The 109,479-nt window shown below is 38.3% G+C and overlaps 1 protein-coding gene and 1 pseudogene across 3 annotated transcripts; one reads left to right on the top strand and one right to left on the bottom strand.

Annotated features, from left to right (window-relative positions):
• Nucleotides 1-3,127: 3,127 nt before the first annotated feature.
• LOC127437299 (BTB/POZ domain-containing protein kctd15-like) lies at nt 3,128-22,216 on the top strand. Of its 3 annotated transcripts, none has more exons than XM_051692146.1 (5): nt 3,128-3,478; nt 5,217-5,476; nt 6,807-6,951; nt 12,315-12,620; nt 18,276-22,216. In XM_051692146.1, exons 1-5 carry the CDS (start codon nt 3,467-3,469, stop codon nt 18,432-18,434), a joined length of 882 nt encoding a protein of 293 aa, XP_051548106.1. In that variant the 5' UTR covers nt 3,128-3,466; the 3' UTR covers nt 18,435-22,216. The 3 variants fall into 3 exon arrangements, with proteins under 3 accessions (XP_051548106.1, XP_051548107.1, XP_051548108.1); XM_051692147.1 differs by having other exon boundaries at nt 5,301-5,476; XM_051692148.1 differs by lacking the exon at nt 3,128-3,478 and adding an exon at nt 3,615-3,821 and having other exon boundaries at nt 5,301-5,476.
• An 843-nt stretch (nt 22,217-23,059) lies between these two features.
• LOC127437296 (transcription initiation factor TFIID subunit 4-like) lies at nt 23,060-108,554 on the bottom strand (annotated as a pseudogene).
• Between the last annotated feature and the right edge of the window lie 925 nt (nt 108,555-109,479).

Consider the following 109,479-nt stretch of genomic DNA (forward strand, 5'->3'; position numbering starts at 1 on the left):
TAATTTCAGAGATGTGCGTGAACAGGAGAAATCTCACCAAACGAACACCTGGCAGAACAAAAACATCACTGCATTTCGTAATCATTTGTAGGTGAATTAGCAAAGCTTGTTCGCCCAGTTAGTATAAATAAGCCTTAAATCATCACCCTGGCAGGATATTTCTAAACTGTGCAAGTGTAAAGATCTGATTGGGGGATGTCACCTCTTGAAATCTGGCAACCCCAATCATGTCGAAAACTAATGGCTAATCGCCATTATTTAAAGTCTGTTATTTAACAAATAATTTATTTATTTTACTTGCATGATTAGTTCTAAGTAATAAATGACACAATTAATCTAAAGGGGATGGCACGGGGGGATGGTGGTTTTACAAGGGGGATGGTTTTGGTATTTCTTGCAACAAGGGGGATGGCATCCCCTCGCATCCCCCCTCAACTCGAGCCCTGGGTACATTCCAATGGAAGTGTCATATGCTAAATTTGCATTCTATAGACTATGTTTATCAAACATTTTACCCTGCACTTATAAGAGCTGCACTGCCCCTTGAGCTGAATTTAGCAACTATAAGGTAAGATAGCTCCTTAAAACCCCTTCAAATTGCTTGACAATTCGAGTTTCATTTCCTGTGTTGACATATTTCCCATTGAAACAAGACGTTTGGGCAGGACAAATCAAATAGGTCATCCAATATACATTAGTTACATCACAGCTGTACTCTGCATTTCTATACGGCAAAGAGTATGGTAGTATGCTACTCCGGACATTTCTCTGGATTTGCTGCATGATTTGGTTGCAGGTGGTATACTTGATGGGACAGAAATCTGTGTAGTGCAACATGAATTTGAGCAGATTTAGAAGAACAAGATTTAGAAGTACAATGGCATATTGATGGCCTCAAAGCAAACACAAATGGACTAATGGCCACAAATCCCTTATTTTGATTTCATGCTAACTTTAGAAGCTGAAGTTAAATTTCTCATTTACAGTCAAAACTGGTGTTGATCTTTACATCTTGTCCTCCCACTCCAATAAGTCCTCTCCCGCCTGGAGCAACTGCAGTTATTTTAGCTCCACCTCCTCGTTACCCCCTTATCTCACAGGGCCCTGGGGCCTTGACATCCTGTTCTCTCTCACAATCTACAGACTCAAAGGGCACATCACATCAGCTACCATTTGTCACATGGAAGACAGAACAAAGAAAATCCTCATTTTTTTAATTCTTCAGCATCAAAATCATATTTAAAAAGGAAGGAATAAACGAAAAGAGAAAAGTAGTCTCCCTGTGTGATTGGGTTTTGGAATGGAAGGACCTGGAGGAAGGAGAATAAGCTGTGAAGTAACTTTTAGAAATTAAGTTATTACAAAAAGACTCTGTAAAATCGAATTGACCAAAAGATGTTGTAGACAAAATGCAACAGCGTCAAAAAATGTTCAAAGATGCTTGTGAGGTGAGTCGCCTATACTATTGAGATGTTTGAAATTACCAGTTATGTCCTGCAGATGGCGCTGTGGTTTATAAGGGGCAGCCTCATTAAAATAAGCAAGAAGAAATCTAAACGTATTTAGATTTATTTACGCATTTATGACTGTTGCACATATAGTACAGTTTTCTTTCCTGGCAAAAATTGGCTCCAGCCTCTAAATGTATGAAAATTCTACAAAGGCTATTAGAATTACAAATACATGAAAAATAAGTGCCTACATCATTTAAATTTTAACACTATAATTTCAATACTATTAAAGGTAATAAAATAATAATGTAGGCCCAATATTAATGTTATAAAGGCTTCATTGAGAATAATTTATTTCATGTGAATCCAAAAAGTTTTATATTGAGATCCAGGATGCTATCTGTTGTCTCTTCAGGCTGCTTTATATGACGTGCATAAAAATAAGTTAAACTGCAAGACTAGAGATAGTAAGTGTTACTCAGATATAGAATTCTTTGGCATGATGCACATCATTTGGATAACCATTTCTCCCCTCATCTGTTTTACAACCCCTGTAAATTAAGGAAATTAAGTGCGGGCGCTCGAGGCAACATTCTAAGCTATTTAAATCTTTAAATTTACATCTTCCTCCAGTCTCAAGTAATTGAACTAACTCCGGGCTTCTTTCTTTAATTGAACAAAAATATCTTGTCTTCCTGCTGTTCTCCTCTGATGTGGGAAACTAATTTCAGCCAAAGGCGGGAAAAAAATGCCGGTTGTTAAGTCCAAATAGTTTGCAACATATTCCTGTGTACAAATAGATTTGCTTTGCTGTGTTTTCACTCGAGAATGTATGATATTATGGGGAAGGTGATAACATAAGTCTACGCCAAAATTCTAAAATTCAAATTTGTGACACAAAAAATCATGGTACCATCGCATTTCCGTTTTTATTTTTTTTTATGCAAAACTAAAAACTGAACAAAAAATAATTAATATAGCTGTTTGTTTATTTATTTATTTCTGAACATCTTAACGTATTATTTATATTCAGGCTATCTCATTTGCCTCTGTTAGTATTTGAATTTGCCATGGAAATTCCATTTGGTCACTGGTTGGCGCCAAATGCAAACGAATGTATGCATGCAGGACATTTTCAGTAAACAGGGAAACAATATTATAAAGGTCTAAAACTGTCACATATTCTCTATGTAAAATCTGCTTCTTTTCAGCACAATGAACCTGCCTTCCACCTGAAAGCTGTGCGCCATCAAGGCAGACATCTCTATCTAGCCGCGCGCAAAAATTGAAATGGCGCCTTTGGCTCGAGGCGGATTGTGTGGGCGCCTTTTGCAGAGGCACAATGCATATCGATATACGTCATTTCGTTTTCATGGCCAGCAGAATATTATAACAACGCTCAGAGGTACCCAAATATATTAAACCAAATTAAGAAGATAAAGCCCATAAGAAGCACATCAAAAAAACGAAAAAAAAAAAAAACCTGCCGTCGCGAAAGTGCAGTGCATTTTTTTTAAAAGCCAATAAATAAAAGTATATATTGTTTCAAAATAAATTTTTACAAAAACTGATTTCTCTTTCTGCTGAAGGTTAATCAAATGCATGGAAGAGCACACAGGTAACCTAGTAAACCGCTATCCCCGAACACACTCTCGCGTTTGCGCACATATCTTTGTTCAGACGTGGCAAAGTAGATAAAATTTCGATACGACTAAAACACACACATATACGTATACTTTCCGAATGTTAATAGCGAAATTAAATGTTGTTCTTGTAACTCGCCCCAGCTCAGGCAGGGTTGAGCTAATTGTCGCCTAATCCTGCCCCGGGGCGTTTGGAGAGCCTTGAGCAAGAATTCTTGTTCAGCTGTCCTCTGTTATTCGGGCTGGAACGCTGTGCCTTCAACGCACTCTCGCGCTTCAACAAAAAAGGAGCAAGAAACAAAAAAGCGCGAGACGAAGACACGCCACGATCGATCTCATGTTTTAAAGAGGGTTGAAGATACATTAACAGCTATGTCTTCCAAGGTAAGGACGCAGGCTTGACTGACTCCCTTGTGTAGCTTTTGTGGAAAGTGTCTTTAGCCGTCTCTGGTCTTACACCGACACCTCTGTGTTTTAAGCGAGTTTTAAAGCCACAGCGACCTAAATAGCGCGACTGTTGCACCGGCGTTAGATTTCGCTGGATTCAGAACCCGGATTGCGGGATTCAAAACATTTGGATTCTGTTCGAGGAAACCTTGGAGTGCCGAAGTGGGTGGACCGAGGTTGTAAAACATTTACGAAAAGTTTTTCTAAAGGACACAAGCAACCTTCAACAGAGACTGATAGAATCCTCAGATGAGTCGGACATCGTAAAATGTTTGAAACGGTATGGTGGATTCCATCAATTTCTCGAATGCTTTTGTAGTAGGTACATATTTGCCCTTGTTCTCAGTGTGTCGTGTTTTTGCCAATTTACAGCAGGGAGTGCTGATTTGAGAATAAAATGAGAGGTCAGTCAGAGCAGTACTGTACTGCGTGCAGGAAGTGCGGAACAGAGAGTTTTAGGGCTATTTGACGCACTCCCACCGGGACCTGCTGCAATTTTAACATCACAAACTATCTCACTTTGATGATTCTGATTTTGGAAAAATCTTAACTTTCGCTCCTGACCTTTAACACACACACACACACACACACACACAAACACACACACACACACACACACACAATGTTAACCTAAAAATGGGCTTCGTGTGGGAACATCTAAATGAACTGTTTTTACAGTGCACCATCACTATTAAGAAAAAGTGGGACAGTTCTTCCGAAAGTGATGCCTGGGCCAGAAACCCTTTGGATATTTTGTTCAGTATTGAAACTTGAAGGAATAAACTCATAATATCAAACTCAGTTTGTCTAGTCTTTAAAATGAGACCGGAAGGACACACTGAAGTTATTTTCGAAATAACAATTTTAAAATGGCTAAAACGTGGACTTATCAAGACTTAACCATTCAATTTTCGACATTTGTAAATGTATAGTTCAACTCATTTTTTGACATTGGATATATCTTATAAGCACATATACACCCCTGAATTGAAGTGAAAAAATGGGCACACATTGCTCTAGGCATTGCGCCTCAGGAAATGGGACTTTAACCATGTGTTTAGTGATGCGTTGGAATTGTTTGTTTCTCCAAACAAAGGTCTATTTAACAGCAGTGAAATCTAACCTACTTTGCTTGAAAGGAGTGGTTGTTTATATCATGCTTCCTGTAAAATATAAAGTGCTGTAAACAGTTAAAACTTTGTGGCACTTGAAACTTTATTCTGACATAGCACCATTTGAAATTTGAGCGGGACACACATTTTGACACATTTTGTCTTGTTTAGCCTCTTAAATACCCTGTTTAAATTCAAAATGTTGATTCATTTGCTGTCCGAAACTTTCAAAAATCTGAAAAGCTGTTGGTGATGAGGTGTTTTGCGTCTCACACATTTGCCCAATATCTTTAATTAGGAGTTTACACTTTTTCTCTCTTTCCCTGGAGGTAGACACCTACAGTACTATGATCCATCCCTCTCTCTCTCTCTCTCCCTCTCCCTTTCTCCCTTTCGTGCTCGCTAATAAGCATCACTCCATTTCTCCCCTCCGGTTCTATGAAAAAAGGAGGAAAAAAAAAAACGGCAGGCAAATTTTCTTAATTAGAGTTGTGGTGCTAATTCTTAAGGTAAAAATGCAATTGGAGGGGAAGATGTAAAAGTGATCTCCTGCGTGCTTGCAGGCCAGAATCGCTCCTTGGATCGCCGAGATTGAAGGGGAGAAGAGAACTGGAAGCAGTTTATTTGACACTGTGCTGTTTGTACAGGAGGGAAGGAGCATGTCTCGGCTCTCTTTGACCCGGTCCCCAGTGTCTCCTCTGGCCACTCAGGGAATCCCACTGCCGGCCCAGCTGACTAAAGCCAACGCTCCAGTCCACATTGATGTAGGCGGGCACATGTACACCAGCAGTTTGGCCACCCTCACCAAATACCCAGACTCGAGGTAAGAAAATCCATCTTGTTTTGATGCTGACCGTTGGGCAACCTTTTTGGGATTTACTAGGATGGGTGAAGCTGATGTTGATGTCAAACGATATATCATAGTGCTGTTGACAATTGTGGGGCACGAGCTGTTGTGACTGGTTTGTATGCTTGCCCATGTGTTGAGTTACAGTCATACTCAAGTTCTATGGTCCAACTTTATTTCGCCTCTGTGCTATTACAATGTAGTGGCATGTTAGTTACAATGTAACAATTAAGTAAGTCTAACAAGGCAGTGCATTCTTGCACACAATTTAGTAATGTATTTTAAATTATGTACTTTTAAAATGCATTTGACATCATTTAAAGCTAATTTGTGGGTACTAATTAAATTTAAACAGGACTCTAATATTTTATGTGATCAAAGGAGTCATCCTGGTAAATATTAGAATGCGTGTCTTTTAACGTGTAGATTGCAGTTAGGCACGATTTGACCACTGCCACTTGTAGAATCGTGCAATTCCTATCTGCTGCATCATCCCAGCCATAATCCACAGAGGTTTGAGATAAAGGGTGGAAAAGGGACACCACCTGTTAGAGATGGTGTGTGTGTGTGTGTGAGTGAGATAGGAAGAGAGTGTGAAAGCATTGCCACATCTGTTCAGGTTAACAGAGAGCATGGCTTGCTCTGATTTATTAATGGATATGGAGCAAGAGAGCAAGGGGACAGGGGGAGGAGAGGAAAATGGGGGGAGGGCGAAAAGCAGGCAGCATTTTAATTGCTTTTTGGAGAAAAAAAAAAAAGAGGCTGAGATGAAAAACTAAGATTGCCCAAAGCTATATGTTGAAATTATAACTGGGGGAACGGCAAGACCATATGAGAAAAGGACCACCCGAGGCACAAAAGGAGGAATTGGTTTTCTTATTAAGTGTTTTGCATCAGTTTCCAGAATGAAACAGAGAAAGAGAGAGAGAAAGAGAGAGAGAGAGAGAGAGAGAGAGAGAGACAGGGAGAGAAAGAATAAAATAGAATGAGAGAATGATAAAGAAACATCTTTGCAAAAATAAAGTAGATTTATCTAAAGAACAGAAATAGCGTACAACATAATACCAAACGGTTGACCAGAGATTAAATCTGGTTAAATAATTAACTCACATGTTTGCTGTTCAACTTATCTCAAATGTAAAATGTGAAGAGCAAGTAAAATGACTTTAAAAATTATTTCAGGAACCAGAGTTGATAGAGTGAGTTTCTGAATTCAGGAATTGTTAATACACAGTGTATTATTTGCTTTTAATACAACACGATTTTTAATTTTAAAAAATCATCAATTTACATCTTCTCTCCCCAGAATCAGTCGTCTGTTCAACGGCACTGAACCGATTGTTTTGGACAGTCTGAAGCAGCATTATTTCATTGACAGAGATGGAGAGATATTCCGCTACATCCTGAGCTACCTGAGAACCAGTAAACTGCTTCTTCCTGACGATTTCAAGGTAGAGTTAACACAGTGCAGACGCACTCAGTGCCTCTTCAGCTGGTCGAAACTTTCATTTCCTCTTTTAGCACCAGAACATCATGTTAATGGCTTTGAGTTGAAACAGAAGAAACCAGGCTTCCAAGAACATAAAACACATTTATTTTGCCACATCATATTATGTTAATTTGGGACAAAATAAAAGAATAATCACTGACATGGGACGTTTAAAGTCAAGCGAGTCGAGACAGTGCTGAGATTTGCATCGCCATTCTTAAATTATTTCAAAAGAAATCAGGCCTACATTTTACCCGAGTTGTAAGTTTGCAGTCTAAATTGACTTTGACGAGGAAAGACAACACACAAACAGCACATCTTTCTAGTACATTTCTATAAATAATTATCCTGCAATTATTACATCAAAATGACCCACAAACTCAGTGAAATTTTATGAGTTATCATTTAAATTAATTTATAAAATTACTTGGTGAATCCGTTCCACAGGAATTTTGTCATAAAAATGATATTTCAATTATAAAATAAAACATTAAAATATGTTACAAAAATAGTATTGTTTATTCCCTCTGCAAAAACACTATTCTGTAGGATACACTTTAGTGTAAAATGCTGTTTATGACTTCATGCATGCATATTTGAAAGTGTTTTCTTTCAGATGGGAAGAGGTATTTGTGTCAGTGAGATTAATTAGGGTGAGGCTAGTCTTGTTTTCGCCTCAGGCTCCGAGGCTAGCTTTCTCCATTGTATGAGGCAGTTTGATAACACCACATAAAAAATGTACAGAACTGCACATAGACACATCACTACATCTTATTACACTTACGTTTTCACACTTTGTCTGTAAATAGTCACCGATCCCTTACCTGTGTGGTAAAACTCAGCCACCAAAGACTTAAAGGACTGATCTCTGCACATGGCCCTGTGAAACCACTTTTAGATTTGGCTGTTGCATGCTGGTGACTCCAACATAGCAAGATCACCGATTCAGTATGCGCGTTTGCATATGCCAAAACGATCTCTTACTGCATAAGAGGTTATGCAGTAAAAATAACAGCAGTAGTGAGAAGTACCATCCTATAAATTTCAATTAGAGCCAAAATGGGTTTACATTTTGATGCCATAGGAGGAAATAACTTCCCAGAAAAAAAACATTAATGTGCTGGTGCTTTCAAAAAAATAAAAAAATACATAAAACAAGAAACCAGTATGCTGATCTGAAAAACCTTTAATGTAATGTTAAGAACATTTTATTCCAAATTCAAGGAACTAAAAAAAACAAAAAAAAAAACATGTTTTGCCAGTTAACCTAAAAATGGGCTTAAAGGAATATTCCGGGTTCAGTACAAGTTAAGCTCAATCAACAACATTTGTGGCATTATGTTGATTACCATAAAAATTAATTTCGACTCATTCCTCCTTTTCTTTAAAAAAAAAAAAAAAAAAAATCTAGTGAGGCACTTACAATGGAAGAGAATGGGTCCAATTTTTGATGGGTTTAAACACAGAAATGTGGAGCTTATCATTTTATAAAAGCACTTACATTAATTCTTCTGTTAAAACTCATGTATTATTTGAGCTGTAAAGTTGTTAAAATTGTCATTTTTACAGTCGTTTTAAGGTTTTAGGGTTTGTTGACATCACATTGTCATGGTAGCGAAGTTGTAAAATTGGCTATAACTTTAAACAGAAAAGGTTAGTAAGTGATTTTATCACACTAAAATCATGTTAACACACATATTGTTTATGTCATGTGGCTATACTTTTGAAACAGTGACTATTTTAACATTGAAAAATTGGCCCCCATTGACTTCCATTATTAGTGCCTCACTGTAACCCAGATTTTTGCTTTTTTTAAAGAAAAGGATGAACGAAATTTTTTTTTTTTTTTAGTAATCAACATTATGCCACAAATGCTGTCGATTGAGCTTAACTTTTATTGAACCCGGCACGTTCCTTTTATGTGGCAACATCTAAATTAATGGGTTTCATTCAAGTAAAAAATATGGCTTATTATGAGTGAATCAACCTGAATACATTAGGTTATACCAACATTGGGTTAGATCAAGTAGAAATAGAACCTTGAGGTAAGAATGGCAAGTTACCATTCTTCACAGTGCATATCAGCAACTAAAGAATAAGGAATGATCACGATGGTCAACTAGTTGTCCAACAACTGACTAGTCAATCTGTGATGTTGACTATCGAGACATTTTATCTAGATATTTCTATTTTTTTTAAAGTTTTGATAGTATTAGTGGTTGTGCTTTAAATACTGTAATGTGCTTTGCTGTTACACACTTTACGCCTTTAACTTTACCCCCTTTAAAGCACTGCTGGTACAGCCATAAACATTCAGAAGAATGTCTTTGGTCGTTGCATCTCAAGCTTTTTTTGAGCATGCCAACATGAGCGTGTAGTTGACGTATAGTCAAACTTTTAAAATCAGACCTCTGCATTCTGTTCCATATTGTTGCTCTCAAAACCAGTTAATTATACAGGGCTTTCTTCAGACTGATTAGTCAACTAGTCATTTAGGAAACACACTGACTAGTCGATTTAAAAAAATATATAGTTTTGTATATCCCTGAAGAATCATATTTATTGACAAATGGTTATGATAAGAAAAGTGTTACTTCCTGAACCTAAGAGGCTGCAAAGAACCATACTTTTTAAAAGAGTATATCTGACTTGAAATAAAGCTGTACAACGTTTTTCTCTGGCGGAATGATAAATGGTGTCAGACAGAGTCCCCCCACTCCCCCACTTATGTCTTTTAAATTAGCATATTTATAAGATTTAAAGTATTGTTGAAATTGGTGACATTTTTGTTCTTCTGGAAGTGTTTGCTCTTGAAAAAAGCACCATGAACCACATCCAGTTTCATTTGACCATATGGATATGGCCTAAGTCTAAATTCTCTTCTGTGGGCTGTTACTTTTAGATTCTCTTTCCCAAAAGTCACTCACAGTAGAAGCCCTGTTAAAACATACCCAGCCCTTACTGCAGACCTGGGAAAGAAGCAGAGCTTGTTTTTCTTTGAATTAGCAAGAGCCTGAAGGCCTAAAGTCTCTGTATCCATGTTGTCAGCATCAGTATGGGTGAAAGAAAGAAAGAGAGGAAAAATAAGGAGAGAAAGAAGAGAGGCTGAAGGAAGGGTGTTGGATAGAAAACAAATCCTTTTCTTGTGGTAATCATAAAAGAGCGTCATGTCTGAGATGGTCGGTGCTATTGTTCCGAGTGCCATAGCCTGCAGTGGAATGAGTAGTCTTACAGGGTGGGGATGGAGAGCCAGAAGGCCAGAGATCACAACTATCTTACACGGCCACAGAGGAAATGGGCCACCAGGTTCTGAATGAAACAACTGTATCAGTATTACGAGTTTGAGTAGGTTTTAAAATTTAGATGCTCTTTATTTGTCCATAATCTATATTTTTCTTCAACCTTTATCTTTAACCCTCACCATCATAACACACCCCAAATAATCATATAAGTATAGAGACTAAAAATGACATATTTGACTAATGGCATCTCAATGTTTAGAGATTTTTACTTTATACTGTATGGTTGACCAAAGCACTCTATTTATGCTGGAAATGCAGAATTATTTATTTAGATTTAGATTTTTTAGTATTTGTAATTGCAGGACTGAGGCACATTGCCATCTGGTTTAGCGGTGAATGAAATGCGAGTGCAACTGGGGTAAATGTGCTTCAGGGTGAAGGAAGCCTCAGGCATAGGCAGGCAATCTGTGCTGTACGATCAGAGTCTCTGTTTGTGATGGGAGAGCTGGGAGGCTTAAACCCCCCCACCCCCCATTCCACTGCTCCAGTCCTGGCTAAAGATGGGTCATATAGGCAGAACCGTCCATGTGTTGGTTTGAGTGTATTAAATATAAATTATATGTACTTTGATACCATGAATGCAATAGTCTGTATTATTCAGTTGTGTTTTAAAAAAATTGCTTTTGTAAAAAAACATGTTATTTCTTATGTCCATTTCTTTTGTAGTGCTTTCACAACATCAGTCAAATCACTTATGATAAATGTAAATTCAAAAAAATGTCTATATTAGTACAATAGTAGCAGCTCTGGGAAATAACTTGGGATATTGATGAAAAATTCCTTTTCTTTAACATTTGCATGTTTGTTTATTCATTCGTTTGTTTTTCTTTATTTGGTTGCTCACCTGTTTGTCTGCTTGATGGCTTAATAATTTGTTTGTACATTCACTTGTTTGCTCATTCGTTCGCTCAATGTTTTGTTTGTTTGTTTATTAGTTTGTTCATTTCTTTGGTCAATGTTTGTTTGCTCATTCGTTCACTCAATGGTTTGTCTTTTCATTCATTTGTTTTATTGTGCTCTTTGTCTGATTGACTGCCTGTTTATTTGTTTGTATGTCACTTGTTTGTTTATTTGTTTGCTTAATGGTTTGTCTGTTTGTTTATTTGTTTTCTCATTTATTCGAGAAATGGCTTGTTTGTTCGTTCATTCGTTCACTCAATGGTTTGTTTGTTTGCTCATTTGTTCACTCAATGGTTTGTTTGTTCATTTGTTTAATCATTCGTTCACTCAGTGGTTTCTTTGTTCGCTCAGTCATTTGTTTATTTGTTCGCTCAATGTTTTGTTTGTTCGCTCATTTGTTTTCTTATTCATTCGCTCAATTGTTTGTCTGTTCAAACACTTCCAGAGTGAGGAAAAAGGCTGGAAAAATCACTCTGGACCCCACTCACCCTGCCCATTACATTTTTGAACTGTTGCCTTCTGGCCGACGCTTCAGAGCTCTGAGCACCAGAACCGTCAGTCACAGGAACAGTTTTTTCCCTCAGGCTATCCATCTCATGAACAGTTAAATTGCCCCATTGAGCAATAACTATGTGCAATACACAGTTTAGTCTTTCTTATATTTATCCAACACATCCAACCTCTTCTGCCATTTCATTCCTCTGAAGAAAAAAAAAAAAAGCATTTGCACTGTACATAACAGATAACAGATTTGTATTAGATTGCACTACGTATGTGTATGTATGTATGTGTGTGTGTCTGTGTATGTACGTATGTGTATAACTACTTTTATTATTATCTGTCTTGCTGCTGTTCTTGTATTGTTTTTGTATTGTTGTACACTGGAAACTCCTGTCACCAAGACAAATTCCTTGTATGCGTAAGCATACTTGGCAATAAAGCTGATTCTGATTCTGATTCATACATTTGTTTGCTCATTCATTCGGTCAATGGTTTGTTTGTTTTATGCGCTTGTTCATTCACTTGTTTTGTCACTGGTTCAATGGTCTTGTTTGTTTGTTTATTCATTAATTCACTCTTCCATCTATCTATGTGCATTCACGTCCATGTGTTATTCCTGAAGGAGTTCCAGCTGCTGTATGAGGAGGCTCGGTATTACCAGCTGACGCCTATGGTGAAAGAGCTGGAGCGCTGGAAACAGGACCGGGAGCAGAGACGGACATCTAATCCCTGCGAGTGCCTGGTGGTGCGGGTGACCCCTGACCTTGGCGAGAGGATCGCCATCAGTGGAGACAAGGCCCTTATAGAGGAGATTTTCCCAGAGACAGGGGACGTCATGTGTAATTCAGTCAATGCCGGCTGGAACCAGGACCCAACCCACGTTATTCGGTTTCCACTGAATGGTTACTGCAGGCTCAACTCCGTGCAGGTACAGCATTGTCATTAGCTAATACTAAGTTCACAGTATTCGATGATCATCATTTAGTGATATAGGCTACTTGGGTGAATCTCACGAAACTTAAAAAAATACGGTATTACAGTAATGAGAAGTATTATCCAGACATGTTGCGCTAGGGTGCTCAACAGGTTCGAATTTGGCCTGCAACATCTAATTTTCCCCTCTTCCTATAATTTCCTGTCTCCTCTCTACTGTCTCTGTAAATAAAAACATGCCAAAAGCTCCAAAATAATCTGAAAAAGAAACAAGTGTGAGGCACTCCATATTGGATGTTATATACGAGGCTTTTGATAGTTCTTTGAATACACTTGAATGTGTTTTGTAAGGTTATCTCATTTAAAAGTTTAGACATGGACTTTGAAAGAACTTTGGTCTTGCTTGCTTGCTTGATTAGTAGGATATTTAGTATTCTGGGCTGCTGTGTCTTGGAGGCAGCTTAACTCCTGCCAGCCAACAGGAGGAGATGGAGATGTGAGAGGGTGCAAGGTGTAGTAGGCAGGTGTGGATGAAGGTGTGTTTCCACAGCTGCAAAGGTGCATTTATGCCCAATGAGATATTCTCACATACTCCACGATTTGGCTGTTTGAAATGTGCTGCAACACATACGACCCCAAGCACATACACATAAACACACTTACACTGCACGTGCACAAATGTACAAACACACATGATAGTGTATGCACAGAAACTTTCATATACACAAATATTATAATGTCCACTACCTTGAATCCTGGAGGCAATGATAATGTAGGAATATATAGTCATGAAAATAAGAGGAGAAGAGAAGGGAAATGATATGCATAATTTATTTTTAACTCATCCTTAAGACAAATCTCTCTATTTGAAAAAGTGCTCCCACATTTCTTTGCCCGAAGCGTTTAAACACACATACTACATTTTTAATGCTGTACTTTGGTTTCTTTGAACAACCTAAACTGGTTTATGCTACTTTTTACACACGCCTAATTGACTTGCTGTATAACTAATTAGTGGGTCTGATAACACTTATTTCACCCCTCTTTTGCATACTTAACCAACTGAATCGTGCTGGTGGATTTTTTTAGTAGCGTTTTTGTCACACACATCAGGTGTTCATGAAAACCCACCTAAGAAATGTGAGTAGACAGATCAGAGAGGAATTACAAAGGATGAGAGATATAGAGTAAGACAGAGTGAGAGAGAGAGTTTGTTGCCAAGTAATTGTAGCCGTTAAGTTCAAAGTGATGCAACCATCGAGAAGTGAGTGTAATGTCAGAAATAATCACATGCTTTCACATCAGTGCATGAATACTTGAGAGGCTTGTGACATTCTATGGTTCTTGATATGGATTCATTTCTTGCACTTATTTAGAAATATTCAAGATTAAATACAAGGGAACTTCATACACCAGATGTGGTCGATTACCACTGAAAATAAATGTTCAACCTGCAGTTTGTAACAAAAATAAAAAAATGTGTTGGGGTAGTTGACATAACATGTCCATGGACGTTTTTATAATCAAAACCAAGATTTTAGGTTAAAATGTATATGACTGTAAAAGGGAAAGTCTAAAACTAAGGTCCTGTAACTGGACACTATTTCTTTCAAGTTTTCACCATTTATAATCAGCTTTTGCCTTCACTAGTTCATTTTAAATGGTCCTACAGTGTGACAAATAATTGTTTTCAATATATAAATATTCCATGTAGACTCAGTTAATATACAGTTAATATAATGCCATAAATCTGCATGCAAAATTCTGGACTTGTCAACTACCCATTGACAGAAATCCACTTACTATGGAATTCTATTAGAGAAATTGTAGTATATTTCCCCCCTCGACTTCCATTGTAAGCACGTAACTGTCAACACAATATTTTTGTTTGTTTTTACATACTGTGGGACAAGTTATTTTCTGTTGTATTAGAGCTTAAATTGTAACCCAGAATATTCCGTTAATCTTTGACATGAAGTGGCTAAATGACGACTGTTCAATTCTACTGAAAAGTTTGAAAATTGGACAAAAAGAACAAACTTCTATGTCACAAGACTCAAGCATTTTAATTCGTTTCTGTAATAATGATGCAACAAAACCTAAGAAACTTAATATCGATACATGGTATGTTCTCAAAAAGATGCTTTCTTCAGTAGGTCCTTGAATCAGGGTGTTGACTACTTTTATACCTCATGTGTGTTTAAGTCATAAGAAGTGTTCATTTCCTCTTCAAGTTTATCAGCAGCCTCAACTTCCAAAGTGAGGATAAGGGTGGATATTTTTTCTCAGGCCCTGTGCATTTCAACTGATTCCTTCTCACTCTCTCTCTCTTTTTTTCTTCCACGGAAGGACTTTTATCTGGCTCTGTAGCCCCGAGCCACAACTTTCATTTTCATGTGAAGCACACTTGAAAGAAGTGCAGGAGTAAGTGAATACTCAAGGCTGAATGTATTGAATTTCAAAAAAATATACAAGCACTCCAACAGATAAAAAATTTCATTTGCTTTCGTTCGCGGTGGCGGGAATGAGAGTGACAGTAGATGCCCAGAGACGGCTCTTTGACGATGAGGGATCTCTTACAATAGCTCAGATTGTGTATTGGGTTTGTAATGAAAGAGCCAGGCGACTTCAGTGTGGGCCATCAGTTGGGGGAGCCTATTCTCATTTGACTCTGCATCAAACCCCTGTAAACAGCCCAGGGGATGTCTGCTCACTCCTCATCCCGGGTGGATGGTCTGGAGTGAGAAGCGTCTGAGGGTAATGTAAGCGTGAAGTTGTTGATAGTGCTGTTACTGAGATTGCAGATTTGAAAAGCATCTTGATGCAACTATGTGAAGTGCTGTTAGAGTGGCATAAACAGGAGTTTACTTGGAAAACTCATAGCAGTGCTCTGTTTCAAAACCTAGTCAAAATGTTATTCCTCAGGTTGCTTTTACATAGTTCAGGAAACATATTTGAGTTCTCAATTGTTTAATTTAAGTATCAACTTTGTCTCTGATGTTTCTCCTAAAATCCCTTAGGAGAAATAAAAATAGACACAAATGAGACAATTAAGGCATTTATTTGCACAATCTTACACAGATTTAGCTTTACATGTAAACACCTTCCTTGGCATTCTTACTGGCTTATCCAGTGTGCGCAAGTGTCAAAAGCTTGACCGAATTATTTCAAATCTCATGTAAACGCTGTTTTCTTGCATTGTTGGATATTTTTGTAGCTGGGGGTTGTAAAGAAACAACACAGGATACAAAAATATATTTTGGGTAACAGCGGTCGATGGGGCCGTGTATATATATATATATGTATATAAAAAACAGTAAAATGAAAAAGGGAATACAACAAATTAAATATGGCAGAGGCTAATGTCAAAAGAAAATACAAACTAGGCATTAGCTTAACCATATACCTCAACACATACTTAATACATGCTTATAACATTCACAGCATTTTATACATTCAAGTACTTGCTTAAATCACTCAAAGCATTTTATGCATTTAACACATGCTTAAATCACTCAAAGCATTTTATGCATTTAACACATGCTTAAATTACTCAAAGTATTTGCTTATTTTTAACCAGACTTTAAGGGCATGTATTGCAGTTTAAAACAATAGAATTCTCATTACACGTTTTCACATAAAACACGTATTACCCTTATCCACTAAACTGGAAAACACTCTGGGCTGTAAATTAAATAAGATATGATTAATATTAAATTTACGTACCCAGTTCTTTGACCACAAACGGGGTCAAACTCCACACATGCAATCCATATGCACCCTTTAAAAATAATCCACAACAAACATTCAATTTCAACACATGACTCCTGTGAACACATATTTAATGCAGTTTATGAGCATTTTGTGCAAAATGTGACATTCACCCAAAGAATTATCAACCAATGAACAAAACCGGGAACTCTGTTGCCCAACGTATGCTCTCACGTTCTAACCAGCACACGTGTAACTTAGCGGGCTTGTGAAACTCTTAAAAGGGCCACGTCCAATTTATGACCAGAGTTAAATTACATGAAATTTCTCCACTTTTTACATTTTGCTACATTTTGAATTAGCTGATTTTAAGTTTGTTTTTAGTTACAGTATCAGCGAATTGATGTGCATGTAAACACACTCATTTGTTGACATTCAGGGAGGGTATAGAGCTTTAAATTTATGTTGATACTGTTGTATAATTTGGTCTCTGAAGAATTGTATTAGAAATGTTTAAGTTCATATTGAAATCTGTTACTTTTGAATCTTTACACATTTGCACAACGTGTGAGACATTGTTGAGATCACTTCTGAAACTCAAAAAAAAAAAAAAAAAAAAAAAAAAATAATAATAATAATAAAAAAAAAAATCTGAGGAGCCGGAGACTAAAGCAAAAGTCTCCATTTGCTCTCCGTCTTATTGCCATCTAGGAGAAACAATTGAGAAAAAAAATTAAAAAGATCTCTTTTGTGAAGAGATTTTTTGAGAGAAATTATGATTATATTGTACATGTACTTAGATTTCATTCAATACTGAAAAGTATCTATGAAAAATAGCTGTGTAATTAAAATGTATTCATTTACCCTATGTTTGTGCGGTATGTATTTTTTTGCTTATTCGAGTATCATATCGTTAGCTTTTCAACATGCTAACGTCAAACTCAATTGAAATCAATACAGTGCAACAGTGACCGCCAACTTTTGCAGCTGTCTTGGTTCTGAAAGTATTTTTCCCATAAATTTTTTCCATAGGAATTTCATAGAATTCTTCATAAAAGAATTCTTCATGAGACAAACCAACCAGCTCTGAGATTAATAACAATATTCCAAACTTTGATTTGAAGCAAAAAATTATCCATAAATCAGACAGAATGACAAAGGTACAAGACTGTGTTCTTAACATTGTTACTGAGGGAATTAACTACAATCCCATGAAGCATTGCGATGGACGTAATCTAATTGAAAACTATGGAAATATATAAAACTATTGATTAAAAGTGGTTGATAATAAATAGAACCAATATATTTTATGTTTATTGCAAAATATTCAGATATATACAAATAAATCGACTCGATTGCGTCACTTACAGTCCATTGTGGAAGTGGCTGTTCGCTACTGGGCTCTTTTGCTGCAGTTTGTTTGCAGTGATTCTCTGATTGGTGGATTATTTTCCTTCAGGATTATGGGTAGTGTAGTTCTTCACCAGAAATTCCACTATTAAACATGATTTTATAAAAAATATTTCAAACTGATGGCTTCAACCGAAGGATATACAATTGATTAACAACCTCAGAGCTCATGGTAGATCTGTCTTTAAAGGCTTATAAATTACCGTTAAAATCCCCCTATGGAAAAAATTAATGGGATTTTTACTTCCGGAACCAGACTGAGCACTCTATTGCAAGTGAAATTGCCCCTGCAGTGCTGTTTATTTAGAGTGCTATTTGTGTGGCATGCAGAGTTGCTGCCTATGTAGAGCATTCCAAATCAGTCTCTTCTGAGGTTCCATTTAGACTAGGATGCTGCCTTACAAGGCAACTGCCTATATAGGCAGTAGCTAGCTTAGCAGATCACTAGGTTTTGGAACAGAATCCAAGTTTCTTTTATTGAACCTAGGACTTATTCATATACAAAAATATTTCCCCTGCTTTCTCCTAGGTCTTGGAGAGACTCTTCCAGAAAGGGTTCAGCATGGTGGCATCTTGCGGGGGAGGCGTTGACTCCTCCCAGTTCAGCGAGTACATCCTGAGTCGAGAGGACAGACGGTGTCAAACCAGCCACACGCCCATCAGGATAAAACAAGAGCCTCTAGACTAGACCACCAACGCCTCAGTCTGCTTTCGATTAAAAAAAAAGGCAAACGGACAAACACAAGACGTTCGTTTGCAAGAAGAGTCTCCTGCTTGACCCTTCAGACTCTTAAGAGGACTGAAATCAAAATATACGATTATTATGGCTTCATTTCATTGACATCTTTTTTTTTTTTTTTTTTTTTTACAAACGAATTAAGTCATATGATATTATTTCAGCCATTTTTCACCTTGAGTTTAAATTTTTAGCTGTTGTGTTGGCTTGATTCATGAAAAATGTATAGTATGTTGATCTTCCACATTTCTGCAGTGCATATTTTATTGTAGTTGAAAACCAAGAGGTAATTTTGCCATTGTATGTGCGTAAATGAAAGAAAGAACTCCATAAGGAAGTTAAGCTCATGGCGAACACATACCTTTCGGCTAGATCATTTTCAAACGATGCACCAGTCAGATCTCCAACCTTAAGGGCAAAATTAACAGCACAAAATACAAAATTTGTCCTCCATTTTTAATCTAGATATCTAATGTTCTCATTTTCCAGTCCCATCTTATGTAAATCAGTTCTTTTATGACCTACAGGTTTATCGCTGTTGCCTCACTACATGAAGGATATGAGAGCAGTTCTCAGAAGTCAATTGGTTGTAAGTGCAGACTTCTCTGTTCTGGCTGTGTAGATGTTTTGACTAGAGGCTACATGGTTAAAGCAGGTAGCCTGGTAATGCATTCAGTGCTGGGCAGAGAGGCTTTTTGTTCAAGCAAGTCTAAAGGGAAACCTGGACTCATTTGTGAGAGCTTTTCTGATGGCATTGCTAAATCCGATTGTACACAAAACAACACTTGATCTTTATGTTGGATCCCCGTTTTCTTCAAATTAGCCTTGAACGTGCCAAAAGAGTTGATATTGTTCCATCTAGCAATGTATGACTTTATTATACATGATTGCTTTGATAACTGATTTAAAAGATCAGCAAAGATCTCTTGTAGATACAATGCCCTGTGCATCCAAAACAACGTCTTGTTTGATGAAGGCAGCTTTAGGAGATGGTAAAATGAGATTACTCAGATTGTTAATGAATGCAGCACTCCAAGGCTGCTTGCACTGTATATTAGAGTCGCTAGTCGGACCATTGGAGAAGGGGGGGGATTACTGTGCCCCTTAAGGCCCAGAGCAATGGAGACGGATGGGTTAAGGGTCAGAAATGAGGCAGGTGCCTCTCCAGGAGTTAAGGTCACTTTCCCACAATCCCTTTTACTCATGCTCTCCCTTAGCAAAATCACTATTAGAGACACAAGGCGAGAGACTGAGTAAGAATAAACTTGAAACGTTAATTTGGTGGCTGGTAAACAGACTGAAATGCGTAATGTATTATAAAACAAGGCTTCATTTTTAAGGCAGTCTGCCTCACCATTTCAAAAGTAAGGGTCATGGAAGTGTCATGAACATGTTGAGTTGTGCTATGTGTTGTCTTAACTGTACAGCGACTGAGAAAACACATGCAATTATTCAGCAAATGTGTTCAAATTTAAATCTTTGATTAATCGCACATTGTACATAATGGCTCATGGCAGCTTTGTAAGACCCCTTAATATAACATACCATGTCAGTTTTTGAGTTCATAGACAATATTATAAAAAGACAAGCCTTCAAGGATGCAACCTGGTAACTTTGAAGGGGATCGATGAATTTGTCTCCAGTGCGAAGATGGTCGGAGGAGCTGCGTTGGATATTACATAATCAAATCTTAATTTAAATACTGCGCTAATGGATGTTGTCAAGATGTATATTGCAGTATGGTCCAAATGTATATTATTTAAATAAAACATTTTTTGTAATGGATTATTATTTATATGAATCATAGTGGTATGTCAGGCATGTGTTTATTTGAATTGTAACATTCTTTTTGTAATCGATGTTGATAAAATGAACTTTTAATAAATTGTTGGGATTTCTTTCCCTATTTTAAAGCATTGAAAGCGTCAATGTGTCCAAAAAAAAATAAAAAATGAGCCCTGAGCAAACATGAGGAAAATATTTTTTAGCATGTTGTTGCATTTAAAGTCAACATGAAATCATAATTGAAAGTATATTTACTCCTAATACAAAATCCTGGATTTATTGTGAACAATTCATTAATGGATGATTCCCAAAAAATCTGTCAAGAAATTTTTCTGGTCCTCTCTATATGCACTGATCAGCCACAACATTAAAACCACTGACAGGTGAAGTGAATAACATTTATTATGCAAGTGAACAGGCAGTTCTTGAATTTCATGTGCTGGAAGCAGGAAAAATGGACAAGCGTAAGGATCTGAGCGACTTTGACAAGAGCCAAATTGTGATGTCTAGACGACTGGGTCAGTGGTTAGTACCTTCACTGTAAAAAAATAAATAAAATAAAATACAAAAAAAACAAAAAACTAGCAATTGTGGTTGCCAGAATAATTATGTAAAAAATACAGTAAAAATGTAAACAACTTTACAGAACAACCTGTACATTTTACAGTTTAAAACTGGTTTATTTTATGGTGCAGTACCGTTGTTTATATTATTAAATGATAAACTTAATATATTAACCTTCTTAAATCTGCTTTTCACTTAATAATGTATTGTTAAATCACTGTAGTAATTATAGAAGGGCACATGATGACATGAAGTTCATCAATAGTGGCTCTTCCAGGAGCAATGACCAATAAACATGTAGAGACAGTGCTCAGTGTCTCTCACACAAACACTAAACACTATCAGAGTAAACGTGTGAAATTAAAATAATACAATAAACATGAACTAAACTACATAAAATATAACATACATAACTGATATTAAAAATAAGAAGAAACATAACTATTCCCATAAAATATAATGAAATGTAATGGGTCATGCAGGGAATTCTGGGAACGCCCGATTACTGTTCTTTACCGTAATTTTAACAATTTACCATAATAAGTACATGTACTCTCTTGTTAAACATAATATAAATTTTTACAGTTAATTATATGGGAAAATCATACTTTTGACATCTAAAAAATTATTTATATTTTACCGTAAAACTACATGTATTGTCTTTTTAAATATATCAAAAAAATGTAATGTATATTTTACAGTAACTACTTGTTTTTACAGTCTTTTACCATTAAAATTACGAAATTTTTTTACAGTGTACCAAAAGTGGTCCAAGGAAGGACAACCGGTGAACCGGTGACAGGGTCTTGGGCGCCCAAGGCTCATTGATGCGCGTAGTGCTGGCCATGATAGAAAGGTGTCAGAACACACAGTGCATCACAGCTTGCTGTGTATGGGGCTGTGTAGCCGCAGACTGGTCAGAGTGCCCATGCTGACCCCTGTCCACCGCCGAAAGTGCCTACAATGGGCAAGTGAGCGTCAGAACTGTACCATGGAGCACTGGAAGAAGGTGGCCTGGTCTGATGAATCATGTTTTCTTTTAGATCATGTGGACAGATGGGTATATGTGCGTTGTTTACCTGGGGATGAGATGGCAGCAGGATGCACCATGGGAAGAAGGCAGGCCGGCAGAGGCAGTGTGATGCTCTGGGCAATGTTCTGCAGGGAAAACTTGGGTCCTGGCATTCATGTGGCTGTTACTTTGAGACGTACCAACTATCTAAAGATTGTTGCAGACCACGTACAACCCTTCATGGCAACGGTATTCCCTGATGGCAGTGACCACTTTCAGCAGGATAATGCGCCCTGTCACACTGCAAAAATTGTTCAGGAATGGTTTGAGGAACATGACAAAGAGTTCAAGGTGTTCACTTGGCCTCCAAATTCCCCAGATCTCAATCCGATTGAGCATCTATGGGATGTGCTGGACCAGCAAGTCAGATTCGTGGAGGCCCCACCTCTCAACTTACAGGACTTAAAGGATCTGCTGCTAACATCTTAGTGCCAGATACCACAGGACACCTTCAGAGGTCTTGTGGAGTCCTATACGATATTAGGCAGGTGGTTTTAATGTTGTAGCTGATCGGTGTGTGTTTATTTTTGCATAAAGAAAATAAAGTCTACATTTAGGGACATTCAGACTTTTTTGCATCGTGACATTATTTTCAGGACACTTTAGCATCTTTTACCCTGAATTCTCATTACCAGAATGCATCTGAGCGTTTTACTTTTACTATTACCATTGTTTTCAATTATAACTCTCATTACCGTTATTCTTTTTTAATAAAAACATTTTAAATATTAAAATGAGTAAAAATGAAAGACAGTACCAAGAGAGTACTACTATGATGTACAGTATAATTGCTTTACAATAATTAAAAAAAAAAATTTCACATTGCACCAATGAAAAAATCTCACCATCTTTTTTCGCGTTGCGGTACAAAATGCGCATAACTGTCATGTAAATGTCACAATGTAAAAAATCTTAATGGCTATAAAATATGCTTGATTTTCTATATGCAAGTTAATTTTTCTTTTGATTTTGTAGTAAAAGGACCAGGACATTTTCTTCACAGCTTTCATGAGAATCACCCTAATTATTGTTATTCCAAAGAAATTAAGGTTTGTCTTTGTCTATTTTGGGCTGTGAACACAAATTCATGTTGACTTTAAAAATCATAAACATACATTTAAGTACAACCAATAACGTCAAAGAAAATCATAACAAATATAATTAGGAACTTTATTCTTTTACAAAAGTACAAATTTAATAGAGATGAGCGCTTTTTTCAAACCAACCAAACATTCAAAAATTGTTAAATTTAGCAAAAATAGAAATTCTAATAGATGTTTTTTTTAGACAAAAGACAATCCCTTGATCAACAATGCTGTTTGTCCAAACATAAGCACAAACAATAAGAATTAAAACAAATCTGAGAGATGGAAAAAGATTTTGCCTCAGATCTCAAAGGAATCATTGCACACATGAATGTTGACTGTCTTCCAACATACGCAAACTGTAAAACCGCGAAAGTTACAGAAATGCCAAAATATTTCACTTCCTTTCCTGCTGCATGTCATAAAAGGGCAGTATGCATGTGTTTAGTTCTTGAGACAAACAATAACGCCCAATGCACTTATAACACATATTGAAAATGTACAGCGAACTTGTTTTTCCAAAAGAACAGGAACCAAAATTCAACATTAATATTTCAAATGTATTCCTGCAGTCTATCAAACCACATGTATGTATTAAAAAAAAATCTGAAATTCATCAAATTAATATAAATTCTCAAAAAAAAAAAAAAAATAAGTTATGAGAGATCCTGCTCTAGAATTGATGTTCAAGCGATGCATATTAGTATTAACATTTTAGATATTTCCATGCTGTTCATGTGAATAAAAACAATGGTGTCCCAGGAGGGCCATGTAAGGCACCATTTCTTCTTCACAGTATACTTAAGACAGTTCACCCAAAAATGAAAATTATGTCATCATTTACTCACCCACATGTTGTTCCAAACCCATAAAACCTTCTTCCATTGAACACAAAATAAGACGTTAGGCAGAACGTTCTTCAAAATTTCTCCACAGAATAAAGTCAAATGGGTTTCGAAAACCATGAGGGTGAGTAGATGACAGAACTTTCATATTTGGGTCAACTACCCCTTTATCATACAGACACTAGTGAAACCGTTCACACCTATAATCCCACACTGAGTGTGCGAGAAAAAACTGTCACTGAATTTCAAAAGACCATCCAATAGGATGAAAGACAGTCAGTGTTTTATAACACAAGAGTTTCTTCATTTTGCATAATCAGTAACAAAATAACAATAAACATCCACACGTTCCCTCAGAGCATGATTTAAAGATACACTACTTATAAGTTACTAAAATACTCAACTCATTAGACCTCTAAAACCAAGAACTTTGCATTCACGTTTTCCAGTGTCTATATTGCAAATGAGGCTTTCGGTTAAAAACGCGTCTCAAGTCCAGCCGCTATTCATATAAAACAAATCTCAAAATCTTTATACTGAAACGTAAAACCAATCCGAGTTCAAGTTAATGAATAAAAAGATCAACATTGCTCAAAATGATGGCTCATTAATCCAAAACAAAGGGAAAATAAAACCATTAAAAGGTGACCCAAAGGGGGAAAATTTTCATGTTGTCCACAGCTTTCTTCTTATCCAAGGGGCTTTTCAGGACTTCAGAAGTCCCACATTTGGAAGATTTACAGCAACACACTCCTTCAGCCTCAGATCAAAGGGTTCATGCCACAGGTGAGTCTGAAGGCACCAGCTGGAAATGACTTTGGAGGTGAGGAAGACTTGAGCATAAAGAGTAAAGCCAGGGTAAATCAGGAGTACCATTAGCATGGATGAACTCATCCATCTGTTTTGAAGCTTTTGGGTTGGGATGAGGAACAGTGCTACTTCAGAAGAGCCTTGTAGAGCAGCATGGACCTGGCTGTGGTTCGCTCCTGCTCCAAGCAGAAGATCAAGTCCCTGAGGTTGACTCGGGTGATGCGCTGACGGGCCTGCCGGCCCGAGGACGTGGAGGATGAGGTAGAGCCAGTCGCTGATCCAGAGGGGCCTGCAGGACACTGAGTGGAAAACATGAAAGAATTAGGTGAGTTTGATTACAGATTTACATTGAATAACAATTTTGACATTGTTCAAGGTTTCGGTTCTGACTGATGACAATAAACTAATAAACCATAAACCTTAAACTACGCTAATTTGTTCTTTTAAAGCTGAAGTGTGCACTTTCTGCGCCAACAGCATCATCAATCCATGATAAACTGTCATCATTTGTACAAGATGGTGACATCATAAGATATTGTGCAACTTTTAGTCCTGATAAAGGCCCGAGTATGCAAACATATCATCAAAAAAAGTTATATTTCTTACATTACTCCAGTAATGCACTTTGTTTTCCAGTACTGTGTTTTTTTTTCATGCACCTTGTTGGTTTTGTGAAGCTGCACCAGAACAATTCTATAATAGATTTATGTTGGGTTAAGAGGTTAAACTTAGGAAAAATCGCACTGTTTGTCGGTTAGTTTATTTTTCTCTGTGGGAGTCAACTCTTTCGATTCCAGTTTCACCATCTCATACAACTATTATGACTTGACATGAGACAGGGTTGCGTCATCAAATGGAATAAAAAAAATAAAAAAAATCGTTTTTCAAACAGATTACCCTTGTCTTCCACTGGTGGTAAAAACAAATAGTCCCAACAGGAATGCTTTGTGTTCATATTTTATATGAAATCAACCTACAAATGGCTTTCTTATAGCTGAATCTGCATATTAACCATGTGCGACACCGCATCCTCCTGCATGTACATTGTGTTTTGTCTTTGCTATACACTATGCATAATTTAAATTGAATTTAAACTGACTGATCTCAGTTCAATACACACTAGGCTGTCATTGAAGGGTTTTGACGCATGATGCCGCCGATCTCAGTGGAGTTAGTCTTTGGGAGAAACGCCAAAAATCTTCTAAGAAACCTCATTACGTTTTTACATTGAAAACCTGTTTGTATTAAAAGAGTAACATGTCTAGTTTCATCCGATATGCCATTTTAAAATTTTCAGCGATTTATCACAAAACAGTACCCTGTTAAACACTATGACCTCCGGCAAGGACAATGGGACTAAATTACCTTAGAAATTCTATACTCACTGTGCATGATCATATTGAGAATCAATGGGTGCAACCAAAAGCTGGAAAATGTTGCTTTCAGAGGCTTTATATGGAGTTAAGGTGAAAATAAGGTGCATTTCAAACTGTTCTGAGACCAGTGCAGACAGACAGCACACTTGAGGTTAAGTCATCCACTAATTAGGGAGCAAGGGAGCATCCTCTGGCTTTCCTGTGCAGTGCATTCACTCTTAACATCTGGTCAAATGTTTCAGGCTGCAGATAATGTTTGCACCACTCATCATGGTTGACAGAAATGGGACAATGGTAATCAGTACATAGATTCAGAATTTATAACATGGTTTGCAGTGATTGGACAATGCTGGCCATTACTTTGAAATAGAATTATAATCATTTTTGATTGGTAAAATGCTTCAGCACTGGCTAATACTTGTTTGTTTGCAGTGCAGAGCAGAGAGAACATTGAGATTTTGTTGCCAAAGTAGAAAAAACATCAAATAAAAGTCCGTCAAATTTATTTATGCTTTTCCCAAATGCATTTTTCCAAAGCAGCTTTACAGAAAATCAGCTGTAATGTCTGTAATGTCTCAAAAACATGATTAACCAACAATCCCAAAAAAAGCTGACTTTCTATAGCTTGGTATTATTCACAACTTGGGTCTGCTGTCCCCATATGAGTACATCAATTTTCAGGAAACCTATTTGCTCTTTAATAGATTTTTGTTTTTTGCAAGTTTATTAGGGGCTACTAGTTACAAATTAAAAAGGGAAATGAAAAATGCACACAGCAGTTACACTCTGGTCTCAGGAGGTTAAGCTTAGATATACACAAAAGCTTTGTCAAATTAATTTGAAATTGTATTTATCTCAACCTTGAGTAAAAGAATTATGGATTATTGCTTTATTTTTTATTTGAATTGTTTATTTGGACTTTTTCAAAGATTTAATTATAGGATTTTATGTTTAAAATAGTAAAAACAAATGTACAGAAAAGACATTACGCTACAGATCTATGTAAAAACAGCCAGGCCTTGCTCTGATACTTATGTGACCATTTGTGTGATAACGCCCTAGCAGTACTCGAAGATCCTCAGCTTTGTGCTTTTGTGTTTATCAGCACACCTGCACACCATGTGATCGTCTTTTCTCTGCTTTAGGCAAGAGAACCACACCTAACGCCTCGGGCATCAGACTTTTGATCTCAACAGCAGCCTTCAGAGTCAGCGAGTGGGAAAGGGTGAACAAGATAAAATATAATCTATGCTTACATATTACCAAGTCAAGTTGAAAATGAGTTGATGAAATGGAGGGCTCCTGAGCAGCCATTGGATCAGTAAATGTAAGATTATTTACACAGTCCACCTCGAGGGAGAAGAACTTACATCCAATTCACAGGAGAGCAGACAGAGGAGGGAGGATGATCACATGCGTATCATATTCATCAGCTGTACAGGGGGTCTATAGCGTGACATCACTCGGATGGAATGAAGTTAGGGTCTCCAGCCTTCACTGAATACTAAGTACAGTATACGTGAGAAGGTGTAAGACACCCTCCAGGCACAAAACACACACACCACACCCTACAGTAACAACCCACAGCTTTGTGGTATCTGTATCACTCTTGTACACACTCTTACACACCCTGTGTGATTCCGACACTCTCACACACACCCAGGGCTGGCAGACTTTACCACGACATGTTTATGCGGGCAGTTCAGTGCGCAGTCTTGTACAAAGATCTACATTGGTAATATTTCATCATTATTTGAAAATATTCAGGAGAACTTTTTGGGAAGGATGACATACGACACCGAAATCAGAGATTAATGGCAGAATTTTCATTCGTAAACCACACCCAGTACAGACCATACCAGGAAGGTTAGGAAAGAAAGAAGGCACTCTTGTGCTCGGCCTCAGGTTACGAATCACACACACTTAAATAAACCTGAAATCAATGCATTAGATGGCCGTATGTGTTTAGGGAACAATCATAATACGTTAGTGCTGGATTTCAGAGTCTGACTCAATGCCACGCGATAGTTGACACATAAACGTCAAATCAACAAACACTTGTGAATTACTACTTAAAAACACATACCCACTGCACTTAGTGAAAATAAACTACTAACAAAGAGCACTAAAGCAATACGGTAATAAAAATCCCATGTGTAATCACCTAAACTCTAGCCTTTTTAAGAGACACTTTTACTTGCAAACTCGACACTGCAGTACATGAAGTCTGCGTTTCAGTTAGCATGTGTGGGTGAACATGCTCAGGGCATTTTGCCACTATCCTAGTGGTGTGTTAGAGATGGAGCTTGTTAAGCCTGCATAAATGTGTAAAGATATGGATGAATATATTACAGATGTGAGCATTAACATGCCTCAGGCACTGACTGAGATATATTTTTTTTTAAACCACATTAACTGTGGAGTGGAATGTGTAGGGTGCACAAGCGATCTTTTCGAGTGTCATTAGGGTTAAAATTTGTTGTAAACCGTTGAGTTGTGTTTGTGCGTGTTGTGTGTGTAGAACAGCAAACACCTCCAGAGGAACGGACTCCAAACCCTGAAGAGATGCGGAAGCTTAACGTTGTAGGGTTCTGAAAGGCATGAATTGAGCAGAATGGCATAAAATGAATCCTTCAACCAGATGTAAAAGGTCTCGAAATTTTCAAAACAAGCAAGTTTTGCATTTAAGGCCAAAATCCAAGGGTTGCCACACTTTTTGACCAATGAATTTCCATGACCTTTCCAGTTGTTTGTGATTATAATAGTAAAAACTTTTTTATTCAGACTGATTCATAAATGAATCAAAGACTAGTTTGAATGATCATTCAAAAGAATGATTCACAAATTTTACTCTACACATGAACAATAAAGGACAACAGTCTGGTTACGGAAGTGAAAATCCCATTAATTTTTTCCATAGGGGAATTTATTTTTAATGATAACTTAAGACAGATTTACAGTGAGCTCCACGGTTTTTAATCAAGGGTATATGCTTATACTAAAGCCATCTGCGTGATTTTTTTTTTTTTTTTATCTGGATACTTTGCAATAAATTTAAAAAACTTTAAATCAATAGTTAACAATTTTTCATTGTTTTCATTTTTATTCCAACTTCAGGATTTATTAGAACCAGGATGGACAAAAAAGTGTGGCAACGGTTGCGCTCAATATCTAACTGAAGGAATGCTTTACAACAGAACATAACTAAAATAATATAGATTCACTACAGAAATTGACATCACTTTTCCAGGCCTGGAAAACACAATATTAAAATTCCCTGATACTTCCAGTTTTTCCATGACGGTGGGGACAGTGAAAACCAAACCATAGAGGAGAAGTTGTGTTAAAAAGTAATTTTAAGCCACCTAACAACTGAGAAGCTTGAGAATTCCCTCAACTCAAAGTGACCCAAACACCAACCAAAAAACCCTCTACACTCTAGAAAAAAAAACCCCAGCTAGAAATAAAAAACCCTTCTTACTCCACCTCATTCCTCCAAATAACTGTGAGCACTTCTGGCCTCCAAAGGTTAGAGAGAGCCTTAGGGTGCTGTGTGTCTGCAGAGTTTGGGGAAATGACTTGCCTTGCCTCTGCACAAAACTACAGCCTGGGGCCATTCAACCCTGCTCCACTTCACTTTAACCCTTTACTATCCAGCTTATGACAGACTTTCACTCTGATCCAGGACCATCTATCCTTAAGTGATTCCAAAACCTGATGTTTGAGGAACATGGTTGGGCCTCAAACCAGGAATTAAGTGGTATCTTCAACCAACAACTCTTTATAGATCCTCAGAGAAGGTCAAGTGGTGGAAACAGAGGTGCCATGAGATGGTGCTCAGAAGTGTCAGAAGGAAGAGCACGAGAAGATAAAACCATGGTCACTTTTCTGCCCCATTTAAAGTGCAATCCTGGTTTGTAGTTTGGTGTGTGCATTAACTATGGATTTAATCTGTAAAATAGTTGACACTACACATAATTAAAAAGTCTTGCTTTAGGGAAGGAGATTTTCTAATTAGTGAAATGGTGGCAAAGCTGCAGTTCCTTTGCCTCCAGTGAAGTTAAGGAGCTGATGGGCAGAGCTGGAATAAAATCCAGGCCTATGGCCAAGACCATAACAGAGGCATATGAGACTTTGTGGTGTTCCATCATTACCATACCTCATAATTAACTTGAGACAACAAAATATGGAAAGCAAAAAACATGTAATATTTGCAAGCATATAAACATCTAATGTCTGCATATTGGTGCAATTGATGAAGATGCCAACTTTAAATATAATGTGTCACTGAATTCTTGTCACTGAACACCTAAGTCTAATATTCTGGCATTTTTACTGATCGGATTGATATTCAATCAAATAAATGAAGAAAAAATGTGTCTCTCCTACAAGTTACAAACCAAAGTTTAACACACGAGGTTAGGGGTTTAAATCCCTAAACCCAACACAAGCAATAGTATTAGTAAGAGTGTAATAACTGTAATAATTAGTAATAATTGTTGCAAAATGGCAGAAATCAAATCATAATGAGATGGTGGTTCAATTTGTCTGTTTTTTCGGGAACTTGGAAAGGGGTTTTATGCAGGTCGATCAAATCGAAAACATTAACCAAGAAAACAAATGCATGACTGGCATTTAGCGACATTTAAAGTTCTAAAATTTGCCATAATTTATTGCCAAAAATATACTAAACTCTAAATCAGAATAGACGTCAACCCTACCTCTGTGAGAAACCTTTAATGCCAAAACACTCTGCACAGGTACGCGAACGCAGACGCATCTGGCAACGCAAGCTCGATTTCACGCATCGTTGCATTCTGAAATGTGTCAGACCACAATTCATAACAACAAACCTGACTTTCATTGTCAACGTTGCCGCAAGGGACACTATAGCGCGATAAGTGTGAGATTTCTCTTTTTATTAACTACTGTCATGGCATAAGCAACAGTTTGATGAGAATATTACTGAGCAAGTAAAATATATTTATACCAACTTACCTGAATAAAAACACATCCAGTTAAATGGCAGAGATGTTTGAATGTAACTATATTGCCCCCTTAATTACGGAGGTTTGTTCCCGCCATGGTATCGCAAGAACGTATGATAAGTACATTAAACCGGAACGTGTGTTGGCAGTGCATTGGCCAAGTGCTCGCATATGTGTTCATGTACTTGCATAATGTTTGTTTCGGCCTTTAGTGTAAAACCCTCAGTAAGGCTGAATCATCCAGGCTTCATCTGTTGGAGCTGCCATCGCTCCTGATCTGCTGACCTGCAAAATTGAGACGAAGTAGAGATGTTCCTGTTCCTGACAGCACGCTGCGCGAGTGTTTGTAGCCTGCTAGCCTGCTTAGCATTGCTTATTCTTATTCTCAAACGTTCATCGTTTTATCCTTTGTCATTTTACTGCGTTTCGTGTTTTTCTGCTTTTCTACTGTTTCATACAGAGTATTTTACCTGTTGCTGCTGGCGCTAAGTCTGTGTTTGTAACCTGCTAGCTTTTTAGCATTGCTTATCTATCTGTTTTCAGCTTTTAATCTTTAACATCTGCCATTTTTCAGTGCACATCGGGTTTCCCCCCACATTCTCTTATTTTGATTCAATTGCGTGCATTTTCCACGTGCATCCGCTGTCTATTTTTATCGCGATTAAACTGCACGCATTTTACAGTGCGCACCCGTTTTTCTCCTCTGTGTTACACGGATTATTGCATCGATCTCAAAGCACCGCTTATCAAGAACAACAATAACAACAAACAATTGCGTGAGGGATTTACATCGATCTCAAACCCTCACCGCTCAGGAACAACCAATAACAACAACAAAAAATTGTGGTAAGTCATGGCATCTGCTTATGTTATTTCTTCCTGCATTGCATGTCACATGATTACTATAGCTTCTTCCGTCAGCAGTGAGGGATTCACATGTGATAAATGTAAGGAATTAGTCAGGCTGACAGAGAAGGTTAATGAGTTAGAGACGCATCTGAGCGCTAGTGGAGGTCAGTGAGAAAGAGAAGCCGGTAGATACTGTTTCGGATGCGGGTAGTACAGCGAGCAACACACACACTTTGGTTCTGAATCTAGAGCACCCGCAGCAGGGCGTTTGGGTGATGTCTTGGTGGCATACTCGCTCAGCAAAGCGACACCACTCTCCCATTCCTGTTAGGGTTTCCAATTAATTCTCCCCACTCAGAATCATGTTGAAAGAGCCTTAATAATTGGTGATTCTTTTATAAGGAACGTGGAAATAGAGACTCTAGCCACTATTGTTTTTTTTGTAATTAACATTTTTTATTTTTTTAAAAATAAAAAAAATTATTTTTCTTATAATAACAAGTTTATTAAAAATTTAAAAAAAAAATGTATTTAATAAAAATTTATTAAATCTTATAACAAGAAACACACACACACACACACACACACACACAACATTTAAACCCACAACCCACCCTCCCCAAAAAACAATCCTGTGGTCACACATAAGTAAATATATACATACATACACATACATATACACACATAATAATCATACTCACTTAAAAACTATACTACAATACTCTCTCCACACCCCACCCGAGAGCCCCCCAAAAATTCCAAATACCCACCCCATTTCCTTTTCCAAAAGCCGCAATCACCTCTCCCAAAGCATCTGCCTCCTTGGGGGTGGGGGGGGGGGGGTGCTACTCCCAAAAATAGTACAAAGCAGGTGGCGCAGTTGTAAATACCTATAAAACTGAGGTCTGGGGATCCCAAAATGTTGGACAAAGTTTTCAAACGATCTCAACACTCCACTCTCATATAGGTCACTGAGTGTAGCAAACCCCCTCACAATCCACTCTGGCCAGCAGAAAGGGGACTTGCCAATACACAATCTTGGGTTCTGCCATATGCTCGAGGCAACATTTAAATAAGTGTCCAATTTAAACAATCTGGACACTTTTGTCCATACCAAGTGTAAATGTGAAATAACGGGGTGTAGCTTATCTTTTCCGATTAGTTTGATAGAGATGCTTTGTAATGGCGAAATAGGGGCAAGAACTACCTGTTCAATAACAAACCAGGGAGGGGCTCTCTCAGGTGGAAGTGACCAATGAGCCAAATGTCTGAGACTGAACGCATAGTAATGAAACAAAATCTTGGGTAGGCCTAGCCCACCTTTGTCTATCGGCCTATGTAACTTATTAAAATGCAATCTGGGACGTTTACCATTCCAAATGAAGGACTTCGCTATGCTATCAAATTGCTTGAAATAAGAGAGGGGGACATCTACAGGGAGAGATTGTAGCAGGTAGTTAAATTTTGGAATACAATTCATTTTAATAACATTAACCTTACCAATCATCAATAAATGTAATGAAGCCCACCTGCCCACATCGCTCGAAAACCTTTTTAATAAAGGGACAAAATTAACAAACAAAATCAGACAAATTTGCTGGGAATAAAATCCCCAAATACTTAAAGCCCTGTTTGGGCCACTGGAATGCGCCCAGCTGGAAAGCAGTTACTGGACAGTACGCTGTCAGAGCCAAAGCTTCGGATTTAGACCAACTGACTTTGTATCCTGGGAACTTGGAAAGGAATGAATAATTCTGTGGAGGCAAGGCATAGATCTAGTAGGTTCAGAGACAAATAATAAAATATCATCTGCGTAAAGCAGAAGCTTATGCACCACACCTCCCGCCACCACCCCTGGAAAATCATCCTCCTTTCTTATCGCGGCTGCTAATGGTTCCAGGGCAAGACAGAACAATAATGGGGAAAGAGGGCAACCCTGCCGAGTGCCCATAACCAGAGTAAAAAAATCTGAAATTAATCCATTTGTTTGTACCGCTGCTACAGGGTGTCAATAAAGTAACTTAATCCAACCAATAAATGTACTCCCGAACCCATACATTTCCAAAATCTAATATCAAACGCCTTTTCGGCATCAAGTGAGATGGCAGCGACCGGAGACTGATCATTCGCTACTGACCACATGATATTGATGAGACGCCTGATGTTATCAGAAGAGCTGCGGCCCCGAATAAACCCCACCTGATCTGTATGTATAAGAGATGTCATAACCTTACTTAATCGGTTAGCCAAAATTTTTGACAACATCTTTACATCTAGTTGGATCAGGGAGATTGGACGGTAACTTTTACACTCGCTTGGATCTTTGTCCTTTTTAAGAATCAGACTGATCCGGGTTTGTGTCATGGTTGGAGGAAGCTTTCCATTCTTTAATGATTCAGTATAAACTTCTAGCAAAAGTGGAGCCAGTTCTGTAGCATAGGATCAACAAAATTCTGTGGCAAAACCATCTGGCCCTGGAGCCTTGCTAGTAGGTAAGGACTTAATTACCTCGTCAAGCTCCTTCAAGGTTATCTCAGAATCAAGAGAGTTTTTTTTTGCTCAGTCTTCAGTTTAGGAAGATCTAATTGTTCCACAAGACTTGGAACTATAAAGATCAAGATAGAACTCTTTAAAGGCATTATTAATATCAATGGCTGAGGTAAAAATTTCACCACCAGCAGATTTCACTGAGGGAATGATAGAAAGAGACTCTCTCTGCTTTATATATCTAGCCAAAAGCTTCCCTGCTTTGTCCCCCGACTCAACGTATGACTGTCTTGCCCTGAATAACCAAAACTCCACTTTCTGCAACAAAATAGTATTATATCTATATTTCAGTCGGGTCAATTCTCTGAGGCCATCAGATGACATATGGTGCTTCAGCTCTGCCTCGGCACTTTTAATATTTCCTTCCAACTCCACGAGTTCTCGTGCTTTGGATTTTTTGATGAATGAGGCATACTGTATGATCCGACCCCTAAGAACCGCCTTAAGTGCCTCCCAAGCCACGCCCACAGAGGATACCGAAGACCAGTTGGTCTCCATATAAACACTGATTTCAGTCTTTAACATTTGTTGGAAATCAGGATTTTGCAAAAGGGATACATTAAGGCACCAACTATATGATTTCTTTTTCTCCATATGTGGCAACACTTCTAAACTCACCAAGGCGTGATCCGAGAATAAAATGTTTCCAATTGAGCAATCAACAACAGATGAAATGAGGGATTTGGACTCTCTTGCTCTTACTTGAGCCAACACTAAAGAAAACATGTCCACCCCATATCTTCCCAAATTTTTCAGCTTCCTGCGGGGAAAGATGCGTTTCTTGAAGAAACACTATATCAATTTTCTTATGTTTAAGAAATAACCTTCCTTCTTTTTATGGGGTGCCCCAACCCATTCACATTCCATGTGGAGAGAGACAGTACACTCATATTAACATTTGACATTTTGATATAATAGAAAAATAAATTGTGTGCCAAAAACAAAATTAAGACCACCACATTTCAACATTAATGCAAACCCCGAACTTCCCCCCGAACAACACAAACAGAAAAAAGAAAAACGTGCGCATTAACCCCGCGCACAAAAGCGCCAACCAGCGTCAATCCCTTTAAACTCAAAGAGTCCATGTATGCCTACGAGAGCCCCCGCGACAACTTTGCCATCGGATTGCTCAATTTTGCCTCACAAATTTGTAAGGCAAAATTACATAACATCAAATATTTTGTAAAACAAACCCCAGCCAATAGGCAGAATAAACACAATGAACGTGTAGACTCATTCACAGAACAAGGTGTGTTCCTTAAAACAAATTCCAGCCGATATAAAGCTGTTCAGTTTCCTCGGACAGACAAACAAATCTTTAGTGAGCCAGCTGATGAGTGCAGCAAATGACGTAATCATTCCAATGTCTCACGAAAATACTCCACAAATCATACTCCAGCCAGCAGGAGGCAAAAGCACAAACAACTGACAGATTCATCCATAAATGTCCCGAAGAAGTGTTAACAAAATAAGCTCCAAACGCTAGGCGGAAACAGCACAAAAGGAAACGAAACACGCATCCCGGTTCCTTGGATGGTCAAGAGTCATTCACTCGGAGGCCGCATAAAAGTATATCCCATGATTTACACAGTCCGCCAACTTTATAAAAGACATCCTTTGTGTGGGCATGTAGATAATTTGCGGCCATCCGTAGTGTCAATTCTCAGTCTGCCCGGGAACTTCATTTTAAAAGTGATCTTCCGTCAATGCAGAAGTTTATTTAAGGAAAAGTGTTAATCCACAAAACAAAACAAACTCCAGCCACTCGGCGGAGCCAACACAAAAAGAAACAAAAATGGCGCCCAGCTTCCTCTGAAAGCCAGAGTTTGTACAGTGAGTCAATCCACTCACAAGAAAAACACCCAATGACTACTCACCCATTGTTTTAATAAAAGACATTACCTGATTGGGACATGTAAATACTTTGCTGCCGTCCTTGGTGTTTATTCTCAGTCTGGATGGAAACATCAGAGCAAAAGTGATCTTGCGCTGATGTAAGAGTTTCTTGCATTCCTTAAACCGATCGCGTTTCTCTCTTGTCGAGTTCGGGAACAAGAAAATATTGTAATTCTTCCAAGAAAGCTTTCCTTTGCTCCTCGCCTGGCACAACACGAGATCTTTATCAGATGATCTCAAAAATTTGGCCAGAAACGATCGGGGCCTTTCTCCCTCAGCAGATCTGTGAGTTGGGACTCTGTATATATGGATAACTCTGCCCTCCTCATGCTCAGGAATTCCAACAATTCAAATGTTATTCCTGCGGCTTCTATTCTCAAGATCTTCAAGCTTTTCAAGAACACGTTCCAAATCAACTTTGGTCGCGGGCGGATTAGCGGCTAATTCCCTCTCTGATGACTCCAAATAATCGACTCGTCTCTCAACATCTGTCACTCTTGTGACTAACTCGGAGAATTTTTTTCCATTGCCGTAATCGATCGACGTATTACAGCGATATCCTCCAAGTCCGCAAGTACCTTCGTCAACATCACTGACATGTTGGACAGCTGACGCTGGATTTCTTCCCCGCCGTGCCATCCAAATCGAGTCCCCGGTCTACAGGCCTGTCTGGGCTTTCATCTTGAACCCGTAAGTGTCTTTTAATGTCTCCAGAGCCTGAGGATTTTGACTTCTTTGCCATGTTTACCTCAAACAGCAAATGTGTAACTGGGTGTATCAAATTTCACCGGATTATATCACGAAAATAATTTAAAAAAATTAGCAAAGTGCGCAGAGCTGTCCCTCACATGTCTGCCCTTCACATGGCGTCAATAAAGGTCAATCCTCTAGCCACTATTGTTAAATGGGGCTCGAGCGTCTGACATCAGATCAAATTTACAAGTGCTGGCCAATGCTAAATGTAAATTTTCTAAATTTTTTATTCATGTCGGCACTAGTGATGTCCGGCTTTGCCAGATGGAGATAATGTTAAAGAGGTGTGTGAACTTGCAAAAACTATGTCAGACACTGTAATATGCTCTGGCCCCCTCCCTGCTCATCGTGGTGACGAGGCTTATAGTAGTGTCACTGAATGGCTGGATGTCTGAGTGGTGTCCGGAGAATAGCATAGGATTTATAGACAATTGGAAGAGTTTTTGGGGTAAGATCTGACCTGCTAAAGAGAGACGGACTCCATCCCTCCAGGGAAGGTGGCGCTCTCCTCTCTAGTAATTTGGCTCATAGTCTTAATATCGATAGTATCTGACTAACTGGGACTCAGGTCAGGAAGCAGACAAACTGGTTAATCCGAACATCTGCTAGCTGCCTTGAGACATCACACAGGTCACATAAACAACACAGACTGTGTCTGTTCCCCGAACTACCAAACACAAAACTCTTACTAAATCATTTAGAAAAAATTTGATTAAGGTCAAACTTGAAAAAAAAAAAAAAAAAAAAAAACTTTTTTAAAGATAAATATCATATGAAGGTAGGGCTACTAAACATTAGATTTCTTTCAGCCAAAACACTAATTGTAAATTAAATGATTACAGATCATAGTTTGGATGTGCTCTGTTTGACTGAAACCTGGCTTAAACCAGATGAATATATTAGTTTAAATGAATCTACTCCCCCAGGTTATTGTTATAAACAAGAGCCTCATCTGAAGGGTCGAGGAGGTGGTGTTGCTACAATTTACAGTGAAGTTTTTGGTGTTAGAGGACAGGATATAAGTTTAAGTCTTTGACAAAATTAGTTTTTGAGCTAATAATGCTTAATGTGACACCATCAGATATATATATAAAAAACCTGCTACAGTAATCACCCGGGCCTTATTCTGATTTCCTTGGTGAATTTGCTCATTTTTTATCAGATCTTGTAGTTACTGTAGATAGATCCTTAATTGTTGGTGACTTCAACGTTCACATAGATATTGAAAATGACACATTGGGATTAGCATTTATCGATATTCTCAACTCTCTTGGAGTCAGACAAAATGTGACAGGACAAACTCATTGCCATAATCATATGCTAGATTTAATTCTGTCATATGGAGTTGATGTTGATACTATAGAAATTCTTCTGCAGAGCAATGACATCTCAGATCATTACCTCATCTCTTGTGTGCTGTGATCAGCTAATGTTAATCTACACCACGCTATCGTTAAGGTAGAACTATTCTTTTGAGCACTAAAGATAGCTAATAATCTTCCAGATCTAGCTCATACACTCAAGCCCCAAAGTCTAGAAGAACTTGATGAAATAACAGAAAATATAAATACAGTCTTCTCTAGCACTCTTGATAGTGTCGCCCCCATTCGATTAAAGAAAATTAAAGAAAAAAGCCCCGCACCATGGTACAATGATCACACAAAAATAAAACATTTGAGGTATTTCATGGTGCATGGAAGGATTGTGTCTGTAGCTACAGCTATAGCACTAAAAGCTGCCAGGTCAGTATATTTTAGCAAACTCATAGAAAATAACCACAACAATCCTAGGTGTTTATTCAGTACTGTGGCTAAATTGGTTAGGAATAAAGCCTCAACTGAACCAGATATTCAGTCACAGTACAGAAGTAATGACTAAATGAATTTCTTTACTGATAAAATTGATATAATTGAAATAGAATTATGCAATCATCTGTCACAGTACCTCAGAAAACAGTGTCTCATAATTTTCCTCATGTGCAACTTCAATCTTTCACTGTCATAGGTCATGAAGAGCTAACATAACTTATAGAAACATCAAAAGCCACAACATGTATGTTAGATCCAATACCAACTAAGCTCTTAAAAGAGGTATTCCCTGTAATCTCAGAACCTTTTCTTAATATTATTAACTCCTCGCTATCCTTAGGACATGTCCCAAGAAACTTTAAAATGGTAGTTATCAAACCGCTTATTAAGAAGCCACAACTTAATCCTGGAGAACTGGCTAATAATAGACCGATTTAAAATCTCCCGTTTATGTCGAAAATACTAGAAAAGGTAGTGTCCTCCCAACTATGTTCATTTCTACAGAGAAATAGTATATATGAACAATTTCAGTCAGGATTTAGGCCCCATCACAGTACAGAGACTGCACTTATCAGAGTTACAACAAATGACTTGCTCTTATCATCTGATCGCGGCTGCATTTCACTTCTAGTGCCTTTAGATCTTAGTGCTGCCTTCGACACGACAGATCACTGCATTTTCTTGAATAGGCTAGAGAATTATGTTGGCATTTGTGGACCTGCATTAGCATGGTTTAGGTCCTATTTAGCAGACCGCTACCACTTTGTCTATGTAAATGAAGAATTGTCGAACCAAACAAAAGTATGGAGTGCCACAGGGATCAGTTTTAGGGCCTCTGCTATTCTCCTTGTATATGCTTCCCCTGGGAGATATTATCAGGAATCGTGGAATAAGTTTCCACATTTATGCCGACGATACCCAACTTTATATTTCTTCTAAACTCAACGAAAATTCACAATTCTCCAAATTAGCAGAGTGTATCAATGAAATCAAAGATTGGATGGCCACAAATTTCCTTCTACTCAATTCCGACAAAACAGAGGTACTAATTATTGGACCAAAAACCTCTAAGAACCAGCCGCTAAAATATAATTTGACTCTGTGGATGTACTGTTACAGCGAAGATATTTGATACCAATCTGTCCTTTGAAAATCAAATTACCAGCGTAGAACAGCATTCTTCCACCTAAGAAATACTGCTAAATTACGACATATGCTCTCTGTTGCTGATGCCGAAAAACTAAATGTTCATGACCTCAAGACTAGATTATTGTAATGCATTACTGGGAGGATGTCCAGAAAGATCAATAAATAAACTTCAATTGGTTCAAAATGCAGCAGCCAGAGTGATGACTAGAACCAAGAAATGATCATATAGCCCCATTTTATCATCGTTACATTGGTTACCTCTTAAATTTCGTATTCATTTTTAAATTCTGTTGACTACGTACAAAGCTTTGAATGGTCTAGCTCCGCAGTACTTAACTGACCTTCTACCATGCTATATTCCATCATGTTCATTACGATCGCAAAATTCTGTCCTGTTAATAGTTCATAGAATATCAAAATCCAAAAAAAGAGGTAGATCCTTTTCATATTTGTCTCCTAAACTATGGAATATTCTCCCTAACACTGTTCAAAATGCAGACACACACACTCAGTTTAAGTCTAGACTAAAGACTCATCTATTTAGCCAGACATACACTTAATTTATCCTTCAACTCACAATTAGGCTGCTTTAGTTAAGTCTGCCGGAACCAGAAACCAGAAACATTGATCATGATCTACGACTCTGCAATAAATTGAATGGCATCTATGCTAATATTATTCTATTTGTATCCCTGTCTCAACCTCGGGACTCCTAGCCTGAGGTCACCAGAACCGGCTGGATCCAGCTCCATTCCTGCTTCATGTTGGACCCTACTGCTACGTGTCTCTGAGTGATGACGACAAAATGCAGCCGGTGCCAGCCAAACATCACTTCAGTCTATTACGATGGACTTCAGAGGATGAAACTGATGCCAACTTCAACCATAAGACATGGGATACATCATATGCCATTGCCTGAACCTTGGATTTTGGATTGACCTCACCGAAATTACCGGCCGGTTGAACTGTGTTGCACCTCACTGATCTCTGCCTACATCAGCTCGGTCTAATGATGGACTACACTCTTATAATGGAATACATAGACTATCAATTAATTGCCAACAAAACCCTTCATCAGCCAACTAACAAGGACAATGTATCTATGTGAACTTTTGCAGTTAATCCAGGATGAACTTCAAAGAAATTAGTCATTAATTTTACAGTTCTTACAAAACCTTTGTTTAAACACTGACCCTCAACACTTACTTAGTTTAATAATTTTAAACCATGACTTGCACTATACATAAGTAATCTTGGCATTATATTCATGATGTTAGCCAGAGGGGAACTGGCCCCACAGTGAGCCTGGTTTCTCCCAAGGTTATTTTTCTCCATTAACCAACATCTTATTGAGTTTTATGTTCTTTGCCACTAGTGCCCGACCGATATATCTATACACTATACAAGTAAAAATGACTTGACATCTTGTCCAGAACTTTCCAACAATAATTATGCTTAATCCCCACAAAAAAGCAAACAAACAATTTAAATGTACCCTGAAAACGTACGTCTGCAGAATTTGTGTGGTAAATTTCCATGCTGCATATTTACCAAAATCAAGCGATTGCAACTATTCTGCACCCGTTTTTGAAACACCATCACCCTTTTCTCGCTGTTTTTTACTCTCTCAGCACAAAGAACCGGGATGCTTCAGGCAGCACTTGCGGGAGAACAAACATTCTTCCTACATCTGCGTGGAATTCAAACAGCTCTCCCACATTGTGTTTGCTCTATATAAAAAAAAAAGGGCACTTGTCAACAGCTTACATGGCTACAAGGTACATATTAAGCTCCAGGGCGATGCTATACAAATACATAAAGTAGCTCAACAAAGATATTGGCATGATGGTCTTAAAAACACTCTTTTAGCTTGGAGTACAAAAATACTCCATTAATGTGGACTGGAATGGTGAATGTCTAAACCAGTGGTTCTCAAACTTATTTGTACCAAGGCACATCTTTGTAAATATTAAATTTCCAAGGCACACCATTTTTTTCCTCAAAATACAATGATGCACACATCCTCATAAATGTGAAATAAACTGTATTAAACCTGAAACACAAATCAGAAATTAAAAATGGACTTGAAACCATGGTAAATTATATCTGTGAAAAAAAATATTTAAAAAAATGTACTACTCAAATTTCATGGAATATTTGAAAAAAGGTTATACGCAAACATTTTTATTTAGGAAAAAAATGCAAAAGAATAATGATGGATAAAAATAATATGATGATTATAAAACAATGTTTGTTTATTTTTTGGAAATTGCATTGACCTGGAATTTGCATAAGTGTGATGCCATGCAGCATCTTGGTAGTCTCATTATAAAGTGTGAGCATTTCAACAGGATATGCAATTTTAATAGGTTTTTGCAGTCTGGCAGTGCGTGGTTATAATGTTACAATGCGCACCTCCGTCAGAAGCAGAATAAGGTTCGGTTCGGTGTGCTGTCATCCTCTCACAGTTGTGCAAAGAGGCTCTTATTGTTAATGACATTTCATGATTATTTTTTTGAGATTTTGCTTATGATGATTTAGACGAGGACGCTGATACGCTGTTAACTGGTATCACTCATTTTATGGAATCATGCATTTTATTTGACTCGCTATTTTTCTCAGAAACTTGAGAAACTGAGACTGAGAAAACGGCGCTTTGCAAAACTAACGTGCCTCTTTTAAAAGTACTTGGTATATGACGCAAAATGCATCAGGGAATTTTTATTCTGATTGTAGATTGCAATAATAAGTTCATAACTTTGGGTGTAAGATCAGCTGTCACTTGCACTGGTGCAGCCAAATAATTGTACGAATTCAAACGCAGTAATTTTCACTCGCAAATGCTGAAGCTCTACAAATTCCATGGCACACCGGCACACCGTTTGAGAACCACTGGTCTAAACAACTATTAATTTTGTGCATCTTACCACATTCAAAATTGTTGAAGTTGATATGACACTTCTGTGGCGACGGAACAGATTTAACAAATAATCTTTCATTTATATTAGTTAATTTATGAATGGTAAAACATAAACCCGCTGTGATGGCTTTTGTGTTTCTACCCTGGATAAACACGATGTATAAAGAGCAATAGTAAGTGCTGTAATGGTAGCTGAACAGCTGGAGGGAATCAGGAGGGTAAGCTGAGATGGTACCAATAGCCCTCTGGCTTCTACATACACAGATGGTCATTGAGGTAATATGAAACATATTATTTACCCAACCAACCAGAGATCTCTGGGAGCGAAAAAAAAAAAAAAAAGAAAAAAAAAAAATGCAGGAAATCCATGAACAGTGTATAACCGAGGAAATGCATTGACATAATGCATGTAATATATGATGAAAACTAACACCACAATGTATAACAACTGGAGAAAACCACATCCATGATATTTATTGTAATTTATGAAACTGACAAACAAGATGTATAAAGCAATTGACGAAATTCATAAACATGAGGTATACAGCAACTAATGAAATCTACAACCACATTGTAACAATTACAGAAATCCACAACCAATGAAGTATATAACAACGGAGGAAATCCATGACCACAATGTATATAACAACTGACAACACCCCCCCCCCCCAAAAACAAACCACACAAAATATATAAAAATGGACTAATTCCACAATCACAATGTATAGTACATAAAGTAAGAATTGCCAACATCCACAACAACGATATATAAAACAACTGAGGATATCTAAGACTACAACATACAATAACAATTGACGAAATATAGGCTACAACAACTATGTATTAATTTTTTTTTTTTAAATGAAATTAATTACCACAATTTTTATAACCATTTATATGGATGTTTTGTTTTTATTCTTTAAGCTGTCAACAAACACACTGGAAAGTATTGTTATGCTACAATCTTACACCATTTTACCCTTGAACATGACTTCAATATAAATAACAACTGATGAAATTCGGAACCACAAAGTATATAAAACATAAAATCCAAGGCTAAGTTGTATATAACAATTCAGGATCATGGCTGTTCTGTTTTACTTATTTAAGCTACCAACAAACAGACAAGTTTCAAGCTATTAAACACTCAAGCAAGACTGAGTGTTTTGAGTCAGATTGTTCTGGTTAATAAACTCTGGAAAGGTGTTTACATTTAGATTTAGCTGCAAATGCTAAAATGCAGATAGAGATCAGACTGTGTGACTTTTATTTCTTGCAAGGTTGTGACTTGTTCCAACTGATGAGATGGAGAAGTGAGAAACTAAATGCAGGGAAAGGACAGGCAGAGAGAGAGAAAGAGAGCAAGGAGTGAAGTGGTAGAGTACGACTTGAATTTAATATTTCATGATCGCCTGAAGGATTTTTCACAGATCAATGTGACTCTATACCCAAGCCAGTGTCAGGCAGAGAGCATCAGTAGAAAGCAAGAGCAAGAAATAGAGAATGAGAAAACAGTTGAAACTATGAGATATATAGAGTGAAAGACAGAGAAAAGTGTTTAAGAAGGACAAGTATAAAAAATAAAGCAAAAAACGAGAGAACAAAAGTGACACACAAAGAAAGATTTGGCTCATCGGTTCAGTAGACTGTTTGTCTTCTTAACACCAGTGTGTGTGTTTGCTTCATGAGAGATACACCCTCCACTGCCTCCATACCCACGGGCTTCGCCAGAGGCACACATTACCTCTGTTAATGGGTTTCCATTTGAGCAGCAGGAAGGAAGCCAATAACCTATCCACACTAATGGATTAGTCTACATGTAGGCAACCTCTGCAGCTAATCTTGGACCAACTGTTTTCTTCCTTCACAAAACAAACCGAGGAAACAAAGGATGTCACCCTACATGGGTACAAAAGTGAAATTATGAAACAAAAGGAGGCAGAAACTGTTGTATCAGTACTATCAAATGAGGAAATCCATGAACATGATGTATATAACAACTGACAAAATCCACAACATATACTACAATTTAAGAAATCCACGAACATGATGCATTTAGCGAGCAGGGAAATCTAGGAACATGATGTACATAACGATTGAGGAAATTCACAACCATGAAGAATACTGTAAATGAAGAAATACACAAACATGATGTATATAAGAATTGAGGAAATCCACGAACAATGACATATATTGCTTTTGAAGAAATCCACAAACAATGATGTGACAACTGAGGAAATCCATGAATATGACGTATTTAACAATTGAGAAATTTATGAACATGACGTATATAACAATGGACCATTTTCAGAGGCCTGAGTAGCTCAGCGAGTATTGACGTTGACTACCACCCCTGGAGTCGCGAGTTCGAATCCAGGGCGTGCTGAGTGACTCCAGCCAGGTCTCCTTAGCAAACAAATTGGCCCGGTTGCTAGGGAGGGTAGAGTCACATGGGGTAACCTCCTCATCACAACTGAGATTTGCCCTCCGCCACCCGGATTGAGGTGAGTAACCGTGCCACCACGAGGACCTACTAAGTATTTGGAATTGGGCATTCCAAATTGGGGAGAAAGGGGGATAAAAAAAACAAAACAAAATGGACCATTTTCATACTTCTGGGTTTTGGAAAGTGGAAATAAAGGATTGCAGGGTAAACCTTGAAAGCGGTAAATGGGAATGAATGTGAGACCACGGCAAATATAATTTTTGCTTATCAATTTGCTTCAACATCAAAAGAAAAATGCCACTATTACATTTCCACAACTTTTCAAATGAAGTAAAAATAGAAAGCAGTGGATTATGACAGTCAGAAGAGAGAAGGTGACAAATATTCTGTCCTTCTCTCAGTAGCTGTATTAGAAGCCTCATCACATCTGTGGTAAACTTTTTTTTTTTTCTTTTTTTTTACTAATTCCAGGGTAATACAATACAAAGTAAAATGTTACAAATTTGCACTTGATATATATATATATATAAAAAAATGTTAAAAAAAAAAATTAAAAAAAAAAAAAAAAAATCGCAAATATAAAAAAGTTTGCTAGATTTACGCTGCTAAATAAGGCGGAAACGTGTAATCAGGAAATCTACGAAGCTGATGTAGGCATATAATGATCAAGGAAATCCATGACCATGATATCTGACGATTGAGGAAATCCATGACACTGACGTTCATTACAATTGAAGAAATCTACAAATATGACGTATTTGAGGAAATCCACAAACATGATGGGTCTGTTCCAAAAACTAGTGAGCGTCTTCTGGAGGCAGCATTTTAAGACATCTTAAGACATCTTAGGTGCGCTCCCGATGCAAGGCTGTTTCAAAAGGTAGGTATCTTAATTTTGCTGCCTCCTAAGATATCTTGTTTTGGCCAAATTTTAAGGTAGCATCTTATGTACCCTTCCCCTGAAATCAGTTGGGAGTGTCCCGTGCGCTGTGTGTGAGAAGCGCTATTTGAATGATGCGAGGCGCTGCCATCTATGTAGAGCTATTCAAATCGGTCTCTTATGAGGCATCATTTCAGCTAGGATACTGCCACAGATGACAGCTGCCTATGCCAGGAGACAGGGAGGCAACTCACTAAGTTTTGGAACAGACCAGATGTATACAATGATTTAGAAAATCCATGAACATGACGTAGATAACGACTGAGGAAATCCACAATGTTGATGTTTAAAACAAATGAGGAAATCAATGAGTATGATGTAAAAGACAAAAAATTTTTAACCATGACCACAATGTATAAGTGTAACAATTGACTGAATTGTTGTTGAACTATTGCCAAAATTATGTCACCAAATATTGGTACAAAAGTGTCATTATGAAAAAAGTAGAAACTGTAGCATCAGTTGGATCTATTGAATGAACAACAAAAAAGGTTTTATCTGGCCATTATTGATGAAAATTTCTCCCATTGTTCAGATTGGTGTTACTCAAAACTAATTTTTACAAAACTCTTGCATAGTTGAAGGTAACTTGGTAAGTGTTGTCCTTCCACGGCCATCATGAACCAATAAAGTTTTTAAAGATTTTAATTAGCTAAGATTAACAAGGGAGGTAATTAATTTCTGAGATGGGCATCTTAAATCTGCCGAAGGCTTGACTTTGTTGACGGAGCCGAATGCTTTTTTTAAGCTGGCGAAAAGCATGCACTTGCATTCTAAAAGAGTAGATGGATGGTAACATTCTTCTTTGGGGGCTATTGTACTGTAGGATATTATGCAAACTGAATGTAGAGCACCTTATTCTTTTCACCAAACACCCACAGAATCTTTATTAGCTGTAACAGGTAAAGAAAGGGGAAAAGTGCTATGCTAGGAGTGTGTATCTCCACAAACATGCTGATGACAATCCAGTCACAATCCAGCAAACTAAAAAAAGTGGTCGAGGTAAAATTCAGAAGTAAAAGTAAAGCTATTAAAAATGTTACCACACAATAAAATCAGCATCATTGAGATGTACTCAACATGAACAGCAGGTGATTGTGAATGTTTAGGGAAGCTGAAACATATGGCAGGGCTGCCATTCAGAAATTACTTGATTCCAAGGGCAATAAAAGATTTAAACATGCTTAACCTGGTTCTACACCACCACCACATGGCCCCCAGAGCAATAGAAGAGAGCAATATAGTCTAACACGGCATGTTTCTTCTTTTCTCCTACATCCAGACAGGTATACATTTGGAAGTTTCATATTCATTATGTTTAAAATTAAGATAAGGTCTAATGCTATTTATGAGCATCATCGAACCTTTAAGTGCGTTCTGGAGCATAAAACAGAAAGCAGATTCTTATCTCCATCTCTCAAAGAACTTTCCTTCTTGGAGAATGATGCAATATTCCACTCTCCAGAGTTCAAAACTTTTATGACAGTGTTCCAAGAAGGACCAAAATTGTTCTGGAGGCCAACTGCTTTGGTGGCCCTACTCCTCATTTGGTCATCGTTAGAAACATCTTGCACGGTATTTCTCTTATTTTGTCCACTTGACTACACCAAACTTGGTGTTACACACATTTATCTTGATATTGACTGTGTCTTTTATACTGACTTTATTTCAGCATTATTTTGTGTGTTTTGTGGGTCAAAACTGACTGATGTACATGAAATTATTATTATTGGTTTAGTTGCTGAAATAAATCATATAGAAGGCAATACCCAGATCTACAACGAAATATTAAATGCATAACATACTAAATAAAACCACCATTTTGAATAATGAAGTATAAGTAATAAGTCCATTATAAGTAAAAATTCCTTAAAACGATTTTCTTCTTTTGTAGCCTTCATTGATAATATCACGAAATTTGGTTCCAAAAGATAAATGTTATTTCTGAAATATCTTCACTTAAAAGCTGCTCGAACTTGACAACAAAAGGACACTAAACAGCCCTCTTCAATTCAAAATCTGTTTCAGTTGGATACTAGGATTTACAAAGAAACAAACCCAGTTTGACCTTAATATAAAGGGAAAAAATCGACTATCAAGGCAGGACTTGATCAATACAAAATTAAGTAGAAAAATAAAAAAAAAACAGAACACATCATGACTCTTACAAAGCTCTAACCACAAACAAAGTACTTCCTCTTCTTGAAGTGGTAGCCTGGCGTCAGAAAGAGTCAATTTTTGGCATTATGTTATTCCACGCAACCCCTACGAACTGATAACAGACTCTTCATGCTGCTCCTTATCATGTCAAAACACATGCAGATAACCCTCAGATAGCACACACAAGACTCATCACATCATCGTGAAGCTCCAATCAACCGGCAAGATCAGCCACAGGAAACAAAAGAGATTCTAAATTTTATATTAGCGATACAGCTTTCCAGACCACAGAGATAAAATACCAAGGTCAAGGTGACTCACCATATTTGTATTGGACGCAAACGTGAATGAGCTTTGAGAACAAAAGTGGGGGGGTTCTGAAGCTATCATGTGGCTTCAGAAAACTTGGAAAGTAGCAAAAGTTGTATGATCTTCTTTTATAGTGCTTTTCTGTCCTTTTTGGAGCCGGACAATCCCCATTATGGAAAATGTTCTTCTTTGTGTTCCACAGATAAAAGAAAGTTATATGGGAACGACAGGAGGGTGAGTACATGATAGAATTTTCATTCTTGAGTGAACTATTTCTTTTGAGGAAATAAAACACATGCACACACTCTCATTTCAATGACCAGTAATATTTAAACTCTACACCACTACTGCAAAAAGCATGCTTTGGTACTGCTCATTACTAGCTAAAAATTTCAATCTGCCTTTGGTATTCCATGTCTGCCCCATCTCCTCCCTCTCTCCCCCTGCTCAGTCTCTGCCCTCTGGGTGATCTGGCAGAGGGGGAGATTTTAATTGTGGCTATAGAACTCTGCACGGTTCTTTGCCTGTGAGCGAGCCCTCACTTCAGTGAGTGAGAGCTTGCTTTAGTGCTATTGGGTCTAGTCCATCCCTTCAGGCTGCTTTTAATGGCCCGCTCCTCTCTTTCAAAGCCGGGCTGAGATTGTTTTCCATGTGATGCCTGTTAATTCTGCTGCAGGGAAGGGCAACAGTATATCCATCCTCCTTTCTGTATGAGAGATACATTTCTTCTTTCTTTCCTTCTCCATTTCGCCTTCTCATAATACTCACTTTTACTTGATCTAGGCTGATTGCAAGTTAAAGGCAACATGTTACACTTCTGGAATGCATGCACACCAACAAAATGCTCTTGATTAGGCAACGTCAGGAATTGTTTTGATCTTTAAAGATTAATACAGGACGAGATGTGTACCAGACATAATTCAATAACATCATCTCTTCCTCTTTTTCCCACATGGTTCCACATGGCCACCTTTTCTTAATCTTGCAGCATCTGTTCTCAACGCGTTATTCTCTTACCCCCCTTGGCCTTTGGACTGGGATGAACATGTTTATATGGGTTGGCTATGTTGGGACAACTCTGAACCCTTGTGTGGTTCAGTGTGATCCGCCCTCAGGCTCAGTCTGGTATGTAGGCCCACAGGAACTCACCGGCCTTTATTACAGTGTGCCCTCAAACTCGCCCTTCAGAAATGTCCTCATCACCTGCCCTTGTGACTAATCTACCCCCGTGCCACCCTGCAGGGTCGCCCTCTTGCCTAAACACTTCATCAACCCAGAGACAGACGGACTAGCAATCAAACACAAACTGCCTTGAGGCCACACAAAGGGCAAGCCAAAAACGGTGCCCTTTCCTCAACTGCTGCAAACAAGCCATGGGAAAGGATTTTATCTCAATGTCCAAGACAAAGTTCTCTGTGCATGTCTGCATCTAGCCATGTATGTCTGCAAAATTACACCGCATGACGCTTTTATTTAGAAGTGAACGGGGAGCAAGGACGAGGTATTTTGCTGTCAGGATGCGGGGGTGGGGAAAGAATGAGTGGAGCCATTATGACATGGCTGCCTCCTGCTTCGGGCCATGCTGCCCTTCAGGCACATTGCTGTGGAGATTAAATCTCTGACTGGATCCTTCAGAGCAGGCCCAGCCATGGACCCCTGGGCGAGGACCGACCCCTTTAGAAAAGTCACATTCACTTTGCTCCATTTCGAGGGGGAGTGTGAGTGAGTTTGTGTGCACGTGTTGGGAGGGGACTGCCAGAGGCTATGTTGAGTTGGATGTGAAAGAAATGATAGATTGAAAATGAAGAGCAAAAACATCTCCTTGCCTTCATTACAGACGTGTGATATGCAAAACTATCCTATCTGTGATACCAAATAGGGACTGGCAGAACAAAGAAGGTTTGGTTGGGTTTGCTGATCTGTTTTGTTAATGGTTTATGTGGGCAGATGAAGGTAATCCATTGTGAAAGAGGTCAGCAGTGCATTCATAGAGCAGAAATAATGCTTTTATTTGGTTATTTATGCTCTCCATAAAGGGACATTTAGTGCCCTCCACAGCAGCAGATTACAGTAATGCAAGTAAAGTGAAGATCTAAGCTACAGTATGTGGCGGGTCATTAGAATACAGTTCCTACTGCTAATGTTGATAGTAGTTATGATCACAATGTCTGACACATTTCTTATTAATAATATCCCACGGGCAGCAGCGTGTGGAGTCTCAGTATTTACGTAGAACTGATATGACGCTTGATTTACTAAATTAGCACATGGAAAATAGTTTCACTGAAGCAAAGACTAGGGAGCGTGTGATTGGATGGGATGTTTTTGTGTGTAAAGCTATACTTTTTAAGTAGACTTAAAAGGGATAGTTCACCCAAAAATGACAATTCAAAATGACATTTTATTTTTATTAATTATTTTTTTAACTGTTCCTACTATAAAGAAATTTGACTTTGCTTCTACTTTGTTCTTGCTAATTATATAAAAAATCTTTATATTTTCTTTTTCTGGGCTTTAGCACAAAATAACCTTCATACAGTTCTATGCATGTGAGGGGTAGGGACTAAGACAATATTTGGCCATTTAGAGACTGAGATTGAAATTGACATGACTCGGTTCCTTGTTAGTTCCAAAATCTACCGATAGCCTTGCCAATGGAAAATGAACATGTTCCATTCACATTATTTATTTATTTGTTCCAAAATGAAAATCATGCCATTAAATACTCACCATAATGCCACGCGGAACAGGTATGGCTTTATGTATAAGGAACACAAAGGGAATGTTTTTTACAAATCTTCACCTCTTTGTGCCATGTGATGAAAATGAATCACGCCGGCTTGTCAAGCTCCATAAAAGGCAAAAAAAAAAAAAAAAAAAAAAACCACCATAAAACCACATTAAAAGTAGTTAATATGACTCAGGCACTATTTTCCAAGTCTTCTGAAGCCATACGTTGTGTGATGAACGACCGGATTTAATTAATTATACACTCTCAAATCAAATCACTTGGCGCGCTCACATGCACATTCTTCCACCGGTTATGCTAAATAAGCCATCAACGCCCGTGTTCATGGTCCGTGTACATTGCGTTCATTCGTTTAGAAATTGAACACAAAATATTAATTAATACAAATTTTAACAATTGAGTGGCCAGGTTTACAATTTATTACTTGACCAACTGTACCTTTTTAGGCAAGAATCCTTTTAGGCTTTGAATTTTGGTTTTTCATTACAAAAGAAATGAAAAGTCATTTTCAACAAGAAAATTACTTGTTTTTCGATTATTCCTTTTATTTAAAAACTAAAAAGTAAGAAATCAGCTCACTTTCTCATGTTTTGTGGTCATGGATATAAAATGAAAATACTGCTTGAATATTTGATTTGCACGTGTGGGGTGGACCACAGACACGATTGTTCTGTTTATGCTACCATCTGTCCTGCCTCAGTCAAGTCCATCAGAATAAGAGTTCAACACGATACAGCTCTGCAGATGGATTAAACTTATTTTAATTGAAAACATTCACATTCTTCTATACGTTACATATTTATTGCAACTCTGCTCTTGCACATAAAGCAACCAAACAATGGATTTATGCGACAGCCCACCAACTGAACGCAGCAACATCTTGCTAGATAATATGCCGTAACAGGTTTTAACAGATTATTAGAAGATGTTGATGAAAATGGTCACACATAACCACAACTTTGCATATTTCTAGACATTGTTAATAACCAGACTTCTATTACTATTGCTTTTATTTCACATTGCAGCGATGAATAAGATGCGTAAGAATAATGGTATAGAGCGCTCGTGTCTCATGGTGAATACAGCTGCACGCATGAACAGTCAAATGCGCTTCTCTGTCTAAATAACCCTCTTGATCCGCTTATGTAAACACAGCCGTAAAATTTAGTGTAAATAGATGGGACAAAAATCTGCAGTCTTGACATGATATCATTGTAAACACAGCCGTTACTGTAGGCTTTTACGTGGAGACAGGAAAAAAAATTATATATCTCAAAATACTGGATCTGTGTGCTGTGTAAATGCAGCCTACATACCTGCTGCTGTCTGTTATAGGTCTATCGTTAATATTAATCAAACAACAATTAGAAATATAGCTGCAAGCAGCAATGATGGGCCAAAGCACAACTGGTCCATTTCCAACTGGTGGCTTTCGGAAAACAATGCAAGTTGGACACATGCATTTGGCATTTGACATTATTCTAAACAATTTTGAAGCAATTTGAGTAAATATAAGAGGACTATTCCAGTTGCTGCCGGTACGCTGCACGAGTCTGTGTATGTAGCTTGCTAGGCTGGTTAACATTGCTTATTCTCGTTCATCGTTGTATCCTTTGCCATTTTACCACGTGCTTCTGGTTTTTCCTTTTTTCTACCGTTTCAACTGCATGTATTTCACGGCGCACACCCGTTTCTCTCTTTTTTCCACTTGTCTACATCTCACATCTCGACTGTGTGCATTTGTTTTCTCCACTGTGTTTTACATGGATTACTGCATCAATCTCAAACATCTGCTGATTAGGAACCTCATCGATCTCAAACCCTCGCCGCACAAGGACAACCACAAGAACAACAAACAAGTGTGGTAAGTCATGCCATCCGCTCATGTTATTTCTTCCTGCACTGCATGCCACATGTTTACTACAGATTTTTCCATCAGCAGTGAGGGATTCACATAAATCTAAGGAATTAGTCAGGCTGATGGAGAAGATTAATATGTTAGAGACACGCATCCGAACGCCAGTGGAGGTCAGTGAGAAAGAGAAGTCGGTAGATACTGTTTCGGATGCGGGTAGTACAGCGAGCAACACACACAATTTGGTTCTGAATCTAGAGCACCCGCAGCTGGGTGACGTCTCAGCGGCATACTCGCTCAACAAAGCGACACCACTCTCCTGTTCCTGTTAGGGTTTCCAATTGATTCTCCCCACTCAGTGATGCACCCACTGAGAAACATTTTGAAAGAGCCTTAATAATGGGTGATTCTACTGTAAGGAACGTGGAAATAGAGACTCATGCCACCATTATTAAATGCATTTCCGGGGTTCGAGCGTCTGACATTAGATCAAATTTACAAGTGCTGGCTAATGCTAAACGTAGATTTTCTAAAATTGTTATTCATGTCAGCACTAATGATGTCCGGCTTGGCCAGTCGGAGATCACTAAAGATAACGTTAAAGGTGTGTGAACTGGCAAATCTATGTCAGACACTGTAATATGCTCTGGCCCCCTCCCTGCTCATCATGGTGACGAGGTTTATAGTAGATTAGTTTCACTGAATGGCTGGATGTCTGAGTGGTGTCCGGAAAATAGCATAGGATTTATAGACAATTGGAAGATTTTTTGGGGTAGACTTGACCTGCTAAAGAGAGACGGACTCCATCCCTCCAGGGAAAGTGCTGCTCTCCTCTCTAGTCATTTGGCTCATAGTCTTAACAATGATGGTATTTGACTAACTGGGCCCCAGGTCAGGAAGCAGACAAACTGGTTAATCCGAACGTATGCTAGCTGCCTTGAGACGTCACACAGGTCACATAAACTACAACACATAGAGACTGTATCACCTAGATATCATATAGAGACTGTGTCTGTTACCCCGAACTACACAACACAAAATCCTCACTAAATCATTTAGAAAACATTTAAGGTCAAACTTGAAGAAAAAAAAAAAAAGGTTCCAATACCAACTAAGCTCTTAAAAGAGGTATTCCCTGTAAACTCAGAACCTCTTCTTAATATTATTAACTTCTCGTTATCCTTGGGAAATGTCCCCAAAAACTTTGGAATGGCAGTTATCAAACCGCTCATTTCGAAGCCACAGCTTGGTCCTGGAGAATTGGCTAATTACAGGCCGATTTAAAATCTACCATTTATGACTAAAATACTAGAAAATGTAGTGTCCTCGCAACTATTTCATTTCTACAGAGAATTTTAGGCCCCATCACAGTACAGAGACTGCACTTATCAGAGTTAAAAATGACTAGCTCTTATCATCTGATCGCAGTTGCACTTCTCTTCTAGTGCTTTTAGATCTTAGTGCTGCCTTTGACATGATAGATCATGACATTCTCTTGAATAGGCTGGAGAATTACGTTGGCATTAGTGGACTTGCATTAGCATGGTTTAGGTCCTATTTAGCAGACCACTACCACTTTGTATGTTTAAATGAGGAATTGTCAAATCAATTAAAAGTCAAGTATGGAGTGCAACAAGGTTCAGTTTTAGGGCCTCTGCTTTTCTCCTTTTACATGCTTCCCCTGGGAGATATTATCAGGAATCGTGGAATAAGTTTCCACATTTATGCCGACGATACCCAACTTTATATTTCTTCTAAACTCAACGAAAATTCACAATTCTCCAAATTAGCAGAGTGTATCAATGAAATCAAAGATTGGATGGCCACAAATGTCCTTCTACTCAGTTCCGACAAAACAGAGGTACTAATTATTGGACCAAAAACCTCTAAAAATAAGCCGCTAAAATATAATTTGACTCCTGATGGATGTACCGTTACATCGTCTTCAACAGTGAAGAATTTAGGAGTTATATTTGATACCAATCTGTCCTTTGAAAATCAAATTTCCAATGTTTGTAGAACCACCTCAGAAATATTGCTAAGTTACGACACATGCTCTCTGTTGCTGATGCCAAAAAATTAAGGATACGTTTACATGACAATGATGCACTAAAAATGGAAAAGATTTTCCTTTGCATTTTTGAAAAGTTTCGCGTACAGACGACAACGTTGTCAAAACGATCCCTGTTCAAACGGATCAGCAAAAATGACTAAAAAGCTGTATTATGCATGCCAGGCCAGTAGTTGGTGATGTCACTTTGTAAAGAAACACTACGCGCCTGCGCACATAAGCATTCTTCCACAGAGCGGTGAATACAAACAATGAAGATGGCGAAAGCGTCGAGCAATTTTGTCTGGACGGACGATGAGGTTGCTTTATTACTACAATTACTTTGCTGGAGAAGTGTCAATAAACTCAGTCTTGAGCAGTACATACACAGTCCTGTAGTCCACCATTGTAGTTTTGAATGTCTCGCGCACATGCCTATATAACTCTTAAGATTATTCAATAAACTCTTTTTTTACCATCAGTTCGTCTCCTGCCTTCTTCTGTATTCCCCCTGCTGACTCTTGGGCTGGTAGGAGAGTAAGTTACCATAAAAAGCTGTTGATGTTGACTGGTTTTGGATATCAGACAGAACTCTGATATATGGATATCTTCTGATGGAGAGAGAGGTCTTGTGTACACTGGATCTAACATGCATTTTCACTGCCTCATGTTTTCATATTCTAAGCATATCATTGAATACTGTACATGGCATCACATCTCTGTCTATAGGCTATATACATAAGCAGTAGGTGAATGAATTGCAGGGTAAAGGTACAAATAAAATTAAATAAATAACATTTAAAATACAAATACATTTTTCCCATCTGAATCCATACATTAATTTCAAGATTTTCAAATGGCAGGTTCTGCCTACTGTAGAATGTTCACAATCCATACAAAACACTCCAAATGAATAAATTGTTGATTATTGTTATTTGCACAGACATCAGTATTCATATTTATAATTATACATCTCAAATTGATGCCAATCAATCCATCATTCTTTATATAACATGTAATACACGAGCGCATGACGTCATCGTTTTCACAAATTCGCGTTTTTGTATGTTTACACAGAGACGATAACGGCATCGTTTTCAAAAACGTGCACTTTGAAACCCGTTTTCAAAAGTTTGCGTTTTCAGGCCCCAAAACGCCGTTGTTGTGTAAACGAACAGCCAAAACGCATAATTTCATATTAATTTAAAAATTCCACCCTTACTCCACAGTACCTAAGTGACCTTCTAACACGCTATATTCCGTCATGTTCATTACGATCACAAAATTCTGGTTTGTTAATAATTCAAAGAATATCAAAATCCACAAAAGGAGGTAGATCCTTTTCATATTTGGCTCCTAAACTATGGAATATTCTCCCTAACACTGCTCAGGATGCAGACACACTCAGTTTAAGTCTAGACTAAAGACTCATCTATTTAGCCAGGCATACACCTAATTTATCCTTCAACTCACAATTAGGTTGCTTTAGTTAGGTCTGCCGGAACCAGAAACATCTATCATGATCTAAAACTCTGCATAAAATTGAATGGCATCTACGCTAATATTATTCTATTTGTTTCCATGTCTCATGGATTCATATCCTGAGGTTACCAGAGCCAGTCAGATCCAGCTCCATTCCTGTATGGTGTCGGACTCCACAGCTACGTGTTGCTGAGTGATAACGACAAACTACAGCCAGTGGTAGCCAGACATCATTTCAGTCTTTTGATTTCACAGGATGAAATGATACCAACTCCAACTGTAAGACATCGGATTCATCATATGCCACTGCCTGAACCTTGGACTTAGGATGGACCCCACCGAACCTCACCGAAATGATCTGCCGGTTGAACTGCAATATACCTCATAGATCTCTGCCTGCATCACCTTTGTCTACTGATGGACTACACTCTTGAAATGGAATACATAACAAAAGCCTTCATCAGCCAACTAACAAAGGACAATGCATCTATGTGAACTTCTTCAATTAATCCAGAATTGACTTCAAAGACATTAGTCATTAATCTTAAAGTTCATAAAAAATCTTTTTTTTTTTTTAAAACACCGGACCTTAACGCTTACTTAACTTACAAATTTTAAACCATGACTTGCATCACACACAAATAAATAATATTGCCATTATATTCATGATGTTTAACCAGAGGGGAACTGGCCCCCACAGTGAGCCTGGCTTCTTCCAAGGTTATTTTTCTCCATTTACCAACATCTTATGGAGTTTTGTGTTTCTTGCCACAGTCGCCTTCAGCTTGCTCACAGGGGTTCTAAATACAATTATAATTTATTTAATTTTTATACACAATTTACAATCATATTTAATCAAACTACATGATCACTCTAAGACTTTATAGATATTACAGTTTAATTTTTTTGTAAAGCTGCTTTGAAATTATGCGTGTTGTGAAAAGCGCTATACAAATAAAAATGACGACTATTTTAAAGTCTTTTGTAAGAGCCACAATTCCTGCTGCCAGGTGGTGGCACTATGACAGTGACACAAAATAGTCAAATCCATGTGATTAGCCCCCAAGACTAAACATACTTCTCAATTTTGATCTAAATCACACATTGCACACATAAGATATAAAACACTTCCTGTTTCCCATTTTTCACCATTAATGCCTCGCCATAGCAACACCGTTCGATATCAAAATCTGTTCGCAATTTAACATCTTCAAAGTCTTGACATAATGTTGTCTAAATGTGGTGACAGTCTCATGAATCACCTAGGAGTATTTAAAAGTTCAGAGACTGCAATATTTAAAGAAAATCCAAAATGGCCGACTTCCTGTTGGGCGGAGCTAATGACTGAGTATGAAAGTTGTTCAGATTTATGAGAACTATATATGTACCAATTTTGGTGACTGTAGGTGAAAATAGGGGTGCTACAGAGGCCATTTTAAAGGGGGGCGCTATAGAGCCCCCCTGCAACTTTTGCCCAGCCCTAATGGCCGACGACTCTGATGATGTGTGCAAAATTTCATGAAATTATAAGCATGTCAAGTGCCTCAAAAACATCCAACTATATAAAGGAATAATAACAATGAATGTGTTGTCATGGCAACAGTATTAAAGATATCAAATATTCCTTTACAATTTTACATCAGTAGTGTCTTGACATTATTCCAAATAATTTTTAAGCAATTCATGTAAACACAAGAGGGCTATTTCAAAGTCTGTTAAAAGTGCCATACTTCCTGCTGCCAGTTGGTGGTGCTACGACCTTGACCCACAATAGCCACATCAATGTGATCAACCCACAAGGCCAAACACTTGGTTAAATTTTGATATAAATCACACTATGCACATAGAAGATATGTGACACTTTGTTTCCGATTTTTTTTTAACATGAATTATTCGCTCGGTTGTTGTCTGCTCGATGTACAGCAGCTGAAATTTTAAATATGGTGCCAAATTCATAAAGCAATACTGAGCCCAATCAGCAATGGCAATAAACTAGACTTGTTGGCTATAATGTAGCCTAAGTATAAATGTATAAAAATCTGTAAACCTCTCTCAGAATGTAATGCACCGGCAGAGCGCGTTAGGGCAAGCCAAATTCAAGTTTATCGTGTGCATATACCATTCTAAACTAAAGATCTCCAATACACTATATAGAGGAAAATCAAGAAATATCACATACAAAAACTAAAGTGTCTCACTTTACCTGCATTGTACATTTAGATTCCTTTTTCGTAATTTACAGAACAACATTGGATAGTTCAAGCTACAACTTCATTATTTATGTTGCTGCGTTCACTTGGAGGGCTGTCGCATAAATCCATTGCTTGGTTGCTTTACATACAAGAGCAGAGCTGCAATAAATACGCAACTACCAAATGTTTGGATGAATGTTAATGTTCTTAATTAAAATTAGATTAATCCATCTGCAGAGCTATATTATGTTGAACTCTTTATCTGAAGGACGTGACTGAGGCAGGACAGATGACAGTGTAAGTTGACAAATCACGTTTCATATCCTCCCACATGTGCAAATAAAAAATGAATGCTGTATTTTCACATTTTATCCATGACCAATAAGCATGAGAAATTGAGCTGATTTCTCACTTTTAAGTTTTTTAAACAAGCCATTTTCTTGTTTTTGCCCATTTCTTTTTCAAATGAAAAAAGAATATTCAAAGCATAATTGATATTTGTTTTCAATTTCGAAATGAAAAATGAATGAAATCAACTACACGGGACATTCATGTAAACGCGCTCCTTTATCGTGTATGATCATAAATGGTGTAAGAATAAACAGCACCAAATCTCCTAGGTACACTTTTTTTGTCAAGCATCTTGGAAAATTTGCTGAACACAGAACACTATGTATTAAGGCTCTCTCAATTGCTTCTGTCTCTTCATGTAATCCCAGATTGAATCAAAGATGTTGAGATCTGGGATCTACCATCTGTTGCAGGACTCCTTATTCTATTTCTATCCTATATAATTCTAATTGCAAAAATAATTTAAGATAAATGTTTTGTATAGTGCTGAATATGAAACATTAAAAACTGTATGGGACACATTAAGGCATTGGTCTTTCAAAATTTATAATTATCTCATAAAGAAGGGGGTGACTGAAGAACATGACATGTCCCCCCCCTTTAATTTTAATGCTTGCCACATCCATTCCTGTACATTGGAGTCCTGTCTTACCTCTGATCCCGATGAGGCCCCGGGGGAGTCAAGCTTGCGTTTCTTGCGGGGTCCAATGGCAGCAAGGGCTGTGAGGTTGGCGTCCCGTTGCCTCATCTGAGCGAGTTCCTGTTGCTGCATCTGAATGAGCAAGAACATTCAATTAATGTTAACAACACAAAAGCTTTGAGACTTCATATCAACATAATGCAAATATGAAAAAGACATGTATACATTGTGGATGTCTGTGAATAACATGCTCCCAAATAAGTATTACTGTGTATTACATTGCCTTACTTGAATTATAATTTTCAAATATTTGTATGCTGTGTATTTGACATTCATTCCTAACTTCCCTGGAGAGCTCAGTAGAGCAAATGAAGCTCCAAACATCATGCAGCAAATAACTTAGAGCTTTTTTCTGTATCTGGATGCTTAATTCAATTTCTTTCCACGAGGGAATGAGGGAGAAAGTGAGTGAGAGAATAAGAGAGCGAGCGATTTTCAAAGAGCAGAGCCCGCAGGTAAAGTCATCTCACCCTAGCAGGCAGTGACAGAGCCAGCCATGCCGGGAGGGGAGGATGAGGAGGGGGGCCGCATGTCCTCTGTTCCCCAGCTTGGAGTGAATGCTGCCAGGCATAGAATGCAGATAGAGTCCTCACCTCTCCTCACCCTGACTCTCACACCACTGTGACCATGAACTTGCAAAAAAACACGAAGCAAGAACGGCTTGTGTGTCATTGGCGGCACCATTAGAAAGCATGTTCACAGAGCTGTTATGAGTGTCACAGTTGTGATTTGAAGTGTAGGAAAAGATAAATACTAAGTAGGTTAAATGAACGATTTATGTTCTAATCCAGCTTTTAACAATTTCCTCTTCCTTTTCTTTTTTTGTGTGCGTTTTCCTCTTCTGTAGTGATGTAAATCAGTAAAATGTACTAGGGTCTGAATTTTAACCATGGCGCACAGCAAAAACATCATCGAAAGAGACATACACAATGAAGTGATTATCTTAGAATTGATCAAATTTAATTACATTCAATTCAAACTATATCTGAATCCAGTTTTTGGTTTAGTGCCTCTGCAGACACCATAGTGACTAGTAGCTGTTAGATACTTACATTGTAAATTATGTAGATAATACAAAGTTTTTTTTTCCATTAATAATAAAAAGAAAAATGCTCTGAAACCACTGAATGTGTAGAAAACAATTCCAAGAACTGCAAAACACTGATTAAATCAAAATCTAATGTGACACCTGATGTGACGGTAGACACATTTCTTGTGTATTATTTAAAGCAACTTTTGTTTTGATTAAGAATTTATTAATTAATTTAAATTCAATTGAAGTACATAAAATCAATGACACAATGTTTTAATATGGTTGAAAAAAAAAAAATGGTCTCATGAAAAAAAATGCCCCTAAAAGTTAATTCCAGTGGACAAATATTGAACCTAAAATGTTTAACAAAAAAATCAATAAATAATAATATCTGACACTGATGTGTATTTAGATTCTTTTTAATTGAATAAACTTTTGTCATTCATGCTGTTAAAAACAATTTGTGGTCCAAAGTGGTCCAAATAATTGCACCCCTCCCCCCTTTCACAAACACAAACTAAATAACATAATGAAGAGGGAAGAAATTGACAAAACGCTAATTCAAGGCAACATTTACATGCTAATTAAGTCAAGGTTATGCTAATAGGAAGGGAAGTCGTGCACATTGCATGCACACGCATGGATGCCCAGGAGAGACCAGGCTGACACGCCAACACGCCCAGTGTGACTGCCGCATGTCAGTGATCTGGTGCACTGAACTTTCACCTGACCCTGACAGCTACGGTGAATGCACCCTGAGGGCACATAAAAGACATGGACAGTGGGGTGGCCACATCTATTTGAAGTAATACGAGGTAAGGAGGCCTTGCACAGACACAATGCAGTGAATCTATTAGTGTTAAATGGAAGGTTCTGGAAGCACAGGCACTGTTTGGTGTCAGCGCTGATCTCCTCTCACCGCCTGCAGCTAGAGTGTTGACTTGCGTTCATATTCGTTTATTTGATGAGGAGTGAAAGGGGAACCTAGTTACGCCATCTGTAATCCCAAGCTTTGTAGCTTCACATAAATCACTGTTTAATGACTGACCTCAATCACAAAATCTGCTGCTCACTTGCGAACACATTTGTTCGGTTGGCTACTGTGAATACCGATTAGAAATTCTCCCAGACTTCATCAAATTCTAAATGTACAGAAATGCGATACAATTTCACACTGCTATCAGTAATTTATAGGAGGTGATCCTAGCTAGACCTATGTAACTATGAGTCTCTTTGCTTATAATAGGGATGTCAAAAGTACTAGTGCTTAGGTATCAAATCCTATTAGTGAGTGATAGATACTGGCCATGTCAATAAATCAGCTGATTTGGCCATTTTGAGATCATCCATATCCATGTACACTTGGCTAATTAATAGAACTGTAACCGACCCCCTTGTAATAGTTGCGAAATTTACCAACAAAAATGTTAATGAACAAAAAAACTTTCGATTTGAAACGCTCTACAAAAGCAGCAACTCCACGCATCATTCAAGCGCTCCTCAAGCGCAGTAAAAGGGAGACCTGACTCGCAACTGATTTCAGTACAGGTGATACTTGAGAAACGGCGCAATACTCTAATGAACACAAATATACAATTTTCGGTGAAATGGTCTGTTTTAATCTATACATTTCAGTATTGACTGAATTATAAGTATATTTATAATAAAAATGTATCTAGCTTCGTCCACCATCTTGGATTTACTTTTCCACCAAGCTCACCACAGTCCATTCTGGGATCGGCTAACCAGGGAAAGATGCATGCGATGCTAACTTAGAATTTGTCCAAAGCGAGATATCATACGAGGCAGTGTAATTAAAGGGAAAGTTCACCCGGGGCCTGGGTAGCTCAGTGGAAAAAGACGCTGGCTACCACCCCTGGAGTTCGCTAGTTCGCATCCCAGGGCATGCTGAGTGACTCCAGTCAGATCCCCTAAGCAACCAAATTGGCCTGGTTGCTAGGGAGGGTAGAGTCACATGGGGTAACCTCCTCGTGGTCGCTATAATGTGGTTAGTTCTCGGTGGGGCGCGTGGTGAGTTGAACACAGATGCTGCGGTGGGTGGCGTGAAGCCTCCACACACGCTATGTCTCCATGGCATCAACAAGCCACGTGATAAGATGCGCGGGTTGATGATCTCAGATGGGGGGGATTCATCCTCCGCCACCCAGACTGAGGCGAATCACTACACGACCACGAGGACTTAAAAGCGCACTGGGAATTGGGCATTCCAAATTGGGTGAAAAAGGAAAAAAAAAAAAAGAAAGGAAAATACACACAAAAATTGAAATTGGGTGATGAATTTTCATTTTTAGGTGAACTAAACCTTTAAGATGCCCACATTTTGAAACAGCCTTCACATTGGGAGCGCACCTATGATGCCTTAAAATGTTTCCTAGGTTTTGAAATAGACCCTATATCGCCATAGGCGACTCTACTCTCTACATTGCAATACTAGTTGCGACGAAACTTTTAGTGTGAATCTATATTAAAAAAAAATACAAATAAGAATTCAATTAGTATTTAAAAAAAAATTTCATGGTTTTGCTGTGCTATGGAAATTGTTAGAGAATTGTATAGCTTCACTGGTATTGGTATACTACTACTGAAATTCTGGAATTCTGACAATCCTTGTTTTTAGGTATTATTGATGTGTATTTGCAACATGATCACACGGTAAGTCGGCATGTTGTTTCCAGGAGTTGGTGTACCCTAAAAAGGCCAACAATATTCCGACTCACTGACAAGCGGCATCTCCAGTAGACATTTTTTACATCTGCTCCAATGTGTTTAACTTCCACTGTGGCGTGTTCGGCTCACGCGTTGAAACCAAGAAGTATACGCATTCAAATAATCAGCGACAAGCACAATTCAGGGGTTGTATTTTTCCCTCTATATATTTACTCCACTGATGGTTAGGATTAGGTTTGGGGGTACAGTTTATAAAATATTAATTCCTCTTCACTGTATTCAGGCATATGACCAACTAAGCACAAAAAAGCAGGCAACAGCAAACCCCACTGCCCTGATCATTTTAAAAAGCCTGATTCGTGATCACTCATGATTTGGACTGATCAAATAAACCTGTCTTAAATGAAGTCCTGATGGTAAAAATCAGAGCCGCCTCCTCACGCGTTCTTAAAGCCTGTACGTGACGCAGCGAAGTTTGTGAGTGAAATTGTTCAGAGGGAAGGTTGAATGACACTTGTTTGGGTGAAAAATACTCAGAGAATGTACAGGACAGGGCATTTCCGATAACATATGAACCCCAGATGAAATATTATATACACAATTCACGCGGGTCAAATATTTAGGTCGGAAAAAAATGTATTCCGTATTAATCTGGAAGCATCACATCCCTGTGTATTACAGCCTGAACAGCTGAAAACAACCATCTTCACAACTCGCTTTTGGCACCCCTCCATGGACATTACACCCAGAAAATGGAGCTTGCATGTGCCCATATGCCCAACACTTACTGCTTCAGCCACTTGGGGCAGTGTTTTGAATTTCACTGATTTTAGAAAAATCAGCCAACTCTTTCTGATTTCACTGTGAGATCAGTCTGGTATTTGCCTAAACAGCCGTCTAAATGTTTGAAGATGCCATTTCCTCCCAACTGCCTACCTGTCTGTTGGTGAGAAAGAGATGCAGGAGGTGGCAGAGAAATGCTTGTAGTCTGTAATCATTTACAAAGGTCAGGCAAGAGACAGAAGCAGAGCCATTAAGCCTGCCAGCACTGCTCTCCATCTCTATTGATCCTTATCTGCAGTCCAGCCCACCAGAATGACTCGCCGCAGAGAAACGCCTTAATAACTGCACAGGTTGATGGCGAGTGTGGCAGTTCAATTAAGGGTGCTGGTTGAAGTCAAGGACATGAGAAAATAGGAACATGAGTTCTGATCCTAATTCTAGCACCATTATGAGAGTCTTTGATATGCTTTATATCAGTTGCATAACTTCTTCTGCAAATGAGTGGCAGTTTGTGCTCTGGGAAGTGTTCAGAGTATCTATCACCTTCCAGAACTCTTCATTAACAAGGTGAAGAATACAGTGTAAACGCTTGATAATGAGCCAACATAACAATCCAAGAAAACAAGACCACAGAGGAAATATCCAAAAAGGGTTTTCACATTCTAATTGCACTAGAATATGAATATCAATGGAGCACTAGACATATGTTAATGTTGTTGATTGGTTTTAACATGATGAATCAAATAATATAATCTGTTCAGTAATGATGTAGTCTTTGCTAACCTAAAAATACCTTGGTTAGTGTTTTGTTGTTAAACACCGTACAATACTAAACTTGATTCTTTAGAAACTTAATTTTCGGTCGGTTCGGTGACGCCATGTGAGAAGCAGACATGCGAATCACGAGCTCTGCGCACTTTACTAGTTTTTTTTAAATTATTTTCATGTTATAATCCGGTGAGATTTGACACACCCAATTACATATTTGCTCTTTGAGGTAAACATGGCAAAGAAGTCAAAATCCTCAGACTCTGGAGACATTAAAAGACACTTACGTGCTCAAGCTGACACCCCGAACAGGCCACGAGCCGGGGACTCGATTTGGAAGGCACGTCGGGAAAAGAAATTCAGCGTCAACTGTCCAGCATCTCGGTGATGTTGACGAAGGTTGTTGCTGACTTGGAGGATCTCGCTGTAATACGTCGATCGATTATGGCGATGGAAACAAAATTCTCTGTCATGTGTGGGGTTAATGTGCATGTTTTTCTTTTTTTCTGTTTGTTTTGTTCGGGGGGAAGTTCGGGTTCGCAGGAAGCTGAAAAATTTGGGAAGATATGGGATGGACATGTTTTCTTTAGTGATGGCTCAAGTAAGAGCAGGGGAGTCATTATACTGATAAATAAACATCTACAATTCAAATTTCTAAATTAGGAAGAGGCATTATTGTTTTAGGAGAAATTCAGGGGCAAAGGTTGATTTTGGCTGATATTTACGCACCTAATGCTGATGATCAGGGCATTTTTATAGATCTTGAAGGGATGTTGCAAGCTGCTGGCACCCCTCATGATATAATATTGGGAGGAGACTTTAATCTGTTGATGGACTCAGTCCTTGATCATAGTGAAGCAAAAGTGTGTAAGCCCCCTAGAGCAACAATCACACTTCACAGGATGTGTAAAAATCTGGTAGGGATTATACATTTTTTTTTTCATCAGTTCATAAGATTTATTCTAGAATGTGTGTATATATATATATATATATATATATATATATATTAATCTAAATCCCTCATTTCATCTGTCATTGATTGCTCAATTGGAAACATCTTAGTCTCAGATCATGCCCTGGTGTGCTTAGAGGTGTTGCAACATATGGAAAAAAGAGATCATATAGTTGGCGCTTTAATGTATCCCTTTTGCAAAATCCTCATTTCCAACAAATGTTAAAGACTGAAATCAATGTCTATATGGAGACCAACTGGTCCTCAGTATCCTCTGTGGGTGTGGCTTGGGAGGCACTTAAGACGGTTCTTAGGGGTCAGATCATACAGTATTCCTCATTCATCAAAAAATCCAATGCACGAGAACTCGTGGAATTGGAAGGGAATATTAAAAGTGCCGAGGCAGTGCCGAAGTGCCGAATGTCGTCTAATGGCCTCAGAGAATTGACACGATTGAAATACAGATATAATACTATTTTGTCACGGAAGGTAGAGTTTTGGTTATTCAGGGCAAGACAGTCATATTTTGAGTCTTGGGACAAAGCAGGGAAGCTTTTGGCTAGATACATAAAACAGAGAGAGTCTTTTTCTTCCATTCTCTGTGAAATCTGCTGGGGGTGAAATTTTTACCTCAGCCATTGATAATAATGCCTTTAAAGAATTCTATCTTGATCTTTATAGTTCCACATCTTCGTCTATTGATGAGGATATTAGAAACTTTGTGGAACCATTAGAACTTCCTAAATTGATGACTGAGCAAAAAAACTCTCTTGATTCTGAGATAACCTTGGAGGAGATTGACGAGGTAATTAAGTCCCTACCTACTGGCAAAGCTCTGGGGCCAGATGGTTTTGCTGCAGAATTTTTTAGATCCTATGCTACAGAACTGGCTCCACTTTTGTTAGAAGTTTATACAGAATCATTAAAGAACGGAAAGCTTCCGCCAACCATGACAAGCCTGGATCAGTCTGATTCTTAAAAAGGACAAAGATACAAGCGAGTGTAAAAGTTACCGTCCAATTTCCCTGATCCAGCTAGATGTAAAAATGTTGTCAAACATTTTGGCTAACTGATTAAGTAAAGTTATGACATCTCTTATACATATAGATCAAGTGGGGTTTATTCGGGCCGTAGCGCTTCTGATAACATAAGGCGTTTTATCAATATCATGTGGTCAGTAGCGAAATCAGTCTCCGGTCGCTGCCATCTCACTTGGTCATCAGTCTCCGGATGCCGAAAAGGCATTTGATGGTAGAATGGGATTATCTTTTTAAGATTTTGGAAATTAATGGGTTCGGGAGTACTTTTATTGGATATACAAGTTACTTTATAGACACCTTGTAGCAGCGATACAAACAAATGGATTAATTTCAGATTATTTTACTCTGAATAGGGGCACTCGGCAGGGTTGCCCTCTTTCCCCATTATTGTTCTGTCTTGCCCTGGAACCATTAGCAGCCACGATAGGAAAGGATGATGATTTTCCAGGGGTGATGGCGGGAGGTATGGCGCATAAGCTTTTGCTTTACGCAGATTATATTTTATTATTTGTCTCTGACCCTACTAGATCTATGCCTTGCCTCCACAGAATTATTAATTCCTTTTCCAAGGTCTCAGGATACAAAGTCAATTGGTCTATATCCGAAGGTTTGGTACCTTCCAGTGGCCCAAACAGGGCATTAAGTATTTGGGTATTTTATTCCCAGCAAATTTGTCCGATTTAGTTAGTTAATTTTGATAGATGGGCTTCATTACATTTATCGATGATTGGGAAGATTAATGTTATTAAAATGAATTGTATTCCAAAATTCAACTACCTGCTACAGTCACTCCCTATAGATGTCCCCCTCTCTTATTTCAAGCAATTTGATAACATAGCGTAGTCCTTCATTTGGAATGGTAAACGTCCCAGACTACATTAACAAATTACATAGGCCGATTGACAAAGGTGGGCTAGGCCTACCCATGATTTATTTTATTATTATTATGCGTTCAGTCTCAGGCATCTGGCTCATTGGTCGCTTCCACCTGAAAGAGCCCCTCCCTGGTTTTCTATTGAACAGGAAGTCCTTGCCCCAATTTCGCCACTGCAAAGCATTTCTATCAAACTAACCGGAGAAGTTAGGTCACACCCCGTTATCTCACATTTGCACATGATTTGGACAAGAGTGGCCAGAGTATTCAATTTGGACATTTATTTAAATGTTGCCTCGAGCATATGGCTTAACCCAAAATTATGTATCAACAAGTCCCCTTTCTGTTGGTCAGAGTGAACTGTGAGGGGGGTTGCTACACTCGGCGACCTGTAGGAGTGTGGAGATCTTTTGAGAATTTGGGTCATCATTTTGGGATTCCCAGATCTCAGTTTTATAGGTATTTACAGCTGCGCCACATGCTCTGTACTGTTTTTGGGAGTAGCACACCCCCCCCCCCTAAAACAGCAGATACTTTGGGAGAGGTGATTACTGCTTTTGGGAAAGGTCATGAGGCATCAGTGTATTACTCCCTGCTGATTCAGAGTCTGGGGGATGGAGCTTTAACTTCTATTAAGAGATTATGGGAGAAAGATTTGAACTTGGTATTGGAGGATGGAATGTAGACTAAGATTCTGAAAAATGTCAAGTCTGTATCTAGAGATGCAACGGTTTGTCTTGTGCAATTTATGATTTTACAAAGATTTTATTGGATCCCCTCTAGATTATATAGGCTTGGTCTTAGACACATCCACCTGCTGGTGATGCCAATCGGAAGTTGGAGACACAACCCATGTTTTTTGGGGATGTGTTAAGACCCAAGATTTTTGGTTAAAGGATCAGAATTATTTGTGTGACAATCTGGGCACTCAAATTTTACTTTGCCCCAGACTTTGTATTTTGGGGGCGATGGGGAAGTTCTGACTGAATGGCGTGATGATTGGCAGACAAATTATTTTAAGTGGTTGGAAGTCAGATGGAGCGCCACAATTTACGGAGTGGTGTGCGGAGATGGGGAGGGTGGCGGCTTTTGAGAAGATGATAGATGGAAGGCTGGGGCTGGAGGACTTGTTTTTCAGGAAGTGGGGTAGGTATTTGGCAGTTTGGGGGGACTCTAGGGGAAGGGATGAGGAGAGAGACATTTAGTTTAATTATGCATGTTTATTATATAATTTTTATTATTTATTTATTTTTTATTTTATTGTTTGTGTGTGTGTTTTATTTTATGTGACCACAGGGGTGTTCTTTGGGGTAGGGTGAGGTTGGTGTTTGGGGAGGGATATTAATGAGGGTTAAAAGTTAAATGTCGATTTGGTGTGTATATGTTGTGTTTTTCTCTGTTGTGTCATTTTCTTTGAATCAATAAAAAAAAATGTTAATAAAAAAAACTAAAACAATTTTAATTTCATGAGGGGGAGTAAATTCATTATTTCTGCCTCAATTAAAACTTCTTTGTGTCGAAATGAAATCAAATTTAGAACTGTATGGCTTTTAGTCCTATATCCTAGCATGCTCTTAATAGTTCAGTTAAAATTGAAGTTAAAATTTAGTCTCTCATCTAGGAAAAATAAAAGATAAAAAATATTGATGACTGTAAAAAAAAGTTTTATTCAATAAATGCCTTCTAAAATGAGAAGGTTCCCTACCTTAAAGGTGCACTCAGTAACTTTGTTTGTGTCATCTTGGACTTACAGTGACACATAGTGGTGTGGATGCAGCATAATTCAAAATCAATAGATTTCAGTTATAGATATCATAGTGGAATTTCACTGTTCACAATCAGTCATGATTAATTTAATCCAATAGTGAAAGTGTCCAATAACAAGAAGGTTACTGAGATTAAGTGAGTAGTATTCAGCTGGTCATGTGATTCTAAAATGGCATCACCCTTGAGGACACCCCTGCCCCATGTAGAATAAAACAGCTTTTGTAAGGTTACTGATATGACTAGAGTCCTCATCTCATGTGAGTGGTCATGATTTTATACATCGGTTTCAAAATAAAATGTATTTATTTTGTAGTAAAACAATTAAGTTATAAATACCACCTGTCTCCAACTAGCAATAAGAAGTAGCACATCATGGTTTGCATGTCCGTTTCAGTTGCACTCTCGTTTGTACTATATTTTCAATCCCAACCATCAATTGGTTTACGAAGAAAATGGCTGTAATTCATTATGAAAGTGCCTTCGGCTGTGACAAGCTAAAAGCTACAGCCTACACATTATTTTAAAAAAGGGATAAGCCCTCCAATATGCCCTGCCCCAAATATTCCTGTTTCAATAGGAAAAAAAGCCAATGCTGGAAAGAGAACTGCACCTGTTAAATTATTTCATGGTGTCTTTTAAAGTGTTCTGTATGATAAAATAGTTGTTTCCGAAGCTGTGGTCCAGAGGTTAGCGAATATGCTCATGACACACTTGAGTCTGGCCAGTGACATGATCTCATTCCCCTTCTCTCTCACCAAAAATTTTAGTCTTTCTTCACTGTTTCTGTCTAAGAGGCAAAAAAAAAAAAAAAAAAACCTGTCCTCACAGTGACACCTTTGAGGAAGCTCCAGCCTGAAAAGGCTGAAGGCAAACAGAAAGCTGGTGGCAAAACCCCCAGATCTTCCATGCGAGTGGGCACATGGAAAAATGAAAGGGGAGAGATGGAAGAAAGAAGAGCCAGGGGTTCGGAGAAGGGGAGGCGGCGTCTGTCTAGGCTTCGAGACAGGCCTTCAACAAAGAAGGGGAGCTGCCATTTTGCTTTGAGACAAAACATGCAAATAAATATATAGAACTCTGCTGTTCAGCGTTTCACAATGCTAGTCTTGTTAGCGGTACTGTGATCTGAAAAAAAAAAAAAGAGACGCAGCAAGACCAAAGGAGACTTCAAGAAGTGCTTCTCTCGTTCTCCATAACAATATGCCTCCAGGTAAGAAAAACAACAGAGTGCTGAAACAAACATTATAAACAAGGCAACAGAGAGACAATGGGCTATGCGCTTCTTGATTTTAATAAAACATGCTTCCATGATCAGTACGGTTCAGAGAAGACTCCCTTTGATGGATCAGATCAAACAGTCGTTGTCAATACAAACAGAGACATATGGTGACATTGTGACATATGGTGTGTAAACTGTTGTATTTAAAAAAGCGGAGGGGGAATGAAAACAGAAACATGTGTGTTTCTTGCTGAAAATGGGTACATTAACTGTGGCTCTATCAAACAATTCAAGTTTCTTCTCAGCATTTGATGGAACTTACCGTCTCAAATATTTTCTTTGCATTAAAATCTAACTGAATCTTACCACAGTCTAAATAGTTCATAAATTAAAGGTGAAGTGTGTAATTCAGGATCTGCTACAGAATCAGACCGATTTGTGAAGCAAGTCGACCAATTCACTGAAAATAATCAAATAAAAAAAAAAAAACGATTAGCTCACAAATCACTACAGCTTGCGAGCAAGAACATTTTATATGTTTAGAAAAAATATTATAGAAAAAGAAATGTTTGAATATTAAGATTTTGTGAAATTCCATGACGGTTCATGGCTTGGAAAACAATTTAGAAATTAAAATTAATAGTCTCTGCATTTTATACTGGGATAGTAGAAAGTATCTGTGGAGGCAAGGGCGTGGTCGAGCACCAGTCTGGGAAGAGAGTAAGCTGTAAGGGTTCACACCTGAGATGGATTGCTGGTAACTGCTTGCTTCTGTGTTCGCAGTGAGAGTCAGGGGAAATAAAAAGGGGCTGAAAAAGACAGACACCTGAAGCTGTTTGTGTGTTACCTGCTGTCGTGGAAACTACACCGTTGTGCTTAATGCGAACATGTTTTTGTTTTGTGTTGAATAAACAGCGACTTTCCTGAGTTGGAAACGCTGTCTCCCGCTTCCTCATTTCATTTAACCCATTACAGTATTTTAACTAGGGCTGTCGATTATATGCGTTAATTCAGTGTGATTAATTTTATAAAAAAATTACACGTTAAAATTTACGCAATTAATCAAGTCCCAGGACCATAATAAGGAAGATTCCTGAGAAATTCAAGCTTGAAGTACCACCTATTTTCTCCAGGGAGCAGTAAGCGAAACTTCAGCTGTATAGGCAACACACAGCTCATACAGACAACAAAACAACCCTTCAGCAGACTGCACAACATGATGATACGTTCTTGCATTCAAAACACAGCTTGATGGAATACAATACGAACTAAGGGATCACAAGACGTGTTCTTCTAAGTATTAAACTACCTTTAACCGAACACAGCGACCTAAAAATTGCATGTTTATGACACGACGCAACCAAAGTGAGACGCTCCAAAAAGCATCCATCTGACGCAGATGTACATTGATGGGTCCTTTTAGACAAGCCCTCATAATAAATCTCTGACTGATTGACAGATTCACTTGCAAAATGGATTGCTGTGAACTGTATGCCAATGATTGGCTTATGTTCAATAATATGCAAATAAATACATTGGATTCTAAAGCCGCTTTTTGTGTTGTCTTATCAATGCTTAACTCCTCTGCCACAATAATGTCATGCATTTTAATTATCTTAATATTTTTTTATATTTATAAAATTTGAAAATATTTAAAGATAACTATTTATAATTATTTTATCATATATTGAAATATTGTTATTTGAGGGGCTTTCACAGCAAAGATTTATATATGTGATTAATTTGATTAATTAATCGGGACACCATGTAATTAATTCAATTAAAAATTAACCGATTGTAACCGATGTTAATTTTAACATAAAAAAATTACACACTTCACCTTTAACCAAATGCAATAATAAAATGGGGATTTGAAAATATATAAATGAAACCATTTGGAGCTTTTGCGAAAATTTACAAAACAAATCAAATCGCAAGTCCTTTTGCTTTCACTGGCATTGAACTTGATGGAAATTTCATGGTATTGTGTTCAGACATGTCACGCCCCCTTACAAGCCAAATATTATCCCGTCAGACATGGGATGGCAGTGTGTGTGTGTTGGGGGGGGTTGACATCTGAGCAAAATGTTGACTTCCACCATGTAGCAATAAACTTGTTGGGAGACGTATGAGACCATTTGTCTCAATGTCAGACTAAATGATGTCACACTCATAGCAAGGGCATAATCATGAAAAATGTATGTCGAGCACTTTTATTAGTACTATTAAATAGTCTTCCATAAAGCTCACCTCTTTAGCTTTCTGTTTAAGCCGGGCCTGTTCGGGATCTTCCTGCCTTGAGCGACTCTGCAAGAAAAGGGAAACATTACTTATTAGAACTAAAATAGACCGATTTCTGTTATCTGAAGGATTTAAAGAGGTCATGTCATACATTTTCTTTAAAACTTATTTTCCACTTGTGGGCCCTTTATAATGTTAATGAAGGATTTTTGCACTAAAAACAGTTAATTTATTTACTCGACAATTTTCCACCATTTCTCTGGGCCTTAGAATGGCCTAATTTTCTGCTGTACCACTAAGACGTTTATGTAAACGTCATCTTCCCATGTCAACTGAGTAAAGGTCCATTCACACTGAGCATGTTTTTGCATTGTTTTTTTATGTAAACATCAGGGTTCCTACCCTTTTTGAACAATGAATTTTCATGAACTCTCCAGGCATTTGTGATTTCTGAATACAAATTTTTTTTAAATTGAGACTGATTTGCTAATGAATCATTTAGCCCGATTTGTGAACCTTTCGAATGAACTGACTAATTAATTGAAATGACTCAAAAGAACGATTCACTGACAAATTGGGCATCACTATGGCTTGAGTTTTTTTTTCTCTACACAAGCAATATCTAGCTCATGAAACAATTTAGAGCACTGAAAACTATAAAAATGTATTTTATAAACATTTCCATGACTTTTGAGATTTTATTATTTTCATGACTTTCCTAGGCCTGGAAAAACTTGATTTTGAAATTCCCTGATATTTTCAGGTTTTCCATGCTGTCAGAACCCTGAAACATCAGCTAAATGGACCTCTTTGGCTGCTGCGCCACGTCTCGCTGTTTTTTCAGCATCTTGCACACGAATGCAGCATTTTTAGTATGCTGTGTCAAGTTAAAAAGAACTTCAACTTCGATGAACGTGTTTTGAGAGACCTGCATTATGTTCTATTCGATGTGCTGCATAAGGCTTTTTTAAAACAAGAACCCATTCAGCTTAAGCTGGTGCCACACTAGCTGATTTTTCCAATGATTTTCAGGTGTTAGCTTCATTAACAATCACTGGCCAGACAGAGGGAGACATAGCGCCCATTAGTACCTCTCAGCAGGAGGTGTTAATCACTTGACTGTCTGGACTCCCATCTGAGTTAATGCCTTGAAACACTGAAAATACACATCCGGCTTGCTTGAAATTATCACTGGCTGTGGGTGGGGCAGGAACACAACACCAAGGCAGTGACCAATGAGTGCAGTTCATGTTTAAAGTTTTTTTGCCAGAGGACGGAAGCTATTTTTTTCTGCAGAAAAAGCATGGTGTCTGGAAAGCGATCGTGGACGGTGCATTTGGAGAAGTTTCTTGCTCTTTGGAGTCAGCACGTATGTTTGTATGATATATCTTATGTCATATCATGACAGACCATTAAAAGAAAACAGTGGTCAGAGATCACTGCCGAACTCAAAGTACATGGTAAGGAGCCGCTTAAACATACAATTTTAATATTTATACTATTGCTGCAGTGATAAGGCACAGAACAAAATGTCCTGTGCCTTATCACTGCAGCAATAGTATAAATAATAATTACACCCTGGCTACTCATAATCCTTATTGTATCGACCCGTTTCATTTTATTGTTTAAGGGTGCAAACTACTCCCCTTTCAGCTAAAGACAACTTTTCGGTGGCCAAATTGTCCCTATTGTTTGGTAAAATGTTTACATTTTCCTTATTAAGATTAAACACTTTACAGAAGCTTTAAATACAAAAACCACTCCCCCCCCCCCTTCAAAAAAAAAAAACAAAAACCTGTAAATACATGGATCCATGGAAAACATGTTTGCATCCTTTTTTCATTTGTAATGTTGTAATGTTTATAGTGTGCTTAGTGGTAACATCAACTGGTATTTATTTGGATCAAAAGTGCTTTTAATGAATATCAGTTCATATCAATGACTGAAGTAATGCATATGGTTTAGATAAAGTTCAGGTTGATTGGCTGTGAAAATGGGGCGTGACAGTGAAGCATTGAGAAAAGTCAAAGGCAGTCGTTAAGTGTGACACCTTCCCTCCGTTTTTAATTGGTAAATGTGACAGGCTCACTGACTAGGAAGGCAAGATTAGCTGTTGTGGGTCTGCTAGTGTAGAGACAGCTTTATTTGCAAAATATGATCTTTTTGGAATGGGGAAGAAGTTTTGAGTTATTAAATTGAGAGTTTGTTTTAATATATTACATTTAAACTCTGCTTTCAAAATATTTTTTCATGATATGACCCCTTTAAATTGAAGAAATTAGAGTACAATTACAGCAGTTTTAATGTTTTTTTTTTTTTTTTTTACAAATTAACAAAAAGTTTGAGGAAAAAAAACTGAAACTTGAAAAAAAGGTTAACGCCTACAACTAGGGCTGACAGACTAATAATTCTACGCTGATTACAAACTCCTGGTGCATAGCAATGTACTTGTAAATAGGTCAACTCCATTCCCAAACTGTATATATATATATATATATATATATATATATATATATATATATATATATATATATATATATATATATATATATATGAGACTGGCAACAGCAAAATAAGAACAATTATCACCTGGATGACATCTCAATTAGCTGTACTGGGAGTCTAACAACACTGAGGCTTCGGAGTGGGACATCATCATCGTTTGTCTTTAAGTCAACTAATTACCTCTGCTTTCATGTTGCAATTTCCTTTTCCTGTGGGAAATCATCACACCCCCACCGTATTACTTCAAGAGAAAGCAATGGATGCTGGGAAGTTGCTACTAGCCGTTTGTTGCTTATGTCTTACACGAATGAAAACAGGTGCAACAAATCAGGTGTGTCTCAAAAATATTGGATCTGGTATGGGACATTCTGCCAATTATCTCCTTTTGTGTTCCATGTGATAAAGAAAACAATATGCTGTTTGGAACGTCACGAAGGTGCGTAAATGACACACCTTAATTCAATTTGTAATTAACTATTCCTTTAACATCACATCCTCATGACTGCCAACATGCTAACAGAGTTATTTGAAAAAGTGTTACATTTTACAAGCCGTGTTGCCTTGATTAGGGCCAAAAAGGTAAAGTAAGTGATGCCTTAGGGTTTCTTTACTTTTAACATGATTTTTTTTTTTCACAACAAACTCAGTGGGAATGATAGTGACACTTCCTTAGAAAAAAACAGACTTAAAGGCAAATTTAAAATATCCTCTCTCGCTCCCTAACAGAACACTCATTCCCTTTTCCCTGATGTACTCCAATCCAGGCAATAGTACAATAAAATCAACTTGAGACTGGATAAATCCCTCTGGCTTTGCCATTACTGCAATTTGCTACGGTATGAAGCTGCAGAGTGCAATCTTGTGTCTTAATGACACACTGCCTTTTCTCTCCAAGGCTTAAAAGCACAACCAGATTCTTTTAAACAGTGGCCAAAAATGTGTAGGAAATGGCAGCTTTCATTAACATGATGCTGATGGGCAGACTGGCGCCAGCAGCCACTCCCTTAAAGTGTTAGGCAAGTTACTCAAAAAAGTAATTCACTATAGATTATCACTTATTCTATAAAATTTTAATCAAATTAAATAAATTACTTAACGGAAAGTTTACACACAATACTAATTACTATATTTTAAAGTTACTTTAAAGCGATGATTTAGAGATAAATAGTACTTAAAAATTGATATTTTTCACACCAAAAGTGATCGTATCGCTTTAGAAGACATTAATTTAACTGCTGGAATCGTATAGATGACGTTCATCCTGACTGTCTGTGATTTTTGGAGCTTCAAAAGTCTGATCACCATCTACTTCCATTTTAAAGACCAGCTAAGCCAAGATATTTTTCTTCAACTGTGTTCTGCTGAAGAAAGAAAGTCATACACACCTGGGATATCATGAGGGTGAGTAAATGAGGAGAGAATTTTCATTTTTGGGTGAACTATCCCTTTAATGATGGCATACACTCAATACGCTTTGACGGAAGCAAAGAAATCTAACCTTTTGTACAAATGAATTTACATGGTCAATGTCAAAAATGTGCTTATTTGATTAGTGATCAAGAAATAGTGCAGAATCTTAAATATTTCTTATTCATTTGACGTCATAACTTGTTCACTAATGTAAGCAAATTTTTGGCACTGACCATGTTAACTCCTTTGCACAAAAGGTCAGATTTCTTTGCTAAAAATAAAATAATAGAGTGCAAAATAGTGGCACTTCTAGTCGACTCAGACTTTTGCACCTAGGGCCCAATGGTTCGATTTATATTTTTTGAATTCCGTGTTTTAAAGTTTGTCAAATACAGTGCTGCATAGCAGAGCATTACAGTATTACTGAAAGCTTTGATGAAAACTTTTATTCAGTACAACAGCACTCAAGCTATTGCAAGATTTTGCTTAAATATAAAGTAATTAGTGAAATATAATTTTTATTATTATTACTACAATGAATATTACATTTTACTATACAGTAAAAATCTATTTCTGTTGCATTTTTTTCAATTTCACACATCTAGTTGACTGAGCTTTTATTTTAGCGGTAAGCACCTGTTATCTTATTACAAGAATTTAAAATATAATGAGTAAACTACTTTTTATTTTTACTAAAAAAAAGTTACTCAATTATAGTAACTAATAAATTTGTTGTTGCTCCAGTGTCATTCAAACTACTTACTTTAGCTGCTTTCATTAAAATCTCCCGTTCCTCATCATCCTTCCTTTGCTTTTCGATCTTCTCCAACTGCTCAAAGAACTTCAGCTGGGCCCGTACATCCGACGCCTGCTCATACAGCTCCTCATCCTGCAGGAAAAACACAAAAACAAAACATCAAAATCTTCATCAACACATTCATCACCTTTATGCAGTTACAAGTATGAACTAACTTTCCCCCACTTGCCTAAAGTTTCACTCTGTTGCCTTTTGTACATAAATGAAAGTAAAGTTAGTAGGTCACCCAGAGCTAATGGGATAATTGTGTGTTTCACAGTGTTTCTCCGAGGCAACCCTGATTCGTTTTCCAGCGAAGGTTGTTCTAGCATTGCAGGTAAAAGGGCTGTGTGAGGCACAGCAGAGGAGCAAAGCCGTGCGGCACTCACACGTGTAGGAACCCACACATTTTCATGCACTTCTGAGGCTATAGCCTATTAGCGGCAGGAACGGCACAGTTCGTCTCATCTCTTCTCGCTCTCTTTCTTTTGCACTGAGGCTGTGCTTCACTCTCAGGGCCAACTTTTCCTGTCTTCATTTAAGTTTGGCTTGTTTTTGCTGATGTCAATGGGCTGACTTCATATAGCTGTGCCAGTTACTCGTTTAATCGCAAAGTGACAACGTATTCTCTTCCGGTCTCTTTGTTTTTTTGAGAATCTGCATTACATTTTTGTCTCCAAAAATAACAAGGTTAATAAAACTTGAAATTGTTTAGCCTAAAAAAATCCCTGAGCTTGCCACGACACATTGAGCAATGGTGCACAATTGGGTGGCACGAGTCTGAATCCAGACTGCAACATTCCTTGATCTCATTTTCTCTTCTTCTTGCCATCATTTCCTGCCCTCTTTATAGAGCTCTAAATAAAATTATGAAACAGATAGTTTTGGTCTTTGATGACGAGGCTGTTAAAGGGATAGTTCACCCAAAAATGAAAATTCTCTCATTATTTACTCACCCTAATGACATCCCAGGTGTGTATGACTTTCTTTCTTCAGCAGAACACATTTAAAGAAAAATGGAAAAATATCTTAGCTCAGTAGGTTCTTAAAATGCAAGTGAATGGAGATTTCTCTTTTGAAACACAGACAGTCAGCATAAACACCATCAATACGACTCCAGAGGTTAATGTCTTTTAAAGTGACACGATCGCTTTTGGTGCGAAAATAGATCTATATTTATGTACTTTTTAACTATAATCCAACGCTTCATGAGAGGGTGGAGTCCAAGCGGTCTCTCGTGTGACATGGATACAGATGTAATCTCACGTTCTCCACTTGGTTGAGACATTCAGGATGAGCACACAAATGCGTAAAAGAGTAAATAAACAGATAATAACAGATCTAAACCAAAACCAATCAAGCTACTGTACAGCGTTCCTCACTTGTAAACAGCGCTGCCCTTCTGGCTGTGATGCACTTGCGTTAATTCTCACGTTTCAAATGCGATTCCGTCATACGCGGGTTCCGCTGCTCACTGGAAACATGATTTAGAGTTAAAAAAAAAAAAAGTACTTAAATATTTAAATTATTCGCACCAAAAGTAATTGTATTGCTTTAGAAGACAATAATTAAACAGCTGGTGTAGTATGGATGAGGTTTATGCTGACTGTCTGTGATTTTTGAAGCTTTAAAAGAGAAATCTCCATTCACTTTTAAGGACCTACTGAGCTAAGCTATTTTTCTTCAAATGTGTTTTTGTGAAGAAAGTCATACACACATGGGATATCATGAGGGTGAGTAAATAATGAGAGAATTTAAATTTTTGGGTGAACTATCCCTTTAATACAGCGTACTAGCAGTGGTCAAATCTTGATTTAGTAACAGGTATGACTGTGCTTTATATGATGAATTTTCATGATATAGTCGCAATGATTTAGCTGGTGACATAAAATAAGGCAACATTTTCAACATTACAATGATTTTCTTGTACATTTTATTTAGCCATTACATTTCCTAAAGACCGCGCCATTTACTTTTAGATTAGTTTTGCGATCCTTTCTTGTCTCATGATTTGCAAATATGACAGGTTTTCATCCAAGCAAGAATCATTGCAAGAACAATGGCCCCTTTGCTAAGCCCCTTGGCTTCCATTGCAAGCTCTGTCAAGATTGCAGAACTTCCCATAGAAATTAATGGGAGATTGCCGTGAATGGTGTGGTTTTTGGCTAAATATTCTCATTAACGGAATTGAAAATATTCTAACGTGGGCTGGAATGAAGAACGAGATGGTAAAGCATATTTTTTGTGATGTTTTTTGTGAAAGAAGTTATTTGTAATTTAAAACAGTATTTCGAATGACAACTGTGGAGATTGTGAATCAGAATCAAGGCAAAATATAGCTGCAGGCAGCGATGACGGGCCCAAGCACCATGGGTCCATTTCCACCCAGTGGCTTTCGGAAAACTATGCAAGGTGGACACATGCATTTGGCATTTGACATTATTCTAAACAATTTTGAAGCAATTTGGGTAAATATAAGAGGACTGTTTCAAAGTCTGTTGTAAGAGCCACACTTCCTGCTGCCAGGTGGTGGCGCTATGACCGTGACCCAAAATAGTCACATCCATGTGATTAGCCCCCAAGACTTAACATACATCTCAATTTTGATCTAAATCACACATTGCACACAGAAGATATGAGACACTTCCTGTTTCCCATTTTTCACCATTAATTTAATGCCTCGCCATGGCAACACCTTTCAATATATCAAAATCTGTTCACAATTTAGCATCTTCAATGTCTTGGCATAATATTGTCTAAATGTGGTGACAGTCTCATGAATCCCCTAGGAAGAGTATTTAAAAGTTCAGAGACTGCAATATTTAAAAAATCCAAAATGGCTGACTTCCAGAAAAACCACCATAAAAAAGCCTAACTACAGTTTGTTAGTGCACATGGGCACAAAGATCTTTTTGGAGAAATGTCCTCTGATCTGATGAAACAAATTGAACTGTTTGGCCATAATGACATCATTATGTTTGGATGAAAAAGGGTGAGGCTTGCAAGGCGAAGAACACCATCCCAGCCGTGAAATGGGGGTGGCAGCATCATGTTGTGGGGGTGCTTTGCTGCAGGAGGGACTGGTGCACTTCACAAAATAGATGGCATTATGAGGAAAGAAAATTAGGTGGATATATTGAAGCAACATCTTAAGACATAAGCCAGAAAGTTAAAGCTCAGTCGCAAATGGGTCTTCCAAATGGACAATGACCCCAAGCATACCTCCAAAGTTGTGGCAAAATGGATTAAGGACAACAAAGTCAAGGTATTGAAGTGGCCATCACAAAGCCCTGACCTCAATCAGAAAGAAAATTTGTGAGCAGAACTGAAAGTGTGCGAGCAAGGAGGCCTACAAACCTAACTCGTTCTGAACTAACCTAAAGTTCTGTCTGGAGGAATGGGCCAAAATTCCAGCAACTTATTGTGAGAAGCTTGTGGAAGACTACCCAAAATGTTTGACCCAATTAAACAATATAAAAGGCAATGCTACCAAATACTAACAAAGTGTATGTAAACTTCTGACCTACTGGGAATATGATGAAATAAATGCTGAAATAAAACATTCTTTCTACAATTATTCTGACATTTCACATTCTTAAAAATATAGTGATCCTAACTGACCTAAGACAGGGAATGTTTTCTACGATTAAATGTCAGGAATTGCAAAAAATTTAGTTTAAATGTATTTGCCGTATGTGTATGTAAACTTTTGACTTCAACTGTATGTACCAATTTTAGTGACTGTAGGTGAAAATGAGGGTGCTACAGAGGCTGTCTTACACACCCATTTTAAAGGGGGCACTACAGAGCCCCCCTACACACCCATGTGTGAACTTTTGCCCAGCCCTAATGGCCAACGACTCTGATGTATGCAAAATTTCATGAAATTGTAAGCATGCCAAGTGCCTAAAAAACACCCAAATATAGGAAGGAATAATAACAATTAGTGCATTGCCATGGCAACAGTATTTAAGATATCAAATATTCCTTTACAATTTTACATCAGCAATGTCTTGACATTATTCTAAAGAATTTTGAAGCAATTCACGTAAACACAAGAAGGCTATTTCAAAGTCTGTTAAAAGTGCCATACTTCCTGCTGCCAGTTGGTGGTGCTATGACTGTGACCCATAATAGCTGCATCAATGTGATCAGCCCCCATTAACAAACATACAGCTGAATTTATCAAAATTACACTATGCACAAAGATGTAAAGCACTACCTTTTTCCCATTTTTCAACAAATGTATTGCTTCGCCATGGCGACACCTTTCAAAATATAAAAAAAAATCCATTCACAATTTAGCATCTACAATGTATTGGCATGATGTTGCACCAATTTGGTGCCAGTCACATGAATCCCCTAAGAGTATTTAAAAGTTCCAAGCTGGCAATTTTCAGAAAATCGAAAATGGCCGACTTTCTGTTGGGCGGAGCTAATGACTACAATTATGAAAGTTGTCCAGCTTGACGAGAACTATGTATGAACCAATTTTGTGACTGTAGGTGTAAATGGGGTTACTACAGAGGCCATCTTAGGGTGTTTTCACACTTGGTCCATTTCAGGGGTCTAAGCTCAGTTCAGGGGATTTTTGGCCCATATGTGAACACACCAAACGATCTCAGACCCCTTAAAAGCGAACCGAGCCGAGACCATCTCGGGAGGTGGTCTGAGTACGGTTCGCTTGCAGCCTTTGGTTTGGTTCACTAATAACGTGCATTGTGAACAAAAAGTGCTCCGGGCTCACATGAATTTTCCTTTTGCGTAATACCAAACATGTTTGGCCATGACAGGTTCCCGTACTCAGAAAATGAAAATGCGAGCACCGAAAAGACACGATGAGCTGCTTGCTTTGTTTCTATGGATATGACAGAGGGAGATGCATATTAAATTTATTGTAAACTGCACACAAAACAAACTCAAAGGACTTTCTTTAGTGTTCTGTGCAAATGAAGATTCGAGGGTTTAACCGGATGCCTTGAAAACTGCATGAAATTTAAGAAATTACAATCTATGTCAGTAAATTAAACAAATTGTGATTAATCTTATTGTTTGTCGTCAATAAGACTAATCTACCATGATTGAATGCTGAATTTTTCCTCTAAATCCAGTGTTTTTATATAAAAATTCAATGCATTCAATTCTGTTACATTACTTTTCTTTGTAATAATATAGAATTACATAATATTGATGCCAAAGATCAATAAATTAAATTGTATTGAATATTGACACGTTCTTATGCTGCTTATTCATTTTGGGAGCATTAAACATGTTTATATTATCTTATAAGTTAATACGTAGAGCTATTTGTACTCTTAACATTAAATATAGCCCTAATAATTATAATACATACAATATTTTTTCAAGTGGGCTCGGTCCCATAAATAACACAGAGTGTGAATGCAAAGAGAACTGGGTACTTTTTCACTCTGTACACTTTTTGGTCAGAGTTTGGTTCTTTTAAAGAGGACTCAAGTGTGAAAACAACCTTACACACCCATTTTAAACCTGTTAACTGTCACTCGCCAACAGGTAGGCCATTTGAGTGTGGCTATAAAACAAATGCTTTGTTTTATATCACAAAATTCATCAATGTTCACATACTTGTTATCTAATTAAAGCTTAAACTCAACTTTCATCTTCTGTGGTCTACTTTGCAATTAGAACATTACAGTGAAAACATATTTTAAAACATGAGACATGTGAGCGACAGTACTTATGTTTCATGTTCTCTGCTTATGATACGATCCAATGATTGAAAAAACAGCATGCAATTCATTAGACTCGTTTGAGATGAGCAAGTTCTATGCATAAACGATCACCGGTGATCACGGACAGGTTAGAAATGCCGGTTAGAATTCTGTCCAACTTGCTGGGATATCATGACCACATGTCAAAAATACTCCCGCAAGAGCGAGGCAGCCACAGTTGTAGCAGGCTGGTGGCACAGTTGCTTTTTTCGAGGTGTGCGAACTGCAAGCACGATGGGAAATTACTTGCTGATGACACGGCTTAATGCTCATTGGCTTAAAAAAACGTGATGTTTTGTTCTCTTTTAAAACTCTTTTAATCTCTAATATCATGTTTCTATGTGTATAAATTATATATGAATATTCCCAACATTCTGATTCAGACATTCAGACTGTGATTGGTATATTTCTGAAATATCTAAAATACGTGTCTTTATTCAACTAAACATTTTATGGAAAGACAAAACTCTTATGGGGGATTTAAATAACAGGTACATTAACCTGTTGCTTTATTATAACAGTTCACATAACAGAAGTAAAGGGAAAAAAGAAATTAAGCAAAGTAAATGACTATGTACAAAGGTTTATTATAATATTCAAGAGCCGTAGATGCAGGGGTGTCTAGATGGGTAAAAGTTCAAGACTCTACAGCAGTCCAGAGTCTTTGTTGCCTTGGTGTTCCTTACACCCTCCAACATATCAAGATACTGATAGAGCTCAAACTAAAATTTCCAAAAAGTGGTATCTTCTTAGACCATCTACATTTATGGATATAGTCCTTTTACTTAACATAATAAATAGGTTAAGCATATAACAGATTTTCTTTTCCAAAGGTTTATCATAAAAAAATAAAACATTCTTAACTTCCAAAGTAATCTCAATCCCAGTGATCTCCTGCACCAACCTGCTCGCGTCTACTTTCAAGGTGAGGCATTGACATCTCAAACGAGCCTAACACGGGGGTCCACTGATGAAAATGGTCTCAACCATTTATCCAAAACATCGAAACCCAACTGATCCTCTGTCTCATTTCAAAAGATATTGATACTAATTAATTTTTATGCTATCAAAATCAGTGTCTCCCCTATTCTATGGACTCTTCCGAGTATTTTGAGCCCATCCACACCTTAATCTGTGTTTCACAGCCAGAGCTCTCATTCAACACAGATTAGACAGGTGGTATTACCAAATGCGCATTGGCTATTTACCTAGATTAATTCGGCCAATAGATCTCTAGTAATGGTTTGACTGGCAGGTCATGTAGGCAATAGTGTGAGGTTTCCATAGTTACATGGGCTGGCCTTTCTCAGTTTCTTTTGAGCAATCCAGAGGAATTATCTTGTATAATTTATGGCAGAAAAAATATAATATGTTTATTGAAAATGAAAATAGTTGCTGGCTCCAACTGCTAACAGCACTTACATTGTAATAGGGTTGGGCGATGTGGACCAAAATTAATATCTGTATTTTTAGGCTGAATGGCGATGCACAATATATATCTCGGTATTTTCTAAAAAGTTAGTTAAATATTCAGTTGTAAGTCAAAACCACATGTGAGATAGTAAATGAAGCTTGCATTGCTCTTTGTTTCAAGGCATAAGACTTTTCGGGTTGCAGCAGCACAAAGTTTAACACACTTTTCATACTGCAGTTTATGGTGCTGTTGTAAATGGTGGAAGAGATCTGAAGTGCTTCCACTTTTGGATGCAACCTATTTATGGCATTCTCTACAGATGACATGCAGGGCTTGATATTAAGCATTGTGACGTGCTTGTCCTTCAGACAAGTATATTGGTCATTCACTTATCCGAGTAAAAATGTACTTGTCCAGAAAAAAAAAGGACATGTATTGGCTTCATGCTCAAGTAACATGTCAGTGTTTCTGTTGTATGTTTTCTAAAATTACGACATGGCCAACCTAATAGTATTATACCTATGCAATCAGCTAGATTATCTGGGACAGTATGTAAACTGTACTGGGTAGAGGAGATTATTTTATGTTACATGTACGCAAGGTAGTCAAATAAAGGAAAGCCTCCATCACCATCATTTACAGCAGGAGTGCTCACACTAAGGAATGATATCTACTTTTCCATCATGTTATTGCAGCAAGATATACCAACCACAATATATAAATTTATCAAAATACCAAAATTTCAGTAGTCTCTAGTGAAATGTGATGATTTTTGATACCAGCTTCAATACCACAACAAATAATAGCCTAACAATAATTAAATTAATTATAAAATAATTAAGTTCTCAAGTTATTAAGGGTAGTAAACAGTCAATAATAAAATAACAAAAGAAAAGCAATGAATAGAAAAAAACACTATAGACCAAACAAAAATACAAATTAAGAAAAGTGCTTTTTTACAGCTTAAAAAAATAAAACAGTAGCAAGTATTCAATAAAACATTCAAAATGAATTTGACAAACTATTACCAGTCTTCCCTGTTTAAATAATACTTTAATACTTTTATACTAGAGTTATACTAGTAAAGTTATCCAGCCAAGAGCAGTGAGTGGTTTTGTCATTTTCTTGTTACTGTTGTTTGATTAATATTAAGGATACTCTAGACAACGGCAGGTCTATTTGGTTACATTTAAACGCACAAGTCGTACATTTCAGTGAAAATCAGCTTTTCTCCTAATGTTTACGTTTAGACATAACTCTGTTTTTACATGAACACCTAACCAAGACAGGCATTTTGGAGGGATTTTGAAATGTATTTGACCGTTTAGGCGCGAGCATTCTTGGAGCACACGCGCAGGTAATGCGTGCCGCACACACAAGCCGCCTGTCAGTCAAACAGCTTGCAACTGTTTTGCTGCTCATCTGATCTTCTAAATCCAAACCATTTCCAAATAATTGAACCATTGTTTTTCTTTTTAACAACCAGATCTTCTTCGGCAGTGTAAACTAGCCCTCTGTCTCCGTTCATGTTGCACGAGAACTTGAGCGAGTGGGGCCGGCGCACAGCAGACAGAGAGGGGGCGGGGTTCCATGGAGAGTTTGAGATTGTAGAGATGCAAACACGGCATGGCTTTACGGAAGAAACGGGTTGTGTAACGCAGCATCAAATAAATATATCAATATAAACGGTATTGTCTCATCCTATGTCTCATTTTTGCTTCTACTCAACATTAAATTAACCCAAATCAAATAAACAAACATTTTTCTTTTAGAGCGTGTTAACACTGAATCCATATGAAATGATAGCATCCCTTAGCTTGTTAAAAAATGATTGTTTCATACTGACTATTTATACACAACTAAGCATGTTAAAAATGACAAAGCATTTTACACACATTAAATCTACTTATTGCTTATGAATTTATACTAATCACAAAATACATTTAGCTTTTAAACCTAAGATCACGTGATAAAATAATTGAAACTCTGCAACAAACACAAACATTGAGCATGAATATATCATGAAATATTAACGATCTATTTTGCTTATGGGTATTCTAACATCCATAACAAATATATATATATATATATATATATATATATATATATATATATATATATATATATATATATATATATATTTGATTAATCCAGACATAAACAATGACAATTTTACGAAACAAAGACAACATGAGCGCTAAAAACACACACAATAACAGTTCATCGGTGCCACTGAGTTAGCGCATGCGTGTTCAAACAATCATGACGTCACCAAAATCCACTCCAGCGCATGCGTGTAACAACATCCAGTGCATATTGGATCTAATCCAGCACATCATCCAGCTACAGGCTGCAATGAGGACCTCTTGGAGCTTGGCTGTCCTCTGACCAATGAAGATTGGCTGTCCTCTATTGGACATTTCTGGTACTGCGTCTGAGCACTTTGCCACTCAACATAAAATTTGGAACAGAACTGACTTTGATTTTCTAGTATTTTTACATTTCAGTTGATATTTTTATTATATTTTAAAGGTGCAATATGTAGCAATTTTCATGTAATATTCTCCTTTTTTTTTTTTTTTTTTTTTGCCAATGTGTGAACAGCTTGTAACGCAACTTAAAAATGAGCCCTTCCTGGACTTCCTAGGTTGTCTATTAAAACCTATAGACTGATTTTCATGCGAAGGGAGTGGGTCGCTTCTGCTGGGAAAATCCAAAGGATGTGACGTTTATGCACGCTCCCAAGAGCCTTGCCTCAGACAGTAATAGCTTCTCTTCCGCTATTCAACAGCGACAACAAACTGCAACACTAGGTAACATTATCTTAGAGGTGGAATCCAGCAAACGTCCGGCTCCCAGCACAACACCAACTCCTACACAAACTCAGAGTAAGCCAAAAAATAAATAATTATAATAATACATTTATCTACTGAATCCCGTCTGGCTCAGCGGGAATGTGATCATGGTCGAGCGAAAACTAGAGTGAACATCGGCAGGGCATTTGATTTTGGGGACCAAAACCGACCCTGAATTGGTGTTCTTCTTATTGGACAGGTATGCTTACATAACTGCAAAACATGTGAAATATAGAGCCAATAAGGATTGATATGTGTAATTTTAGCTAACTTGATCTTGCCTGCTAACGCTGACGAATTGCAAGCTACCTTGCTTCGTAACTTTCAAATAATTTTAACGATCTTCTCTTTATACAAGTCTTATAAAAGTCAGGTATACAGGATAAATGTAAGCAAACACGCTGGTTTCTTGATAGTTGTACAACATATGTCTCGTCAAGATGGCGCCGCGGATGGCCACCTCGGTGTGTAGCTATTCAGTTCTTTTGTTGTTTTTGTTTGTTTGTCCTGTGTTTAGTAATATTTTTCCAGTCACTTACCAGGGACGAACTGCTGAACATTCGGCAGCATATACCAGACAACCTTTTCCCAGTTTTTGAATATTCAGACGTTTTGCTGGACATTTTAGTCAGAGGCGCAGCTGTGTTGTTTAAACACGCTATGAGATGCAGGCGAGAGAGATGAGCAGGCACGCTGGTCAGGCTCCGTCAATGCGGATTTTGAACAGCGCTGCCAAGCATTCATCTAGCGAATCTCCGCTCTCTTCCTAACAAAACGGATGAACTACATCTCCTCACCCATACAAACAAGGACTTTTCAACCTCTGCTGCCTTGTGCTTCACAGAAACCTGGCTGAGTGAAGCCATTCCGGACAGCACGTTACATCTGCCGGGCTTTCAGCTGTTCAGAGCGGATAGCATCGCGGAGTTAACGGGGAAAACGAGAGGCAGTGGAACATGCTTTTACATCAGTGAAAGTTGGTGTACAGATGTAACAATGTTAAAGAGGATGTGCTGTCCTAATTTGGAAGTGCTCTTTATTAACTGTAAGCCGTTCTACTCGCCGCGGGAGTTTTCCTCGTTTATTCTGGTGAGTGTGTATATCGCGCCAAACGCGTGTGTGAACACAGCGCTGCAACAGCTGACTGATCAAATCACAGACACAGAACAACAATACCCGGACTCAGTTATTATTATTCTTGGGGATTTTAACAAAGCAATTCTCACACGTGAACTGCCCAAATACAAACAGCACATTACATGCCCCACCAGAGACAGGAACATACTGGATTATTGTTACACAACAATAAAGGATGCATATCGCTCTGTCCCTAGAGCAGCTTTGGGACTCTCTGATCACTGTCTGGTTCATCTTCTTCCAACCTACAGGCACAAATTAAAATCAACCAAGCCAGTAGTAAGGACTGTAAAGAGATGGACCAATGAAGCAGAGCGGGAACTACAAGCCTGCTTCGATTGCACGGACTGGAGTGTTTTTGAGGCTGCAGCCACAGACCTGGACGAGCTCACGGATAATGTTACATCATTTATCAGTTTCTGTGAGGATATGTGCATTCCTACTAGGACTTATTTAAAGTTCAACAACGACAAACCGTGATTTACAGCAGAGCTCAGGCAGCTTCGTCAAGCCAAAGAGGATGCTTACGGGGTGGGGATAAAGTCTTGTACAATCAGGTCAGGAACACACTGAACAAGGAAATCAGAGTGGCTAAAAGAAGATACTCTGAGAAGCTGAAAAACAAGTTTTCAGCTAACGACCCTGCATCAGTTTGGAGTGGCATGAAATAACTCACAAATTACAGGACTCCTACCCCCAACCCTGTGGTGGACCAACAACTGGCTGACAACCTGAATGTGTTCTACTGCAGATTTGAAAGGCCCAATCTCACACCCCACACCGACCTTCACTTCACACAAACACCAACACCCCCCTCATCCCTCTCCTGCTACTCAACCTGCACTTAAGATCTGTGAAGATAATGTGAGCCGGGTCTTTCGGAAACAAAAGACGAGGAAAGCTTCAGGCCCAGATGGCGTCTCACCAGCGTGTCTTCGATCCTGTGCAAACCAGCTGGCCCCCATCTTCACACAGATCTTCAATAGATCACTGGAGCAGTGTGAAGTCCCATGCTGCTTCAAACACTCAATCATTATTCCTGTCCCAAAGAAACTAAAAATCACAGGACTTAATGACTACAGACCTGTCACCCTGACATCTGCGGTCATGAAATCATTTGAGAGACTGGTGTTGGCCCACCTGAAGAACATCACTGGACCCTTTCTAGATCCCCTTCAATTTGCTTAGAGCAAACAGGTCTGTGGATGATGCAGTCAACATGGGACTGCATCATATCCTGCAACATCTTGACAGACCAGGGACATATGCAAGGATCCTTTTTGTGGACTTCAGTTCGGCTTTCAACACCATCATCCCAGCTATACTCCAGAATAAATTATACCAACTCTCTGTTCCCATGTCTATCTGTCAGTGGATTACCAGCTTTCTGACAGACAGGCAGCAGCTTGTGAGACAGGGGAAACTCACTTCCAGCACCTGTACAATCAGCACGGGTGCACCCCAGGGATGTATGATCTCTCCACTACTCTTCTCCCTCTACACCAATGACTGCATCGCCAAGGACCCCTCTGTCAAGCTCCTGAAGTTTGCAGACGACACCACTGTCATCGGCCTCATCCGAGATGACGATGAGGCTGCATACAGAAGGGAGGATGAACAGCTGGCTGTCTGGTGCAGTCAAAACAACAATGAGCTGAACACGCTCAAAATGGTGTAGATGATTGTGGACTTTAGAAGGAACACCCCAACACTGACTCCCCTCACCATTCTAAACAGCACTGTGACAGCAGTGGAGTCATTCAGGTTCCTGGGCACTACCATCTCACAGGACCTGAAGTGGGAGACACACATTGACTCCATTGTGAAAAAGGCCCAGCAGATGTTGTACTTCCTTCACCAGCTGAGGAACTGAGGCACTGCTGATACAGTTCTACTCAGCGGTCATTGAGTCTGTCCTCTGCTCTTCAATAACTGTCTGGTTTGGTTCAGCTACGAAATCAGACATCAGAAGACTACAAAGGACAATTCGGACTGCTGAGAAGATTATTGGTTGATGTAATAATTTTGATGTAAATCACTCGATACACACAGAAAATATTAGACACTTCCTTTTTCAAATTTTTTGACGTTAATTTATCGCATTGCCATGGCAATGTTGTTCGATATATCAAAAATCTGTTTGCATTTTAGCAATGTCTTGGCATGATGTCGCCCACATTTGGTACCTGTAACATGAAATCCATAGGAGGAGTATTTCAAATTCCAGAGCATGCATTTTTCAAACAATCCAAAATGGTCGACTTCCTGTTGGGCGGAGCTTATGACTGTCAGCGCAAAAGTTGTCCGGCTTGAAGAGATCTATAGGTGTACAAAGTTTGGTGATGATAGCTCAAATGTGATGTGCTACAGAAACCCCCCCCCCACCTCGAACAGGCCCATCTTCTAGGTGGCACTACAAAGCCCCCCTGCAATTTTTCCCAGCCATAAAGGCCAACGACTCTGATGTGTGTGCAAACTTTCAAGAGTTTTCACACACGTTAAGTACCTCAAAAGTACCGAAAACCTTGAAAAGAAGAATAAAGAAAAATCCTTAGAAGAACAATAGGGCCTCCGCACTTTCAGGGCTTAGGCCCTAATGATCATAACAGCCACTTGAAAAGAGAAAAAAGTAATTTCATGGCAATTATACACCTGATAACATAGTGTAAGTAAACAGAACTGCTTATAACGTCTCATAACACACTCACTATGATGCTTTGAAATCTTTAAAGACCTGAATCAATATGTATATTAATTAACGTTAAGTTATTAGCTTTAATTTACCTTGTATCAAATGTAGGTGTCCTTGCTGATATTATACATGCTTATTTGGGAATGACAACAATTATTCAGTCATGTGAGTTGAGGCAGTCGCATGATGTTTTTTGATACGCATCTAGGAATTTAATTAGTAAATGTGTTCCATTATAGTTAATCTTCTTACAGAATAAAAATGTATCCACTTCAAGCGATTAAAGTTTTTTTTTTCCGGCACATTTTGGAATTTTATTCACATCTTGGTGCTTCCATCCAGTATATTTATGCGTTATCCCAAAATATGCATACAAATACAGTTGTGCTCAAAAGTTTGCACACCCTGGCAGAAATTTTAACATTTTGGCATTGATTTTGAAAATATGACTGATCATGCAAAAAAGTATTTTATGTAAGGATAGTGATCATATGAAGCCATTTATTATCACATAGTTGTTTTGCTCCTTTTTAAATCATAATGATAACAGAAATCACCCAAATGGCCCTGATCAAATGTTTACATACCCTTGAATGTTTGGCCTTGTTACAGACACACAAGGTGACACACACAGGTTTAAATGGCAATTAAAGGTTAATTTCCTACACCTGTGACTTTTTAAATTGCAATTAGTGTCTGTGTATAAATAGTCAATGAGTTCGTTAGCTCTCACGTGGATGCACTGAGCAGGCTAGATACTGAGCCATGGGGAGCAGAAAAGAAATGTCAAAAGACCTGCGTAACAAGGTAATGGAACTTTATAAAGATGGAAAAGGATATAAAAAGATATCCAAAGCCTTGAAAATGCCAGTCAGTACTGTTCAATCACTTATTAAGAAGTGGAAAATTCAGGGATCTACTGATACCAAGCCAAGGTCAGGTAGATCAAGAAAGATTTCAGCCACAACTGCCAGAAGCATTATTCGGGATACAAAGAAAAACCCACAGGTAACCTCAGGAGAAATACAGGCTGCTCTGGAAAAAGATGGTGTGGTTGTTTCAAGGAGTACAATACGACGATACTTGAATAAAAATGAGCTGCATGGTCAAGTTGCCAGAAAGAAGCCTTTACTGCTCCAATGCCACAAAAAAGCCCGGTTACAATATGCCCGACAACACCTTGACACGCCTCACAGCTTTTGGCCCACTGTAATTTGGAGTGACGAGACCAAAATAGAGCTTTATGGTCACTACCATAAGCGCTATGTTTGGAGAGGGGTCAACAAGGCCTTTTGTGAAAAAAATACCATCCCCACTGTGAAGCATTGTGGTGGTTCACTGATGTTTTGGGGGTGTGTGAGCTCTAAAGGCACGGGAAATCTTGTGAAAATTGATGGCAAGATGAATGCAGCATGTTATCAGAAAATACTGGCAGACAATTTGCATTCTTCTGCACGAAAGCTGCGCATGGGACGCACTTGGACTTTCCAGCGTGACAATGACCCTAAGCACAAGGCCAAGTTGACCCTCCAGTGGTTACAGCAGAAAAAGGTGAAGGTTCTGGAGTGGCCATCACAGTCTCCTGACCTTAATATCATCGAGCCACTGTGGGGAGATTTCAAACGTGTGGTTCATGCAAGACAACCAAAGACTTTGCATGACCTGGAAGCATTTTGCCAAGACGATGGCAAATGGGCAGCTATACCACCTGCAAGAATTTGGGGCCTCATAGACAACTATTACAAAAGACTGCATGCTGTCATTGATGCTAAAGTGGGCAATCCACAGTATTAAGAACTAAGGGTATGCAGACTTTTGAACAGGGGTCATTTCATTTTTTTCTTTGTTGCAATGTTTTGTTTTATGATTGTGCCATTCTGTTATAACCTACAGTTTAATATGAATCCCATAAGAAATAAAAGAAATGTGTTTTGCCTGCTCACTCATGTTTTCTTTAAAAATGGTACATATATTACCAATTCTCCAAGGGTATGCAAACTTTTGAGCACAACTGTATTTGGATGGAAACCCAGTGAGTGATCATTTTCATCAACTGTTTTGATACAAGAAAAGCGAGAGGTTTTGTGACACAAAGTCTACTCCGGCTAGTCTTAGGAGTGTATCTCCCATTGTCAAAACTAAGGTTAGGGTCAAGAATAACCTTTCTCTGCAGTTAAATTTTCAGCGTGAAGGATGTATAATGAAAAAGTCAGTTTGTGGTTTCTCTTTGAAGTTCAGCGCATTGGAGTGAGTAGTTCATGCATTGGTTCTTACTTTGCAGGAGTCGGTGCGGTGTTGTGCAACAACTGACACTTTCTCCAGCATGGAGCGCAGCCTGGACTGAGTGGCGTGAGAAATGAGAGTGACTGTCTCCATTGACACCTCTGTCACACCGAACTTCTTGGCTGAAACGAGACAAAGTTTTGCGTTAAAGTTGCTTTGGAAGGTTTGGAAACATGAAAATGTGAAGAGCAGTTCTTTGAGCCATAAAAGGAATAGTTCACTCAAAAATGAAAATTCTGTCATTATTTACTCACCCTTGACTTCTTTTCTTCCATGGAACGTAAAAGGTGATATTAGCCAGAATGCTAGACTCGGTAACCATTCACTTTCAATGTATGAGAAAAGATATAATGAAAGTGAATGCTGACTGAAGTTAACATTCTGCCTAACATCTCATTTTCTTCTGAAAAAAAAAAAAGTCATACTGGTTTGGAACAACATGAGGGTGTGTAAATTATGATAATTTCCATTTTTGGCTGAACTATCCCAGTAAGTGCCAGACCAATTAAAATATTATTGTTTTGAATTTTTATTCAAATCTGCCTCATGATATGACCTAAATGTAACTAGCAAACACTTCACTGCAGCACTTTGCATTTGTCACACCCACACACTCACTTACTATCACTCTCCCTCCGTCACAAACACATCCAGCAGGTGGCGCAATGCACCTCCCCTTTCCCTCCTCCAGCCATCAAGCTGAAATAGTCACAGACACAAACACACGCAGAACATCCCTGGAGGAAGATTTACATTTTTAACACACTCCCCCCCCCCCCGGCGACAGCATAACAACCACAGCCGGGCTCCATGTAATAGCACATATCCGTGGGCACTCATTGGTATGCACTGTGTGCTAAATCAAGCGCATGGGGGGAGAGAGTTTGCTTAAATACAATAATGGAGGGCGCATTTTGGATGAGAGGGATCCAAAGACCTGCCTCAACTATTTCTCCTGCTGTTTAGCAGATCTTTAAAATGATTTATGTGAAGGTTAGCTAATCTGTATTGATGACAACACTCAACAGTGTGTTAAACACAGGAGAGTATGGCAGATGCAGATGCCATGTAAAGCATTTGGAGTGTCTTAGTTTTGATTATGGTGCCTTGTTTCCTGTGGATATACAACTTTCTCCATCAGATTAATGTGGGACAAAAGGGAGCAGACTTCCACCCACCTTTATTCCCTGCAAATTACAGGGAATAACCAGCCTGCATATGGGTTTTACTATATAACATTCATTTTTTGCTTGTTAGTGGTGCTTGCTAAGGCATGAACAGTACCTCAGATTTAGCTGCTTGTTGAAGAAAATTGTGTTTTGCAACTTTATTACTTTCTATTACTACATTAAAAGAGGGTCCCTAGCCATACCTAGGTACCAGAATATCATGGGGGCAAGACATGGGGGTGGGCTCTTTTGACCTGGGCCAGTAAGCAACCACCCAGAACACCTTAGCAACCACACAGCAACACCCTAGAATCCACCCTCAACACTTTAGAATAGTGGTGGCAACTTGTACATAGGCATGCATCACTAACATTTTCTAATTTAAAAAAAAAAAAAATCAAATTTGTTTACAAGTATTTAGATACCATTCTGTTTAGTACTTGAAATGTGCATTGTTTGTTGGCAGGAACATTCAGAGTGTGTATGCAAGTGACCTTGTCAGGAATGGAGCCCGAGGCAACCTCTTATTTCAGCACACAGCAAACTGACATCGAGGCATCAGAAGACAGCGCATAAAGAATTCATACACAGCCTTAGGAGGCCTCAAGCTCAGAACACAGGGCATTCATTAGGCCGTTTTAGCATTTGAGTGACCAGTGGAATTGCACTAAAGGTCTTAGAGGCATAGATAAAGGGGAGGGGTTTGGAACGGCACCAATAATTCTATATAGCGCCACTTCTACCAACACAGTGCCTGATCCAGTATACAATCCGAAATGGTTCCACACATTTCCACTGCAGAAAAGGTGGTTCTTGGCTGGAGAAACTGGCTTTGCGCGACCTCTAAAATCTGCTGGTCTCAAACCAGTAAATACTAACGTCAGAGACTGTCGGGGGGATAATATTTGCACCAAGAAATGTATTCAGAATAACAACAGCTGGCAATAATGCTGCAAATCAAAACTAACCTGCTCCCATTAAAATCAATGAAGCTGTCTACACTAGAAATAACCAAGGTGGCAATTGGAAACATACATCCTGTAACTAAGTATGTAGTTATTAAGTATGCAGTTTCCCCTTCCATCTAAAATAAAGCAATTTACAAATATTGTAATTTGTGCAAGTGAATATATTGCTATGAACTTCTTTTTGTTGCATAAAAAGTAGCTTGTGATGGCATAAATATGCAAACTCAAAAAAATCTGGATGTTAAAACACTCTCTTTAAACTTGTAAGACTTGTAAACAAAGACTGTAATGCAGCATGTTAATTTAAGAGCAGGTTACAGTAGTAACGGAGTCAGTTAAATCATTGTTTAGATCTTAAAGGGGTTGTTCACCCAAAAAATTCTCTCATCATTTACTCACCCTCATGCCATCCCAGATGTGGATGACTGTCTTACACAAAGAATTCTTGAAAAATATCTCAGCTCTATAGGTCCTTAAAATGCAAGTGAATGGTGATCAGACCTTTGTAGCTCCAAAAATTATATAAATGAAACACAAATGTAATCCCTATGACTCCAGTGTTTAAATCCATATCTATATTAAATCCATATTACATTTTTATCTGTTTCTCTCCCACACCTCTTATATCGTTTCTGAAGATATGGATTTAAACACTGGAGTCATATGGATTACTTTTATGTTTCCTTTGTGTGATTTTTGGAGCTACAAAGGTCTGGTCACCATTCACTTGCATTGTATGGAACTACAGAGCTGAGATATTCTTCTAAAAATCTTCGTTTGTGTTCTGCTGAAGAAAGAAAGTCATACACATTTAGGATGGCATGAGGGTGAGTAAATGAGAGAATTTTCATTTTTGGGTGAACTATGCCTTTAAGTCACGTGGGCCGGTTCTATGAGATGTTCACCAGTTCAGCACCGTTTCCATGGAACAAGGATATCTACTGTATATATAGGTTCTCTGCTTTTTAAAGAGGCAACTCTAGCCATGGTCTGGAATTTTAATCTACTTCCTAGACAAGCCTAGTCTAGAGTGAGGCAGAATCATGCATGTGCCTTTTTTGTGAAAAACTGCTAGTCTTTAATTATGCGGATCTAAAATCAAGCAGGCGAATATTAGAGCTTAAAAAAAGAGTGACACATCTTGCCTGTCTCATCGGAGTAGCTTTCATCAGCTTTTTGTTTAAATCCATTCATAATTCCACACCCATTTGGAGATCCACCATCAAATGTCATCAGTCAACATTGATACTATAATTAGATGGAATATTAACTGCCCACACAGTAACGGGACAGCCTAACCCTTTTTACGATTGTAAACTTGCCAAGAGAAACCGATCCTGACAAGTAACATTGGCAGACTGAGAGTATTGTGGCGGCAAGCTGTTTCATACCAGTCTCCAGAAGACGTCTGTGAAGAAGACTGGCAGGAAGGAAGGCCTCGTCCTTACAAGAACGGATCTGGGTGCCCACGAGTTCTGAACCCGTGGCCAGGATACGGGCATTTTCCTCATTCAGGTTCACGCCAGCCATTGACGCCACATCATTGATGTCATCATCATCCCTGCAGACACAATTCAAGAGAATGGGAATGTAGGTAGGTATATATTCAAAGTGGGAAGCAAAAATCTGAGACCACTAGTGACCTCTCTTTTGCACTTTAATATAATTTTTGTATTTACAAATTATATTATTGAGTGAAACTTTGAACATAAAAATTGACATGAATTTTTGAATTACTTAGTATTTAGTGTGTCTTTTTACTTTAATGACAGCATGCACTCGAGCATGATTTGAGAATTACTTTTCTTTGTTGTAATTTTGCAAAAACTGTAAAACTTTGTTTCCTCTCAGTTTTTTTTTTTTTTTTTACGATTTTTAATGTGGTCTCAGGTATTTGGTCCACACTGTAAATACATACACATCTTATCTTTTTTACGCAGCTATCTGGAATATTTATTTATTTATTTGTTTGTTTATTTTTAACGCCATGTCAGCAACAAGGCTATCCACGCGGCGAGAACAGATTAAGTATCAAAAACATAAAAATTAGATAAGGAATTTTGTTTTATGTTAGACAGAAACTCTAAAATATTTTTATGTGATATATTTTTAAAAATGTCTGATAAGCTTGTTTCCGAGTAAAACCTTTTGTCTAGTAGTATTAAAAGCAGCGCAATCCAATAAAATGTGCTTAATAGTCAGTATAGTCTGACAAGAAAGACATGACAGAGGTTCTTCACCTTTTAATAAAAATTCATGTGTCAGTCTAGAATGACCTATTCGACAACTAGTATATACAATTTGATCATGCCTATTTTTGAAGTTAGAGAAAAGATTCAGCTATCTGGAACTCTTCATTCGGATACTATTTCTGTTTTAATAAGAATTTTAAAGACACGTTTAATGAAGGATGGGTTTACTTTCAATTAACTTATTTTTAATTTTTCTTTATTAAAATGATAAATAATAGTCCTGAACAATGACTTCATACCATCACACCCATTCTTACATTTTCAAATTCTGTTGTGCCCCAATGCCATGAAAACCCCCCACAATCCTAGAGAAACACTGCCTCCTACTGGACTCTTAGGAATACTACCTGAAAGTCCCGCCGCCAGGGTCATTCAGCTTCTGTTTCTGATTGGCTGAGGCTTGCAGAGCCACACCCATGGGGTTCCTTGCTTGAAAAGGTGTCCCAACAGCACCTGCAATAAAAACTCCTAATTACACCAGGGTGTGCGCCCTTTGGTCTATTGTATGTGAAAAGGAACACTTAAGTCTCAATAACTTTCCTTTAATGGGTTCTGAAATGGACTCAGATCTATTTTATGTGGTTCACTAATAGCTTACTTTGAGCACGAACTGTATGTGTGATCACCACCGGCATCCGTGTGGGTGTGGCCTGAACTCCAGGCCTCTTAACAGCCTAAGGAACAAAACCAGAGGGAAAGCCTGAAGGACTCGTCAACTAATTAATCTTGAAGCTGAAGTGTGTAATTTCTGCCCCACTAGAGTCACCAAACAGAACAGCAAAATTAAACAGATTTTTAAACAGATTCAAGTAAACTACAGTAAGGACTGCCACTAAAAATATAAAAACTAAAATATATACAGTATAAGAACATCACAGATACCATGGTGGTGGTTGGAGCCATGGAAGTAGCCGGTCGGATTGTAGATATGGTGGTGGGTAGGGTGCTCGGCGCTGGGGCTTTAATGGTGTTGACTGACAGAGGGCTGGAGGTGGTGGAGGTCTGAGACAATTGAGTTAAAGACTGCTGGGAGTTCAGAAGAGTGAGACGCAGAGCAGGCAAGCTTTTCTGTACAAAGAGAGGGGAAAACATCAACTTTAAGTAAAAAAGCAATAGCAGCATTTGTATTTAGATGTGTCTTTGGGTTTTTTTGTAATTAAGAACATCGGGCCTCATTCACTAACTGTGCATATGCAACATATTTATGTGAAATGTTTTCATAAAGAGATCATGATTAATAAGGTCACACTTAAACTTATTCTAAATTTACGAACAAAAATTAGAATTATCTGAAACCACACATGCAAAAATCTCAGACTCAGAAGCATTAAAAATGTGTAAAGTGGGGGGCCTGGGTAGCTCAGCAAGTATTGATGCTGACTACCACCCCTGGAGTCGCGAGTTCGAATCCAGGGCGTGCTGAGTGACTCCAGTCAGGTCTCCCAAGCAACCAAATTGGCCCGGTTGCTAGGGAGGGTAGAGTCACATGAGGTAACCTCCTTGTGGTCACTATAATGTGGTTCTCGTGGTGAGTTGTGCGTGGATGCTGAGGAGAATAGCGTGAAGCCTCCACACGCGCTATGTCTCCGCGGTAACGTGCTCAACAGGCCACGTGATAAGATGCGCGGATTGACGGTCTCAGACACGGAGGCAACTGAGATTTGTCCTCCGCCACCCAGATTGAGGCGAGTCACTATGCCACCACAAGGACTAACAGCACATTGGGAATTGGGCATTCCAAATTGGGGAGAAAAAGGGGAGGAAAAAAAATAAAGAAAAAAAAAAAGTGTAAAGTTAAAATGTTATTTTTTACATACATTAGTGTAGAAAGCCCTTATTTGGAGATCGCTTGTACATTTTATAAAATTACCTAATTTATCAAAGTTAGAACAAGAGAGCAAATTTGTGTCCATACGCACCTGTTCTGAATCTGGCATAAATTATGCGTGAGAACTTATGCTGTGCACATAAATATGTAATTTGTATGCATTTCTTAGCGAATGAGACCAATTGCATTCAAAGCAGTAGAAGTGCTTTATAACAAAGTTACAAGTCATACCTTTAGAAAAGGGATCAGATAAGGTTGAGGAGATGATTTCAATTCTGTCTGCAGGCGATTTGTAAACTCCTCAGGCTCAATTTTTGCATCCTTTGTAGATTTTAAAAGGCAAATTTTACATGATTACTATTGCAATATGGCCCCAAAACATATGTTGACACTGAAGCCACACAATGTATGTCTGTCTATGTATTATAATACAACAAAATACAGCAAATCAAGTGCCATTATTTGTAAAAAGAAGTATCGTACAAACACATTTTTCAAACAAAGCATTTCACAAAGTTTGTCAGGTTTCAAATGATAAAGAAATATCTCTATAGTTTAAAAATTAAGACAACATGTATTTGGACATTTTTTTGGTTGTCAAAATGTGTGGGGGAACTGTCTTCATCAGCAAAAAAGCCTGAGAAAAGTTATTTTTGAAAAATTCTAGCCTCGTTTGTAAACAGAGGCCAAACATTTGGATATTTGGATATCTAACGCAATACAATCAATACATTTTTAAGTAATGCTTAAGTGATCTTTTTGGGGCAGCTGTAGGCACTGTAAGTTTCAATAACTAGTTCAAGTTTAAGTAAATCAATTACTGACATCTACAGTTGAGTATGAGAATAGCACTAGAAAAAGTTTTGTTATTTGTCATTTAAGATGTCACAATATCAAATCATGTGAGTAAAATTAACCAAAGTGGGCAATTATGCAAACAATTAGGAAGGTTGTTTTTGCAAAAAATCAACATTTAAACACCTAATCAGGCTTACCAACAAATCCTGCACTAGTGCTTTTACATTCCGAGAAGTTTCTGGCGAGGGGGAATTATGGGATGCCAGTTTGATGAGTGTTGCTAGAAAGTTCTTGCACTTCTTTACATTTTCTTGCATTTCCTAAAATAAAGTATTGGAATGAATTAGAATCCATAATGCGTAGTCAAACTCACATTATGAATGGAAACAGCTCAACTGCATTAGAAGAAGTGCTACCTGAGAGAGGACAGGGGCTCTGTTAGCAGGGGCTGCTGCAGAGGTTGTGCTGGGACTCTGCGGAGTCAGAGATGGTTTGAGGACTGTCTGTGGTGGTGCAGGCTGAACACGGGCCCCCGCTGTAATGACTGTAGTGGTGGGCTTCTGAGCGGAGGTAATTGTAACCACCGCAGACTTTTGCTGCTGGAAAAAAGCATACAGAGTTAAGAACACTGATGTAATATCACCTAGTGTTTTCTGAACTGCTACTGAATCTTCAGCATCACAGCAAAAGAAATAAATACATTTTGCAGAAAACAAGCCAAATAAATAAATAAATAAACCTTGAAAAACTGCAAGTATGCCTGGGAGAATTTGTGCTGTTTTAAAGACACAGGGTTTTCTGCACTTTGTATGAAGTTAATTAATAAATAAAAAAATTATTCATGGACTTATTTAAACAAAAACATCCTCACAGACAACATTTTTTCTAGTCTAATGAATTGCTCGTTGAATCTGTCAGAGCGGTTGAATTAATCTCTGACTCACAAACTGGATGTTTCTATGGTATTTTCATAAAAAAATAAACATTAATGTGTGTTATAAAATAGCATTGCATTGGCATGTAGTTAGAACTAATGAGAAGGCACACAATTAAACCAACATTTCTATTCAACAACTACAACTATTCAACAACAAAGAATCTATAGAGAAAAAAGTACATTTACATGCATTTTAAATGGTCCATTTGAATTAGACCAATGGTTCTCAACTTTTTTTTTTTTATTAATGCCCCCTAATTCATTCCCTTAGCCCAAATTCAAGGGTGGTGATGTAGAATTCTGTGCCAAATTCAAATGGTTTCTGCTTCTCATGCCTTGCTTCTCACTGATTCCCGCAAAGCTGCAAGTTTAAGAGCTCGAGCTTTAAGAGCTTTGCGCTCACGCTGCTCTGTCCATTGAGCCGTATCCATCTACAGAGCCATACAGGTGCATTAGCCGAGGTTGTATTTGACGCTGCTAAACCAGATACTTCAGATGCGTCGCTAGACTTCAAAGTACAAATGTGTACCAACCTATATAATTGAGAACCAACTGATATACTCCAAGTCTAGATAAATATTTTAATGCAAAGAGGAACTTGACGATAGAGTTGATTATTAAACTCCCACCATTTGTAACCTAATGCCCCCCTCTCCACTAATTTGCTCTCAGCGCCCCCTGGCATCCTTTGAACGCCCCCTGGGGGGTGGTACTGCCCCCTTTGAGAACCCCTGAATTAGACCAAATCAATAATTTGTCTTTTTAAAATGTCATGCAAACCCTTAAATCTGACTGATATCGTACCAGTCCAATTTTCAGAACACATTTGAAGAAAAACAGAAAAATATCTCAGATCAGTAGGTCCTTAAAATGGAAGTGGATGGTGGCCAGAACTTTGAAGCTCCAAAAATCAATCACACAGACAGGTGCGAAAAAGATCAATATTTAAGTACTTTTTAACTATTAACCATCTCTTCTGGTCAGCAGCAGTATGTGCATTAACAAGAGCACGGAGTTCACATGGTCTCTCGTGTGACGTATTCTTCTCTCTGTTGAGACATCCAGGATAAGCATACAAACGCACCATTATGAGTAAACAAACAATACAGATAAAAATACAGAACTAAACCAAAACCAACGATGCTTCTGTACAGTGCTGCTCTCCCGGGTGTGTCGCAAGTGCCTCAGTTCTTGCATCTCACATGCCAACGCAATTACGTCACACACGCATACCGCTGCTGACTGGAAGCGATGGTTTATAGTTAAAAAGTACTAAAATACTGATCTTTTTGCACCATTGCATGCTGCTTTAGAAGACAATAATTTAACCTCTGGAGTCATATGGATGACTGTCTGTGATTTTTGAAGCTTCAAAGGTCTGATCATCATCCACATGCATTTTAAAGACCTACTGGGCTAAGATATTTTTCTATTTTTCTTAAAATGTCTTCTGCTGAAAAAATAAGTCATACATACTTGGGATATCATGAGGGTGAGTAAATGATGAGAGAATTTTCATTTTTGGGTGAACTAACCCTTTCAAGCGGTCACAGACGCTGCGATATTTTCAAGCATGTTTGATATTATCACCACATAATTTCATAGTCTGAGTGATGCAGCGACAACGATTTTTCTTTTTTCATCTCTTCTTTTGTTTTTCAGAAAAAGTCAGCACACTGACAACTTTTGGACAGCAAGCTGATTGTGACCATCTATTTCTGGAAATATCTCTTGATCGCTCTAATTTCTCACATGATTTATGTGAGGAAAAAAAAAGTTTTTTCCCTGTTGAATGGGGATACCTCTTGACCAAAGATGTAGTAGTTTGTGCACATCATCTGCGTTCTGTTGTGGAATATGAATGCTGCTACGACAAGATGATGACAGAGGACAAGAAAGCATGTTGTGTAATGCGAGCAGAACAGCGATTCAGGGCGTCTGACAGTGATAGTAGTCAACCGATATATTGCCAATAACAGTTCTCTTTGTTGTTATGTGCCATCGTGTTACCACAATTAAAAACCTGTGTGCAACACAGTCTCATTTAAACGGTCCGAATATCAGAGCCACAACAGAAGTGCACAAGCTCGTGATGTTAACAGAGCTTGTATTTAAATTTTCTCTCTCTCTCTTTTTTCTTCCTTTTGAGCTCTCCTATATCTTCCACTGAAGCGCATATTATAATAGCCTAGATCAAAACTGTGTCCCTTTGACACACAAATGTTGTGAGACGATACGTCCGTGACACTCCATTGCCATTCATTCAAATACGATTGCTAATGCACACACACTGTCCATGGTTGCTGGACTACTGTGTGTACTGTCATTTCATTCTTCCTCATGTATCACAATTTCTTCATGTGCAAACATTTACTAAAATTAGAGGACTAAACAGAAACTGCTATCTACCATCTAAACATCCAATTTATTTTTGTATTAAACTTTGTGTGCAATTTTGAGTAAATATAATGCTAAATAAAAGTTCATTCATTTTTAGCCAAATTATGTATGTCATTTACTACTATATTAAATTGTGTGATATATCGGCACCCTGCTCTCTAGATATCGGCCATTAAGAAAAGTGAGAACATGGATAAACAGACCTACAGTAGATAACATGATTTTAGCTTGGCTTCTATCAGCATGTATACACATTAATCGGACCACAATTGGATCAAATATTTGATTAAACATTTTGTAATGTACATTTGGACAGACAGATGCAACAAGACTGTAGCTCAACAATGCAAAAACCTGCTGTATCTCGATTATAGCTGCGCATGTAAACGTTTTGAATGATGTGATCCAAGACATTGTGGTGCATAATCATTACGAAGGTTTGTACAGTAATTTAGCACTATAAGCAAGCTTTGTGAGTCTTTTCAATCAGGGGGGAAAATAACTACAGTATTTGTACTGCAGCGCTGGTGGCATGTATCACTTTAGTCTTAGGAGGGATTGGACATATAGATGCCTTACGTAGTTAGAGAGGACTGCTGAGAAAGGAAATAAATCTAAAAAAATGGCCTGAAATACTATTTGTTGCTAAAACTGTGACACATCCAACACAAATTCAAAATGCATTCAGAATACTTGTCTTGGTCATACCTGGGCAACAGGTGTGGCGACTCTGAAAGCTGCTCCAGCAGTAGGTGTGGCAGGTCTCGGAGACAGTGTGCCTTTATTTTGATTTTGAGCTTTAGCCTGGGCAAGGACCTGCTGGGGAACCAATGCCAGCTGACCAGCTTCTGTACGTACCAGCACCATGCCTAGTGCAGAACAACAAAATGACAAAGTGAAAAACATCAACACAGGAGTCACTTGTTAGTGCTGTATGATTCAGTACCCTGATGCTGTAGGAACAGTACTCAAGGATGCATAAACTAAGCAACGAAACCATTAATTACTCAACAAATTTTCCTAAAATGCTTAAGGGTATTAAAAGAGATACATAAACAGCATTTGTTAAAGGAGTAGTTCACCCAAAAATGAACATTTTCTCTTCATTTATTCACGCCATCCCAGATGTGTTGTGTATAAGTTTCTGTCTTCTGCAGAACACACATATTTTTAGAAGAATATCTCAGCTCTGTAGGTCCATACAATGCAAGTGAATGGTGGCCAGAACTTTGATGCTCCAAAAAGCAAATAAAGGCAGCATAAAAGTAATCCATACGACTCAGTTTTTTAATCCATATCTTCGGGGGGGCCTGGGTAACTCAGCAAGTAAAGACGCTGACTACCACACCTGGAGTTGCAAGTTCGAATCCAGGGTGTGCTGAGTGACTCCAGTCAGGCTTCCTAAGCAACCAATTGGCCCGGTTGCTAGGGTGGGTAGAGTTATGTCGGGTTAACCTCCTCGTGGTCACTATAATGTGGTTCTCGCTCTCGGTGGGGCGCGTGGTGTGTTGTGTGTGGATGCCGTGGTGAACAGTGTGGAGCCTCCACACGCGCTCGTCTCCGCGGTAACGAGCTCAACAAGCCACGTGATAAAATGCGTGGATTGACCATCTCAGACGCAGAGGCAACTGAGATTTGTCCTCCGCCACCCGGATTGAAGCAAGTCACTACGCCACCACCAGGACTAAAAATTGGGCATTCCAAATTGGAGAGAAAATCCACAACAACAAAAAAAAAAAAACACACGAAAAAAATCCATATCTTCAGAAGTGATATGATCAGCATGGGTAAGAAGCAGATATTGATGTCCTTTTTTACTATAAATCTCCACTTTCACTTTTACATTTTTCTTTCACATGCATAATCTTCATTGCATACGCATCTTCATGCAATTTGCCACCTACTAGTCGGGGCTGGTCAAAGGTGGAGATTTATAGTAAAAAAATATTTAAATATTGATCTGTTTCTCACCCACACTTATATCACTTCTGAAGATAAGGATTTAACTACTGGGGCCGTATGGATTAATTTTATGCTGACTTAATGTGCTTTTTGGAGCTTCAAAGTTCTGGCCACCATTCACTTGCATTGTATGGAGCAACAGATCTCATTTATTCTTCTAAATATTTTTGTTTGTGTTCTGCAGAGGAAAGTCATACACATCTGGGATGGCATAAGGGTGAGTAAATGATTTGCTTTTTTGGGTGATGTATTCTTTTAAGGAATAGTTCACCCAAAATAATTTGCTCACGCTCATATTGTTCCGTATCATGTCATATTTCTCCCATGGAACTCAAGATCAGATGTTTAACAGAAAGACAGCCTCAACCACCATTCACTTTCAATGCATGGAAAAAAAGATGCAATGAAATTGAATGGTGACCGAGGCTAACATCCTGCCTAACATCTCCTTTTGTGTTCCACAGAAGTAATTTGGCTTTGGAACAACACTTTTTAGTTCAACTATACCTTTAAAAGACGTTCTTTATGAAGATGCTCCCCTAACTGAACTATTCCACAGCCCTTACCTGGTGGTATGGTGAATCCTGGAGGTAGCTGAATAGTTGTCTGTTGCGGTGGCCTGACAATCAGCTGTGTCGCAGGAGCCCCTGGTCGCTGTGGGGGTGTCGCCGTTGCCGTCACAGGAGTTGGTGTGCCGGGTCTCAACAGGGTCGTAGGCTGTACTAAGAGAGTGGTTGCTGCTGGCTTTGCTAGGGCAGAGGCAGTGCTTGCCACAGGCAGTGAGGTCACCACTGAACTGGGCTGCATAGCACTAGACACAATCATCTGAGTGGGTGTGCTGGGGTGCAAACCTATAGGACCACCAGGGAGCTGGTTGGGGACGATTGCTTTGAGCTGGCTTTGAGGGTCAGATTTGGGCTCACTGGCAACGGTGTTTGTAAACGCCACCGTTGAAGTGGACACAAGACCCACTCCAGCACCATGCACAGGCAATCCTGAGACTTTGGGGTCACTTCCGTTATGTACAACACTTGTATTAGGAGGCCTGTGCAGTACAATGGTGGGATCTGCTGGGCTATTTGAATGTGGCAGTGAACTATTGGGCTGAGCAGACACAAAAGCAGTATTTGTACTCGTAGGAGCAGACATGTTGCTTTTACCATTACCTACAACTGAACCAATGTCAATACCATTTACACTGCACGGTCTGGCTGCTTCAACTTGCAATCCCGCCACAGAGGCAGGAGCAGAGGCGATTACAGAAGAGTTCAGTGCGCCACTGCCTCCGTTCACAGTCTGTATTCTGGCGGGAACAGTCCGGATAGCAGACGCAATGTGATTTGTATTGGGATGCGAGTCTGTTGTTGGTGCTGCGTCACTTGACAAAGTTGATGGATTTGATGCTGTTGCTCCTACTGAATGATACTGCACCTGATTCGTAGCAGTAACAAAAGATGCCGAGCTACTAGATAAATTAGAGGTGGAAGGGACATTACTGGACGCTTGTATCCTGTCCGGACCGTTTTCTTGCGAGTTTCCCTCCTGTTTTCGTTCTGACTGCCGCCGCTGCTCTTGTGTTGTTCCTACTTGGGCGGGCAGTAATTTTCCCAAGTGTGGATTTATCGCATTTGAGGACGACCCTGGTCTCCTGACCTCGCCTTGCGGACCCACCGCCTTGTTCTGTCCACCGAGCTGTGATTCTAACGAGCCTACGAGGTCACTGACGGCTTTCTCGTCCACTTCAGAATAGAGCATATCTTCCAGTGGATCGGGGACACCCGCCATCTTTGAGAGACGCTCGAGAAATGCGCACTGCGCGTGCGTCGAGTGTGCTGCTGCTGAGGCACTGTGGGAAACGTGATGACATCATGGTGTAATTTACAGCTGTTGTCGTAATAAGCCTGTCATATACAGACCAGTACGGCGCACAAAATATAAAGAAACGCATTTTATTTATTTTTTATTTATTTATTATTATATTTCTAATTTAGAAACAGTACATAAGATATAAATACAGCAAATGGCCAGCCAAATAAAAATAAAATAAACAAGTGAATAATTAAATAAAAATAAAGCACATAAACAACGTTACAAACATAAAAACAACAACAATAAGTTAATAAAATTACTAATCTATAAAAAATGCAAATTAAAACAAATCCAATAACATACCATTGAACAGGTATCTTTCCAATGAGTCAATAATTCAATACAATAGATGTTTTGATCGCTGTCCTGTTTGAAGTGGAACACATGGAGTCCTAAAATAATTTTAAATAAATACAGAAAAGCCTAAAGTTGTTTAATTTAATACTTTTGAATTTAGAAACAGAACAGAGGATATACAGCAAAAATCCAAAGACAACATAACATAAACATGTGAATAACTGAATTAAAAAGCACATAAATACAGTAAATAAGTATATAAAACAACAAAACTAAATAGATAAAATACAAATACATTCAATCAATCAATTAGTCAGTCAATAACGTCTCCAGATAACTCTCCTGAACAGTTATCTTTCCCATGAGTCAGTAATTCTTTTTAATAAAAGATATGTTTTTATTGCTTTCTTGTTTGAAGTAGAATACATTGAGTCATAAATACATTTTAAATCTATATAGAAAAGGCTCAAGTTGGATTTGAAGGGGTAACCTTGCATTTCTTTATAAGAAATGGTCCTGAAAGTGTTGACACTTTGAACTTATCACTCTTCACATCCAATCCAGTATCCCATTAAAAAAAAAAATACAGTCATACATCAAAAATAAAAAAATTGTTATGAATTCAAAAG

This window comes from Myxocyprinus asiaticus, chromosome 48, assembly GCF_019703515.2.
Source record: "Myxocyprinus asiaticus isolate MX2 ecotype Aquarium Trade chromosome 48, UBuf_Myxa_2, whole genome shotgun sequence".
Classification (NCBI taxonomy): domain Eukaryota; kingdom Metazoa; phylum Chordata; class Actinopteri; order Cypriniformes; family Catostomidae; genus Myxocyprinus; species Myxocyprinus asiaticus.

What these genes read in the sequence shown, in the direction of transcription:
- LOC127437299 (XM_051692146.1), top strand. An exon ending in TTCTTCCTGACGATTTCAAG is followed by an intron (nt 6,952 to 12,314) that starts GTAGAGTTAACA and finishes TTATTCCTGAAG; the next exon opens with GAGTTCCAGCTGCTGTATGA. An exon ending in GCAGGCTCAACTCCGTGCAG is followed by an intron (nt 12,621 to 18,275) that starts GTACAGCATTGT and finishes GCTTTCTCCTAG; the next exon opens with GTCTTGGAGAGACTCTTCCA.